The following is a 144,179-nucleotide window of genomic DNA, read 5'->3' on the forward strand; positions in this document are numbered from 1 at the left end:
GCATTCACCTCCATGATCTCCTGCCTCCAACCCCAGGGTCCGTGTCTGCCTCCAAGTCCCCACCAACCACCCTTGCCGTCCTTTCTCCAGCTACCGTCGAACCCTCACCCTCCCATCTTAATGGCCCTCTCTGCCCTTGGTCATTCTCACTATTCCCTTGTTCCACGCCCACCTTCAGTTCTTTCTCCAGGAGGCAGTCATGGAGTCTTCAGTGCCCTCCCTTGCATGTTCACCTGGACATCCCCCCTTGAAATCCCTTCCCCCCCCCTTGAATCCCCTTCCCTGCTTGAAACCTCTTCTCCCCCTTGGAATTCCTCCCACCCCCGGACTCCACCCGTACCCCCCACCACCAGGTCCATTCCCCCGCCCGGACTCCACTCCTGCTTAGTCCATCCCCCTTCCTGACTCCTTCAGACACCCTGACTTCTTCCGCCATCCTTTGCCCTTCCCCCTCTCGACTCTTCCCTCCACCCTTACTTCTTCCTCCAACCTTACTCCTTCCCATCTCTGCACTCCTTCCTCCCCCCGGAATCCCTCCTCTCGCCACATTCCATCCCCCTCCGATCTCCTTCCCTTACACCTTCTACACCCTTTACACCTAACGCCCCAGTTGCCATCTTCTCCCCTGTTATCCCTCCCCTCCCATATTCCGTCCCACCCAACCTCACCCTTCCTGACATTGTCATTCCCCCCCCCCAACCTCACCCGATCCTGACACCTCTTCTTTTCTCATTCGATCATAGACCCTCCTTTCCCACCCCCCAGTACGTCTTCCTCTCCCAAACACAGCTGGACCTTTCTCTCCACCCCCTTGCCCATCATCTGTTGTGAGCAGACCCTCAATGGTGACTTTCCAACTTCTGTGAGCTGCTTTGCAGCAGAGCCATGTCTATGAGAATCCACCCAGCATGTCATGGACATTCCTCCAGTGTGCCATTGGTGTCAGGCTCCAGCATCTTCTGCTCCTCGGATGTCCGCAGTGTGAGCAAGTGCTGAAGTCCCGAATTCTGCACTTGCTCACACTTGTCAAGACATGTTCCGCACCAGCGTGCAAACACGCCAACATGGGTGGATGATCCATTGGGTGGGCAGGGGGAATGAATCTGGTGGGCTGGCCTTGTAATAATATGCAGATGTATTATAATGAGGTTCCTGATGTCCAATGGTGAGGAATATGGCCCACTGTCAACTGGCTCAGTGCACGATTTCAAACTGGTTTCACGATGTCATGAAATCGATTTTTGGCCTTCTCACCATATTGTCTTCTCGCGCCACCGAGCATGCCCGATGCCAGTGGGCACACATGATTCTGCCCTATCCCTCCATCGGTCCCCAAACTGGATTGTCTCTATAATCCTGCCACCTGTATCATAATATGCAGCAGAAGGTTAGGCAGAATGTTCAGGAAAGGCCCTGAGCCATTCCCTCCCATTTTTCCTTTGAACAAATTCATCAGTAGTGGAGATGGTGGTGTAGTGGTAATGTCACTGGACTAAAAATCTAGAGTCCAGGTCTAATGCTCTAGGGACAAATGTTCAAATCTCACCATAACAGCTAATGGAATTTAAATTCAATTAATAAACTAGAATAAAAAGCTCGTCTTGATAACGGTGACTATGAAAGCATTGTCGATTGTTGTAAAAACCCATCTGGTTTGCTAATTTCCTAGTAAAGTGAAGGAAATCTGCCGTCCTTACCTGGTCTGGCCTACATGTGACTCCAGACCCACAGCAATGTGGCTGGCTCTCAACTTCCCTCTGAAAAGGCCTAGCAAGCCACTCAGTTGAAGGGCAATTAGGGATGGGCAACAAATGCTGGCCTTACCACCGACACCCACATCCCATGAAATGAACAAATTAATTTCGACCATAACATTCGGTCAGGTTTGTCTGCTTGGCCCTATCATGGGTAGATGAATGGTACTGAAGCATTTAGCCTCCTGGAGGAAACAGGGTTGGCACTGGTTAAACTATGTTGAAGGCTTCATGTCAGACAATGACTTAGATTTTGTTAGGATGATAATCGAGTATTGTATTGATAATAACAACTATATTCACAATACATTGGGTGGGATTTTCCACCCCTGCCTGCCGCCGGGATCTTTCTGTCCCGCCGCAAGTCAATGGACTTTTGGCTGGGGTACTGCCTCACCCGGGTCAGGTCCCGCCTGCAGCGGGGCTGGAAGATCCCGGCCATTTGCTCCAGATATATCAGTGTTCAGAAGAATGAAGGGATTTTTATTGTTGCATTAATCACGTACTGAAATCATTTATTCCCTGCACATATGTACAACTTTTCTACATTTTGCGTAATTTATTTATTTAACTAACATCTAACACATAATTGGTATGAACATGTTTTTTACTGGAGGCAATGAAGGAATACTCATAATTTTGAGGAGTATGTATAAATGACACAACATATGACATATGGGGAAAGCTGTTTTTGTGAAATAATTGGACTCTGTAATGGTGATAAATAGATCAATTGCATCTTTCATTCCAACATGAAATTTTAACAGGTCTACTGCTGACTTTCTATTCCAACAGTAGGTGCGAAGGAATTCAGTTGTTCAAATAATTTCCATTAATAAGAAAGTATATTGTTAAATTTGCAGAAAAACAATGATGGAGATTGTGTCTCTGGAGAGTCATGCTCATACGTGCTTTCTCAAGTCAGGTTCTCTAGTTTAGCAAACCCATCACCCATTCTGATGACAATACTCTCATGTTTATTGGAGTTGTTAACCCATGTTGATCCTTTTATTTTAAATGAGTTAACACGAAAACAATGGACAGAGGAATGTCTACAAATAGTTTGAGTATTCAAGTATTGTGTTCCGAAGACTCAAAACATTGGGTGTGATTTTCCACCTCTGCACGCTGCTGGGATCGTCCGGCCCTCCAATAGTCAATGGATTTTTGGCTGGGCCACTGAGTCTCCCAAGGCAGGTCCCACCACAACCGGGCTGGAAAATCCCAGCCATTAACTCTGTTTCTCTCTCCACAGATGCTGACAGACCTGCTGAGTATTTCCAGTGCTTTCTGTTTTGATTTCAGATTTCCAGCATCCGCAGTATTTTGATTTTAGTTTAGTTCAAGTATTAATCTGCTTATGTGGGCTATTCATTATGGGCTTCAATATTTCTGGCTTTGCTCCAATATAATTCAACATGTTTGCCAACAGTCAGTCTCACAGCTTCTGTCACACTTTGAATGTATGAAGAATGTCCATTTAATTCCTTGTGCCATAATTTTTAGTCCCAGAATGAACCTCTTCCAATGCCATGCAAGCCAATTAGTGATAAATAGATCAATTGCCTCTTTCATTCCAACATGAAATTTTAACAAGCCTACTGTTGACTTTCTATTCCAATATTAGGTGCAAAGGAAATCAACTGTTCAAATAATTTCCATTAATAAGAAAATATATTGTTAAATTTGCAGAAAAACAATGATGGAGATTGTGTCTCTGGAGAGTCATGCTCATATGTGCTTTCTCAAGTCAGGTTCTCTAGTTTAGCAATTGTCTTTGTAGTCTCTGGGAATCATATACATTTAATTTTGTTCTCAAGAACTCATAATCATAAATTGAGTCTGCAATTAAACAAACTGCTATCTATTGTAGCAGATGTGGTACTCAAACCCACACTCTCACTGCTAAGTCTTGAAATGCCTTGGGAGATCTTTTGAGAGTAGATCTGGCTAAAGTGTCCTCTGTTCATATCAAATTCCTTCTCCGATTAACCATATAGTTTGACATATCAGGGTAGGCTTTCTAATTCAGATGTACTTATCCCCTTTGTATGTATTTCTGTGTGATTTATTTTTGTACACACGTGTTACCTGTTTTTTTCCCAATGAATGTAAACGTTGTAAGGATTGTCTGCACAGGAATGAGAGACAAGTGTGGTATACAACTTCACTCATTGCAAAGATCCACCTCATAAATTTTACTATCTTACTCTTTCTAAGAAGAAAGGGAGGCCTCCTTAATTCTATCATGCACACAAAGGAAGGTTGTCAAAGAGCTTGAAAAACAGTTGCTCTCTCGTTCCTGGGCAACCATCCATAATTCTTCCCTGGATCCTTTCCAAAAAGAGTGATTTCATCGTTTACCTTACTCATTGAGTCAGTACTGGTTCCATTTTATGGATTTTAAGCCACTCTCAACAATTATGGAGAGCGATGAAAACACTGGGACATTATCTTGGTTGCTGATATTGATGTTATCCACTAAGTAAAGAACTGGGATGCTGGTTGCACTATATCTACTCCTCCTATGTTGCTACCACGTGATCTATCTTCAAGAATCAACATTTAATGACTTACTTCACAGCTGGCATTTACAAACTGAATAGAGAATGGAATGTGATAGAAAATTTTACTCCTCTTGCAAGCAACAGAGTGAAGAATATTGAATGGCAACCTATAACAATTCCTTAAGTTCAATAAACTAGGAAATATTAAATATTGCAGCTGCTGAAAGGAGGAAAGAGGGTAAACTTCTGTGATTGGAATTGCCTTGAGGTCAATTTTTCAATCGTGAAACATCAGTGGGGTGAAATTGTGCTGTCTGATATCAGTGTATAACACTTTCCTGTGAAATTCCTTTGACTGCCATTTTAGCAAACACTGGGAGTTTAAGGAATTTCAATGGAATGTGATAAGTGTTCATATATGTTCACAGTGCTATTGGTGTTTGATAGCTGTAAACCAAAAAAACAAATGCAATGGGACCAAAATTCTTGGGGTAGGAATCCACTGGAATACCCAAATTGCAGTAACACTGTTACAAATGGCCCCCTGGACTCAGATACACCAGGTTCTAACCTCACTTAGGGGTTTCCATGTGGCTTTGTAGGAAGCAGGATCTTGGCTGTGCCTTTTACGAGGCCATTAACAGCAAGGGATTAGTACAAAGGTGTGAGCTCCCAAATCTAGGAGTTCTCGCAGTCTCAGTCTAGCAAATGCTGCTTCCTGGATCATCAGCTGGCATTCCCAGAAGGAAGAGGGTAATGGCCTCCTGCGTGATGGAAGTGGCACCCACATGGGTCCTGAGCCTGGGTCATGACTGGATCCCTCAAAGAGTTTCCCTCAAAGAGGAGGTCAGTTTTTTTCTTCTTGCATTAGAATGACCTACATATGAAGTTGGGGCAGGCAGAGGGGTTGGGCATTGAGGGCAAAATGAGGAAATCTAGGGCAGGGTTTTACAGTCGCATGTGGGAAAGAGCGCTGGCCCCGACTTTCTCTCCTCCCCCACCTGCAGAGGTAGCGCTCTCAGTGCCACGGCTCGTGTCTTATGCTGGGTGGGCCTCGATTGGCCTACCTACGTAAAATGGTGGCGCAGAGCCGATTGCAGGCGGTGATTGTATCTGCAACCGCCCGCTCCTGCCTAGCCTGCCCACTGCCTGAAAAATTCAGACCCTTGTGAACTCAAGGGAATTGTGACAGAGATGTTTTCTAGTGTCATTAACAGGTTGTAATAATTACAAAATGGAACATTGCAGGATGCATATAGATATAGCCAACTTCCATCAGGACACAACAATGTGTGATTAGATTGGGAAGTTTAAAGCACAGGATTTGCTGCAGAGAGGATTTGGTTGAGCAGTCGAACAGGTTAATCGCAACCATTTAACAATTCAATTTCTTCACTGTATAACAGCAACAATAATACCTTGCATTTAACGTAATGCAACATCCCAAAGTGCAGCACAGGAGCAGAATGAAACAAAATTTGACACAAGCCAAATAAAGAGATATTAGGACGGGTGATACAAAAGCTTGTTCAAGAGTTTTAAGGAGCAGTGCAAAGGGGGAAGCCGGGGTAGAGAGATGGAGATAGTTAGGGAGAAAATTCCAGAGCTTAGGACCTAGGCCAGGGGGTGGGCAAACCCTTCAGCTGGAGAACCACATCTGGGCATGGAAATTATTTGTGGGAGGGGAAGCATAAACGCTCAAGAATCGAATAATTTAAATAAAGATACATTTTGATACAAACAAACATAAAACATTTATTATGATGATAATGATACCATCATAACAATGCTGTACAATAATTAAACCAAATGTACCCCCCATTTCACATCCTCTTGGCTTAATATGAACAAGGCAGGTTGGTCACCCCTTATATGGCACCAAAGTCCACTGTCATTCTTGCGGAAATCTACAATAGTAGCTGAGATACTCAGTTAACTGGGATCTGTGGTGAAATTTGTTGCATACCAGCGGGAAAAATATTTGCTCGCACACATAGGTAGTGTTGAAAAAAACAAGGATTTTCTGTGCCACCTTGCAGATATTTGGGAACTTAGATTTCTCAAGGAAGCATAAAACTCCAGTTTTTATGGATTATATTTTTCCTTGAAGGTGTCTCTTAGTGTTAGAAAATGTTTTGTTATGTCAGCCCTTTCTGTTATATTTTTGCATTTTCTGGCTCTCCAGCATGCTTGCAGCATTATGCTGATAAGCAGTTTAAAGAAAATTTGTCTCTTTTTCATGATCCCAGGTGTTAAGGGAACAGTGGATTTCAGCCAGAGAAGGTTAAGTGAAGCAAAGAATGAAGCCAGAAAATTGAGATAGAGGTGTATAGTCAGTCAGGTCTCTACACAACAACTAAAATGGCATCTAGTATTCTGACTGAATCGTATACTTGAATCGGCACTTCATTTGAAAGATAGCATCTCTGGCAGTGTAGCATTGTCTCAGTACTGCACTGGAGCATCAGCCTTGATCTTTGTGCTCAAGTCCTGGAGTAAGATTTGAAGCTGGGACCATCAGCTTCAAGAATGCCACCAACTGAGTAGCAGCTGTCACGAGTTTTCTGCTTTTCCATCCACCCTTGAGAATGCTCGCCAGGCGTGCACAGTTTGCCAGGAGCTATCCATTAGGGTGGAAGGACTTGTTGAAAGATCACCAAGATTGCTTTTGGGGACCTTCAGGCATACATATCTTGGACTTGCTGCAGGTATTGCATAATTTATATTTGAATCCCTTATCCACCAGCAAAATTGTAGACCAAGTTTTTGTTGTGCCTACAAATCTTCTACCCTCTGGCTCATTTACCAGTTACCTTGAATCAGTGTCCTCTGATTCTCTGATTATTGACTCTTCAGCCACCAGAAATAGTTTCTCCTCATTTACCTTGTCATTATAATAAAGGAAAAACACCGAATTGTGTCTAGAAATATTGGACTTTAAAAAATAAGACCTGAGTTTTTAAAATGTGCACAAGCCACTGGCTGGAATGCTGCAGAGTGATTCCCTAAGAGGTAATGGAACTCCACCCTGTTGCCAAACAAGGTACTTCTAAAGGCATCCAGAAACTAATTTCTCCCTCCGGTCGAGACAATGGGGCATAATGGGTGATGAGTATCATCTCATCAAGAAATCCTGTGAGCAACACCCAGACAGATTTGGGAATTTGCTTACCACTTGGAATATACAAAGAAGGGATTAAAAGTATCTGAAAAGCTGCCCCGGTGTCTGTTGGTGGGTGTTCTGAGGGAGCAAGTGCTGGCTTTTGACTCAGAAGTAACAGCCACACACAGTACCTCAGCAAACTGCCATTTTGCAGGTATCCCAATGTCTTTCCCTCTCAATCGAATTCAACTCTACTGGAACCTCGAAACCAACTATTCATCTACCGGAGTCAACTCTTCTGGAACCTCAAATCGCAATATATCTATATTCACTTACTTCAAGCTAAATTCTTACTTTTAACCTGTATGACCGTATATGCATGTATTTTATCATTTCTTCCTTTAGTAGTTAATAAACTTACTCTTACCTTTAACCCAAGAAAGTCTGAAAGGGATCCTTTTTAGATTAAGTCTTGTTGCAACCAACAGAAGCGGGGAGCGATGAATAAAGATAGGAAGCCAGTTCATCCCTCCTCACCGGGGTCATAATAATTTCGGGGTGTCCCAGCCAGATGGTGACAAATTGAGGGGTCTTGCCTGGATCAACAACTTTGGGGGGCCTCATCTGGGCGGTGGGGGGGGGGGGGGGGGGGCGGGCGGTGGTGAAGTCATAACAACTTAATCAATACCCTTCATGCTTTTGAACACCTCTATTAAATCTATCCTTAACCTTTTGCTCTCTAAGGAAAACAACCCCAGCTTCTCTCATCTCCCCACTTAAGTGAGGTTGCTCATCCCTGGTGCCATCATAAATTTATTCATTCACTCATGCGCTCTGCCCAAAGGCAGATCCTTGGCTCATTGAATGTTGGTGCTTCATCCTGAGCCATTTTCTTGGCAGTTTTTGTCAGTGGTGTTTTGCCATTGCCTCCCACTCTTGGGGACAGGGCAAGGATGTAGGTCCCAAGTCTACCTCAACCAGAACGGAATCACACTCACGTTGTTGGCATTATTTTGAATCGCATACTAGCCAACTGAGCTAACCCACATCATCATAAATATGGCTACAAAAAAATTATAATGTCAAAATTTGACAGGATATAGTCACAGTTTCTTTAATTATTCTTTCATTGGATATCGGCGTCGCTGGCAAAGCCAACATTTGTTGCTCATCCTAATTGCCCTTGAATTGAGTGGCTTGCATTTCAGGGTCCAGTTAAAAGTCAACCACATTGCTGTGGGTCTGGAGTCACATGTAGGTCAGACCAGGTAAAGACAGCAGATTTCTTTCCCTAAACATTAGTGAACCAGATGGGTTTTTGCAACAATCGATGATAGATTCATGGTCAGCATTACTGAGATTAGCTTTTCAATTCCAGATTTATTTATGAATTCAAATTCTATCAGCTGCCATGCTGGGATTTGTACCCATGTCCCCAGAGTCTCTGGATTATTAGTCTAGTGACATTACCACCACACCATCATCTCCCCAGAGATGCAAGATTTTTTAAATAGATGATAGATATATAACCATTCTAGTGAGTAACAACACCCTTCAGCGTGTTACTATGCCAATTCAGACCTGAAGGTCTCAGGTTCAAATGCTGCAATGTGCTGTCAGCTAATTGAAACCAGGGCAGCAGCTAGTTCCAAACTGCTTTCCTCAGTATCATTAGATTACTGTGTGCAGTTTTGGTCACCTAACTTACGGAGGGACATACTTGCATTGGGAGCAGTTCAAAGAAAGTTCACTAGGCTGATTTTTGGGATGACGATTTGTCTTATGAAGAAAAGCTGAGCAGGTTGGGTCTACCCATTGGAGTTTAGAAGAATGAGAGTTGATCTTATTGAAGCATATAAGATTCTTGGGGAGCTTAGATGCTCAGAGGATGTTTCCCCTCATGGGGGAACATAGAACAGTTTCAAAGGAAGGGTCTTCCATTTAAGATGGAGATGAGGAGGTATTTCTTCTCTCAGGGGGTCGTTAAAGTTTGGAATTCTCTTCCCCAATGAGTCATGGAGGCTGGATCATGAAATATATTTAAGCCTGAGTTAGACAGATTTTGATTAACACAGGAGTCAAGGGTTGTGTGGGACAGGCAGGAAAGTGGAGTTAAGGTCACAATCAGAGCAGCCATGATCATATTGAATGGTGGAGCAGGCTCGAAGGGCTGAATGGCCTACTCATGCTCCTATTTCTTATGATCTTATTGGAGGAAAAGAATGGTGGTTACATTGCATTTGTTCTGGATAGGACAGGGGCTGACTACAATACTAAACAGTCTGCCAACAAATAATAAATTTGTTATTTAATCTCTCCCAACCTCTAATATATCTCAAACCTTCCATTTTTTTCTGCTTCCCCATTTATGCAACAGCATAAAACCCACTACATTTCATTTCAACCTCTCCAATTCTGAAGAAGAGTCATATTAGACTCAAATCTCTCTCCACAGATGCTGACAGAGCTGCTGAGTTTTTTCCAGTGCTTTCTGTTTTTATTTTGGATTTGCAGCATCCAGGGTATTTTGCTTTTATTTTAGTCTGCCAACATTCACTGTACAGGCCTGCATATGAAAAGTGATGTTATGGACTTGATTTTCCGGGCAGGTTTCTCATTAGAAACATCAAACTTTATTTACAGGCTGCAGCAGCAGTTACATGCTTCCATCAAGCTCCACAACTAGAAGAACTCCCATTCTAAGGTTCCCCGTGCATAGAGCTGATTTGTTCACACTGTCTCGTGGTACTATACAACACAATAAGTCTTAAGGATACAGTCATTACACTCCTTAAAGCTACAATTGCTACATTCCTCTCCCTTCACATTTTTTGTACAGTTTTGTTTACGAGAACATCTACCTTCATGACATTACAAATATATGCATGGGTCATGGAATTATATGTTGAGCCTTGCAGGTGGTTTCCTGATCTGGGTGGCACGTCTTAGCTTTTGAATCTCTTACAGGATCTACATAATCTGGAACTGCAAGAACATCAGGTACCTCTTTAGGCACGGGCAGCTCAGTGTTATCTACTTCAACACAGACATCTTGGTTGAACAATTTCAACAGCGACCATGGGATCTACAATGGTTACAGGTGGAACATAATTTTGTTGGGGTTCCTCCCTTCTTCTCAAATGATCCACATGTTTGCAGGTGATCTGGCCCTCCAGTTCTACATGGTATGACAAGGGTCTGGTCGCAGAAGCTATTACACCAGCTATTAACCACTCACATCTTGGAAAGTTATATGACTTTTCCTTTCAATGCCACTTTAGCTTCATTCAGCTGATTCTTCAGCTCTTTGCCAGGCAGTTAGCTTCACTGAGCTAGCACTGCCTTGGAGTTTCTCTGAACTCCTGTCTCCTGGCTGTATTCAGCCATATACGACTCCCAGGGCTTCCTGTGAGCCCTCTCCAATTACCATGTCTTCCCCTGAGCCCTCTTCGAGTTTCTTCTGCTTGGTTTCCATTCTACTGTTTAAGACAGTGTTTGTTTCTTTACTTCATGTTGCTGAATGGTTACACATTCCTTTTGCATTTGATCTTGAAGGACAATTAACTGTTCTTTCAACTGTTCATTTTCCGGTTGCCCTCTCTGTGGGGCCTCCTGTTGCCCTTGGCAGAGTTACCCTCTCTCTGGGGTCTATTGTTGTCTTCGGCCGAGTTGCTCCCTTTCTGGGGTCTTTTGTTGCCAATGGACCTGTATTGAAAGTTGCCCTTTCTCTGGGAATCTGTTCTAATTTCCTGTCCATTGCCATTTTTCTTGTATTTACCACTTTAAATGTATTGCCGCTATAAGAGCAGGCACTTTTTTTGCTCGGGCTGCCTCTGCAGCTGGCAGCTTTTCTGGGCTGTTTTTGAGTTTCCCGTGCTTTTTTTTTGGCAGGCCCATCAGCACGTGTCTGTTTTTTAAAAAATTTTTGTTAAACGTCATTCCAGTTTGAAAAAACACAGCAGTGATTTCTTCTCCCTTTTCTGGGTGATTCTGTAGGTTTTTTTTTTAAAATAACTCAGCAGATTCTTTTGACGTTGGACATCCCACACGTTGGGAGACCCAATGGCCTCATGGACCGATCGGGGCCTTTTTTTTCTTTAAATTTAAAACTGCAGCATTGCTTTCTGCTCTGATTGCCTTTTTATTTTAACTTGCAAGCTGTCAACTCTGCAGCAAGCAATTTTTTTAATGTTGCAGTCTTTTTTTTACTGTGCACTGCAGGTTGTTTATAAACCTCTCCTTACTTGCAGCTGTGCGCCAGTTTTCAAACCTACAGAGCCTGCAAGGCTGCTGCCTATTTTACAATTTAAGTGCAGATTCTCTTTTTTCCTTTTTCTTCTTGCCCCTGCAGGTCCTTTTTTTTAAATCCCAGGCATAGTCTGGGAGATTTCTCAGCCATTTGGATTGGGGTCCATTATTTTCTTTTTACTTCAAGCAACAATGCTTCTGTTTCTTCTGTTTGAACTCCACAGCATACCTGGTGAGTATATTTTCCTTTTCTTCTGTTTAAATAAGATACTCATAGTTGCTGAGTGAGAGACAATGCCAGGCCCGATCCCATCCTCATTGCCAGTTTGTTATGGACTTGATTTTCCAAATAGGTTTCTCATTAGAAACCTCAAACTTTATTTACAGGATGCAGCAACAGTTACATGCTTCTATCAAGCTTCACAACTAGAAGAAGAACTCCTAATCTAAGGCTCCCTGTGCTTAGATCTGATGCGTTCACACTGTCATGTGATACTATACAACACAATAAGTCTTAAAGCTACAGTCATTACATTCCTTAAAGTTACGATTACTACAAGTGGACACTTGGAAAAGGCACTGAAGCACCCAGCACCTGTGCCAGCAGACCTCAGCCAGAATTAGCAAGAGAGGGTATGAGAAAAATGGGGAAACAAAATTATATAAAAGTTGACTTGATTTTCCAAAAAGAGTTTGAAAACCTAAGTGAAAAATAAGTTGATGTTTTGAAATGTTGAAATAAAGGAATTACTTGGAAATTCAAAGTGCAAATTGTAATTGGAACAATCTAATAAGTAATCTTGATTGCACATTTACCTTGTGCTGCTGCAATGTTCCTCTCTCTGCACTCATCTTCTCTAACATGGCGGCCAGACACAATACCCAATAGCCTGCCTCTGTCTCCAGTTGAGTGATTTGAATGACAGTTGTGGTATAAAGGGTTAATAGCTACTATGTTAATACCTAGAGTGCATAATCAGTGATGTAACAGGAACCTGAGGGAAGAACGTTCTAATAGAGCTGCCAAAGTCTATCCCTGTAAGCAGTCAATAAGTGCTCACTGGTTTGCAACAGCATGGTTTCCAGCTCTCTTCTATCAAAGACATTCAGAGCCCGGTTGTGATAACAATACAATAGCTCAGTCAAGGTGAAGCCATGATAAAATGTGGGGAGTGACTTCTGTTTAAAAAAAAGAAGTTATGGCAGCTAACTGGATGTGGTAATGTGGATGCATAAGGATTCTTGTGTAGCCAGAGTGAATGAAAGATTTAAAAGGCAGATAACTAGAATCAATACTTCAGAATTCAACAAGGCCTGATCAGCCATTTCTCCTGAGCTCGTGAGCTATAATGCATGAATTATCTTGTAATTTATATTAGCTTAATTTTGACCTTAAATATATGGGCAGGATTTTGCCCTCGGTGGGCCGGGCGGGGGCGATTGGGAACCTGACCACTGCCCGCAATCTGCTCCACACCATGATTTCATGCTGGCGAATCAATTAAGGCCCGCCCAGCATGGAACGCAAGCAGCAGTGCTCAGCGTTGCCTATGTGGGTGGGGGGAGGAGGGCGAGCACGTGTGCGAAAGAGCACTTCAATTTCCCTGAGGCAGCTCCGTGCCTCAGGGGGATGAAGCACTGTTTAAAAAAAAGGAAATAAAATTGTCATAAAACATGTCCCCTCACGTGACTCTGTCACATGAGCTGGGACATGTTTTTAATTCAAAAATAAAATTTTTATGTGATGTTTATTTGCTTTAGAAAACCTCATCCTGCCCGTGGATGAGGTTTCCTAAAAAATGTAAGGGCCACCTGGCCTTTTCGCCCTCCTGCCAATTGTTAGATTCGACAGGCAATGTAAATTTGAATTTAATTATCTTCTTAATGGCCTTGATAGGCCTTTTAACTGTCTGCGGGCACGCAGCCAACCTTGGTCCGTCAAACGACATATCGTGAGACTACACGATCACGTCAGGACACTCGCTTGATGTCATTGCCGAGCGTAATATTCTGCCCTATGTGTAATTATTAGATCTTAGACTCGACTATTCCAACGCACTTCTAACTGGTCTCTACTTTCTACCATCCATGACCTTGGGGTCATCGAAAACTCTGCTGCCTGTTTTTTAATTTGTAGCAAGTCCCATTCCCTTATCACCCCCAGGTGCGTGCTAACCTACATTGTCTCCAATCAAGCAAAATCTTGATTTTAAAATTCTCATCCTTGTTTCCAAATCCCTCCATGGCCTTTTCTCCTGTAATCTCTTCCAGCCCCACAACCCTCTGAGACCTCTCCGCTCCTCTCATTTTGGCCTCTTGTGTATTTCCAATCATAATTGCTCCACCATTGGTGGCCATGCCTTCAGTTCCCTAGGCCCAAAGCTCCGGAATTCCCTCCCTACAGCTTTCTGCTTCTCTTCCTGACTTTCCTCCTTTAACACTCCTCAAAAACCTACATCTTTGATGAGCTTTTGGTCATCTGACCTAATATCTCCTTTTGTGGCTTGGTGACGTGCTTTGTTTTAAAATGCTCCTGTGAAGCACTGTGTGATATAAGCTGTTGTTATTAATAATTGGTATTGTTGTAAGCTCAATTCCTATAAAAGTCAATAAGTGCCTTTGAATCCTATTACTTATAAACTTATATGTAAAAAGATTCATTCCCCAACAGGCTAATGATGTTAAGTGCTATTCCCTGACTGTTCAGGTTATCATTTACATTTCAGTAGGTTCCCTTGTCTTCATCACAATCAATATAAATAGATCATGTCTTCTACACTATGAACCCCAGTATCCTATAAAGCCCACAGTTTAGTGTGACATTGATTTTGTTTACAGCATGTTTGTTAACCAGCTGATACCAATCAAGAATGTGTCTTAGTTGTTGTTTCATACCGATTTTAACTGACTAAGATATCTGGAAACAGAAAAGTGATAGATTCCAGAATGTGTTCACTCTCCCATTAGCACTCCATGGGGTGGTCTTAATAATATTGTGGTATGTGTGTTATTTTCTTTTGATTAATAGCTCTATCTTCAAATGAATTGCATGTATAAAACCACAAGAAAATGTCAGCGGCAAGCAGTTCTGGCATGGTAGCTGATGTATCGAACTGCATGAATGGGTGGCTTACCTTGTATAACATGAATCTATGTAATTTCAAGAAGACATGAGAGAGTCACTTTAAGCATTGTCCTGTAAATGAATACCTGTGCTACTTCAAATTTTTCTGTTTCTTTGCAGCTGTTAATGATTCTGATATAAATAAATTGGATTAGTAGTTTTAACCAATAAAAATCAGGTTTTGGGTGGGATATTTTCTATTTTTCAGGTTGACTGAAGATATAGTGGGACTCAGGTGGAGAGTATTACTGCTAAATATCCTACATTACAACAGGGACTGCACATCAAAAGTACTTCATTGGCTGTAAAGAGCTTTGAGACATCCTGAGGCTATGAAAGGTGCTATATAAATGCAAGCCTTTATTTAAAATGAGGAAATAGAAAACTAGGCAACCTATAACATACTGTGAGGAATAAGGCTTGCCTGAGCTGAAACTGGTACAACCACTGACAGAGAAAAGTTTAAAAGGCCTGAACTGTGTAGGATTTCTCACTAATGAAGCTCTGGCAATTGTTAATTAACCTATTAGACAAAATGAGTAAGTAAGCCTAGCAAGCTGTGTGACATGATACATATTTCCCCAAGAGAAACTTAGCAGAACACTCAGATATGATAAAGTCATAGTTGGGTTATGACCATTCCTAATTTGGAGATGTGTGCTTATTCTATTTATAGTAATATATTATCCTGTGATATTTGGAGAAACAAAAGGCAGCGTCACTCTAGTTTGAGTCATGCTTTACAACAGATCTGCAGGATGAGACATAGCACAATCACAGTCTGATTTGAATTGATGTCACAGTTTGGTTTGATTTACAACAACCACATTCACTGCACAGATTGACAACTTCTCGTACTCCTGTTTTGTAAAAAAAAGAAACTACTTTACTTACCTCTTTTCAACTTCTACCCTATCTCCAAAATTGGAAGGTAATTTTGTTTCATATCTAGACCTCCATCGCAATCACTTCTGTTTATTTAAGATCCTTCAGTCTACCCCAGTCATGTGCTATGACTGAACTGGTCAAAGTCACAAGTAGCAACTACTGCTTGTGATTGTGGCCATCTATCTCTCCTTGATCCCTTTTTCGCTCACACTTATTTTCAACTCCCTCAGCTTAGTTATACTTCGAAACATGCCTAGTTAATAAGGCAGCAACATCTGTCAGTGTTCAGGTGATAACAAAGAGAATGCAATTCAGGACTCCAAAACCCTGGGGTAAAATGTTACTACATGTGTCATATAGGTTTTATATCTTTCTGTTGTGTTTTCCTCTGCACATCAAGTAAAAATACACCCCCTTCCTGCACAAACCAGCAAAGGTGCCAAAAAATAAGGCACACTGAGCCAACGTAGATGTGATCCTTGAAGATATGGGGTGCAGGGAATGAGAAATGATAAAATACCTTTGGAAAGTTTGCTATTTTGTATGGTCCCAACCAGCTAATTTACACGAACATTGAGGACACAATCCTCCACTTCGCTAATTGATCTACAGGCTGTGATTACACCTTCCAGCTATGTCCATGTAATCAATACCTGGTTAAGTCAAAATTTCCTTTGGTTTAATATCAGAAAAACCAAAGTTGCCCTTTTTGGTTTTTGCCAGCACCCACTTGACTATTGCTATGACTCAATCAATCTGCTTGTCTGCCACAGGAGTCAGGAAATCTGGACCCTTATATCCAGCTCAGTCTAGAGTTCAGCTTCCTCTCATATCCATTCCATCACTAAAGGCCACTCTCTTAGACTTCCAAAACATTGGCACAGATTTAACATTCACCAATGCCACATTTCTCCCTGTAGCTATGAAATGCTAAGGGAAAGCCCTAGGATATTATCTCTCAACCTGCAGTGTGTTTGGTTGGGATTTGAGTAGTTGATCGCTGCATATTTTCTGCCCAATGCAGGAGTGTTGCATTATATTAAGTACCCATTATGTATCTGTGAAAAGTTGCATTTTTGAGACCAATTTTTTAAGCAAAAGCTAAGGGGCTGACTTTTACATGAGTAATAACTTCAAGGGATTAACATGTGTGCTTGACTTGGGCCCAGGCAGCTTGAAACAAAAACTGAAACAAGATCTGAGTGGACATTTATTTTATAAGATGTTGCAACATTACAAGCTAGCTGTAAACATTTCATCCAATGCAATATAAATCCTGACATTGTATATAAAGAATTGGTCCTTAAATTCAGTACATCATATGCACAGTAATACAGGTAATAATTCACAACACTTCACATTGATATCCTTAAAAATCACACTGTTCACCATCTGAATCACTGAACGATTTGTCTCAATCACTGGTTGTATAATATCTTTGCATGGATATTCATCATTATCATCATCATCAGTAGTAACTTCAGCATCATCACACCATAAGAAATTGTTCTACTGTTGAGCACATTTTCTTTTCCACATTTTAGAAATGATATTTTGAGAATATTTAAATCAAGTTCATTCCACGGTGTCCATGACACACTGATACAATGGATGGAATCATCCCAGCTTTGCACTAAGTGTGGAAGTGGGCATTAAAAGCACATTTTACCCACTGGCCGCAATGGTGGGTTTTCGCACTGTATCATCTGCTTCCCACCTCATTAATTATGCAGCCACAGGAAATATGCCATCTTGCTGGCGGGCAGCCTCTGAATTGCCCGCCACAGCAATACCTCATCGTTTCCTCACTCCGGGTGCCATATCCAAACTGCAGCTGTGCACACAGTTCTCAATGCTTGAAGCCCAGGATTACTCCAATGAAGACATGGCTCTGAAAGCCAAGAAGAGTGACCCGTCATTGGAATGCCTTTTGGAGGCCTGCCATGACATCCTCCACGCCTACTCAGGCTGCAGGAAGTCCAGCAATCTCATACTCCAGTTTAGGAGGTGGAGGCAGTGATGGTCAGTGCCAATACTGCACCCAGTGCAGAAAGAGGATGAATAATCTCATCCATGCCGCCATAATCTCATCACTCTAAACTCACATACTCACAAGGCCATCACACATTGGGGCATCACCACTCACTCTCTCACACACATCCTCATATCTCCATCTGGCCTCATCTCCTCTGGAGACTGCCTCACCACCTTGAGGCCACTTGCACAGATCAACATGTGTCCCACACACACCCTGGGATACCCCCTTTTCCCAGTATAGCCCTCATCCTGCAGTCTCTTCCCTTACCTGAGGACACTTCCCCCACCTTCCCCAAGCAAGCCCTAGTCCTGTAGCCATTGAAACCACGCCCCCCCGCCCAACCTTATGGTTGGTCTGGTAGGTAGAGACCTGCCCGAGAGCCCCCTGAAAATGATGTGGTGCTGCCTGTGAAGCCTGGCAATGATGACTGCGAGTGCTGCCTGAAACAAGGTAGGGCCAACAAATTTCAAAGTCCCAAGCGAAGTGCAGCTTGCCAGGTGCATGTCACTTATGTACAGTTGTGAACTACGTCATCATGCATTCAGGTCGACTTACCTGGATGATCTAGCTTGGGGGGATGATTTCAGCAAGCAGGGCTTATAATGAGATACTAAAGTATTTAACTTAGGTTCCCAACATACGGTGGCTGAAAATGCGGCCTGTTACTGACGGGTGGAGGGGACAATCGGAAACTGGTTTCACAATGGCATAAAACCAATTTCTGGCCTTCTCGCCATATTATCCACTCACACCCTCCATGACACCTGCCAACAACGGGACCGGATGATTCCGCCCAATGTTGCTTACATATTTCCACCCTCAATGTTTTTTCACCTTCCAACATCCAGTTGTCCCAGATCTTTCGGTTACTGTCCTTGAGGGGTTTATTTATACACATATCCAAAAGGTGAACAACACTCATAATACTGCTAGGAATAACTGTCACATCGGTGTTGGCCAATCAGACACCATGCACTACATCGTTGACAAGGTGGAATTTGAACATAATCATAGAATGGTTACAGAGGTGACCATTCATCCCATCATGTCTGTGCTGGCTCTCTGCAAGAGCAATTTGCCTAGTGCTACTTCCCTGTCTTTTCCCTGTAGCTCTGCACATTTTTACTTTTCAGATAATGATCCGATTTTCTTTTGAATGCTATGATTGAATCTGTCCCCGCCACACTCTCAGACAACACATTCCTAACCACTCGCTGTGTAAGGAAATTTTTCCAGACGAGCAGACATTTTCCTTTGCATAGTTCTCCTGGTCTTAAATTTCACCCTTCTTTGAGCCATTCCTTGCAACTACTCTCATTCATCCAGCCCTGGTCGTGAGCATGGATGACAATGCCTTTCTGAAATTTCTCACTGGTGAGTGTATTTCATTTGAATATCACCATTGGCTTTAATTTTGTGCCATCTGCATTACAAGATGGAACCACTGTGAACCACGTATACTCATGGCCAGTTATCTGTACAAGGATTTTTTTTTCACCAATCTCGGTAACAGTCTTGTTTGCTGGCGTGTCGAAGTTCATTGGCGTTTCGTCCATATTTCCAATTTTGGCAATTCTTATCTTGAGGTCGGACAGTAACCAATGAAATTTGGTGATTTTGTCATTGAGTTTGGACGTCAGACATTGGGAAATTTTCACTTACTGGTGGATTACTATTTCATGCCTCTTTATGAATCTTGCGCATCACCCAGTACTGGCCTTGAATTCTTGAATGTCATCTTTCTTCACTTCTCTGAGGGATGCCATTGGATGGCTCTGCAGGTGAAATTACCATTTTGGTGATGTTCATTAACCCATTCTGTCACTTGCTTCTCCAGGTGAGGCCACTTGCTCGGTTTTCTTCTGTTGGTGCGTTTAGCTTTCAGCATCTTTTCTAGTTTCTTAGATATCTTCCTCCAGTCTTTTCCTATTTTCTCATGCTTGCAGACTTCCATCAGCTTCCAGGTAAGCAATTCCACAAATTTAAAATCCTCAACCTTGTTTTCAAATCCTTCCATGGCCTCCCTATCTCTGTAACCTCCTTTAGGCCTACAATTTTCTGAGATATCTTTGCTCCTTACGTTCTGGCCTCTTGAGCATTTCTGATTTTAATGGCTTCACCTTTGGTGGCTGTGCCATGGCCCTAAACTCTGATATTCCCTCCTTAAATCTCTGCATCTCTACCCTGTTTTAGATGCTCCTTAAAACCTAGCACTGTGCCCAAGCTTTTGGCATCTGTCCTAAGATGGCCTCACATGAAGCAACTTACCTGAAGCCAGGTGGGGGCAGCTGAACAGCCAATCACGCTGTAACTCCTCTGCCAGGCCCCGCCCTCTCCCTGATACCTCCTCCTCACAGGTCGTGATCACGCCCCTATTGCAGGCCCCACCCCTTCGCCATTGGCCCCGCCCCTCCAAGGCGAAACTCAGTTCTCTCACCAGCTCTGCCCAATTCATTCCACGACCCCACTCCAGACATAAATAGGCTTTCTAGCCCCGCCCTCTCCAAGCACCACTCCTGTTCACGCTCCGCCCCCTCACCGCGATCCGCCCTCTCTCCACGCTCCGCCTTCCCTCCAGGCCCCGCCCCATCCCCGGACCCCGCCTCCTCTCCATGCTTCGGCCCCTCTCCCACCCCCTACAGGTCCCGCCTCTTCTCGGGCCACGCCCCCCAACCCCCCCAACCGGGGCTCCCGCAGTAAGCGGGGCTCCAACATGGCGGACAGCGCCAGCGAGAGTGATACGGATGCGGCGGGCAGCTCCTCGGCGTTGCCGCCCTCCAACTCCTCGGCCGCCACCTCTTCCAAGGCTGGCATCGTGATCTCGGCCTCCAAGCTGGAGGAGCTGAGCAACCGGCTGGCCTCACTGCAGCAGGAGAACAAGGTGCTGAAGATCGAGCTGGAGACCTACAAGCTCAAGTGCAAGGCACTGCAGGAGGAAAACCGCGACCTGCGCAAGGCCAGCGTCACCATCGTAAGTGAGGCCGAGGCCCCGGCCCCTTCCCTTTCCCCTCGGGCAGGCCCAACAGCCGCCTCTCCTCCTCCCTCTCGCCAGGGCCTAGTCCGGAGCCCGGCCTGTGGATTGGAGCCAGGTGAGGGCTGGGCCACAAACAGGGCCCGGGAGACTGGTAAACTGGGGTTGGCCAGGGCAGGGTGGCAGTGCCTGAACCCCCAGGCCGCTCTAGTGTCCGGGGAGGAGGTGGCTGAGGGAGAGACTCTACAGCTCTGGGGAATCTGCACTGTGTCTTACTAAAGTCAGTGGAGGTGCCTTTTATTTTTAAAGCAAATTCCCCATTTCCTCTTATTGGTGATTATTAATTTAATGGATGATCCTGCATTTATCCATTATACAGGAAACAAAAACAGCAACAGGTGCTTTGCGGATGACGTGTATTTTTTTTGCCATGAAATAAGTCCTGTTTTTGAGACTGCGGAGCATTTAATGAAATGTTTCTCTGATTTGCCCCCAAGTGCTCCTGACATGCCATCTCAAAGAATAGGAATGTGTCGCAGCTGACATACGTTGCAGTAAACTGTGGCTGCCACTGGCAAATGTCTTTCTTTAATAAAGAGACTTGTGCTGGCAGTGGCTGGGGTGCTGTTTCAAAATAAATAGCATCTAAGAATCTGTAATGGGGGCGCGGTGTGCCTGTTGACTTAATGTTCCTTTGTTCCAGTTCTGTAAAATTGTAACTGCTGCACTCAGAAAGCTGAAGGTATAATTCACCATTTGAAGCATCATGTTACATTTGTAGGAGCCTCCATTTTTGTTGTGGTCAAAATGTAGCTGCATATTTCTGCACACCTTCCTCTCAATCCTGTCTCATCTGCAATGGGTTTCCGATCACATCTGCCACTCCTGATTTCAGGGGAGGTGAGATCCATTTGGACTAGAGATTTGATTGGCAGTCAAATGTTTAACTATTAAAGAGGCATTGGGAGTATTTGGAAATAAACTTTATTGATTCTTCAGTAGTATTTCAATATAAAAAGGTGACTGAGGTTTGCATACTTTTGTGAATTGTTTTCACTGTTTTCAGCATTTCAATATGCATGACACTGAGGTGTGGCACTGTTGTTTACCTGCCTCTAATCTGGTGTGTTGAATTTAATATAATGCAGAAAAGCTATGAGCTGTGCTGAGAAGTATTTTTCCTGTGTCAATACACAAAATGTCATGTTATCTAGCAGTTAGCAGTGTTGGTATGAATTGGGATTGTTTTCTGCTATATTTCATAGATGTGTACTGGAGGAATGCCCATTATTCTCTTTCATTGTAATTCTCCATTCAAAGGGGCAAATTGGCAAACCTTTGTGCAGAAACATTTTGGTCTTTTTATTTGGGAATTTATACCACCAGAACAGGCCATTTAGCTCAACTAGTCCTTGCTGCTGTTCAAGCTTTACATGGGCCTACTTCTACTTCATCTAACTCTATCAGCATACCCTCCTAGGGATAGTGTTTCATCTGGCTTGTGCACTGAAGATTTTAGATAGCTCTTGGACTGGACGTTCATGAAAAGGCTGGGGCCTGGATCGGATGCAGGTGGACACACGGTTTGTTGCCACAGACCTCCGTGCGGTTCCCCACTCAAGCATCCCTCTTTCAAAATGGCTTGCGATTGAATTGGCTGTCGACTGGCAAGCAGTGAGTTGCCATTTGAGGCCAATTAGATGTAATTAAAGGGCCTGTTAAGGCCCTGTTCTTGCACCAACAAGGATTACCAGTTGACAATGTGGGCATCCCATGTTTTCCAGGCCAGCCTGGGGGGGTTCGGGGTAGGGGGCATGATGGATCATGCGAAGGACCTCCTGCCTTAGACCCAGAGTGGCCGCCGGGCCACAGCTACAACTGCTGGCTGTTCTCTGGATCATGGCTGGGCAGCTGTGGCATTCAAAGAAAGATAATGAACTGACTGGGACTTGTCCCATGTTGTCTCCATCTTCTGATTGGCAACTCCCACCTTGGATGGTGCTGGAGGACCTCCCATTGGCTCCCTAGTGTTGGGAGCCTGTCCATTCTTTTTGATTGGACGATAAGCCCACTCCTTGGCCAGAGCAATGGATGTTGTGGGTGTGAGGTTGGGACTCAGAACCATGTCTGCTTCCCCATTGCAGATGTAAAAATTCAGTCCCCTGAGCCTCCACTCCAAAATGGAAGAGAACTTCATTAAATTTGCAACAAGCTCTAGTTATGAATTGAAAAGCATGAGGAGTAGCCAGCAACGATATCTTTATTTTTGACTACTAATGAGCATGAGAAAGAAGCTGTTGGAAACTTGGATCGTTCATTGAGAACCCTGGAAAGTCTTGCTTCCCTAGAGTCACCAGCTGTTGGGAACTTTCTGCGAATAGCATTGCCAGACAATGAGCCATGTTTTAGAATATTGTCACAGAGATGCACATCATTACGTAATTTTGTGCCCTTCTGAGTCCTGCTCTATCTCCATTTAACACTCAGCTTTACAGGAAAATTGCAATTGCGATGGGATGGACAGAAATTTCATCTTGTCCAGTCCAACTGTTGTACTGGGAACTATGATTATTTTCATTGAAATTGAAAAGCCTGGGGTGGGATATCGGAATAATCTTGATGTTCTGGAATAGAATGGCCATGTCTGACTTGCAATACTTCATATGCTGATGCAGCACCTTTTATTTGTCACTTAGGTGAAATTTGTTCTGCTGTAAAGTTTGACTTGGGCTGTCCTTGGTAGGATTAGAAAAGGTTGCTATCTCAGTATAATTGGGCATCTACTTGATTCCATTATCCATCAGAGAAGAATGAGCCCTCTTTCTAGCTGTGAAGCAACCAGTCTTAGAATTCGGCAGGCTTGACGATCCAGAAGCCAAAGCTTAAAAGCAAGGCATCTGTAGTTAAATTGTAAGCAGACAGTCATTGAGAGAATGCTAGTGAAGATGGAGAGTGGGTGGTGGGTGGGGAGGAGCAGGCATCAAGTTGAGGCAGAGCTGATAGTTACACTGTCTGCTCTGGCCATTTCAATTTTGTGGTTGTGGAAATTTTTTTGTTATATTGTATTTACAGAGAAACATGGGAAAAAAATTATACTTCAAGTTTCCTTGCATCTGAGTTTTAGTCAAGTAACTGTGTGCCCCCCAGATTCTAAAAGATTTGAGCAAGGTTGATTTTGAGAATGGTAGATCTTACGTAAATTAATGTTCAAGTGTAATTTTTGTTGGTATAAAGGTTGCTCTGTTTATAGAATGAGAAAATAAGGATTGTACGGTTTCCATTATTTAATGTGTTCAGGTATTTATACTTGTTAAATGTCAATGTTCACTTGGCGTGGAAAGCAGGGTGGAATACTCCTACATGTAGAAACACAGAATCACTCATTGCCTGTGGGTGGTTTCCTAGGGTTGGGCAGTTGTATGTCATGGCTGTGTTTGCATTTAAGTCTGTCCAGATGCACAGGAGTAAGCCCTGTAATAGATGTTTTTTGAGAGCCTTGTCAAGAAGGGGGGGTGGGTGGTGCGGCCTGTGCTCTGGGAACTCTGCTTACAGAATTGTCTTAAAGTCATTTCAGGGAGGAGTATTTTCTAATATGAAAAAGGAAGTATTTTGAACAAAACAAAAACTCCTTGTATTTCATTTCCCTTCAATTGGAATTAAAAATGTGGGCTCCAGGAAAATGCAAATATCTGCTTTCGAGGTGAACAGCGGTTAACAGCCATCACACCTAAACCCCTCCACTTTTTAAGGAAAGTGATCGAACATATGAATTAGGGGTAGGAGTAGGCCACTCGGCCCTTCGAGCCTGCTCTGCCATTTAATAAGATCATGATTGATTGGAATGTAACCTCAACCCCACATTCCTGCCTACCCCAGATAACCTTTCACCTCCTTATTAATCAGGAATCCATCTAGCTCTGCCTTAAGAATATTCAAAGACTCTGCTTCCACCGCCTTTTGAGGAAGAGAGTTCCAAAGACTCATGACCCTCAGAGAGAGAAAAAAAATCTTCATCTCTGTCTTAAATGAGCAACCGCTTATTTTTAAACAGTGGCCCTTAGTTCTAGATTCTGCCACAAGACGAAACATCCTCTCCACATCTGCCCCATCAAGACCCCTCAGGATCTTAAAGTTTTCAGTTAAGTCACCTCTTACTCTTCTAAATTCCACTGGATACAAGCCTGACCTGTCCAGCCTTTCCTCATGGGACAACCTGCCCGTTCCTGGTATTAGTCTAGTAAACCTTCTCTGAACTACTTCCAACACATTTACACTTTTCTTTAAGTAAGGAGACTCCAGTACTGTGTGCAGTACTCAGATGTGGTCTCACCAATGCTCTGTACAACTGAAGCATAACCTCCCTACCTTTGTAATCAATTCCCCTCACAATAAATGATCACATTCTATTAGCTTTCCTAATCCCCTGCTGTACCTGCATACTAGTCTTTTGTGATTCATGCACTAGGACACCCAGATCCTTCTGAATCCCCCTGGTAGCTGCCTTATTGTCTTGGCAGTTTTAATTGACTCTAGTAAGTTTTTGCATTAGACATTTTACAGTTTTGAGCAATTTTAGGGTAAAAGATTGAATTTATTTTAAGTGTCAATGCCGCTGTTTAGACTGGAGTTTGAGCTGAAATAAACAAGTAAATCGCTTATCTAATTACTTGTGCTTCTTCAATGAATCATTCTAGGAATCTTAAAGGACAGATACATCACAGCATAATGAACTTTCAAATCCAGAACTACACTCAAGTGAATAAAGAATTGTAAAAAGGAAACTCAATTACTGGGTCAATTTCAGTTGGTCAATAGGAACTGTCCTTTGCCAGGATAAATAGCTGAGGTGTATCACTTTCCAGTCCTATATACTTACCAACATTACCAACTGTAATTGAAAATATCTTCTCAGAAACTTTGGTTGTTTAAAGAACTGTAGTGCCTACATACTCGGTACTTTGTTCTGAAGCATGATGGTGCTTTGTTAAAAGAAATGTCATTTTTAACATAGACACTTCTCATGTTCAGCATCGTGGACCATTTCTGTTGGCAAGCACTCACTTCCTATAATACAGGCCTATATGCCTTTACCTGCCTAGTGTTTAGGTAATTTGTAATGACTCCAAGAATCAAACAGAAAATCTTTGTGGATTTTTACCTTTGTATTTATATCATGTATCCTGATATGAATTTGGACTTTGTGTCATAGGCCATAAATAAATGATCAATAATAAATAGACAAATTGACAGAAACAAGGTTACATCAGTTTCAGGGTTAACTATTCCTCAAAGTTTGTTGTCTAGGTAAACTGGACTGGGTGAACAACCCTGAAATGTTAACAAATTCCATGGCACTGTCTCTGACCCACCCGCTGTTCTGGCGGTTTCAAATAGATTACCCAATTTGAACAAAGGTGAAGAAATACTTGTCAAAATTTGGGACAAAGAAAAAGTAAATACTAAATTCATAAAGGCCATAGATACAAATAAAATCGACAAGCAGCTTGTATTTGAATTGAATGGTTTGGTGGCTCCTTTGGTATATGGGCAAGCATAGAATGTACACTTTAGGGGCTTTGTATATTAAAAGAAGTTAGACCATTTTCTTTTAGAAACTTTCTTTTATTAATTCCATGTGCATTGTGACTGAAAAGTGAAAATTGTACACATCATGGAAATATTTTGTTTTATCATGGGATTACTTTCTGGAAAGAAACGTTTCATGGTACCTAACTTAATCCTTTGCCTACAGCTTTAGACTATTATCAATTTCACAGATTTCAGAAAGAATGATCATGTATCGAAGTTCTTTGAGGTGATGGATGGTGGATGTGATGTACATGACCTTCTAGAAAGCCTTTGATAAGCTGCCATCCAGGATACTGTTCGAGAATTAGAGGTTGGGTATTAAACTGAATTAAAAGCTGTTCTGGAAAGGCTTCTGTTTGCGGTGTCTCATTTATTAGAGCGTGAGCAAGTGGCAGATTTGCTATTATTATAATAGAAGGCACAAATTGAGGACTAATGCATGCTGTAAAGGGATAATGAGATGATGGAAATGGACAAAACAGTGACGATTGAATTTTAAATTGAGGTGGTACATTTTGCTCATTAGAAAAAATTTCTTTGGAAGAACAGAGGGGAGGTTCATGTTCACAATGTTAAAAGAAGCGTTTCAAGTAGATAAGGCCATTCAGTCCCTTGAACCTATGTCTCCATTCGATCAGATCGTGGTTCATATGTGTCTTAACTCCATCTACATATCTTGGATTAATAACCCTTAATACTCTTGCCTTACATAAATTTATCAATCTCATATTTGAAATTTTCATTCAGCCTAGCCTGACAGCTTCTGAGAGTTCCAGATTTCCACGACCCTATTGTTTGAAGAGATATTTCCCAAAGTCACTGCTGAACAGCCTAACTTTTAAAGTTGTACCTTCTTGTGCTGGGCTACCCTACTTGAGAAATAGTTTCTTTCCAACTTCCCTCTCAATTCATTTAATAATCTTAAAGTACTTCCCATTTGGACTAATGACCCACACACAATTTACAAACCACTGTTGTTCCCCACGCATAGACAAATATAATAAAGATACAAAAGATAAATGAGAGATCCTGCAGAATGGAGCATAAGCACACCTTATAGTTTTATATTTAACCAGAGGCTTTAATATTTCAACCAAGAATGGCTGCTCACCACCTGAATGAAACTCCAAGGTAACTGGTCTGTGAAGACCAGAGACCCCAGGCATGTGGTGAAAAGTGAAAGCAGTCACTTCAGTTGGTGAAAAACATGAACACTAAAATGCTGGAATTGTATGAATTTGTACTGGTTGGTCATCATGTCGAATATGTATTAAAAAAGAAACGGGAATAGGTAGAAAATCAGGAAACAGAGTCCTCGTTTGTGCCTCTAGTTGGAAATAAGGATTGATCCGTCCCAGTCCTAGCCAAAATTCCTTTAAAAAATGACAACTCTTTCTGTTCTCATTGGCTGTTATATATGGTGGAATGGTAAGCTGGTGAAAATTCTGCTTGTCCAGCAAGAATCACTCAGTTGCAAACTGAAATAGATTTGTTCGTAATTAGACATGCAGCTAAAATGGGACTGATGTCAAGAATGATTTTATCATCATATCAGTGTGTTGCTGTTCTAATTACTTTGCCAACATAATAGCTGTCGCCAATTATGAGGGAATCTACCTTGCTTAGCTGCAATATTGGTTTAATTTTGTTTGATACACAGCTATTGCATTTCAGCTTTTCTGACCAAGTAGCTTGGCATGATACATCTTCTATCCTTTTCATGATGCACAATATATGATAAGTCAGCTGTAGTGAAGCCAGCATATGGTGGTGAAGTAAACTGCCCAATTAAACCCTAGTGAAAACAGAACAATGAAAATCAGGTTGTATGGTATGATGGAAGCAGAGTTCCATCATGTATGAAAGTGCCTGAAATATGAAATATACTGCCTTTTGCATGAGCTAATGTGAATTTAATAATTCCTAATGATCTCTGTGATTTACTTCTCTGGGCGTGGGGGAGAAAAAATAATAACCTGTTGGTATCACTCCCTAATGAGAAACTATTTTACTGGAGTTTGTCATTTTTCAAATGTTTATTCATGCAACTTTGTGTCTCGTCACAGGAATGTGTTCTGTTGTGGCCAGATGTCAATTAAATGGCTCTTAATGGTCCATCTCTGACACTTCCCTTCCCTTCCTTGACCTCTCTGTCTCAATTTCTGCTGATAGACTATCCACCAATATCCATTACAAGCCTACCGACTCCCACAGCTACCTCGACTACAGCTCCTCACACCCCGCTTCCTGTAAGGACTCCAAGCCATTCTCTCAGTTCCTTCGCCTCCGTCGCATCTGTTCTGATGATGCTACCTTCAAAAACAGTTCCTCTGACATGTCGTCCTCCTTCCTTAACCGAGGTTTTCCACCCACGGTCATTGACAGGGGCCTCAACTGTGGCCGGCCCATCTCCCGCGCATCCGCCCTCACGCTTTCTCCTCCCTCCCAGAAACGTGATAGGATCCCCCTTGTCCTCACTTATCACCCCACCAGCCTCCGCATTCAAAGGATCATCCTCTGCCATTTCTGCCAACTCCAGCATGATGCCACCACCAAACACATCTTCCCTTCACCCCCCCGGTGGCATTCCGTAGGGATCGTTCCCTCCGGGACACCCTGGTCCACTTCTCCATCACCCCTTACTCCTCAACCCCCACCTATGGCACCTCCCCATGCCCACGCAAAAGATGCAACACCTGCCTCTTCACTTCCTCTCTCCTCATTGTCCAAGGGCCCTAACACTTCTTTCAAGTGAAGCAGCATTTCACTTGCATTTCCCCTAACTTAGTCTACTGCATTTGTTGCTCCCAATGCGGTCTCCTCTACATTGGAGAGACCAAACGTAAACTGGGTGACCGCTTTGCAGAACACCTGTGGTCTGTCCGCAAGAATGACCCAAACCTCCCTGTCGCTTGCCATTTTAACACTCCACGGGAGGAACCGCACCTCATCTTCCGACTAGGCACTTTACAGCCTTCCGGACTGAATATTGAATTCAACAACTTTAGATCTTGAACTCCCTCCTCCATCCCCACCCCCTTTCTGTTTCTTCCCCCTTCCTTTTGTTTTTTCCAATAATTTATATAGATTTTTCTTTTCTTACCTATTTCCATTATTTTTAAATCTATATCTTTTATGCCCTGTTAGCCTTTCTACCCCACCCCCACTAGAGCTTTACCTTGAGTGTCCTGCCATCCATTCTTAATTAGCACATTCGTTTAGATAATATCACCACCTTCAACCCCTCTTTGTTCTTCTGTCTGTGACATTTTTTGATTATCTGCTCCTATCACTGCTTGCTTGTCCCTACAACCACACCCCTCCCCCACCCCACCACCTTAAACCAGCTTATATAATATTCACTCAGTTCTGTTGAAGGGTCATGAGGACTTGAAACGTCAACTCTTTTCTTCTCCACCGATGCTGCCAGACCTGCTGAGTTTTTCCAGGTAATTCTGTTTTTGAAATGGCTCTTAAGGCAGCCAAGAGACTGCTGCTCACACATTATCTGCTCAAGTGGTAGAAAGGCTTAATATTGTGATTACCTGGAAAAACTCAGCAGGTCTGGCAGCATCGGCGGAGAAGAAAAGAGTTGACGTTTCGAGTCCTCATGACCCTTCGACAGAACTTGAGTTCGAGTCCAGGAAAGAGCTGAAATATAAGCTGGTTTAAGGTGTGTGTGTGGGGGGCGGAGAGATAGAGAGACAGAGAGGTGGAGGGGGTTGGTGTGGTTGTAGCGACAAACAAGCAGTGATAGAAGCAGATCATCAAAAGATGTCAACAACAATAGTACAATAGAACACATAGGTGTTAAAGTTAAAGTTGGTGATATTATCTAAACGAATGTGCTAATTAAGAATGGATGGTAGGGCACTCAAGGTATAGCTCTAGTGGGTTTTTTTTATATAATGGAAATAGGTGGGAAAAGGAAAATCTTTATAATTTATTGGGAAAAAAAGGAAGGGGGAAACAGAAAGGGGGTGGGGATGGGGGAGGGGACTCACGACCTAAAGTTGTTGAATTCAATATTCAGTCCGGAAGGCTGAATATTGAATTCAACAACTTTAGGTCGTGAGTCCCCTCCCCCATCCCACCCCCTTTCTGTTTCCCCCTTCTTTTTTTTTCCCAATAAATTATAAAGATTTTCCTTTTCCCACCTATTTCCATTATATAAAAAAAAACCCACTAGAGCTATACCTTGAGTGCCCTACCATCCATTCTTAATTAGCACATTCGTTTAGATAATATCACCAACTTTAACTTTAACACCTATGTGTTCTATTGTACTATTGTTGTTGACATCTTTTGATGATCTGCTTCTATCACTGCTTGTTTGTCGCTACAACCACACCAACCCCCTCCACCTCTCTGTCTCTCTATCTCTCCGCCCCCCACACACACACCTTAAACCAGCTTATATTTCAGCTCTTTCCTGGACTCGAACTCAAGTTCTGTCGAAGGGTCATGAGGACTCGAAACGTCAACTCTTTTCTTCTCCGCCGATGCTGCCAGACCTGCTGAGTTTTTCCAGGTAATTCTGTTTTTGTTTTGGATTTCCAGCATCCGCAGTTTTTTTGTTTTTTTTTTAATATTGTGATTGCTTTACTGCTGGGAAAAATCCCTTTCAGTTTCTAACGTGCCGGCCTGGATTTCGAAGAATAGGTAATGATGTAATTTGGCCCAGGCCTGTGGAAAAGTTGCTTGCTGCACACCACCAATACCAGTGGCAGTGGCTTAGGGGCTAACCCTGGGGTTCCTGCCATGTACCAGTTCATCAGCAATTCAGTTCACAAGATCTAAAGCTTCAAAATATTTTACATATTGTGTAAGTCAGGTAGTGCATTGCTAGTTGTTTTGCTATTTCCACTTTTGTGTATCTAGTTCCCTGGTAAACGAATTGAACTGCAATGTTCTGACAGTGATGTTCACCCTTTCCATTAGGGAGGAGTGATTGACAGCTCAGGTGGCCTTCAGTATATAACCTATGGTAAAAGAGTTATTGCTCTGTGACGGCTAATCATGGCACTTCCAAGGTTGCAAATTTTTTGAAAACTGATTTTTAGCTGTGCATGCAAGTCTAGGTTATAATGTCGAGGTTGTAACACTTAGTATAAAGGCAGCTCAAATGTTGATCCATGAAACCAGCCCCAACACCCTACATTCCTGTATCTCCTTTTGCAGTTCGGAAGTGTTAATACAGTGCTGTCGTTGCTTTCTTTCCTCACCCTCTAGTTTCATGTCCCTCAATGTATTTCAGTTGATGAGCACTTTAATGACATTGCGTTTGAGTTTCCAGATAGAACAATAGTTTCTTCTCCCTATCCGTAAGGATTATATATACAATCAGTTTGTGCGTTTTCATTTCCATACCTGTTGAGTGTGGATACAGCACAAAGCTGAGTTCTCTGCAGTTGGTTTGATTTAGAAAATGCAAAGCTTCAGACTGTTGGTTTGATTTAGAAAATGCAAAACTTCAGACTGTTGGTTTGGAGGGAGGGAAGGTAGTTACTCCTTTGTTGTATTTAACCTGTGGGAACAGAGAAAAGTGGGTTTCACTTGACACCCAGCCCATTCTGTCCCTGATGTCGCAGCATTTGATATTAACACCGAATGACTAAAATCGAAGTGTGCTGTCCCCAACACTGACAATCCTCACCTTGCTAATGTAAAAAGTTATTTAAAATACCCTTGTTTTAAAAAAAAGTAATGTCTGATTTGAAAAATTCTGGGGTTCAGAAAAATTGAAAGTAGTCAAAATCAACATTTGCAGTACTTGGTAGAAATCAACAACTCTGTTACTAGAGTTTGTTCATAAAAGTTTCTGGTTAAATTGTAGAATGACAGTGAAATATATTTCAATATTCTGTTATCTTTGTGCAAGATGTACAGTAGTTGTCAAGGACTAGCACATGTATGTCACTGGAGTAAAAAAAATGTTTCCAAATGCTTCTAGAGGTGTGAAATACTTGCTATTTTCCATGTGAGTAATAGTCAGAAATGTCACGGACTCATTTTGTAGATCATTGCTACAGTGTTGTAACTGTGTAACCTGTCCTGGAAGGTAAGTAAAAAATTGAACGATAATGTATGAGTTCAAGCTACAGGGCAGAGTTGATCAAGCGTATGTAACCATGTCATAATCCAAAATTCAGGTTAAGTAGTTAGTCTGTGTCATTTAACATCCAAGATTTGTGAAGTCCTTGAAGAACACTTGAGCCTATGTGCTGGTGAGAAGCTAGGTGATTTGAAATGTTATCTTCAAGTTGGTGGTATCTTGGCAACTAGTAACAAAACCACTAACATCAGCAATTGAATTAAAATTCTAAATTAAGGCGCTCTTTCATTGTGTGACTTTAAATGCAGCACTTGTATTTTATCTTGTGTGTTTGGCATATTTGTAGAACAATATTATTGTACTTTGCTAAGATAAGCTTAAAGTGCTACACATGCAAATGTTAGTGATAGTTGATGCTTGCTTGTAAAGTGCATTCAGGGGCGCGGAGCTCTGCCAAATACTAAAATCCATCACACTTGTCATGAGTTAAACATTTTATCATTTTTCATTACCCACCTTTCCCTTTTATTAGTTACTTATGGCAAATCTTATAATGAGCTTTTTTAAGAGTAGTACTTGGTTATTAAGTAAGAATTCCTGGTGGTTAAACCAGTGATTCTTTTAATTGCCGTTGAAATTTGCAGTTCTGTGAACTTTTATTTTCTCCCCCACATGAATTCTATTGAATAATTGTCTGCCTCCTTTTTAGGTGGAGGCGAAACGGTAAAATTGGATAGTCACACAGACAAGTACAAGTGTAAGTGAGGACCTTGGATTGCAGGTAGATATCGATGAAAAGGTGCAACGGGGACACACCAGACAGATGTCTCTGCATGTAGGTAGTTGGGTGAGAGAAAAGCCAAGCACGTGTACACTATCCAGGGTGCTCAAAGCTGGGAAAGGGGTGAGTGTTATAGTGAATGAATCTTTTGAAGGCCAACCACCAGTGCCGCAAGGCAACTACAAAAGCAAACAGTGTCAGGATGTATTGCTAGGATAACAAAATCTAAAACAAATCTAGCACTGCCTCTATATAAGCCCCGAGTAGATCTCATCTAAATACTGTGGCCTGTGTATCCTTTTGTATGATGCATAATGTAGAGGCATTGGAAAAGGTTCACAGGAGGGCCATTAGACTCATGACATAGTATAAAATCCCTTGATTGAAATAGGTTTGGAGAGCAGGATTTTTTGCTCCAGGAGTGCCAATTTCTGGATTTGATTGAGGCCTTCAAAAACGGATTGACTTTAGTCCTTTGGATAACTACTGAAGCTAGCTAGGTCAGGGCAGACCAAGAGATATGAACATGAGCCATGTGAGCATAGAACGACACTGTATATTATGAGGTACAAGTTACTGGCACATGCATTGAGTGCAAATTCATTACAACCTTTCAGAAAGGAGTTGGAAATGGACATCAGAGCTCCATGAAGAAGATAGGTAGATATTTTGAGCTGTCTTTCCTAGTCACAGTGGTCACCTAGAATATAAGAAATATGAACAGGAGAGTAAGCCCTTTGGTCCTTCAAGCCTGCTCTGCCATTCAGTAAGATTGTGGCCCGAACTCCCCCCGCTCCCCAGTAGCCAATTTTAGTAGATCAAAAATCTAACTCAGCCTTGAACATATTCCGTGATCCAGCCTTGACTGCTCTCTGGGGAAAAGAATTCCAAAGATTACAGACCCTCTTAGAGAAGAGGGTGTTTGCTGGCCTTCAGGTGTCAGGGATGTTTCCCAGAGTTGTTTTCCTAAATTGGCATGAGGTGTTTTTGTTTCTCTGCTTCTCTCAGGCATTTGCTTGGGGTGGCAGATGGGGCTCTTGTCGATAAATTGAATATGGGATAGGCTTAATGGAGCAACCAGTATCTTCCTGCCCTGCTCTGAAGGATGGACTTGAAACATAAACTCTTTCTCTCTCCAAAGACCTACTGAATTTTCCCAGCGTTTTCTGTTTTTATTTCCGATTTCCAGCATACGCAGTGTTTTGCTTTTATTTTCCTGACCTTTTTTGTGTTAATGTGAAGACTGTTGTACTGAAACACTTCAAAAAATGAGAAGGCAATGTGGAAGTAATCAAGCACACTGTATTTTCAGTAAACTTGAGAAGTGACTGCTCCAGGAAAGAATTGAACTGAAAAGGTGCCAAAAATGCCAGTCTCTAATTTAAAACTTTGCAGTACCTTGACACCTTTAAAAACATGATCAAGAAAGCTTTTGAGGCATGCAAGTTTAGATAGAGGCACATTGGCACAGAATTGATGGATATATAATAGAGAAAATAATGAATATAAATAAAGTCCCAGGGCCTTATGCTTCCTACACCAGGGTATTAGATCAATTTGGGTTCCACCAGGGTCACTCAGCTCCAGACCTCATATCAACCTTGGTCCAAACATGGATAAAAGAACTGAATTCCAGAGATGAGGTGAGTGACCAGAGATGAGGTGAGTGACTGCCCTTGACATCCAGGCAGTATTTGACCCGAGTGTGGCATGAAGGAGCTCTAGCAAAATTGAAGACAATGAAAATTGGGGAAAAGTATCTACTGGCTGGAGTCATACCTAGCACAAAAGATGATGGTTGTAGTTGTTGGAGGCCAGTCATCTCAACCCCAGGATGTTGCAGAAGTTCCTCAGGGTAGTGTTCTAAGCCCATGCATCTTTAGCTGTTTCATCAACAACCTTCCCTCCATCATCATATCAAAATTAGGAATGTTCGCTGATGATTGCACAGTGTTTAGTCAGATAATGAAGCAGTCTGTACCTGCATGCAGCAAGACCTGGGCAACATTCAGCCTTGGAATGTTAAATGACAAGTAATGTTCACATCACACAAGTGCCAGGCAATAGCCACCTTCAACAAGAGGGAATTTAACCATCTCCCCATGGCATTCAATGGCATTGCCATCACTGATGCCCCACCATCAGCCTCCTGTCAGTTGCCTTTGACCAGAAACTGAACTGGACCAACTATATAAATACTGTGGCTACAAGAGCAGGTCAGAGGCTGGGAATCCTGCAGCAAGCAGCTCACCACCTGATTTCCCCAAAGCCTGTCCAACATCCACAGCCAGAGTGTCATGCCAAAGGCACAAGTCAGAAGTGTGGAATACCCTCCACTTTCTGAATGGGTGCAGCTTGACACCATTCAGGACAAATCAGCCTGTTTGATCCCATCCCCTGCCTTAACTATTCACTTCCTCACCACCAATGCACAGTAGCAGCAGTGTGTACCATATACAAGATGCACCACATCAACTCACCAAGGCTGCTGGGACAATTCCTTTCAAACCTGCGACCCCTGCCACCTAGAAGAACAAAGGTAACAGGTGCACGGGACGCACCACCACCTGCAAGCTACTCTCCAAGCCACACACCATCCTGACTTGGAACTATATTACCGTTCCTTTATCGCCACTGGGTCAAAACCCTGGGATTCCTTTCCTGACAGCCCTATGGGTGTACCTACACCAGATGAACTGCAGGGGTTCAAGTCAACTCACTAACACCTTCCCAAGTGCAGTTAAGGATGGGCAGCAAATGCTAGCCTTGCCAGCAATGCTGATGTCCCATGAACGAAGAAAAAAAGGATCAGGAAATTGCAGGTGCATTTGTCGTAAATTTCCGAAGTGCTCTGGATTCAGGAATTGTGCCTTTTTGGTTTTTGAAAAATTCACATGCCACTCCATTGTTTAGGGAGAGAATTGAGAAAACTACAGACTGGTCAGTTCAAGTGGTGCAATTATTGGAATCGGTCATCAAAGACAGAGTAACGGATCACTTTGACGATTAATGATCTAATCAAAGAGAGTCAGCATAGAAGTGAAGGGCAGGTCATGCCTACTAATCTAGTTAGATTATTTGAGGATTCACTTACATGATGGATAGGGAAGCATCAATGAATGTTATCCATATAGGTTTCCACATGAGATTAGCAAAATGAAATTGCATGGAATTGCAGGTAACCTTTTGCCCTAGGTCGTTTCCTGATTGGAAGATGAAAGACAGAGTAGGGGTAGAGAGATTCAGCTCTGATTGCAGGATGTGGCAAGTAATGTTCTCAAGGAATCTACTAGGGTCTCAGCTTTTCAGCCTGTATTTTAATGACTTGGGTGAAGGATTAGAAAGTTCTATAAATTTGTGTATGATGGAAAGTTGAAGTCATAGTCAGTTGTGTAGATTGGAACAAAGTTACAAAGGGGCAATACAGATTAAGTGAGTAGCCAAAACTCTGGTATTTGGAGTACAACATGGAGAAGTGAGGTCATCCACTTTGCATTGGAGACAAATTGGAATATTTTCTAATTGGCAAGAGACGAGTCCCTGGATGGAGCAAAACGTTTTGGATGTCAGATATACAAATCGTGAGAATCTTGTACACGGGTACAAATCATATTGAGAAAGTCAGTAATCCAATAGTCTATCTCAGGGATGGGGAACCTTTTACTTATCAAGGACCATTCACACATCGATAAAATCAGTCGCGCACACAAAAACCAACTTAATTTAGGGTTTCTTTAAGAAAGAATACAGAAACGTTCAAGTCAGCCATTGCTTTAATGCAATGTTGAGTTTGCTTTTCCCGAATGAACCTTATTATTGGAGATTCTACGCTGTTCACAATGACTGCCGTTTTGGTCTGCATTACTGCCGTTTCCAAAACCACCTGCCCATCACTGCCATGTTTGCCAGAGGTATGACACTCTGGGCTGTGACTGCCGCTGGTGGTGATCTTTAACTGGTGGAGTTTGGCTCATCATCACCTTTTCAAGGGCAATTAGAGGTGAGTAATAAATGCTGTGTCGCCTGCATCCCATGAATGAATAATAAAAAGATGGCACAGTCTGAACTTGCTTCCCTTGCTAAACTCAGTTAGATGCTGGGACTAGATTTTGTTATGGGTGGTCTTCCGCTATGCCCTGGCGTCCACCTTTTCTCATGCTCCAGGGAGATTATGGTCCTGAGGCCAATCACCAAGGTGTTGTAGGAGAGTGGCAGCAAACGGATATGGACAGGGTCGTTTTGAAAGAGCACCGGCTGGTAAAAAAAATGAGTACACTATTTAAAGGGGATATCACAGGATGCTTCGGAGCCATCAGGTAATGTGTAGCCTTGAACTGTTTAAAAAAAAAACACACTCAATTAGGTAAATGGCTCAGGGATTCATAAGGTGCCATTGAGTTCTGGATTTCCAAATTAGAACCAGAAACACAATGTTATTGGCAGAACAGGACAGAGGCATTCTCTTTGTCATATTAAATAAGAATAAAATATTAACCACAATACTTAATCTCTGCGAGGAAACTTCTAACCATCCATGGAGGTCACCTTATCAGAGTCTTTGTTTCTGATGTGAGCAGATTTGCTTTAAGATTAACTAACTTAACTATAATAGTTACTTCCTTCTCCTCCTGAAAGAAATTTACTTCTCACAGATGTGTTACTCTGAGTTAACCAATAGTGCGCAGAGATATTCAAAAGCTTGATGTAGGCATTTTCCTCTCTCCTCACCGTCCAAGGACCCAAACACTCCTTTCAAGTGAAGCAGCATTTCACTTGCATTTCCCCCAACTTAGTCTACTGCATTCATTGCTCCCAATGCGGTCTCCTCTACATTGGAGAGGCCAAACGTAAACTGGGCGACCGCTTTGCAGGACACCTGCGGTCTGTCCGCAAGAATGACCCAAACCTCCCTGTCGCTTGCCATTTTAACACTCCACCCTGCTCTCTTGCCCACATGTCTGTCCTTGGCTTGCTGCATTGTTCCAGTGAAGCCCAACGCAAACTGGAGGAACAACACCTCATCTTCCGACTAGGCACTTTACAGCCATCCGGACTGAATATTGAATTCAACAACTTTAGGTCGTGAGCTCCCTCCCCCATCCCCACCCCTTTCTGTTTCCCCCTTCCTTTTTTTTTCCAATAAATTATATAGATTTTCCTTTTCCCACCTATTTCCATTATAAAAAGAGAAAAAGAAAAAAAAAATTTATTTATTTTTTTTTACATCTTTTATGCTCTCCCCACCCCTACTAGAGCTATACCTTGAGTGCCCTACCATCCATTCTTAATTAGCACATTCGTTTAGATAATATCACCAACTTTAACTTAACACCTATGTGTTCTTTTGTATTATTGTTGTTGACATCTTTTGATGATCTTCTTCTATCACTGCTTGTTTGTCCCTACAACCACACCCCCTCTCCACCTCTCTCTCTCTCTCCGCCCCCCACACACACACCTTAAACCAGCTTATATTTCAACTCTTTCTTGGACTCGAACTCAAGTTCTGTCGAAGGGTCATGAGGACTCGAAACGTCAACTCTTTTCTTCTCCGCCGATGCTGCCAGACCTGCTGAGTTTTTCCAGGTAATTCTGTTTTTGTTTTGGTTTGGTGTGGTGTTTTATGTATTTATCTCAGTAACAGTCATAGAGCAACGCCACTTCAAAGGCCGCAGGGCAACACTGTGGGGAGAGCTCACTTTTTTTGCCTTGCTTTTACCCTCCGCTGGGTGTCTCCATAAAGAGATTGTCTGAGTGAGATTGGAATTAGAAAAAAAATATAGCAAAAGCATTGGCTTCTCAGCTGCGTATATCATGTTTCGCTTACAAGTAGCTCAGCTGTGAAGCACACGTTGCATGGTTCGATATTTTGGTTCCAGACGTATTTCAAAGTAATTACCAACACATGATTCCGTTATGCAGCATTTTTAAAAGACATCTAGAAGCAGCAAATGTTTTTAGGCCTAACCAGCTATTAAGAAATTTGCTTATGAATAGGCTTTGCTGAAAGAGGCAGCATCTGCATGAAATTGTTGGCAAGTGAGTTATTAATTTGTGTAGACTCTGTTTCCTTTGTTCTATGACTTTATTTAGGAATTGTTTTCTCTGATATATTTTTTGAAATCTCACTGCGGGCCGGATGAATAAGTACAATGGGCTGCATCCATTCAAGGGGACTAGAATACACAGTTAAACAGAACTTTGTCAGATCTCATCTGAGGCACTGTGGTCAGTTTTGGGCACTGAACCCAAGGAAGGATATATTGGCCTTGGAGAGGTCAGAGTACAGATTCACCAAAATGAGAGTTTAAAGGGTTCAATTGTGAGTATACTATTAGGCTTGGAAGACTTAATGTTTGTTCTAATTGAGATGTTTAAACTGATATGGGATTTACCATGGTCAATACAGAGAAAATAGTACTCTGGGAGTAAAATCAAGACACATGTTCCACACAGTAGTGGAAATCTTGTACTCTTTCCCAACAATGTATGGATGCTCAGTGTCAGTTGAAGTTTTGTTAGGTAGGAGTGTCAAGGGATATGGATCAAGGGATGTGGAGAGCATTGTAAATGGAATTGAGGTAATGATTAGTCATGATCTAATAGAATCATGGAACAGGCTCAAGGGACTGATTAACCTCTCCTTTTTCCTTTGTTACAATTTGTAATGCACAATAAAATAGTTCATTGTTTAACTTAATTGGCCATTTTAAGCAGCTTATTGGTGCCCAGTTGCCTGCAGTGAATTTCCATGACAGCTAGGTGTTAAATAGGAGCAAACGACCAAGCTGGTTCTTTGTTTAAATGACAGTATATTATATCTTCTATGATGCACCTTATTGCTTTCATTTTACATTAGTTCAACATCATAACATAGTGTCTCCTAGTATTTTTTGAGTAAGTGTAAACTCAGCATCTTATGTTGATACAGTAACCAGCTAGCATTACCATACCTCAAACAATAAAAGCACAGTTTTGGAACAGAGGTTGAGGTCACTGGTTGGGCTCAGTATATTTCCAATTATGTTCATTAAAGAGAGCTATTAAACTATCATACAAACAGAAATGGTAAATGGCGCAACATTCTAATTGTGCTGCACCTGGAGGTGCTGCAGTGAATAATGTTATGTATCCTAACATTGTGAACATCAACCAACTGAACTCTTTATTCTATTTGTTCTGATGAAGAGTCATACGGACTCGAAACGTTAACTCTGCCTTCCTCTCCACAGATACTGTCAGACCTGCTGAGTTATTCCAGCATTTTTTGTTTTTGTTTCAGATTTCCAGCATCTGCAGTGTTTTGCTTTTATCTTTATTCTATTCATTGATGTACAATACTTGCTATGTACACAGTGCTATAGCAGTGCATTTCCTCAAGAACAGCAAATGTCTTGGTGCAGGGATGTCTTGGGTATAGACGTAGAAACATGGGATAGGAGCAGCAGCAGGCCATTCAGCCCTTCGAGCCTGCTCTGCCATGCAATAAGATCATGGTTGATTGCATGGTTGTGATCTCAACTCCACTTTGTTGTTTGCCCCATAACCCCTGACTCCAGTATCTATTAACAATATGTTTAACTCAGCCTTGGAATAAGTTCAGTGACCGCTGCTTTAGGGGGGCAAGAATTCCACAGACTAATGACTCCCAGAAAAAAAATTCTCCTTATCTCCATCTTAAAAGGGAGACCTCTTATTCTTAAACTGTCTCCTAGTTCTAGTCTCCCCCACAAGTGGGAACATCCTCCTGATACCTACTCTGTCAAGTCCCCTCAGAATCTTATATTTCAATAAGATCACCTCTCATTCTTCTAAAATTGGCAGCATGTAACTCGTATATCCCAGGAATCTACTGGTGCTTCAAATTTTCACCATATTTATAAATGACTTAGATGAAGAAATAGAAAGTCATAGATTTAAGTTTTCTGTTCACACTATTAGGCGGCACAGTAAGTAATGCACATTGGAGCAGAAAGTTGCAAAGCAGCATTAATAGATTGTGGGTAAAACTAGCAGCTGGAGTTCAATGTGGAAAGGTGTAAGGTTATTCACTGTGGGCCCAAGAAAGAAAGAAAAATCAGATGATTTTCTAAATACAAAGCTGGGAACTGGATGAGCAGAAAGATTTAGGGGTTCACGTACAGAAATCTCTAAATGCTAGTGGATAGGTATGAAAAATATTAATAGTCCAATGGCATGTAGGCCTTTATCAAGAGGGTTGAAATACAAAGGGGTGGAAGTTATGTTGCAGCGGTGCAGAGCTCTAGTTAGACCTCTATCTGGCGTTCTGCATTCAGATCTGGACATTGTATCTCAGGAAATATATATTGGCTTTTTAAGGAGGGTTCAGGAATGATGCAGGGACTCGAAGAGTTCAATTATGAAGAGAGGTTGCCTAGACTATCTTGAATATAGAAGATCAAGAGGTAGTCTAATTGAGGTATTTAAGATGAGCAAAGGAGTTAATTTTTCTCTCTACCCTATTTCCTCTGGTAGAATTTTAGAACAAGGGGACAAAATTTAAAAGCTTGACCATTCAGAAATGATGTCAAGAAGCATCTCGTCACACAAAGAGTAATAGAAAGAGTGAACTCTACCCTAAAAATGTGTTGAGCCTAGGGGTCAAGTGGAAATTTCAGTTTACTCTCAATCATCAGTAAAATAATGGAAGGGGTCATCAACAGTGCTATCAAGCGGCACTTACTTAGCAATAACCAGCTCACTTTGGGTTTTGCCAGGGCCACTCAGCTCCTGACCTCATTACTACAGCCTTGGTTCAAGCATGGACAAAAGAGCTGAACTCCCGAGGTGAGGTGAGAGTGACTGCACTTGACATCAAAGCTGCATTTGACCGGTTAGACATTGCAGATTATGGAACCGAAGCAGGTAAATGGAGTCAGCTTCAGGTCAGCCATGATCCAGTTGAAAGGCGGAACAGGCTGAATGGACTAATCTTGTTCCTGAGGTTATTCTGTACCTGAGGTTATTCTGTACTCTTGGAAATCAGGTTCCTCCTTTTTATTGCAAAATATCATGGGTTTTGCTCTCGAGACCCACATGCTTCACAATCCTTCCTGTCTAATGACAGTATTGCTGCCATTGCCTTAGCTCTCTTGTTAAATATCTGTCCTGGCTGCTGGGCCATTTTACCTCCCACTGCTTGTTCCTTAGATGGCTCATTGTCTCACTGCCCACCTCCTTAGCAGCACTGCAGCCCTCTTAGTTCTTCTCTCCATCCATACTAATCGGCCTTTCGGTCACCTTGTATTAAATTAATTTTTATGAATCAAAGCTATTTCCTTGGTGGAGATTTGCAGAGCAAGGGGTCATAACCTTAAAATGACCAATTAATTCATCATAAATTATAAGATGCACGGCAGCAATTCTCTCAGTTGTGACTTGGAACTGTATCATTGTTCCTTCACTCTTGCTGGGTCGAAATCATGGAATTCCTTTTTTAATAGACAGCTCACCGCTACCTTCTGAAATTCAATTAGGTTTGGAAAGTCAAGTGATGCCCACACCCTGTGAATGAATAAAAAGGCGCCCTAGTCTTCCTTTACCCTGACATTCTCTAGTGACTGGATTATTTACTTTTCACCAACCCCACCCCTCCCATTCCTTGGATGCTCCTCTCTTGGCCTTTTTCTGAATTTCATCAACAAATGAGCACAATATAGTTGGGTTTGATTAAGAATTTAAACAAACAGCATGGATTTGTTCAGGGAAAATTGTGTTGAAGGAACTTAAGTTTTTTTTTTGATGAGTTCACAGAGCGGGTTATTGAGGGTAATGCAGTTGATGTGGTATACATGGACTTCCAAAAGGCATTTGATCAAGTCCCACATAACAAACCTGTCAGCAAAGTTAGGGCACATGGAATAAAAAGGATAGTGGCAGCATGGATACAAAGTTGGCTAAGTGACAGGAAACAGAGTAGTGGTAGAGAGTGGTATTTTTTAGATTGAGGAATATGTATAGTGGGGTTCCATATGAGTAGGTGTTAGGACCCCAGCTTTTCTTGAATACATGTTAATGACCTAGACTTGAGAGAGGAGGGCACAATTTCAAAATGTGGGGATGACATAAAACTTGGAAGAATTGTGAACTGTGAGGAAGATAGTGATAGACTTAAAGAGGATGTGAGTGGACTGGTGGAATAGACGGACAAATGACAGATGCAATTTAATACAGAGAAGTATGAAATGATTCATTTTGATAGGAAGAACCAGAAGAGGCAATATAAAATGAAGGGTATAATTCTAAAGGGGCTGCAGGGGAGGTGGTGGCTTAGTGGTATTGTCACTAGATTGGTGATCCAGAGACCCAGGGCAATACTCTCGGGATCTGGGCTCGAATCCCACCATGGCAGATGGTGGAATTTGAATTCAATTAAAAAAAATCTGGTGATGACCATGATTTACAACCATTGTCGATTGTTGTAAAAACCCACCTGATGTGCTTACCTGGTCTGGCCTACATGTGGCTGCAGACCCACACCAATGTGGATGACTCTTAAATGCCGTCAAGGGCATTGGGCTGGGCAATAAATGCCCACATCCCAGGAACGAATAAATAAAAAAAAGAACAGAGGGACCTTGGGTATTTATGTGCATAAGTCATTGAATGTGGCAGGACAACTTGAGAAAGTGATTAAGAGGTGTATGGGATCCTGAGCATTACTATAAATCAGGGCATGGAGTACAAAAGCAAGGAGGTTATGGTAAACCTGCATAAAACACTTGGGCTCATCTAGAACATTTTGCCCTGTTCTGGGCACCACACTTTATGTTGGATGTGAAAGCTTTAGAGAGGCTGCAGAAAAGATTCACAAGAATGGTTCCATCGAAAAGGGCCTTCAGTTATTTGGATTGATTGGCAGAAGAGAAGATTGAGAGGAGATTTGATAGAGGTGTTCAAAGTCATGACGGGTCTGGACAAAGTAGATAGAAATAGATTTCCCATTGGTGGAAGGATCAAGGATCGGAAGAGACCAATTTAAGAAGATTAGCAAAAAAAGCAATGGTGCCATGAAGAAAATCTTTTTTTATTGCTTGAAAAAGATATGCCAAAGCCTTTTGCCTTGCACTCACCAGGACAGACGTGCGAATACCAAACTTCAAAGGGAGTAACACTGTATACTGCATGACAAAGGGGGTACTGATTGGTTTCTCATGCAGTATAAATTGTTGCTCCCTTTGAAATTTGGCATTTTCTCGTCTGTCCTGATGAGTGCAAGACAAAAAGTTTTAACAGCATATCTCTTTTTCAGCAATACTCTAGTTCTAGACCTCCAAAATCTTTTATACGGAGTGAGTAGTTAGGACCTGCAATGCACTGTTTCAGTGTGTGGAGGAGACAGATTTAATCAAGGCGTTTAGATAATTATCCAATTCTGTTTTGAAGAGAAAAATTGCAGGGTTATGGGGAAAAGATGGGGGAGTGGGATGAGATGAGTTGCTCTTGCAGAGATCTGGCAAGGACACAGTGGGTTGAATGGCCTTCTGTGCTGTAACCGTTCTATGATTGTATTCTAAGTATGAACTTACATTTTGTATGTTTGTAAGACAAAGAATGAAAGAAGTGAAAGTCAAGGGTACTTGAGAAATAAACAGTATACAGTGAGATGAAACAATTCTCAAATGACTCTTCTTCCCACCCCCCACCACCACCACCACCGTTCTCAGTCCCTGTCTTCACAGTCCTATCTTGTTTTTGATTCAATAGTTTTCTGCACTCATTGAGTTGAAGAATACACTTAATTTGAACTCCCCGTGCCCATCGCCACACGGAATCGACCAATAGGGTTTAATAATTGAGTGGCCTGTCTAGCAGTTGGGGTGGATGGGGATTAATGAATGAGCTGTAAATAATGATTTAATCTAACCCAGTCTGCAAAAACTCACTTTTCTTTACTGGAATATATTTGATTTGTTCTCTTTCCATTTCAGGTTTAAACACTTCCCAATGCTGATGTCTGATTCTGTTTGTTTTTCTCTCCATTTTAAGCCCTTTTTCATCTGGCTGACAATTATGTTTTCTCATTAAATACCCTTGTCCTTCATTTCTCTTTCCTCTGTAGTTCTCACATTTAAAGCTAACCATATTGCGATTGCTGCTGCTCCAAATGTTTCTCTACTTTTAGTTGACCTACTTGTCTCCTTCATTGCCTGAAATTTGGTGATGGAATGCTTCCTCCTTTGTGGAGTTGCAGCATACTGACTAAGAAACAGCCTGCTCAAACCACCATTTTCCTTATCCCATCTGTTATATTTGTAGGTGTTAATTATTCAAAAAGACATAGCCTGTTTAGTTTGAAATTTAATCCTCAGATTCACTGTCCATTAATTAGTCTGCAGTGTATTCCGAGTAACATGACCAATCTTTTCTATTCTGCTAAATCTGAAGAGGTACCTTTTGAACCCCTTCTCTCTTTAGATTGCTCTGCTGCTATGATTATTGGAAACAATGCCACTATTCCTTCCCTCCAAATCATAACTCTCTTGAAAGTTTTATTCCCAGCTGTATTTCAGTCCTGACCCTGCTGCAAAGATATTTCAGTTAGTTGTGATTTTCTATTATCATTTTCTATTATACTATTATTGTAGGTCTCCAATATTGTTTCATACGTTGCCCCATGTTTTTATTGCCTCCTTGCATCATGTGTTTTTAAAATTTCATCAGGCTTTTAAACCTCTCTGAGCCTCTCTAACTCATTACCTAAATATCAAATCTTGCCCTTCCAAGTCACCTACTCTCCGCACTGACATTTTCCCCAATTCCTGCCATATTCATGTTTGGCCTTTTTTGCCACAGTTCTGCCTAACCTCGGGGCTGCTCCAAGTGAAGCCTTCCTGTCAAAACAGTTTACTCTTGCCCCTGAAGTCATTCCAATGCCTCAGGAATCTGAAAGCACCCCGCCTATCACACGCCTCTAGCTGCACATTTACTTACCAGTGCTGATTGTTCCTGCTGGCACTGGTTGTAATCCAGAAATTGCTACTTCTTTTGAGGTCCTGTTTCCTAATCTGCCTCTTAATTCAAAATCTTTTTGCAAGGCCAGGAACTGTTCTTCTATATTGGTTCTTTTAGGCTGTGTTTTTCACTAATGTAAAGTACTTTGGGGCATTTTGCTCTGTTAAAGGTGCTATCTGTGGAGGTTTATTTGTATTGCCAGTTTAAACATTTGATTTCAAATTCAGAGCCCCTCTGCGCTCAATGGCCTGTAGATGGAGCCTGAGGATTGGGTTTTCTTCAAAAGAAGCAGATTGCATCTTAGCCATTATTGGCAGAATTGGCCACACAGCATTAGGGGCAGAGTCTAGCTGGTTTCATCACATGTTGTGCTGTGGGAGCTCGTACTGTGACCCTGTATTCTTCCCCCCCAAACCACCCTCATTGGCTTTTTTAGAAGCGGTATTTGAAATGGCTGTTTGTCTTTATTGTATTGCTTTGGTCTCTTTTAGTACAACATAATTGCTGGAATCCAGTGGAAGGAGAAAGGAACTGTAGCTCACTTGGAGCAATTCTTGTGAGTTTGAGCCCCTTGCTTTTGGTAGGACAGGATGAAAGAAGAATGGCAAAGCAATAGAATTGGATCAAATAACAGCGGAATTATGGACCTGCCTAGGATATGGGGTCTAGGTCCTGAACGAACTACTCATTGGTGTTATAGTGAAAGAGCATGAGTCCAAACTAACCTTCATGGATTTCCACTTTTTACCCCCTCAGTCTCTGGTCCATGACTCTCTCACAGACCTTGAAATTACATGGTAGGATTTTAATTCGTTGGTAGTTTGTGCAATTATGACTTGAGATTTTTTAAAAATTCATTCATGGGATGTGGGCTTCGCTGGCTGGGCCAACATTTATTGCCCATCCCTAGTTGCCCTTGAGAAGGTGGTGAGCTGCCTTCTTGAACCGCTGCAAGTCCCTGTGGTGTAGGTACACCCACAATGCTATTAGGAAGGGAGTTCCAGGATTTTGACCCAGCTACAGTTAAGGAACAGCGAAATATTTCCAAGTCAGGATGGTGAGTGACTTGGAGGGGATCTTCCAGGTGGTGGTGTTCCCATCTATCTGCTGCCCTCATCCTTCCAGATGGTAGTGATCATGGGTTTGGAAGGTGCTGTCGAAGGAGCCTTGGTGAATTCCTGTAGTGCATTTAGTAGATGGTACACACTGCTGCTACTGTGCGTCGGTGATGGAGGGAATGAATGTTTGTGAATGTGGTGCCAGTCAAGCAGGCTGCTTTGTCCTGGAAGGTGTCAAGCTTCTTGAGTGTTTTGGGAGCTGCACTTATCCGGGCAAGTGGGGAGTATTCCCTCTTACTCCTGACTTGTGCCTTGTAGATGGTGGACAGGTTTTGGAGAGTGAGGGGGTGAGTTACTCATCGCATGATTCCTAGCCTCTGACCTGTTCTTGTAGCCATAGTATTTAAATGGCTAGTTCAGTTCAGTTTCTGGTCAATGGTAATCCCCAGGATGTTGATAGGGATTCAGAGATGGTAATGCCATTGAATGTTAAAAGGTAATGGCTACATCTCTTGTTGGAGATGGTCGTTGCCTGACACTTGTGTGGTGCGAATGTTATTTGCCACTTGTCAACCCAAGCCTGGATATTGCCCAGGTCTTGCTGCATTTGGACATGGACTGCTTCAGTATTTGAGGAGTCGGGAATGATGCTGAACATTACACAATCACCAGCAAACATTCCCACTTCTGACCTTATGGTGGAAGGAAGGTCATTGATGAAGCAGCTGAAGATGGTTGGGCCTAGGACATTACCCCGAGGATCTCCTGCAGTGATGTCTTGGAGCTGAGGTGACTGACCTCCAACAACCACAACCATCTTCCATTGTGCTAGGTATGAATCCAAACAGCAGAGAATTTTCCCCTGATTCCCATTGACTCCAGTTTTGTTAGGGCTCCTTGATGTCACATTCGGTCAAATGAGGCCTTGATGTCAGGGCAGTCACTTTCCCCTCACCTCGGGAGTTCACCTCTTTTGTCCATGTTTGAACCAAGGCTGTAATGAGGTCAGGAGCTGATAGCCCTGGTGCAACCCAAACTGGACATCAGTGAGCAGGTTATCGCTAAGCAAGTGCCGCTTGTTGATGAACCTTCCATTACTTTACTGATGATTGAGGGTGGACTGATGGGGTGGTAATCAACGGGTTGGATTTGTCCTGCTTTTTGTGTACAGGATATACCTGGGCAATTTTCCACATGGCTGGGTAGATGCCAGTGTTGTAGCTGCACTGGAACAGCTTGGCTAGGGGCGCAGCAAGTTCTGGAGCACAAGTCTTCAGTCCAATTGTCGGAATATTGTCAGGGCCCATAGCCTTTGCAGTACCCAGTGCCTTCAGCTGTTTCTTGATTTCACGTGGAGTGAATAGCTGAAGACTGGCATCTGTGATGCTGGGGACCTCCAGAGGCAGCCAAGGTGGATCATCCACTCAGCACTTTTGGCAAGACTGTAACAAATGTTTCAACCATGTCTTTTGCACTGATGTGCTGGGCTCTCCCATCATTGAGGATGAGGCTATCTGTGGAGCCGCGTCCTCTAATGAGTTTTTGAGACAAGTGATGGAGAAATATCGAGAAGGCCAGTGCAACATTAAGATTGTGTTCATTAGTTTAGAGAAGGCTTATGATGGGTGCCTAAAAGAAAGTCTGAAGATGTGCTTGAATTTGTGGAGTGTTTGATAAGTGCTTACGACTATTACAGGACATGTACAAGGAATGTCAGGCAAGAGTAAGAAGCCATGTGGGAGAGAGAGTTTCAAGGCCAAAGTTGGATTACACCAAGAATTGGCATTGAGCCTCTTCCTCTTCCTGATTGTCATGGATGTTCTAACTGAGCAAGTGAGATGGGAAATGCCATTGTCAATGATGTTTGCAGATGACATTGAGCTTTTAGGTGGGGATGATAAGAATATGACTGAGTATCTGGAGTACTAGAGAAAAGCACTGGAAGATGGGTATGAAGGTCATTCAACCAAGACCCAATTGCTGGACTGTCAATTTGAGCTTAGGGAAGAGGATAAGTGAAGACCAGACTTGTTACATAGTTCAGAAACTAAGGCGACATCAAGAAGAGAGGAACAATGACTGGATAGTAATGAGATGCCGTTGCTGCAATGGATGAATGAGAAAGGACAAGGAATCGGTGAAGATTGTGGGAGCAGCGAAGAAAGTAACCGCAAGGAAATTGAAATGGTATGGCCATCTGTTGTGGAGAGAGAGGGGGGAAACATGGTGTAAGTAATAAGGTAGGACTGCCAGGGAGAAGATGGAAGTATCCAGTATCAAGAGACTTATACAGTGGGATTGAAAGAGGAATGGATGATTGACGGGAGAGATGAAGAAAAGTGATCAGTCAGTATTGTGACTACCTCAAGTAAAATGAGAGAAGCTAAAAAAAGATGCTGCAGCTAATGGCAGCACAGTGGAAACCAACATGTAAAAAGAAATTTGTTAAACATTAAATTCAAGAACATTTTTTATTTAACAGATTGAGACTGAAATGCAATCACTGAGTTCATGTTTGACAGAGAGACCATCAGCTTTTTAGGAATATTCACTACTTGGCACTATTTTTGAGTTAGAAGGTGATGGATTTACCCCGCTATGCTCAGATTTGAGCACATAAGCCAGGCTGACTCTTCAGTGTAACAGGAGTATTAGGAGAATACTACTCTTTGATCAGTGCCATAAGATCTTGTATGAGCAAGCAGATAGTCTAACAGCAAGTCAACAACCTTCAACGTTACACTGAAGAGTCAGCCTGGCTTATGTGCTCACATCTGAGCATAGGGGCATGAATCCATCACCTTCTAATTCAAAGTAGTACCAAGTAGTGAACCAAGCTAACATGTGTCAGGTGCACATTTAACTACCTTTCAACTGCTCCTGGTAACATGAACTTATAAAATCGATGGGCAGGAAAATATGAACTGGTTCATCACGTGAGCCTCACATCATGACTGGTCCATCATGACGAAACAATTTTCACCTCCCTTGACTCCCCACCTGTCCCCCATTCCGCTTCTACCTCATACCCATTCCTGCTACCATGTGACCTCCTGGAAGATACAGAAAAGCCAGAAGAATTTACATAATGCCTTTAATGTAAGAACGCATTCCATGGTGCTTCAGAGCAGCTTATTCAGATAAGTTGACACTGAGCCAATTGTGATTTTTGGAAGGATGACCAAAAGTCTTTTCAAGGTGGTAAATTTTTAAGAGGGTCATAGTAGAAGGGGAGAGGTTTTTATAAAGGAATTCTAGACCCTGGGGCCTAGACAGAGAATGACACCAACTGTCAGTCTTGGTGGAGTTTGGAAAGCATACATATAACAGGAATACATAGGAATGAAGTGAGTGATATTGTATGAATGAGTCAAATTGAGCGCCAACATCTTAATGGTAGCTTGTGACCAGTGTCCCTTAATGAGGATTCATCTTTCTGCAGTTAGGCCACTTTTCATTTTGCGGCTCTTGCTGTCACCTCTGTAACTTCAAGTGCTCAGTGTAATGTTGAGAGAATTCCAGCTATCATGGGACCATTGCTAGCAAGTCCTGCACATGGTGCAACATGAAAGCAAGAAAGCAAATTTTAAACAATTGCAATTTGTGGTGGAAAGTATATTTTCAGTTCTTTTTTGAAAATATGTCCTTGTCCTGTAATTATATATAAGTTTTTTTTTCTCCTCTTGTGTAAGTACGACCCAGCAAACATTCCACGTCAGTATTTTTTTCACCCTCTTTGTTGGAAGATGTTTTGCTTGTGCTGGTACCAATGGCTGAAGTTAAAAACTTGGGGATGAAGACAGCATCCCTTCACTCTGATCTTCTGTGTTGGTACCAAGTTGCAATGCTATGCTATTTGATTTGAAGCATTAATTTTCAAAATATTGCTTATTTTCTCACTCTAGATTATTGAAGTGGTCCTTCTTATCTCTGTTGCCACCTCCAAACCTATCTTCCCTACGGACATTTTGTTCTTCTGTCTCCTGCTGCTTGTACACTAACCTTCCTCCAATCCTCTGGTCCACATTTGACTGCTATGCTTTCAGCTCTGTCAAATTCAATCTCTGAACACATGTTCCTGGCTTCCCCTCCTTTACATCTGCTCACATGTCCTAAAACTTCCTCTCATAACTTTTGTTTCCCTTTGCATTGTTAAGACTGTTGGGATGGTTTTATAAAAGTAATATGTAAATGCTTATGTATATGGTAAAGTTTACATTGTTAGGGACATATGAATGCAAAATGCCAGTGGTGCAAGGTGATATATCTAGCACCAGTGATAAATTAAGAGGAAACTGCATATAAAATCCCTCATTTCTCTTGGAGGAATTAATTTCTGCTCATATGAACATATGAAGTGGAAACAGGAGTAGGCCATTCATCCACTCGAGCCTGCTCGCCATTTGGCTGGTCTGATTGTGGCCTCCATTTTCCTGTCTATTCCCTATACCCTTTGATCCCTTGGCAGTTGTTCAGGAATAAATCTTTGAGCATCACATTCCCTCTAGTGGTTATTAATTTCACCTTTGAGCTTTTCTCTCACCTGTTTTATATCTTAGGCTCTTTTTAATAACCCTTTAATGGTTGTCACTCATGAGCCTTGATGTTGAGTGTGGACTATTTGCTTGTGGAGACCATTGAAGCTGAGTCAGATTCTGTTCAACAACTGAATGTAGGCATTTCAAGCTGACTGCCAAGAACAGGTATCTTGGCCAGTTGCACTTCTCTCTGCCCCCATCCTGCCAAGTTCAGAAAGGCTGAAGCCAACCTATGAGCCTGGCTGAGGTATCTGGTTGAGCACAGTGTGGCTTTGTTTTTTTTAAATTCATTCACAGGATGTGGGCTTCACTGGCTGGGACAGCATTTATTGTCCATCCCTAGTTGCCCTTGAGAAGGTGATGGTGAGCTGCCTTCTTGAACCGCTGCAGCCCATGAGGTGTAAGTACACCCACAGTGCTGTTAAGGAGAGAGTTCCAGGATTTTGGTCCAGCAACAGTAAATGAATGGTGGTATATTTCCAAGTCAGGACACTGACTTGGAGGGGAACTTCCATTGGTGGTGTTCCCATCTATCTGCTGCCCTCGTCCTTCTAGGTGGTATTGGTGGTGGCTTTGGAAGGTGCCATCTAAGGAGCCTTGGTGAAATCCTGCAGAGCATTTTGTAGATGGTACAGACTGCTGCTACTGTGCACCAGTGGTGGAGGGAGTGAATGTTTGTGGATGTGCCAATCAAGATGTGCTTTGTCCTGGGCAGTGTCCAGCTTCTTGAGTGTTGTAGGAGCTGCACTCATCCAGGCAAGTGGGGAGTATTCCATCAGATTCCTGACTTGTGCCTTGTAGATGGTGGACAGGCTTTGGGGAGTCAGGAGGTGAGTTACTCGTCGCATGATTCCTAGCCTCTGACCTGCATTTGTAGCCACAGTATTTATATGGCTAGTCCAGCTCAGTTTCTGGTCAATGGAAATCCCCAGGATGTTGATAGTGGGGGATTCAGAGATGGTAATGCTATTCAGTGTCGCCAAGGGGCGATGGTTGGATTCTTTCTTGTTGGAGATGGTCATTGCACTTGTGTGGCGTGAATGTTATTTGCCACTTGTCAGCCCAAGCCTGGATATTGTCCAGGTCTTGCTGCATTTGGGCATGGACTGCTTCAGTATTTGAAGAGTAGCGAATGGTGCTGAACATTGTGCAATCATCAGTGAACATACCCAATTCTGACCTTATGATGGAAGGAAGGTCATTGATGAAGCAGCTGAAGTTGGTTGGGCCAAGGACACTACCCTGAGGAACTCCTCCAGTGATGTCCTGGAGCTGAGATGTCTGACCTCCAACAACCACAACCATCTTCCATTGTGCTAGGTATGACTCCAACCAACAGAGAGTTTTCCTCCTGATTTCCTTTGACACCAATTTTGCTAGAGCTCCTTGATGCCACACTCAGTCAAATGCAGCCTTGATGTCAAGGACAGTCACTCTCCTCACCTTGGGTGATCACCTCTTTTGTCCATGTTTGAACCAAGGCTGTAATGAGGTCAGGAGCTGAGTGGCCCTGGCAGAACCCAAACTGGGCATCAGTGAGCAGGTTATTGCTAAGCAAGTGCCACTTGACAGCATTATTTTACTGATGATCGAGAGTGGACTGATGGGGCGGTAATTGTCTGGATTGGTTGGATTTGTCCTGTTTTTTGTGTACAGGACATACCTGGGCAATTTTCCACATTGCCGGGTAAATCGGGTAAATGCCAGTGTTGTAGCTGTACTAGAACACCTTGGCTAGGGGTGTGGCAAGTTCTGGAGCACAGGCCTTCAGTGCTATTGCCAGAATCTTGTCAGAGCCCACAGCCTTTGCAGTATCCAGTGCCTTCACCCATTTCTTGATATCACGTGGAGTAAATTGAATTGGCTGACCTCTGGAGGAGGCCGAGATGGATCATCCTCTTGGCACTTCTGGCTAAAGATTGTTGCGAATGCTTCAGCCTTATCTTTTGCACTGATGTGCTGGGCTCCTCCGTCATTGAGGATGCGGGTATTTGTGGAGTCGCCACCTCCAGTGAGTTGTTTAATTGTCCACCACCATTCACGACTGGAAGTAGCAGGACTGCAGGGCTTAGATTTGATCTGTTGGTTGTGGGACTGTTTAGCTCTGTCTACCACTCACTGCTTATGCTGTTTGGCACACAAGTAGTCCCGTGTTATAGCTTCACCAGGTTGATACCTCATTTTGGTGCTGCTTGGTGCTGCTCCTGGCATGCCCTGTTGCACTCTTCATTGAACCAGGGTTGATCCCCTAGCTTGATGGTAATAGTAGAGTGGGGGGGTATGCAGGGCCATGAGGTTACAGATAGTGTTCGAGTGCAATTCTGTTGCTGCTGATGGCCCACAGCGCCTCATGGATGCCTAGTCTTGAGTTGCTAGATCTGTTCGAAATCTATCCTATTTAGCACAGTGGTAGTGCCACAAATCACGATAGCAGGTATCCTCAGTGTGAAGGCAGGACTTTGTCTCCACAATGACTGTGCGGTGGCCACTCCTACTGATATTGCCATGGACAGATGCATCTGTGGCAGGCAGGTTGGTGAGGATGAGGTCAAGTGTGTTTTTCCCTCTTGTTGGTTCCCTCACTACCTGCTGCAGGCCCAGTCTAGCAGCTATGTCATTTAGGACTTGGCCAGCTCGGTCAGTAGTGGTGCTACTGAGCCACTCTTGGTGATGGACATTGGAGTCCTCACCCAGAGACCATTCTGCGTCCTTGCCACCCTCAATTCTTGCTCCAAGTGATTCAGCATGACGGAGCACTGATTCATCGGCTGATTGGGGACGATACATGATAATCTGCAGGAGATTTTCTTGCCCATGTTTGACCTGAGACTCTATGAGGTCCGGAGTCGATGTTGAGGACTCCCAGGGCAACTCCTGACTGTATACCATTGTGCTGCCACCTCTGTCCTGCTGGTTGGACAGGACATACCCAGGGATGATGATGGTGGAGCCTGGGACATTATCTGTCAGGTATGATTCCGTGAGGATGACTATGTCAGGCTGTTGCTTGACTAGTCTGTTGAGACAGCTCTCCCAATTTTGACACTAGTTCCCGGATGTTAATAAGGAGGACTTTGCAGGGTCAACAGGGCTGCAATGCCATTGTCATTTCAACTGTCTCAGGTCGATACTGGGTGGTCCGTCCGGTTTCATTCCTTTTTTGTGTCTTTGTACTGGTTTGTTACAACTGAGTGGCTTGCTGGGCCATTTCAGAGGGCATTTAAGAGTCAATCACATTGCTGTGGGTCTGGAGTCACATGTAAGGATGACAGATTTCATTCCCTAAAGGACAGTAGTGAACCAGATGGGTTTTTACAACAATTGGCAATGGTTTCATGGTCATCATTAGACTTTTAATTCCAGATTTTTATTGAATTCAAATTCCACCATCTGTCATGTTGGGATTCAAACCTGGGTCCCCAGAGAATTACCCTGGGTCTCTGGATTACTAGTCCAGTGATGACACCACCGTGCCATCGCCTTCCCAATTGAACCTAGAATCTCTTGGTCAGTTTGTGGCTGAGCTGTTAAATAGGTAAGCCAGAAGGACCTTTGAGAACCCGTTGGAAATGAAACCCCTAGTTTTTAAAAGCCTGGTTAATTTAGTTTATAAAAAGGGGTGTGGTTGTATTTTTTTTATGAGGCATGATGAGAAATTGGTAAATCCAGGAGTCCAAAAACTGTTTCATGCTGCTTCTCACAAGAGTATATTTCAGTCTGCCTTCCAAAAGCAACTATTGCAGATCACAGTGTCCAAGACACCCTCTGTGCCAAAAATCACGTTGAGGCTTATACTTGGCATATAAGTCGATCCTGGCCCCAACCTTTTCTGCTAAGAAATGCTATGTTTTAGGAGTCGGCCTCAATCTTTCACCTCAGAAATATATTGTACATTTTAAAAAATTTATTTGTTCATGGGATGTGGGCGTCACTGGCTAGGCCAGCATTTATTGCCCATCCCTAATTGCACTTGTTCAGAGAGCAGTCAACCATGTTGCTGGAGTCACATGTAGGCCAGACCAGGTAAGGATGGCAGATTTCCTTCCCTAAAAGGCATTAGTGAACCAGATGGGTTTTTACAACATTCAACAATGGTTCCATGGTGTTCATTAGACTTTTAATTCCAGATTTTTATTGAATTCAAATTTCGCCACATGCCATGGTGAGATTCGAACCCAGGCCCCCAAAGCATGACCCTGGGTCTCTGGATGACTAGTCCAGTGACAGTGCCACTACACCACCGCCTCCCCTTTTACTCACCTTATATGTCAGCACATGGGATCAAGCAGATGACTTATCTGGCTGTCAGGCAGCAGACCTGTGAGGAAGCAACCCAGAACAGGAGGATATAAATCAGTGCCGAGACACGACGTCTACACTTACTGGGAGTTGAAGGGGCACACCAGCCACCTGCTCAGAACTGGCCCACATTGATTTTGAAAGAAGAGTGGAAAAAAAACTGTGACATCACAGCAAAGAAGCAATTTGATTGGGGAAGAAGCTAGCTGTTTGGTGAGTATCTAGTAAGTGGCTAAGGTCTGTTTTGTTCCTAAGGTTTAAAATAGTGCAGGAACTGGTGATAAGGTTAATAAAATACATAAGGAAAATATTAAATAAGTAGATAATTAAAATGCATTAACGATGGCAGGACAGGTGATGTGTCAAGGCTGCAGCAGGTGAGAGCTCTTGGATTCCATTATGATCCAGGGAAAACAAGTCTGCAGTAAGTGTTTGCAGCTTGAGGAGCTTTGGCTCAGAGTCATTGAGCTGGAAGCTGAGCTATAGAAAATGCGACACATCAGGGAGTGGTGGGGTATCACCTAAACGCTTTGTACCAGGAGGTGGTCACACCACTTAGGATAAGGTCTTCTGATTTCACCAGCGACAGGACGGTGTGATTGCAGCTGAGGCAGGTAAGGGGACCCAGAGGGCAGGCATGCGGAAGCCTCAACCTCTGCAATTGTCTAACAAGCCTGAGGCTCTTTCAGTTTGGATGGGAGTGGGGGATTGCAGGGTGGATGAAGCTGACTTAGCATGGATGGCACTGTGGTACAGGAAGCCATTCAAGTGAGAGGAGAAAAAAGGAATGTAGTGGTAGTAGGGGACAGTATAGTGAGGGGGCTTGACACTATTCTGCAGCAATGAGCGAGAGTCTGGACAGCTGTGTTGCCTGCCCCATGCCAGAGTTCGGAATGTCTGCTCAGGGCTAGAGCGGAACTTGGAGTGGTGGAGGAAGATCCAGTCGTCGTGATCCATGTAGGTAACAATGAAATAACCAGGACAGGGAAGGAAATTCTGCATAGTCAGCATGAGGAGCTAGGCATCAAATTAAGAAGCAGAATCTCAAATGTTGTAATCTTTTTTACCTAAGCCATGTGCAAATTGGCATAGGACAAATCAGGTTAGAGAAATTAATGCATGATTCAAAGACTGGTGTGGCCAAATGGGTTCTGGTTCATTGTGCACTGGCACCAGTATTGGGCAAAGTGGGATCTGTATCTTTGGGATGGTCAACACCTGAACTGTGCTGGAGCAGGTGTTCTAAAGAGCTGCATAATTAAGGGAATTAGAAAGGGTTTTAAACTAAATAGCCAGGGCAAGGGATCAAATTTGGGAAGATATGATAGATCAAAGAGCAGAAACAAGGCAAGACAGAAAGGTATTAATATGGTAACGAAATAGAACGTAACAGGAAGGGATAGAGAGCCCAAATCTGAGAACATCAGCAGTCAAGGCGAGATGTTACAAAAATAAAAGGACAAAACTCAAGGCTGTGTCTGAGTGCACATAGCATTTGAAACAAAACAGATGAACAGATGACATTGGGACCTGAATATTGAAGGGTACATGACATTTAGGGATGACAGGAAGAGAGGAAAAGGTGGAGGGTAGCTCTGTTAATTAATGATGGTATTAACACATTAGAGAGGCATGACCTAAGTTCAGGAAACCAGGATATTTGCACGCAAATACGCATGCACACTTTGTTATGGCCCAAGGTCATACTATTGTTAACCAGCTCCTGCACATTAAGAAGTGCAGGAACAAGTCATAGAGAACATCAAATCCACTTATAGCAGTGCCTGGTAACACTCAGCCTGGAAAATATATTTAGTGCAGACCCTGAATTTCAATCTTCCATTTGCACATGGTTGATTAGCTTATATTTCTACAACTGAATAGGTCAAAAATGCGTCATGGGAAGCACAAATGAAAACCGACAATTGTAAAGTTCAAAAATAAAGCCTATGAATCAAAAGTGAATCAAAAAGTAGTCAATAATTCTATTGCAGTGTATTGGTTCAACACTCACACAGCTTTATAAAAGGTAGTTGTGTAACTTTTAATAGGTGACATTGAACTGAGTAGGTTATTCAGGATAATGCCATGTAAATAAATGTTTCAATAAGACTCAAATGTTCATAATGGAGTGGGAAGTTTTTCAATCTTTACAGCATCAGCAATAAACTCATAAACACTCTCCTGTATTTTATGGACCAGGTTACAAAGTAGCTCTTTTTATTGGACAGTTTATATTCTGAGTTCATGTCACACCATTGTATCAATAGCATGTCCAAGCTGTCTGATACATGGAACAAATTTTAGCAAAAAGTGTGACTGTGGAATTGATGATTTGAGTGTTTTAAGAAATGTTTGTGCTGAATGTGTCTTTAATGTTGGTATTGTGCTGGTTCCATTAATGTAGCTGCTGTGATTGGGCTAGACATTTGCTTTGAAACCTATTTGGCATTATAGAAGTGACTGAAATTTCCAATCTGCCCTTCAAATAATTGTAGCAACCCTATTTCATTGAGTCAAGTGTACGCTTTGTACTTGCTGACTGACCAGGAATAAGAGTCTTTTACCTCCGGTAACAAGCATGGATTTTCTAGAGCACAACCAATTTTTTTGTTCTGAATTACTGCAAAAATCATATTTTAGCAAGCTTTATGATGATTTCTGGTCAATTAGGTAATTGGAAGTGAGGTTTATAGATGTCCATGTTTTGTTTGCTGCATGTGTTGTGTATGAGGAAATGCCATCACGTCATTAAGTAAGAGAAGCTAATTCTAGCTGTAAACGGTGCATTGCAGTCATCCATTTCCTGACAGTTATCCCAGTTGATAGGGATGTTAGTTTTTTTTTAAAAATCCCTTTTGAGTTTTTTTTTAATCTTGCCCACTTATACTTTTTCTAGTTACTTTTTTAGCAGGGTGGGGACTTGTCATTGTTTCTAATGATCCCAGCTGATGTTACTACTGGACAAGTCAGATCCCAGGTGGAACCCAGCTTGATAGATCCTAACTTTTATAATTTTAGATCCGTGGAGGGTGGCGACTAAACAGAGTCACAGGAATCAGCTGATGAACTTTTAACAAAAGAGTAAAACATTAAACAAGAAAAAAATAACTAAATTACAATACTCCTTCACCCACAACTATACCTCAGCAGGTCTGACACTAACTGTGGAGAGAGAAACAGAGTTGATGTTTCAAGTCTGCATGACCCTTCCCTTCAGTAGCTCTGAAGAAGGGCCATACAGACTCAATGTCAACTCTGTTTCTCTCTCTACAGATGCTGTCAGACCTGCTGAGTTTTTCCAGCATTTTCTGTGTTGTCTCAGATTTCCAGCATCCACAGTATTTTGCTTTTATTTTTTCTAAGGATAACACAAGTCACAAATACTAGCTTATACTCTAATGTTCACAATAAGTGTACAGTCCATGTAAACCAATAGGTGATCTGAGGTCAGACACACCACTCTCTGAAACCAAGTGACAGCATCTGGCTAGGGTGGTAGCTATGAATCTCATCAATTTCCTCCCCAGACGCATGTCACACAGTGAGCCAACTAGTCTCACTGAACTCCATCTTTCACATAGGGTTTTCAATCTCCATTCTCAAAGGACCTACTTTGGAATCTTCTCCCAACCAATGCTTTCGCTCAGCTGCCTTCCACAAGGGTCCATCTCCAGGGTTTCAAACTCTCCTTCCGGTGTTCCTCTCCCCTGCATCATTATGTGCTTTCAAGCTTTGCCTTCCACGCACTCTCTCCGATATTCAGCTGTGCCAACAGAACACTGCTTCACAAGTCCATAGTAAAGAGTTACAGACCTTTGGCTGCATCCTTGGGTCTTCTGGCTTCTTGCAAGGATGTTTTGCTTTAAATCTGCATCCTGCAGCTTTCTTCTTTTAAGATTGGAGCCTTCCTCTCTGCTCCTTACTTTCACTCCCAATGAACAGGATCTTGTTCCAGATTCCTGTTCTTCCTTCGACTAGAAGGTCATCTTGGGACTTTCATTTTTCCCTTTAGGACCTGCTTCCTGGTTTCTGGGATCTTCTGTTCTTATGGGAAATCTTCTCTTTCTGCAGTTCCTTCTGCTGTTTCCAGCCTCTCCTGGCTTCTGAACTAAAAAAAATGCTTTCTGTTTTTCCTTGCCTGTCTAGGCCTCCTGTTGCTAGGCAACAGACAGTTTTTCTACCTAGTGTTTGTTTTAACACCCCTTGAAGAATCGTAAAACCTCATGAAAATGCAGGCATCTTTTGAAGTGAAACTAAAACTCAAGTTTTCCCTTTCTTAAGACAATACAGAAATACAAATTAAACTTAAAGCTAAAACTCATTTCCAACGCCCACAAATACAAATATAACTTACTTCAACTATCTCTAGTTCCTGACAACTTTAGTTAATTCTCTTTTTGTCTATTTTTTAAAATCAGACAAAAGCATTCCTACAAAGTTACAGCAGAAGAGAAAGTTGCCTTTGAGTGCCAGCCTTCCCAGCTCAGTCTTGAAAACCCCATTCCCATGCGTGTAGCCTCTTATTTAGATGTTTTGCTTACCCCTTGCTCTTAGTGTTTTACCTTTTGAACATGCTTGTTGGAGCGTGTATATGTGTAGTGCAGGTGTGGGTTTAAAACCTTAATCAAATATCTAGTTGAGGGAATAGTGATGTATTACTGCATTACATTGGCTCATCTATTATGAACATAAGTAGCTGGAGAAGACCATTACACCACCCCCCCTTTCTCCCCCCCAACCCCCAACCCCAATTGAGCCTGCTCGGCCATTCAATACTATCATGGCTGACCTTTGGCTTCAGCTCTACGCAGTAGATTGCGTATTAGGTTGATTTTATTGCATCTGTCTCTGAGGAGATAGTTAGAAATTTGTGTTCCAAAAGCAGAGTTTTTAAACTTTAATAGATGCTGATGGGAAATAGAGGTAGTTTAAGTAAGTTATATGTGTATTTGGGTGTGTTGGGAATGAAGTTTGATTTGTATTTCTGTATTTGCGTTAAAAAAGGGGGAATTTGACTTTGTTTCACTTTGAAAGATGCCTGCATTACAATGAGATTTTACTACGCTTGAAGGGGAGGTAAAACAAAGAAGGTGAAGGAAAAAACATGCTGTTGCCTAGCAACAGGAGGTCCCACAGAGACAGGAAAGTAGTTTCAGTTCAGTTTGACTGCAGTTGGCCAGTGTGTTCCAAGGCTGAAAGCTATTTCCAGCAGAAGCAGCATAGCAGTGGGTCAGATAGCAAGCCCCAAACTAAAGTTGAAGCCAGGATTCCAGAGAGGCTGGATACTGGGAGACAGAACTGCAGAGAGAGCAGATTTCCCAAAGGAGCTGAAAGGTCCCAAAGTGAAAGGCGGAAGTTCAGTGAGACCAGTTGACTCACGGTGTGACAAGCGTCTGGGGGAAGTTGATGAGGGATCCATAGCATCTGTTTGGGGTGGCATCTGTCAATTGATTTCAAAGAATTGTGTGTCTGACACAGGTCGCCTATTGGTTTATGTGGGCTGTGTACTTATTGTGAACATTAGAGTAAAAGATAGCTTTTGTAACTTGTGTTATCCTTATTAATCTGTATGTATCCGTCAAGGTATAGTTGTGGTTGAAGGAGTATTGTAATATAGTTCATCTTTTCTTGTTTAATAAACGTTTTATTCTTTTGTTAAAAGTTCACCAGCTGACTCCTGTGACTCGGTCCAGTAGCCACTCTCCACGCATCTAAAAAAATAAAAGTTAGGATCTATAAAGCTGGATTCCACCCTGGGATCTGGCTTGTCCAGTAGTAACAACAGCTGGGATCATAACACTGCCCTGTAGATAAACAGTGGCACCTCTAAGGTATACATATCTTAATTTTCATTGCAGAAAATTAAATTTATTACATCAAATAGCTAAAACATACTAGTAGGTCAAAAATAGTAAAAAAAAAATCATAGTATGCAGAATTTTCTAGGTATTCTAATGTTAACATACAAACAAGGAGCAGGAGTAGGCCAGATAGAAAGCTCCCACATCTCAAGAGTGAGCTAAATGACTAGTTAGCTTGTTTTAATGGTATTGCTTAAGGGATAAATGTTGTCCAGGCCACCAGCAAGCTCGTATGTTGGTCTTTGAGTAATGCTGTGAGATAGTTTATTTTCATTTAGATGGTAGATGGGGCCTCAATTAAATGCCTTAATGGAAAGATGATAACCGGAATGCAGAACAGCATTGAAAATAACAGTGGAGTAGACTTACATTTAGAAAATCATTTCATAAGCCAACAGTACATGTAGCAAAAATAAAAACAGAAAATGCTGGAAAACTCAACTCTGGCAGCATCTTTGGATAGGGAAACAGAGTTAATGTTTTGAGTCTACGTGGCTGAAGAAGAGTCATACAGACTCAAAACGTTAATTCTGTTTCTCTCTCCACAGATGCTGCTGGACCTGCTGAGCTTTTTCAGCATTTTTTTTGTAGTAGTGTATGTAGTCATGGCTGAGTATTTTGTATTATAATCTGTAGCATTCATTCAATGTGATTTACAACCCTTTGAGAATACTACATTAAAAGATGATCAGAAGTTCATGTATCATTTGGAGAATTATTTTTGTACACATCTTGGTTGATGTAAATTCAACTGAAAATCTATGAAACCGTATAATGCTAGTTTTCGAATAAGCAGCAAATTCAACCAGAAGCTTATTTAAGTTTTGCTAAATTAGCATTATAGTGAAAGCTATTCCAGTTATGCTTGAAATAAATTTCTGTCACACTGGCTTTCTGGCACAGATTGGAATTGTCTTCTGAAGAACTGTGATGCCGTATTTGCCTTAGTTGAGAAAGATGAGAGCTAGGTCACTGATTTACTTTGTGACAAAACATTTGCTTAGTAAATACCAAGTATGGAATGAGATATGATATTCTGCTTGTCAATCCGACTCTAGTTTCAGGCATATAAATTTTGACCTACAGTGGACTCATACATAACCTGCTCGTTCCCTGTTCCTAATATAGTTTCTTATATTCTGAAATTCAGAAAAGAGTGGCTGAGTGAAGATATTAAATGCAGGAGGAACACTTATATTTGTTTTTGAAATTAAGAAAAATATATGGCAGACATTTATTGAGGAAACTCAGTTGTAAAAGGGCCCATAGTTCTGGAGATTTGTGTTGCCAGCAAGTAGGCTGCTCTGATCCAAGGAGAGCATTTGATATCAGCATTGGTTGTACTGTTGCCGCTGAGTCAGAATGTCGGGTTGAAGTCCCCCCTCTTCAGACACTTGAACACACAATCTAGGCTGAAAGTCTAGTGCAGTACAGAGAGTGTTGCACTGTTGCAGGTGCTGTATTTTGGGTGAGATTTTAAAAATCTCAAGAAACTATTTGGAGAAAAGCAGAGGAGTTCTCTGTGTCCTGGCGAACACTTACCTCCTGGCCAGTAGCACCAAGAAAATAACTTACATGGTGATAAGTGCAGTGTTTCTTACATTACAAATGACCACACTTCAGATGTACTTTGACGGTGGATAGCTTTGGAACATTGAGGCTGTGAAAGGTGCTATCTAAATACAAGCTGTTCATCATTGTATATTGGGTTTCCACCCTCGATTCAGTATTAAAATCTTAGATTTACATAGAACATGTTTATTATGTTAAAGGCACCAAGGCACTTCACCATAAGACGTAGGAGCAGCAGTAGACCATTCAGCCCATCAAGCCTGCTTCACCATTCAATGAGTTCATGGCTGATCTGATAATCCTCAACTCTGCTTTTCCTGCCCTTTCTCCATAACCCTTGATTCCCTTACTGATTAAAAATCTGTCTATCTCAGCCCTGAATATACTTAATGACCCAGCCTGTGCAGCCCCCAGCAATGAAGAATTCCACAGATTCACTATCCTCCCTGAGAGAAGAAATTCTTCCCCATCTCTGTCTTAAATGGGCCACCCCTTACTCTGAGATTATACCCCGGTCCTAGACTCTCCCACAAGGGGAAACAATCTCTCGGCATCTACCCTGTCAAGTCCCTTAAGAATCGTTTTTGTTTCAATCAGGTCACCTCTCATTCTTAACACCAATAAGTACGGGCCCAATCTGCTCAACCTCTCCTCATGAGAAAATCCCTCTATATCCTTCACAGAAGTGTTATAAAGCAAAACTTGAATACTGAGCTGCATAAGAGGACATTGGGGCAGATGGCCAAAAGCTTAGTCAAAGAGAGAGAGGTTTAAGGAACATTGTGAAGGAGGAAAGAGAGAAAAAGAGGTGTGCAGATTTTTAGAGGGATTTCTAGAGCCTTAGGGTCTAGCAACTGAAGCTTTGGTCAGCAGTGGTGTTGCAATTAAAAGTGGAGATGCTCAATGCCAGAATCGGAGAAGTGCAGGTATCATGGACGTTGTGGAACTGGCAGAGATTACAAAGATAGGAAGGGGTGAAACCATGGTGAGATTTATAAAAGGATGAGAACTTTACAATCAAGACATTGCTTAACCAGGAAGCAGTGTAGGTCAACGAGCACGTGGGCAATAGGTGAACGGAACGGAGTGAGTAAGGGCACGGGCAGCAGAGTTTGACCAAGTTCATGGAAAGTTGAATGTGGGAGGCTTGTTTTGGAACAAAAGGAACATGTGAGAGTGAGATTGTGACACAAAGAGAAGATGGGACATGGAAGTGAGACTTGTAGAAAGAGAGATTTGGAGCTAAAGGGAACATAAGTGTGCAATAGTCTTAGAGAGGGATTAGAATTGAGCAGGAGGGCACAACAAATACTGTGTAAAGTTAGCTCAGCAGCTAGATAGGTGGTTTAATCCAACCTGAAAATTGTAAGTGTTCAAAATAAAAGGGAAGATAATTGGATAGCACAACTCTGGAGAAGGATTGGGTACACTTAATGTACATGTTTGAAAATGTACAGACATATTAAATATCAGCGCACTTTTGAAAATTGTTGTGATATTTATAAACTTGTAAATTATTCTTAAAATACTTCTAACTATTTTGGATCTGTTTGGTTTGCTAAGTGATCACACTTAAGGATTTGATTTTTATACATTTGGCTTCACTTTTTTAACACAGTGATTTACATTGTTTATCATCAGTTCATTGTTTGAAGCAATAGTTCAACTTTACTTCTGGCTCACCATTAACTTGCCATCATTCAGGAGCCAATTTTGCTATTGGTTGCATGACATGACATTGAGTTCACTTCACATCTTATTGACCATCTTCCATCTGTGATGTTTCTGATATTCAAGCTTCATGTTTTATTGTTGAGCTTGATTAAGTTCACTTAATGATCAAGTTGTAGGTAGTTTGCTTCCTTTTTAATTCTATAACATGTATTGCCCTTAAACGATGAGAATTTATTTTTTGCTAGCCCAGCACTAAACACTGTGCTATTCTTCCACAGACCCAGAAATGGGGTTACATAGGAATTTAGAAGCAGGAGTAGGCCATTTGACTGTTCAAACCTACTCCATGATTTGGTAAGATCATGGGCTGATTTGATTGTGGCCTCAACTCCACTTTCCTGTGTGCCCCTCAGAACCCTTGACTCCCCTTTCTATCAAGAATATATCTAAGTCAGCCTTAAATATATTGGCAGTCAGAAGACCCAAATTGCTTTCCAAATTTTGAAAATAATTGGTTGGTTATTGGGGTGTGGCCATAACCCCATGTTTCACTGGGTGCCCCTACACTTGGGCACCTGGCAAGAATTGTCAGTAATGAGGCAGGAAACTGAGAATGTGGCTTCCTGTCTTATCTGAAATGATGTGTTCCTGTTGCAGGAACAGGGTCTCCTGTAGCTTCCACTACTGAGGAAGAGATTTCCACTGACTAATGACCCTCTGACAGAAAAAAAATTTCTTCATCTCCATCTTAAACAGGAGACCTCTTATTTTTAAATGACGTCCCCTGGTTCTAGCCTCCCCATAAGAGGAAACATTCTCTTGGTATCCACCCTATCCTGTCCTTTGCTATTGACATGTCCTTTGAGCATCCCCCTTCTAGCACTTAGCAGGATGTTTAAGAGTAGCTGTAGACCTCTTGATGTCTACAGCTGCCTGTCTGGCCTCTGAGATCAGGGTCTTCCAGCTACTGAAGAGTTTGGCAGTCAGAAGACCCAAATTGCTTTCCAAATTTTGAAAATAATTGGTTGGTTATTGGGATGTGGCCATAACCCCATGTTTCACTGGGTGCCCCTACACTTGGGCACCTGGCAAGAATTGTCAGTAATGAGGCAGGAAACTGAGAATATGGCTTGCTGTCTTATCTGAAATGATGTGTTCCTGTTGCAGGAACAGGGTCTCCTGTAGCCTGCCATGGAAGCTCTGGAAATCTCCAGGTATATAAGAGGACAGAGACCTGACAAAATGGGTCTCCTTTGTACTTAGGGGAATAGGCTTTCTCTAGGGCCAAGGGTCGTCAAAATCAGCCCTTAAGTTTAATCAAAACACACCATTACCAAAGACTTCTTAAAATTTTCTTGAGGACAAAAGTGTTTAACCATGATCATTTATCTCAAATTCCCTCCAATAATTGCCACAATTATTCTTAAATGCTTTTCTCTTTATTCTGCAGCAAGCAAGGGCTGAACAGGAGGAAGAGTTTATCAGTAATACCTTGTTTAAGAAGATTCAAGCTTTGCAAAAAGAAAAAGAAACACTGGCTGTAAATTATGAGAAAGAAGAAGAATTTCTCACAAATGAACTGTCCCGCAAGTTGATGCAGGTAAAGGCATATCAGCTGTTTGATGTGCCCTGCTTTGGGATGAGCTTGTTTTTTTTAAAATTCAAAATATCCAGTAATTAAAGTTAAGCAAAGAAAATGGTTTGAAGTAAATCACTTTGAGGAGTACAGTGCATATGAATAACGTATTTCAGACACTATAATCAGACTTTTATTTTAGTTGAACATACATGTATTTTGAACTTGAACAAATGGTTTTTCCTTTCCTGTGTCCTACCAGGTTAGGATACTTGTGGTTAAATCGGAGCATAAATAGTGGGGGTTATTTTAAAATTAAATCCCACAAGTTACGCATGTAAAGTTTATTTTCCCAGTAGCGTATGCATGTTCTTTGAGCGAGTGCAGCACCAGTTGTCAGTAACCACATTCCTTCTGATTATTTTGGAAAAAATTGTTTGACATCCACACTATTCACAGGAACACATGCACATCAGAATGTTTGACTGCCTCCCCTAGAATATGTGTTGGTAGAAATTGTCTTAAGAATGTGTCCAGTGCTGCTTTGCTGCAGACTTGTTGATTGTTAAATTACATCACACTATTGCATACTTGTTCTGCATAGCTTTAGCCTCCTCTGAATCAAATGAATTGCAGTCTTTGAGTTGCAGTTTCCTCCATTCAATTGACTAACCTCAGTGCTTCAGCTTGCCCCCCTTTTTACCCAATGAATCTGCAGTCTGGGCATTCAAATACTTTGAAATCTAGTACCTTCAGCAATGCTGTCAACAAAGGCTGGGTTGCAAAGAAATAAAAATGGTTTCATCACTGGACAATTCAGCTGCCTAAGGCAAAGGGAAAAACCCTGGATTTTGGATATTATCATTGATTGACGGGCCTTTCATCCACTAGAGTTTAAATAGCATCAAATGGTTGCCACTATGACAATGGTAGTGATGCGCCTATTGTCTGAAAACTCAGACTAAACCTGTGACTTATATTTATTCTCTTCATAAGCAGCATTCAGATGCATTTGTGACTGTGTAACTTTTCTTTGAAGTAAACTTGTTGGCTGTAGCATATTGAAAAACAAGAAGGGATAATTTTATGAATTTATACACCCAATCCAGTGTATTGCCTGCTGGGAATGCTTATCAGGAATTTAGCCTCATGATTCTTTAACCATTAAATGGTCAGAAAACTCATGACTGCCTGTTCCAGTTCCTGATATGCATTTTGGCAGGCAAAACTTTAGTCTCGGGCATGCTGGTTTATAAAATTACTGCTGTACAGCTACCCATTTCAGACAGTGCCAAGCCTTCCATCATTATTCCCCACTTGCACTGCTCTTGTTTTTCCCTTTTTAGTTACAGCATGAAAAGGCAGAACTGGAACAGACACTGGAGCAGGAACAGGAGTTTCAAGTAAATAAACTGATGAAGAAGATAAAAAAACTGGAGAATGATACTCTTTCCAAGCAATTTACACTTGAACAGGTCAGCATCTTTTAACCCTTTGTTAGCAAATTGCTTGCTTGCTCTTGAGTTTGAGGCTTGGGTTTCAGATCTTTTTCTGTCTCTTGGGACTTGCTTTTTTTTAAATTGCAAATCTATCCTTTTGATAATTTGCTGTGTGATCATAAATATGATGACACCGCTACGATACCTGCTTAGGACAAGATCTCCAGAACTAATGCTCATTTCTCCCTGAGAACCAGTCAGGATTAAACCGTTTGTCAGCACATCTTCCCAGAAATGTGGCTGGATAGCCCATTGTATCCAGGTTGTCCGTTGTACCCAGGTTGCCTCCCATTACAATCCCTTAAGCATTACCACCCTACTACAGAAGCACACAACACAAAAAGAGAGCATTAGCCCATTGTGCCCATCCTAGCTCTTTATAAGAGCTGCCTGATTAGCCCCACTCCCCTGCTCTTTCCCCTGAGCCCTGAATGTCTATCTAGGCCTCCTTTTGTGCAGATCAGAAAGATCGATGTAGACAAAAAACGGTCTAGCTTCTGGCTGTCCTACCTCTTGTCTGAAATGCCAGCTGAAGTTCCATTGGGCCTGCAGGAGTGCTGACTGAAACGCTTTCTTTGCTTGCTTGTCTGTTGCTGCTCTTCCCTGAACACAAATTTAAACACAATCCTATAGCAGTACCAACAAATCCTCCTTAAATAGAGTACTCTTGTTTTCCTGCAGTAGAACAATGGGGATTCTTCTGTCTAAGTAGCCCTGCCCTATCCCTACACCCAGGAGGACTGAAACAGAAATGCTGTTTCCCAAGAAAGCAATTTGTTGCTATCATGACTCACTACTCTTGCCCATGACCAACCACTGACCTCTGCTGGCTAGCACTGAAGCTACACTGTTGTCTAACAACAACGATAGTAAAAATCTTCAACATTGCCCAGGGAGAACTTGGGTTCTAACAGCAACAGCCACTTGTATTTACATACTTCTTTAACCCAGTAAAACATCCCAAGGTGACTTATGGGAACAATAGCGAAGAAAATTTGAAACTGAGCCATGATATTAGGGCAAGTGACCAAAAGCTTGGTTAAAGTGGTAGGTTTTAAGGAGTGCCTTTAAAGAAGGAAAGACTGGATGAGATGGAGAGGTTTGGGAAGGAACTTCAGAGCTTGTGGCTTTGCCAGTTGAAGTCATGGCTGCCGATGACGGAACAGTTTAAAAACAGGATGCTCTAAAGATCAGAATTGGAGGAGCACAGACATCTGAGGGTTCTAAAGCTAGTGGAGATTAGAGATGGGGCGGAGCGAGGCCATGAAGGGAATTGAAAATAGGGGTGACATTTTAAAATAGAGACATTGCATAACCAGAGGTCGATGTACAGGGTTGCTGGGTGAACGGGACTTGGCGTGAATTAGGACATGGGCATCAGATCTTTGGATGGCTTCAACTATACTGAACTTAAGACATGGAGAGTGGAGAGTATTTCATTGGAATGGTCAAGTCCAGAGGCAATGAGAGATGGATGAGGCAAGGGTAGAATTAGGTGATGTAAATAAGTGAACTTAGTAACGTTGCAGGCATGTGGTCAGAAGCTCATCTCCGGGTCAGACTGAGGTTGCAAATAGTCTGGTTCAAGTGCCAGAGAGTTGCTAGGGAGAGGGATAGAATTAGCAGCTAAGGAGCAGAGCTTGTGGTGGAAGCCGATGACAATGGCTTTGGTCTTCCCAATATTTACTTGGAGGAAATTTATACTCATGCATACAGGATATCAGACAAGCAGCCTGACAATTTAGAGGCAGCAGGGAGGTCATGAGAGGTGGCAGAGAGGTTGAGCTGAGTGTCATCAATGTACTTGTGGAAACAGATGCTATCTCAAAGAACCAACTCTAAAGCCACAACATAAATCCAGACTATGTCACAACATCCACAATACCTTCTTCCTTAACTAAAAGGTTTTAAATGAGGGAAGTTCCTTCTGACTATCCAGTAATGAGTGAATATTAGGGAAGGAGAAGGAATCACTACCGCCTAAAGGTTGAAAAGACCCTTGAGGGAGTTGGACGGAGTTCAGTTTTGCCATTATTGAACTGAAAATTTTAGCCCATGATGTCAGTCATAGAAAATAGGTGCAATTAGATATCTTCAGCATACATATAGGGATGCTGACCAAGATCCTGAATATAGGGATAGAAATTTATCTTGTCATGAAGCGGTCAAACTCACATTGGCTGCCTGATGTGTGGCCTGCCTGATATTCAATTCACTTAATGGACACAATCCAACTTGCTCTACTGCCCAAGACAGCTTTCTACCCAATGGCCTTTCATGGGCAACATTTAGATGAAGATCATAAAGGATCAAAGACAAAGCTGAGGGATAAACTGAAGGTGACTGGTCACAAATTGGAATAAAACAAAATATACTGAGTAATTTGACAGACAAATTGGGACCAGTGTACCAGACAGAAAATAACATTCAGGGAGATGAATTGGTCAATTGTGTTGAAAGCTATGGGCAAGTTAATGACAATGGGGAATTGCACACTGTGGTGATAGGCATAGGCACACAGAATGTCATTGAATTTGGCGCAGGCAATTTTGGTGCTAGATTGAAACTAGCGTGAGCTGGCTAGATTACTGGGAGAGCTGGATGAGGAATTGGATGGTGCTGATACATTCTCAGTCTGCATACCCTTGGGCTCAGACTTGAGTTAATGTTTGAGAATTATTGCAGTAAATGTGTGTGTGTGTGTGTGTATATATATATATATATATATATTTCCAAAATTTTGTGTGAACAGGTGTATAAGCATTTACCTCTCAATAGCTTCTATCTCCTCTCCATTTTTAAATGTGTACCTTTTGGGGAAAAATATTTTTCTGTACACAAAATGATGGTTTTCCAGGTTTTAAGGCCTGACTTACAAACAGTACATCATATTACATGTTATAAGTATAATCTATAAAACTCTGCATTGCAGTAATGCAGATCAGAAGCTGGCCAAAGCTAAAGGATGCACACTTTTTCTTTACAGTGCATTATTAATGTGTGTATTTATTGTGCTGATAGTGTGCATTCCACTGAGAGCAAAGTATTTATTAAAGTGCTTCATTTATTTGGATAGCTGAGACGTGAGAAAATTGACCTTGAAAATACCTTGGAACAAGAACAAGAAGCGTTAGTAAACCGATTATGGAAACGGATGGACAAACTGGAAGCAGAAAAGCGGTAAGTTTCTTGACTCTTAACTGTTCAACTTGTTTTGGACTGTGCATGAGTATTCCGTCAAATCATTAGCAAGCAGATATACATAAAACTAGAATGTTCTACTTGTGAATGAACAAAGAACAAAGAAAAGTACAGCAGAGGAACAGGCCCTTTGGCCCTCCAAGCCTGCGCCGATCATATTGCCTGTCAAACTAAAACATTTTGCACTTTTGGGGTCTGTATCCTCTATTCCCATCCAATTCATGTATTTGTCAAGCTGCCTCTTAAACACCACTATCGTACCTGCTTCCTGCACCACCTCTGGCAGCGAGTTCCAGACACACACTACCCTCTGTTTAAAAAAAAATGCCCCGCACAGCTCCTCTAAAGTTTTCTCCTCTCACCTTAAATCTATGTCCCCTAGTAATTGACTCATCCACCCTGGGAAAAAGCTTCTGACTATCTACTCTGTCCACGCCACTCATAATTTTGTAAACTTCTATCAAGTCACCCCATTATCTCCATCGCTCTAGTGAGAACAATCCGAGTTTCTCCAACCTCTCCTCATAGCTAATAACCTCCAGACCAGGCAGCATCCTGGTAAACCTCCTCTGCACCCTCTCCAACACCTCCATATCCTTCTGGTAATGTGGAGACCAGAATTGCACGCAATATTCCAAGTGTGGCTTAACCAAGGTTCTAAACAGCTGCAGCATGACTTTCCAGCTTTTATACTCAATACCCCTGCCGATGAGGGCAAGCATGCCATATGCCTTCCTGACTACCTTATCTACCTGCATTGCCACTTTCAGTAACCTGTGGACCTGTACACCCAGATCTCTCTGCCTGTCGATGCACTTAAGGGTTCTGCCATTTACTGTATAATTCCTACCTGTATTAGACCTTCCAAAATGCATTACCTCGCATTTGTCCGGATTAAATTCCATCTGCCACTCCTCCGCCCAAGACTCCAACCAATCTATATCCTGTTGTATCCTTTGACAATCCTCTTCACTATCTGCAACTCCTCCAACCTTAGTGTCTTCTGCAAACTTCCTAATTAGCCCAGTTACATTTTCCTCCAAATCATTTACGTGTATTACAAACAGCAAAGGTCCCAGCACTGATCCCTGCGGAACACCACTAGTCACAGCTCTCCATTCAGAAAAGCACCCTTCCACTGCTGCCCTTTGTCTTCTATGACCAAGCCAATTCTGTATCCATCTTGCCAGCTCAGCTCTGACCCCATGCGACTTTACCTTCTGTATCAGTCTGCCATGAGGGACCTTGTCAAAGGCCTTACTGAAATCCATGTATATAACATCCACTGCCCTTCCATCGTCGATCATCTTTGTCACTTCCTCGAAAACATCGATCAAATTAGTGAGACACGACCTCCCCTTCACAAAACCATGCTACCTCTCACTAATACGCCCATTTGCTTCCAAATGGTAGTAATCCTGTCATGAAGAATCTTCTCCAATAATTTCCCTACCACTGACGTAAGGCTTACTGGCCTGTAATTTTCTGGATTATCCCTGCTACCCTTCTTAAACAATGGAACAACATTGGCCATTCTCCAGTCCTCTGGGACCTTACCCGTAACCAGTGAGGATACAAAGATTTCTGTCAAGGCCCCAGCAATCTCCTCCCTTGCCTCCCTCAGTATTCTGGGGTAGATCCCATCTGGCCCTTGGGACTTATCCACCTTAATATTCTTCAAGATGCCTAACACCTCTTTTTTGATCTCAACATGATCCAGGCTATCTACACACTCTTCCCTGCATAAATCGACGCTAAGTCCTTCTCTTTGGTGAATGCTGACGAGAAGTACTCATTTAGTATCTCCCTCATTTCTTCTGGCTCCACACACACAATCCTACATCTGTCCCCGAGTGGGCCTACCCTTTCCCTGGCTACCCTCTTGCTTTTTGCATATGTATAAAAGGCCTTGGGATTTTCCTTAATCTTGGTTGCCAAAGACTTTTCATGACCCCTTTTAGCCCTCCTGACTCCTTGCTTAAGTTTCTTCCGACTTCCTTTATATTCTCTGTTCCCTGCCTTCTAGCCCTTACGAATGGTTCCCTTTTCTTTTTGGACTAATCTCACAATATCCTTCGTTATCCAAGGTTCCTGAAACTTGCCATACTATCCTTCATCCTAGCCGGTCCTGAATTCTTATCAACTGACGTTTGAAAGCCCCCACATGTCAGTTGTTGATTTGCCCTCAAACATCCGCCTCCAGTCTAGATTCCTCAGTTCCTGCCTAATATTGTTATAATCAGTCTTCCCCCAATTAAGCACCTTAACCCGAGGACTCCTGTTATCCTTATCCACCAGTATCTTGAAACTTACTGAATTATGGTCACTTTTCCTGAAATGCTCCCCTACTGAAACTTCGACCACCTGGCCAGGTTCATTCCCTAATACCAGGTCCAGTATTGCCCCTTCCCTAATTGGACTATCTACATATTGTCTCAGGAAGCCCTCCTGGATGCATGTTACAAATTCTGCACCATCCAACCCCCTAGCACTAAGTGATTCCCAGTCAATATAAGGAAAGTTAAAATCAGCCACCACAACAACCCTATTGCTTTTACATCTTTCCAAAATCTGCCTACATAACTGTTCCTCAGTCTCCCACTGGCAATTGGGAGGCCTATAGTAAACCTCCAACATTGTGACTGCACCCTTCCTATTCCAGAGCTCTACCCATATTGCCTCGCTGCATGAGCCCTCTGAGGTGTCCTCCTGTTGTACAGCTGTGATATTCTCCTTAACCAGCAGTGCAACTCCCCCACCTCTTCTACATCCCTCTCTATCCTGCCTGAAACATCTAAATCCTGGAACGTTTATCTGCCAATCCTGTCCATCCTTCAACCAAATCTCTGTAATGTAAACCTATTTCATTTACTAAAATAACTTATCTGATTAAGGCCATCTAATTATAGAAGCCATAGGTTTGGAGGGTGTTGAGTTGTTTATGTTTTCTCCCCCACGGAGAGAATTTTGTAAACCATTGTCCTCCATTTTGAGGAACAAAGAATGAAGAAAGGTTAATTACTTCATGGGGTTGCCTTTCTTGCAATATTGTGTGCATCTTCTATGCAATTTAGCATAATCCTTGTGAAAGGGTATTGTTTGGGGAAGATGAGTGTAAAGTCAGTCCTAGTTATTCACTCGAATTTCAGGCCAAAGCAAAACTAACAAATCGGTTTAGGCTGTGGGAGCTTTATGCAGGATTGGATCACCATGTGGAGGCGCTGCTTGACTGCAGTGGCATGACATTTTCACATGCTCCCCATGGTGTCTCCAGAGCTTTGAGCTAGGTATGCAGAGGATATGCTTCATTTTGAAGAATGCCAATCCTACAATATAAGTAATTCCTCTTCTCTGATGTTAACAATTATATTTTGTTGAGTATTGCAGTAATAGGTCTGATTACCAATTATAAGCATTTAAAATATTATTGTTATCTTGCCCAGCTTGTTTTTCTGTACACTAATTAAGGCTTGATTAGTGTATTTTAGAATCAAAAGCTACTTTTTGTGGCTTATTTTCTAAGTATTTGTTAATTTAGTATTTTACAGGAGAAACTAGATCAGCCTGTCTCAGCCCCTCCATCTCCCAGGGACATTTCCATGGAAATAGACTCACCAGAAAACATGATGCGACACATCAGATTTTTGAAAAATGAGGTAGAGAGGCTAAAAAAGCAACTCCGAGCTGCCCAGTTACAGCGTAAGTTCTACCATAAATTTGAAATGTGATGATGGTGAGAGTTCTTTTTTCAACTACCTGTTTCCATTGTTATCAGATTCTTTAAAATCAATTTAAGCAACAATGGCATGCTTTGGTTTGATTTTGAAATCCTATCTCATTACTATAAAGAATAATACATTTTCAGGGGCTGGCTGATGCACAGAATTAGATAGTGCTCTTCATGTAATAGATTCAAAGTCACACCAGCTCAACAGGACTAAAACCTTCAGCCCATTGCTCCAATGTGACATGGACCTTTTGGCATAAATTAATTTAGCAGTCTCCCTTAAGATCCACAGTGGTACGGGAGCATGTTGTTCTTTGTTTGGGGCTGTGACCAAATTGAAGGAACCTTTTACTCTAATTATATACCTTGCTAGTGCTTGATAACATAAGGTTCTATAATAGCACATGTCCCATTATTTTCTTTGAGCATGAAGCCATGAATAGAATAGTAAATTTGGTGCAAGTTTCATATTTATTAATTCCCCTGTGTGAGCTGAATATTAACCCTGAATCAAGCCTGTTGATGAATTCTGAGGTATGAAGATCCAGTTAAATTATGGTAAATATATTGACAATGAGCTAAGGAATGGAATTGGAATAGATCAGTCCAGTTGCAGAGCTAGTACTATCAATGGTCGGAATGGCTGCCTTCTGTGTTTTTAAAAAGCTGCTTTATTATTTGCATTAGCCAGTGATCTATTCATAAAAGATCATGTATCTTGATAGCTGATTTAATTGTGTTCATAAGGACATCTGAGATTCCTGCCCCTCCCTCCCCTTTTGGAAGGCTTTATGCCTTATTGAATTAACACTGAACAGTGCTGCAGCAACTTTTTGTGCAGCAGGAAAGTGCCGTGTGCATGGCAGCAGCTGAAGTTCCTCTGCACAGTTCTGCTTCAGTTAACAGCATTTATGTCCTTGAATGTTATATTTTGTTAATTGTTAGATGTTTTTTTTGCAGTTTATTTTCACTTTTTGTATTGATGTTCTTGAGCACTCTTTACCTAGCTTCTATATTGTGTTCTAGACCTCGTGATCATGCACTTTCCTGCACGCCTGGATCAGCAGTTGCTTTGCATGTTTTTCTCTTGACGCTTTCACTTTTCATTCTGAAAATTGTGCCTTTAGTTTGGAATTTTGTGCTTGCCTATTTTGTTTCCCTCAGCTGCAAAACAATGCAGCCTTTGGTTAATACTTCACTTATTTCAAAATTTACAGATACAGAGAAAATGGCACAGTATTTAGAAGAAGAGCGTCACATGAGGGAAGAGAATCTGAGGCTCCAGCGAAAACTACAAAGAGAAATGGAAAGGAGAGAGGCCCTTTGCAGACAGCTATCAGAAAGCGAGTCTAGCTTAGAAATGGACGATGAACGGTTTGTGTGGTAGAAGTTGCTTCTAATAAGATTTCTTTTCATTAGAGTTGAACAAAAAACCTGGTCATTTTTTTTTGTTATTAAGTTCATAGACGTTACAACACGAAAGTTGATCATTCAGCTCAATCAGTCTGTGTTGATGTTTGTCTTCCAGACGAGTTGATAGTTTTAGTCATTGAAACTGACCCCATTCCCAAATCCTTCCATCATCTAATGTGACTTCTTTCCTGCCCACAGCACTGAAACTGTGATGGTCAAATTAACAACTGACAGATATTGTTGTGGCTCAGTGTGCCTCCTAGTATGCTGTTGATCTCAGATGTCTTTGACCTCATTGACTGCTCTAACCTCCTCTACCTCTTCCTCATTTCCATGACACTGGTCCATTGTGGTTCCTCTGTCATGTCATAAATATTACGTGTCCAACTGATGTACCTCTCATTCCTGCACAGTCACTTCCATTCTTTGGGCCCTTATTAATTTTCATCCTATCTTTTGGTAATATTATTTGGATGTTTTGAGTCAGCTTCCAATTCTGTGTCTGTTCCCAGCTTTCTACCTTCATTGATTCTAGAGCTGTGATGGCACACTCTTTTCAGAATTGATACATAGATGAGCTGAAATTCCTTACGCTAACTGTTGGAAGAAAGGTTTACTTATGTGCCACCAAGGTTGACTCTAGAAGCAATATCTAGATTTGTGGAACCTTAGCTTACTTCTCAGTTTTTTGGGGCCTTAAGATTGCTTTTTAATATTTGAAACTGGCATTCCTGAGTTCCTACTCCTTTTTAAGCCCTCATCCCTGCTGTTATTACTTCATCTCAATGCCCATGTATGCCATCACTTGTAAAATCCAGCAATCCATCATTCCTCCCCTGTCCCACCACCCCCTTGTTTAATTCCCTTTACCTCAACAAATTGGCGTTAAGATCCTTGCCTTGCCTTAAAATCTTTCCATGTCCTCATTCCACCTAGTCTCTGATCTTCAGCTGTGCATCTTGATGCAGACCCTTTGCCTCTCTGACACCAACTTACTCAATTCTCTTCACTCACCCTGTTCCAGTACCGAAAGCCACCAGCCCCATCCTCTGGAACTGTTTCGCTTAAACATCTGATTTGCCAGTCCCCCCTTGAATTTCAATGGCCTCTTTAAAAAGAAAAAAAGCAATTTCGTCAAACCTTGTATCCCAGTTAGTACCCCTCTTCTCCCTCTGCACTCAGTGTCCACCTTAGCCAACAAAGCACGCCAAGAGGTTGTCCTGGGATACTGAGGTCAATTACCACACCCTCTACCATTTAACCTCTGCATATATCGTAATTGAACCTGGGGATGTTCTCATCTGCCTGGCTTAATTGCACACTAATATTTGTATTTACAACCTAAATAATCAAGGGAACTATCTGAATTTTTAATTGAAGGTGAAAGGGAGAGCCATCAAACTGATGTTTAAAATGCTGACAGGTGTAAATTTATTTAGGTGTAAACGTGCTTATCGAACTGCAAGCTCAGAACAAGGGGACAAAAGTGACTTACATTTATAGAAGGCCTTTCATGACCTCAGGACATCCCACAACATTTATCAGTCAATGAGGTACTTTTGAAGTGTAGGTACTGTAATATAGGAAACAAGGATTCAAAGTGAACAAAGAGATAAAAACAAAAAAACTGCGGATGCTGGAAATCCAAAACAAAAACAGAATTACCTGGAAAAACTCAGCAGGTCTGGCAGCATCGGCGGAGAAGAAAAGAGTTGACGTTTCGAGTCCTCATGACCCTTCGACAGAACTGTTCTGTCGAAGGGTCATGAGGACTCGAAACGTCAACTCTTTTCTTCTCCGCCGATGCTGCCAGACCTGCTGAGTTTTTCCAGGTAATTCTGTTTTTGTTTCAAAGTGAACAAGCCTGGAGTACAAATGCCAATTGGATTAATCTTTTTCTCCCCTGCATAATGAATTGGTTGTCTCCTTGCAAAATCAATTAATTGATCTTCAGACAAGAGCTGCATAAATGAGTGGCTTGGCGCAAGCTTGAATTTGTAGAGAAATGTAGACTGAGATGATCAAATAGCCATAGGATTCATTGATTCTATGCAGGTTCAACAGTGGGAGTAGGGGGTAGTTAATAGAGGGAATCATTCAGTTGTGACATTGTTATGTAATAGTTACGCTAGACATCCTCGGATATTTAGATGGGTGAAGTAGCTTGTTAAATATAGAATGAATTCAATTAGACTTGAGCCTATTCTGGTTTTGCATATTATAGCATAAATTCACCAATCTGGTTCGTAATGGGAACCTGAAATGGAATTTCTTACTTATAATTATATCAGTCCTGCTTTTCGCATATGAACAAATGAAGTAACATGGAGCACGTCACACTGAAACTTTGTCATAAAAACCTCTAGTGCTCAATGCATGGAATTGGTAAGGTGCAGGATCACACTACTGATCCTCCACACAGCCAGGTTCCAGTTGTGCAGCTTGCTATCTTGAGGTAGTTGATGAGCATTTACACATTGGTTATTTTCAATTCCAAAATTGGAGATGCAAATTGTACTGAGGTATTTTGTTCAAAGGAATTTGAGAACAAATGAGACTTCTGGATAATTTCTATAGATCTAGACATTGGATATTTTCAATTCGTGTAATGGTACAATGTGTGTTAAATCATCTCTTTCATTTTCCAGATATTTTAATGAAATGTCTGCACAGGGACTTAGACCTCGCACTGTATCCAGTCCAATTCCTTACACACCATCTCCAAGTTCCAGCAGGCCTATATCTCCTGGTATGTTTAGGCTTGAGTTCACTAGAAATATGAAACTATTACCATCTTGACTTCCTGTAGTGTGGTTACTCGAAATGGAGAGCAACATCCATCTGAGAGTTTATGGGGAAACTCTCCCAAATGGTTGAGTGGATAGTGGAATTGCCTGATGCAACACTGACATACAAATAGAAGATGTCAGGTTCAATTCCTGGCCTCTGAGTAAGATGATCCAGGACATTTGTGCTCATTGGGTGGGGGATGGATAAACAAGTAACCATGGTTCCTGATTTTGATTCTTGTCCAGTGACTCCTATAGCATGATTGTAATAACCTGACACTGACTGTGTTTAGGTTCACTTTTGGTGGGTTACCAGAAGATTGCTAGTAACAGTGGATCATAGACCCCAACATATGACGAATAGTTTTGTAATTTGAGAGGAGCGGGAAAGATGGGCACAGTGAAGTCAGTAATTTAAAGTAAAATAGTGATAAACTGTAATATTTGGAACAAATCAGATTTACATTGTATTTTGACTGTAAGTAGTAAGTGGAGAATGATCAGACTTTGTGTTTATGCCCTCTAGGACTATCTTATGCAAGCCACAGTGTTGGTTTCACTCCGCCTACTACTTTGACTCGTGCTGGAATGTCCTATTACACTTCACCTGGTCTTCATGTACAGCATATGGGAACTTCACACGGTATTGCGGTGAGTAAAGAAACTAGTGATTAATGTCTTATCTGTATATAGTTAATTTTGTGTGTTTGAAGTATGGAGAAAGGGGTAACACTAATTAGGTTAGGGGTTATGCAAAAATTAAGAGCTAGGATTTTTTTATTCTTTCATGGGATGTAAGTGTCATTGACAAGGGTAGCATTTTTTTGACCATCCCTAATTACCCTTGGGAAGGTGGTGATGAGCTGTCACCTTGAACCACTGCAGTCCATGTGGCGTAGGTATGCTCATAGTGCTGTTAGGAAAGGAGTTCCAGGATTTTGATCCAGCAACAGTGAGGGAACGGTGATATAGTTCCAAGTTAGAATGGTAAATAGCTTGGAGGGGAACTTCCAGGTGGTGGTGTAGTCATGCATCTGCTGCCTTTGTCCTTCTAGGCGATAGATGTCTCGGGTTTGGAAGGTGCTGTCAAAGAAATCTTGGTGAGTTGCTGACGTACATCTTGTATATGGTACATACTGCAGCCACTGTGCACCGGTGTAGTAAGAGAATGAATGTTTAAGGTGGTGGATGCGGTGCCGATCAAGTGAGTGCTTTGTCCTGAAATGGTGTCAAGCCTCTTGAGTGTTGCTGGAGCTGCACTCCTCCAGGCAGTATTTCATCACATTACTGACTTGTGCCTTGCAGCTGGTGGTCAGGCTTTGGGGAGTTAGGTGACTTACTCTCCGCAGAATTCCTGGCCTCTGGTCTGCTCTTGTAGCCACAGTATTTATGTGGCTGATCCAGTTCAGCTTCTGGTCAGTGCCAGCCTGCCACCCAGGATGTTGACGGTGGGGGGGTGTTCAGCAATGGTAATGTCATTGAATGTCAAGGGAAAATGGTTGGATTCTGTCTTGTTGGAGATGTTCACTGTGTTGTACTTGTGTGGCACAAATGTTACTTACCATTTAATCAGCCAAAGCCTGAATGTTGTCCAGGTCTTGCTGTATATGGACATGATCACTTCAGTATCTGAGGAGTCGCAAATGGTGCTGAACATTGTGCAATCATCAGCGAACATCCCCACTTCTAACCTTATGATGGAGAGAAGGTCATTGACAAAGCAACTGAAGATGGTTAGGCCTAGGGCACTATCCTGAGGAACTCCTGCAGTGATAACTTGGGACAGAGGTTATTGACCACAACAACCACAGCCATTTTCCGAAACAATAGTAGAGCAAATGCTTATTTAAAGGCATACTTGCATTTGTTTCTGAATTCAGACACTGCTTGAAGGACAATGATGCCTGATAAAAGGTGCCAAATGGAGTAGCAAGGATGAATGACAAACTTAGCCCTAAAATCCGATTTGCTTAAAAACTGAACAAAGACGATTAGTTGGATGGGGCACTTAAGATTTTCATTGTTAAATTGATCACAGAATCAGTGAGGAGTAGGAAAAGCAATCAGGTCTGGAATATTTGAATTGGAGAGTGAAACAAGGAATTTTCAAAAGCTATTTTTTGATAGGTAAATGAAGAAAACTATTTAGTGCAGTTAATGTACAGAATACTAATAATGCAAAGTTGGCTTTGAAACAAAAAAATTGAGCTATTTAATAATCTGAATTAACCAACTTCAAATTAAGGGTAGTTATAAAATGGTTGATTATAATTTTAAGCCTCAGACAGTTCAGATGAAATATTGAAATCGGACTTGTGGCAAGGCTTTGCTATTAGAGGTGGTAGACAGATTTATACAGGAGTTTGGCTTGATCCGCTTAAATAAATGGAATACATTGGGATATTGCCCAAGAACATGAAATCATAGAGGTGCAGAGTTTCTTTATATTCATGGTTATTTAATTTTCAGAAAAGTTAAGGGGCAGTTTGGACAAATGATTCAATTGCAGATTTAGAACATAATGCAACTCACAGTACATCTTTAAGACGAATAGAATTAAGAAATTGGAAGTGAGATGGTAGAATTTTTGGTGACCATGACAGGTCACTAAACTGAAATGATGAGCTAGAGAGGTGGATGTGAAAACTGTTCATATAAAATTATTTAAAAGTAACAGTAGTGAGTTGTTGTTCCAAAGTAGACTGTATTGCACATGGCCAGAGTCGGGAATGTTTGTAAAATGCATCCAGAATTGCTCCTTAGGTCAGCATGTTTCTAGTCCAGCAATGGAGGAGTTTTGGGAAATGAGTTAACTAAATGATATGACGAGACAAGATCAGTTGAAAAATAGTCGCCACCCCTCAGTTAGGGTCACTGTAGCAATAGAAATGGGTAATTGAGTCAAAATGGAAAAGGGCAAAATTTAGTGGGCTAAATTAATGGGCAGAAATGAAACATTGATAATAGGAAGTTTATAAACATGAAATCGATAGAGTGCAAAATATAGAGTCATGGAGGTCTACAGCACAGAAAAAGGCCCTTCGGCCTGTCAAGTTTGCACCAGTCAAACAAGCATCTAACTATTCTAATCCCATTTTCCAGCACTAGGCCCATGTATGTAGCCTTGTATGCCATGGCATCGCAAGTGCACATCCAAATACTTCTTATGAGGGTTTCTGCCTCTACCATCCTTTCAGGCAGAGAGTTCCAGATTCCCACCACCCTCTGGGTGAAAAAACTTCTTCCTCACATCCCCTCTAAACCTCCTGCCCCTTACCTTAAATCTATGCCCCCTGGTTATTGATCTCTCCATTAAGGGGAGAAGTTCCTCGCTGTCTACCCTATCTATGCCCCTCGTAATTTTATATACCTCAACCATGTACCCCCTCAATCTCCTCCAGGGAAAATAACCCCAGTCTATCCAATCTCTCCTCATAACTAAAACTCTCCAGCCCAGGCAACATCCTGGTAACTCTCCTCTGCACTCTCCAGTGCAGTCACATCCTTCCTATAATGCGGATTCCAGAATCGCACGCAATACTCTAGCTGTGGCCTAACCAGCGTTTTATACAGTTCCAGCATAACCTCCCTGCGTTTATATTCTATGCTTCGGCTAATAAAGGCAAGTATCCCATATGCCTTCTTAACCACCTTATCTACCAGTCCCACTATCTTAAGGGACTAGTGGACATGTACACCAAGGTCCCTCTGATCCTCGGTACTTCCTAGGGTCTTACCATTCATCATGTGTTGTTTGTCCTGCCCAAGTGCATTACCTCACACTTATCCAGATTAAATTCCATTTGCCACTGATCAGCCCTTCTATATCCTCCTGTAATTTAAGGCTACCCTCCTCACTATTTACCACCCCACCAATTCTCATGTCATCCGCGAACTTACTGATCAGACCTTCTACATTCAAGTCTAAATTGTTTATATATACCACAAACAGCAAAGGACCCAACACCAATCCCTGTGGAACCCCACTGGACACAGGCATCCAGTCACAAAAACACCCCTCGACCATCACCCTCTGCTTCCTGCCACTCAGCCAATTCTGGATCCAATTTGCCAAATTGCTTTCGATCCCATGAACTCTTACCTTCGTTATCGGTCTCCCATGTGGGACCTTATGAAAAACCTTGCTGAAGTCCAAGTAGACTAAGTCAAATACATTGCCCTCATCTACACACCTGGTTACCTCTTCGAAAAATTCAATCAAATTGGTCAGGCATGACCTCCCCTTAACAAAACCATGCTGATTGTCCTTGATTAATCCCTGCCCCTCCAAGTGTAGATTAATTCTGTTCCTCAGGATTGCTTCCAATAGTTTCCCCACCACCGAAGTTAGACTGACTAGTCTGCAGTTCCCTGATTTATCCCTTCCTCCCTTCTTGAATAACTGTCCTCCAGTCCTCTGGCACCTCTCCTGTGGTCAGAGAGGTATTGAAAATTATTGCCCATGCCCCTGATATCGCCTCCCTTGCCTCACTCAACAGCCTGTGATATATTTTATCCGGGCCTGGAAATTTATCTACGTTCAAGCCTGCCAGATCACTTAGAACCTCCCCCCTTTCTATGCTAATTTCTTTAATTATATCAAAGCCCTTCTGCCTGATTTCCATACCTACGTCGTCCCCCTCACTTGTGAACACCGACACAAAGTATTCATTTAGAACCCTACCTATGCCTTCTAGCTCCAACACACATTACCACTATGGTCCTTAATGGGCCCTACTCTTTCCCTAGTTATCCTCTTACTCTTAATGTACTTGTAAAATAACTTTGGATTTTCCTTTATTTTACCTGTCAATGTTTTTTCATGCTGCCTTTTTGCTCTCCTTTCCTTTTTTTAAGTCCCCTTCCTACACATTCTATACTCCTCCAGGGCATATATATCCCTATAAAATGAAAAGAGGTTGCAGCAAAGAGCTGAGTAAATGTATGCAAACTATGATAATTAGGTCTAACAGTATGAAAGATTATCATGAATCTAAAAGTGTAATGTTGCGATGAACAGAGATTAGGGCTTAAAGGGAATTAGGTAAAGGTCAGCAGATACTACAAAAGGAGATGGTATTGATTTCCAGAAGCATACATAAAACAGAGGAGTCCAATGTGCAACATTCAGGCAGCTGCCTCTCTTGGTGTTTTTTATTTCTCTTTCATGGTGTGCTACTGATCCCATTTGGCCCTTTTGTGGTATTCTGCCAAGATCTTTCAACTACTAACACTCAGAGCGTTGTAGTTGGTTTTCATGTTCCCATTGTAGGGGAGAGGAGGTATTGGGTGGGGATGCCGCAGGAAGAGGAAATAAGCTGGAATTTTCACTTCTGCTACAATAAATGTTTTTGGAAAGTATGTGTATGTTGTCTTGGGTGAGGATTGGAACAGTTTCGACTGTAATGTTCCTCTCTTAACCCATCTCCGGTCTTTAAATTGTTTGCTTGTCTGATGCCCAACATTGGAAGAGCAGAGATAAAAACAAGAAACTGCGGATGCTGGAAATCCAAAACAAAAACAGAATTACCTGGAAAAACTCAGCAAGAGCAGAGTTTTTCTCCAATTAAATATTAGGAAGACAGAAGCCTTTGCCTTCGGTCCCCATCACAAACTCCATTCCCTTGCCATTGACTCTTATCACTCTTCTTAGAAACTGTCCGAGGTTGAACCAGACTGTTGTTGGTGTTATGATTGACCTTGAGATAAGCTTTCTCCCAAACATCCACATTAGCACTAAGGCCACCTATTTCCACCTCTGTAACATTGCCCGACCCCACCCCTGCCTCAGTTTTTCTGCTGCTGAAGCCCCCATCTATGTCTTTATAACCTCCAGACTTCATTATTCCCATGCACCCTTGGACAACTACCCAGGTTCTCTCTCTCTCTAGCCCCCTCCGCACCATTTAAAACTCTGCTGCCCATGGCCTAACCCCCACATACCCATCTCTCCTTGCCAATTAATCTAAACTGGCTCCCAGTCAAGCAGGGCCTTGATTTTAATGTATTCAGGTTTGTTTTCAAATTCCTTTGTGGTCTTGCTCCTCCCTATCTTTGTAGTTTCCTTTCTTAGAACACATACCCTCTCCCTTACCTCAGATCTCTGCTTCACTAATGCAGGATTTCTAAGTTTTTCTTTCTCAATTTAGGTAGTTAACTTGTTTCAGTAAAAAATACACATGCGAATGGAATTGTTCACATTTCAGATGCTGTTGTTCAAGTTGCATCATTTACAACACATCCCTGTAGCTGAACCTTCTGGAGGTTCAATATCAGTATCTAGCCTTTCACTCACTCCTTTTGAAACTATTCTTTTGTAGGTAATTCTGGGTGACTTAGTGTCTTTTAGTGTCTTCTATTTGGGGTTACTTTCAAGAAGTTTTGAACTGTATCATTCTAAAACCATGTTCTTTAACTTATATGCATCTGTTTGTTTTGCAGAGGCCTTCCCCAAGAAGAAGCAACAGCCCTGACAAATTTAAACGCCCAACACCTCCGCCCTCCCCGAACACACAGACAGTGGTTCAGCTGCCACCACCACCACCGCCACCAGTCCAACCAGCGCTTCAGTGTGCACCATCCCAACCAGCCCACCCCCAACCTTCAGCATATCCTCCTGCTCCTCCTCAGCCATAAGGAGAATGTGCTGTGAAGCAACTGCATCCGGAGTGGACTGATGACATAAAAAGCAGTTTACTAAAGCCAAAGGCTTAACTGGCATCTTTTGGATTTGACTTATTTGCACTGAGATTATATAGGCTTCACCGCTAACTGTGTTGTAAATGTTTGTCTGGAGGGCAGCCAGTGTTGTTTGTCCACAACACTAATTTACTGCATTTTGTCAGTGTTGACTGGAACCTCATGCACAACCTTCATTTTGTTGCTTCAAATATCTGCCACATCCATTTGGTAATAAGAGTACACGATTGAATGTTCCGACAGTTCCAAAGCTTCCACAGATTTGTTTGAAAAAAAAAACACAGGAAGATCTTTTTAATGAGTTTCATTACAAATTTTGCGGTAATTACAAGCATGATGTGTCTTGTTTTCTAGGCCGTGTTTATGCTTCAGTGTTAATGCTTTCGTGTCTTGTTGGGTTTTGCCAAGCATTTACAGAATTAGCACTACATTTTGAAACAAAGTGACAATGGAGTTTTGAGGAGAACATTCAGATGCATCGAGCACCATTACTAAATCTAATGTCGATCGGTGGTACGATTTGTATCCAAATAAACAGCATATAAGCTTAATACAGATTCAGTATTGAATTTCTGTGATGTGCTGTGGCTGCTTTTTTTTCAACAAAAGTTCCAGAAGCTGGTTTTGGCAAATCTATACCATTTGGCAGAGATTATTTCCAAGTTTAATCATCAAATTTATTATAGATCTGGCTTGTGGCTGAATGAAATATCAATAACATTTCACTTTTCAATCCAGAGCTCAACATTTTTTGATGTAAACTGTAAACTTAGGTTTTAATGTCTGTGGGCTTTGTAGATAGTAAATCATTAGACAAGCGAGCTGGCGTGTGTTGTGCTGATTTTTGAGCGAATGTTGCCTGCTGTAAAATACTTGCTTTTGATGACAAGAAATCATCAGCTGAAATATTGGTGAGTCCTGCAAATTCAAGCACCACGTGTAAAGAACAAATAGTTATTTGCTGCCAAATCAGTTTTTATGAGGTTTAAAGAGATGACTGAAAAAAGTAACCGTGTGTTGAACAGATGCATTGTGGTGTAATCTGCTAACCCAGATGGAAACCTTTCCATTTATCAAGGTATAACGCTATCGTAGCCAAATAATTCTGTATTGCTTGGTAGATATGGGACAGGCTGCGGAGAGCACAAGTTCTTGGCTGTAATGAAAACTTCAATAATACATAAGCTGGTACATTGTATAAAAGGGAGCAATCACAATTATAATTTTCCGTTCATCTAACGAAAATAAATTGTTTCGTTTGACTTTACAGCAGCATCAAAAATGTAAGTGTCCTTTTTTTAAAAAATGTGTTGGGCTGGGAGGAGGGGTGAGAAGAGAATAGGTAGCTGTTTACATAACCCATTTGATTTGTGGCATTGTTTACAGTAAATTTAGGTCTATTTAACTCTTCAACTGTGACCTGTCTCAGCTATATTCAGGGCCATTGGCTTACCGTAACCGAGACAAATTTGATTCTTATGACGAGATTGTAGAGTTTCCGGCATGGATTTCAGGATCATAATGCGCTAATCCAACCATTTTTGCTCTGGAAACTGCAAATCGGTGAACCCTTGGAGTTAGCTTTGTGTACTCATCTTATACGCAAAGTTGCTGCATGAACACACAAATTCATGCCAACCTTTTGAAAGATGCATTTCCCCAAACATCACCATAGGAAAGCCTAGGCCCAAATGTCGCCTTTTCATCCCTACCCAAACGAATCTGCATTGGAGAATTTTAGCTAGTCAACTATCTCCAAATGACCCTAATTTGGAAGACGTATAGCACTGGAATATGCTTGTTTACAAGATTCTGGCACAAGAAACTAAAATATTCAGTTGTGAGTTTCATCGCAATTGTGCATTTTTGGGAATTTCCCCCTTTCCTATGAGCAAGGGGCGATGAACTACCTGTGCAATTTAAATGTCTAACATTTATTTCTACATACACTCTTGGTATTGAAGTTACCCCTTGTGACATTTCACTGCCCGAGATGATTCTTGCCTTCTGTTAAGGCTATGGTATGGGATCACATTATCTATTTTACCTGCAAGTCTCATTAGTAGAGGGGCAGATTAGCATATTACTGTCCCCAGTTGCGATTTAACCATTGGGTTAAATTATGTTAATTGGTTTGAAAATTTATGAAAAATATCTGATGATCAATGCATATAAAGTCTTAATAATCAGATTGGAGCTCATCACAATAGTAATCTTTCTCTTCTCTCCCTATTCCCAGGAGTCTAAATGTTAATATGATCTAAAACTTCTAATCTCAAACATCTGAATTGCACTAACCTTAATTTTGGTTACAGAAGTCAACTGCGACTGTTGGTACTAATGATTTGTCAGTTTTGACATTGCAAGATAGCCCGCATGTCTACCAAGGAGGGTTTCTGTGTTCAGTTTAGTACACAAGGTTAACATTCATTTCTCCCTTTTGATGTTAAGCATAGCTCCCACTATACTCGTTTTTCAGAAAAGATTGAAGGAATTTACGATTTTGACTGTTTGGGGGAAGAGATTGCTAAACAGACTGATGTAGTGGTTGGCAGGAATGACTTTCTGTCCAGTTGCAACTTTTCAGTTGACTGCAACCTAGTTTGAAATGTGTACGTTTTGATAACTGAAGGTAGCAACATAGAACAATCTGCATTTTGTTATTTGGGCCAGTCATTGTGAAATGCTTTGAGCTTCATAGTCCTGGCCTGAACTTCACACAGAGACCAAAGAGGCTTTGTAATGTTGGCTTCCCAATCTATTGGGATTACTGACCCAAGCCATGTGGGGAGGGCCTAAAATAATGTGGTGAGATGGTTTATTCAAATAAGGTATGCATTCTTACCTTTGTGGCTGATCCCCATGTTTAAGAATTGAGGTGGCGTGAGTGTCCGTTGAAGTAGGTGAGATGCATAAATTTCTTTTTTAACCATAAGAGTATGATGTTGAGACTATCCTGGAGTACATTGAACAAAATCTATCCAAACTTCTGAGTAATCGTACTTTAACCACCAGTATTAAAATAGCTCCTTATTGTCGACTTTAATCATTTTAACCTGATTTGCCCATTTTCCTTGGTCATGTGGCATGTTTTTGACCAACCTAATTGAAAAGTTTTTTGCAAATGCATAAAGATAACTGCAAAACCACTCCCATGGTACAAAAGAGTTTCTACATGGGAACCAAATCCTAAAAATTAAATTTTAGTAAATGCTTTTGAGTAACAACATTGTATTATCCAATTCAAATTGAAGGACACAATAGAATGTATGGGAATTGCAGAATTAAGAACGCACCACTATGTGCACATCAGTTTGTGTTTAATCTTTAGTAAAAACTTGCATTTATATAGTGTGCCTTATGTTCACAGGACTTCACAAAGGGCTTTACAACCAATGACTGCGATCATTACTGTTTTGCAGTCAAATATGCAGTCTGCGTGACTCTTCATATTTCTAAGTCAAGCAAGTTAGGACTTTAAATGTTTCCAAACAGCCTTAACTATAGTTACTTCTCACCTAACTGCTGAAATCTGCTTTAATTTCAGCTTACTCTTGTCTATTGGCAGCGGTAGGATCTGGTTCCATTATTGTAAATTGTCTTAGTTGTTAAATCATTCCTAATTCATTATTGCACAGTGGTGTACCCTGACTGAAAATCTTTAAGGTTTTGCAGCTACCAAAAGCTTTTATATTTTAGCTGAACTATATTTTAAATCTGCAACTTTCATATCTGGCTTTTTAAACTAAAACCTAATGATCTCATCAAATGATTTACTATAGCTAAAACTTGAGCTTGAATCAAACATTCAACTTATTTCAAACTAAATCAGTGATTTAGTACCATGTTTTGAGGGTAGATATGAGAACCACATTAGTTACATACATTTGGATGTGGCCATGCAAATACAATTGTTTTGCCAAGTCCTAATTTGTTCCTTTTTTCGCATAAACACAAGCATAATTCCACTTCGTTTTAGAGACTTGAATAAGTTCCAAACCCATTCGTTCTATGGGCTTGTATTGCTTAATATAGCTGAGAGTTCCTGTTAAAGAACTTTGCTCAAATTAGGTTTTTCCATTACCTTCCATATGCAGTTCACAAATGGACATTGTAATTGGTCAAATGACAGCAGTTAAACGTGAACCAGTGAGAGAGTTTTAGAAAGCCCTGCATTTGGATTGAAAGTATGCCACATGTCTTGCAATGCAATTCCTATTTCACATAGGTGAATATTATTTTGGGCCCAAAGATTTGATTATTTCAAAGGAACTGGCTTTTGTGCACCCTTCTAAGAAAATTGACCATCTTGCTGTTTCCTATATCTCTGTGGTAACCAAGTCATTCAGAAGATAATTTTGAGGCTTGTTAAATTTCAGCTTTTGCTCCATGCATGTAAAATGATTTAAGTGTATGATCCTGAACCCAAATGTAATCTTTTCAATGCACTTTTTCATGCTCTTTTTATGACTTTAACAAGTTCATTTATGTTGCATTTTTTTGCGTAAAATGCAGACCCTCCCATACTGCATGCCTTTGACATGTGGCTACAATGTCAGGTTGGTTTAAAAAGTATAACACTTACTGTAGATATGAATGTACAGAAACAGATATTACTGTATACATAATTTACATTAGATAAATGCAAGATTGGGCAAATTTCTGGTGGATGTTCTTTGACTGCTTTTATATACATTCGATCCAGGTTAAATATCTTTCGAATACTGGTATCCAAACTTCTGAATTAAGTGATAAACACAAGCAAATTCTGGCATGTGGAAACATTTTAAATGGTGTTTACAATAGCAAACAAAAAGCATTGTGTAAGATTTGATCGTAGTTTATATTATGGTTCATTTTCAATCAACTTGTTTACTATCTGCAAGTTTATCAGGTGCTTCACAATTTCACAAAAGAAATCACTCCAAGGGCTATCTTTTATGATTGACTTCATGAAACAAACAATGAATTAATTGGTTCCTACATAGTTGTTCCTGCCTTCTGAGGTATAATTTGGGCTTGTTCCATTCTATACATGAATATTACAAAAGTGCCTTTTTTTTTTGATTTAGATGGCTGCATAAATTATTTTTTTTACATGTGTGAATAATGCATTCATCTACATATGTGCATTTTGATTAAACCTAAGAGGTGTTTGGCCCATTCATGCACACACCCTTAATAAATACTCAGCTTTACAGCAGGAATGTGTCTGAATCCAAATGTTTGTCCCCTATTACTTGATCTAAAATTTGCTAATTGTGGTGAATTATTCTTTCAACCTCTGCTTTGAAGTAGAGTAACCTGAACCATGTAGTACTTTTAGTTTTACTTCAAATTAACCAACTTTACGTAGCTGACACCACATTAAGAAAACCCATGTATGATGTGATTGTTTTCTTGTAATTGAAAATGCTAATAAAATGCTTTGTACAAACCCTATATCCAGAACCTTATGTTCTATTAGCACACAGTAGGACACTAGCTGCTTTTCACAAATGGGTTAATGCACTGAGGCTTTCATTTTAACGGTAGTTAATCAAGTAAACTGTAGAGTGCAGGGTTAAAATGAAACATTTGGAAACCCGTTAACTGCTTTGGGACTCGTTTGTGCAGTTTGAACCAGGCTATTCCTAAATGCTGAACCAGCATTGTGTGAAGTAATGGGCTGCTCTCAAATTGTAGGGTAGGCTCATCGTAGACCAGTTTTCCAGCTATATTAATGAGTATGATTGATCTTTAAACTCTGGAATAGCTGGGAGTTCAAATAATTAGCTAAGGTGCGAATAAACATATTTGTGTTGAGATGAATCATGTATTTGTGCTCTGCAGATATGAACGTTATTAGTCAGTTTGCATTGCAACCTGCACTAAATGGTGCGGCTTGTTTTGAAGTTGTAACTGAATGTGAACCAGAATGAATTCTGGCAGCTGGAGATCCACAGCAATAAAACCGTGGTGGGTTTAATGCACCTGGGGACAAAGATCAATGCGAACAACCAATTTGATTTTTAGAAATTTCTCTTGTGATCCTCGTGAGGAAACCGTAAGCCAAAACAATCAAATGTGCTGAATAGCCATCCACAAGAGAAATTAGCAACAAGGTTTCACCTTTTGTAACTTTTACTTTGTGTAAGTTAAACATGAATTAACAGGCCAATGCTACTTCAAATAAAAAGGCAAATTTCACTTTAAGTAGTTTATGTAACAATGTTATGTCTTATGCAACCACAAGCACCAGCATCACTCCCTGTAGACGTGGCATTATGTAGCTACACAGTTCTACAAATACTGTTCTTTGCTCACACTGGGTAGGTCAGGAGTCCTATACGACAACAGCTTTCACCCCTGAGTTTTATGGATACGGTTATCAGCAAAGCACATTTCTACAAAAATTCAGTCTCTCGGGTCACAACAGTCCTGGATGGTGTAGTTCTCCAGAATTCCTTATTCAGCCAACTAACCATTAACACCTCGGTTCATGGCTTGGTCACTTCTGGTAAAACGCCCAACTCTTTAGTATCTCCGAGCTATTCACACAGCCTTCCAGGTTTTAGACCTTTTTAGCCAGCTTGCACAGTGCCTCCAAGAGCCCCTATCTCCTTTTCTGCAAAACAGAAAAAACTGACCCTATGAGAGATTTACTTCCTCTTAAGAAGATTTCTGTGTTCCTCTTTTCCGCTCTGCTTTCTTTTTGTGTCAGCATCGGTGTGCTGATCGCCTTCAGCTTCCAGCTCTTTTGTGCTTGGCCACAGGACTTGTGTCTTAATGTTGGTTCCAGGTCACATGGAGTAGTATTTTTTATCCAAGTAAATGATCCCTTACAATTGATGCTAACTCTTAAAAGTCTTGTTCAAGCATTCTTAAAAACAATTAGATATTACAAATATTTAAGAAATTACATATTTTTCTTTCTGTACTACTTCTGGGTTAAAGATCCTCAGACTGCTCAGAAGTTTCATTTCTCAAGGAAGCTTATTCTGTTCAATGTTGGCCCAGATTTTGCAATTAAAAATAGTGAGGATAATAGCACTCAGCATTATCAAAAAGTAAACAGGACAGCTGATTCCTGCGACCATTAAAATGTGGAAATCAGAAATTTGCTGTTTGAAATGAAAACAGGAAATGCTGAAAATAATTAGATCAAGCAGCATTGGTGGAGAGAAACAGAAGTCGTTTCAGGTTGGTGACCTTTCAGCGGAGTACTTTGCTTTTGTTTAAGTTATTTATGTTACCATTTCAAGAGAAATCCATACACAGTAATGAACTGACAGAACTACCCCACAAGATTTCACGTTTTTAAGCAAAACAAACTTTATTGTATACAAAAATAAATTAAAGCAAGCACCACTAACTTAATCCTATAGTTTATAAAGACTTATGCTTTAAACTCTGTTCTACTTGTTACTCTGCCCTCCCCCGCCCAAGAGTTCCCTTATATGCTACAACAGTCTTGAAGGTGCAATTACTTCTCTAAAGGTAAGCCACAGCCTTCTGGAATTCACTTTAATTCTCTGTTGCAGCTATCCTCTGAGGTAAGATTCTATGTAGGTCCTTCCATTTGATTTTTGGCTACATAACCTTTTCAGACCTCTTAACTATGGGTGCTTCAATTCCTTTTTCAGGTTGCAGGCAGATATCCAAGTGCCTTTCCACAGATTCCCAAGCTAACTCTGCTAACTGTTCACTGCCACTGTGCATTCACATTTTTTTATCCATTCAAGGGATGTAGGCATTGCTGGCTAGGCCAGCATTTATTGTCCCTTCCTAATTGCTCTGGAGAAGTTGTTGGTGAGCTGCCTTTTTGAACTGTTGCAGTCCATGTGGTGTAGGTGCTTCCTAACAGCTATGTGAGTGTGAGCTCCAGGATCTTGATCCAACAACAGTGAAAGAACGGCAATATATTTCCAAGTCAGGATGGTGAGTGCTTGGAGGGAAACTTCCAGGTGGTGGTGTTCCCATGTGTCTGCTACCCTTGTCCTCCTACATGGTAGTGGGTTTGCAAGGTGCTGCCTAAAGATTTGGTGAGTTTCTGCAGTGCATCTTTGTAGATGGGGTACACTGCTGCTACTGTGCATCGATGGTGGAGGGAGTGAATATTTGTAGATGGCGTGCCAATCAAGCAGGCTGCTTTGTCCTGAATGGCGTCAAGCTTCTCGAGTGTTGTGGGAGCTGTACTCATCCAGGCAAGTGGAGAGTATTCCATCACACTCCTGACTTGTGCCTTGTAGATGGCGGACAGGCATTGTGGAGTCAGGAGATGAGTTACCGTAGGATTCCTAGCCTCTGACCTGCTCTTGTAGTGACAGTATTTATATGGCTAGTTCAGTTCATTTTCTGGTCAATGGTAACCCCCAGGATGTTGATTTGGCGATGCCAATGTGTGAAATGTCAAGGGGCAATGGTCACTGCCTGGCACTTGTGTAGCATGAACATTACTTGTGACTTGTCAGCCCAAGCCTGGATATTGTCCAGGTCTTGCTGCATTTGGGCATGGACTGCTTCAGCTTCTGAGGAGCCACGAATGTGCTGAACATTGTGCTTTCATCAATGAACATCCCCACTTCTGACCTTATCGTGGAGGGAAGGTCATTGGTGAAGCAGCTGAAGATGATTGGGCTGAGGACACTATCCTGAGGAATTCCTGCAGTGATGTCCTGGAGCTGAGATGACTGACCTCCAACATCCACAACCATCTTCCTTCATGCTAGGTACGATTCTAACCAGCAGAGAGTTTTCTCCCTGATTTCCAATGACTCCAGCTTTGCTGGGGCTCCTTAATGCCACACTTTGCAGCTTTGATGTCAAGGGCGGTCACTCTCACTTCACCTTGGGAGTTCAGCTCTTTTGTCAATGTTTAATGAGGTCAGGAGCTGACTGGCTCTGCAGGAACCCAAACTGGGTATCGGTGAGCAGGTTATTGCTAAGCAACTGCTGCTTGATAGCACTGTTGATGAACCTTTCCATTACTGATGATCGAGAGTAGGCAGATGGGGCGGTAATTGGCTGGGTTGGATTTGTCCTGATTTTTGTGTATAGGACATACCTGGGCAGTTTTCCACATAGCTGGGTAGATGCCAGTTTTGTAGCCGTACCGGAACAGCTTGGCTAAGTGCGTAGCAAATTCTGGAGCACAAGTCTTCGTTAGCATTGTTGGAATATTGTCTCTTGCACTATCCAGTGCCCTCAGCTATTTCTTGCTATCACATAGGGTGAATTGAATTGGCTGAACACTGGCATCTGTGATGCTGGGGACCTCGAGAAGAGGCTGAGATGGATCATCCACTCAGCATTCTGGCTGCAAATGCTTCAGCCTTATCTTACGCACTAATGTGCTGGGCTCCCCCATCACTGAGGATGGGGATATTTGTGGAGCTGCCTCCTCCAGTGAGTTGTTTAATGGTCCACCACCATTCACGACTGGATGTGACAGGACTGCACAGCTTAGATCTGATCCGTTAGTTGTGGGATCACTTAGCTCTATCACTTGCTGTTTATGGTGTTTGGCACACAAGTAGTCTGTCGTTATAGCTTCACCAAGTTGACACCTCATTGTTAGGTATCCCTGGTGCTCTCGTGGCATGCCCTCCTGCACCCCTCATTGAACTGCTGCTGCTGAATGGATTCTTGAGTTGCTAGATCTGTTCAAAATCTATCCCATTCAGCAGAATGTTATTTCCACACAACACAACGGAGGGTACTCTCAAAGCGAAGGCTTTTGTCTCCACAACGACTATCGGTAGGAGTGACCACCGCACACTGTCATGGACAGATGCATCTGTGGCAGACAGGTTGGTGAGGATGAGGTCAAGTATGTTTTTCCCTCTTGGTTCCTTCAGCACCTACCGCAGTCCCAGTCTAGCAGCTATGTCCTTAAGGACTCAGTCAATAGTGGTGCTACCGAGCCACTCTTAGTGATGGACATTGAAGTCCCCCACCAGAGTACATTCTGTGCCCTTGCCACCCTCAGTGCTTCCTCCAAATGATGTTCATAATGGAGGAGCACTGATTCATCAGCTGAGGGAGGGTGGTACATGGTAATCACGAGGTTGTCCTGGCCATGAGACTTCCTGGGGTCCGGAGTCGATGTTGAGGACTCCCAAGGCAACTACCAGCCCCCTCCCGCTGTGGGACTGTATACCACAGTGCCGCCATCTCTGCTGCGTCTGCCCTTCTGGTAGGACAAGATATACCCAGGGACGGTGATGGTGGTGCCTGGGGCATCTGTAAGATATGATTCCGTGAGGATGACTATGTCAGGCTTGACAACTCTCCCAATTTTGGCACTAGCCCCCAGATGTTAGTAAGGAGGACTTTGCAGGGTCGATAAGGCTGAGTTTGCCATTGTCATTTCCAGTGCCTCGGTCAATGCCGGATGGTCCATCCGGTGTGTTAAAAGACAAATCTAAAGGCACCGAATGTGAATGCGTGGAGCATTTTCAATAAGTAGATGAATTAGCAGCACAAATAGATATAATGGGGTACGATATGATTGCAGTTAGGGAGTCACGGCTGCAGGGTGACCAAGGCTGCGAACTGAATATCTGAGGGTATTTGATATTTAGGATGGGCAGGCAAAAAAGAAAAGGAGGTTGCGTGGCATTGTTAAGTTAGAGAGGATATTAGCTCAAAAAATCTAGATGTAGAATCAGTCTGATGGAGTTAAGCAATAAGGGGCAGAAACCATTAGTGGGATTTGCTTTTGGCCTCCAAACAGTAGTAACAAGGTAGGGGATGGCATCAAACAGGAAATTCGAGATGCATGTAACAAGAGTGCTGCAGTAATCACGGGTGACTTTAATCAACATATAGACTGGGCAAACCAAATTAGTAATAATACTGTGGCAGATGAATTCCTGCAGTGTGTATGAGATGGTTTTTTTCAGACTAGTATGTTGAGAAACCACCTAGGGAATAGGCTATCCTAGATTTGGTATTGTGCAATGAGAAGGGGTTAATTAACAATCTTGTTGTGCGGGGTCCTTTAGGGAACAATGACCATAACATGATAGAATTTTCCATTAGGATGGAAAGTGAAGTAGTCCAATCTGAAACTAGGGCCCTAACTCTAAACAAAGGAAACTACGAAGGTATGAGGCATGAGCTGGCTAAGAGAGATTGGGGAACTTCATTAAAAAGCATGACAGTGGATGGACAATGGTTAATATTTAAGGAACAAATGTATGCATTGCAACAATTATACAGTTCTTTCTGGTGCAAAAACACAACAGGAAAAGCAGCACAACCATGGCTAACAAAATAAGTTAAGGACAGTATTAGATCCAAAGAAGATTCATATAAAGTTGCTAGAAAAATCAGCAAGCTTGAGGATTGGGAGGAGTTTAGAATTCAGCAAAGGAGGACCAAAAGATTGATGTAGAGGGGAAAAATAGAGTATGAGAGTAAATTGCAAGGAACGTAAAAGCAGACTGTAAAAGCTTCTATAAGTATGTAAAAAGAAAAAGATTAGTGAAGACAAATGTAGGTCCCTTACAGTCTGAAACAGGAGAAATTATAATAGAGAACAAGGAAATGGCAGAGCAGTTGAACAGCTACTTTAGTTCTGTCTTCACAGGGAAAGACACAAATGACTTCCCAGAAATGCTGAGGAACCAAGAGTTTAGTGAGGAGGAGGAATTGAAGGAAATTAGCATTATTAAAACAATAGTGCTGGAGAATTAATAGGAGTGAAAGCTGGTAAATCCCCAAGGCCCAATAATCTACATCCCAGGGTACTAAAGGACGTGGCAATGGAAGTAGTGGATGCACAGGTTATCATCTTCCAAAATTCAATAAATTCTGGAACAGTCCTGGTGGATTGGAGGATGGCAAATGTAACCTCACTATTTTAAAGAGGAGGGAGGGTGAAAAGAGCGAAGACAGGTTAGCCTAACATCGGTCATAGGGAAAATACTAGAGTCTATTATAAAGGATGTGGTAACATGATACTTAGAAAATATCAACATGATTAGACAAAGTTAATATGGATTTATGAAAGGGAAATCATGTTTGACAAACCTACTGAAGTTTTTTGAGTACCTAACTAGCAGAATAGATAAGGGAGAACAAGTGGATGTGGTGTGTTTGGATTTTCAGAAGGCTTTTGAAAAAGTCCCACATAAGAGGTTAGTGTGTAAAATTAAAACACATGGGATTGTGGGTAATATATTGGCATGGATTAAGAACTCGTTAACAGATAGGAAACAGAATAGGTATAAATGGGTCTTTTTCGGAGTGGCAGGCAGTGACTAGTCGGGTACTGCAGGGATCAGTGCTTGGGCCCCAACTATTCACAATGTATGTCAATGATTTGGATGAGGGAACCAAATGTAATATTTCCAAATTTATAAACGACACAAAACTTGGTGGGAATATTGAGAGATGAGGATGATGTTAAATGGCTTCAAGGTGATTTAGACAGGTTGAGTGAGTGGGCAAATACATGTCAGATGCAATATAATGTGGATAAGTGTGAAGTTATCCCCTTCAGTAGGAAAAACAATGGCAGAGGGGAAATGTTGATGTACAAATGGAGCTAGGTGTCGTTGTACATCAATCACTGAAAGCCAGCATGCAGGTGCAGCAAGCAGTTAATAAGGCAAATGGTATGTTAGCCTTCATTGCGAGAGGACTTGAGTGCAGGAGCAAGGATGTCTTACTGCATCTGTAGAGAGCGTTGGTGAGACCACACCTGGAGCGCTGTGTGCAGTTTTAGTCTCCTCATCTAAAAAAGGACATACTTGCCATAGAGGGAGTGCAGTGAAGGTTCACCAGACTGATTCCTGGGATGGCAGGATTGTCATATGAGGAGAGATTGGGTCAACTAGGCCTATATTCACTGGAGTTTAGAAGAATGAGAAAACTCATTGAAATATAAAATTGTGACAGGGCTGGACGCAGTGATGATATTTCCTCTGGCTGGTTGGGGGGTCTCGAACAAGGGTGACAGTCTCAGGATACGGGGTAGCCCATTTAGGATTGAGATGAGGAGAAACTTCTTCACTCAGAGGGTGGTGGACCTGTGGAATTCTCTACCACATAAGGCCGAGGAGGCCAAGTCACTAAATATATTTAAGCAGGAAAGAGATTTCTGGACTCTAAAGGCATCAAGGGGTATGGGGAGAGAGTGTGAGTATGGTGTTGAGATAGAGGATCAGCCATGATCACATTGAATGGTGGGAGCAGGCTCAAAGGGCCGAATGACTACTCCTGCTCCTATTTTTGACATTTCTTTGCTTGTATTTAACTGGAGGAAATGCAGCTCATCCAATTCAGGATGTTGAACTAGCAGTCTGATAATTTAACAACTGTGGGCAGTTAATTGAAGTGGTGGTGAGACAGAGCTGTCATCAGTGTGCATGAGAAAAGTGACGTGTTTTTGGATCATGTGCTAGAGGGCAGCATGTAGATGAGAAATGGGAGAGGCACAAGGACAGATGTTTGGGGGGACTCCAGAGGTAATGGTGCAAGAGCAGGAAAATAAATCATTACAGGGGACATTCTGGGTATGATTAGATAGATAAGAATGGAACTAGGCAAGTTCAGGCACACCCGACTAGATAACAATGGAGAGATGCTTGGAGGAGGATGGTGTGCTCAACCATGTCAAAGGCTGCAGACAGGTCAAGAAGGATGAAGAGGGATAGTTTATCATTCTCACAGTCACATGGGATGTCATTTGTGACTTGACACCTGTTTCAGTACTATGACAGGGGTGAACCTGATTGGAGGAATTCAGACATGGATTTCCAGAACAATGGACACAGATTTGTGAGGTAACAACATGTTCAAGGACTTTGGAGGGGAAAGGGAGGTTGGAAATGGGACGATAGTTTTCAAGAACAGTGCAGTAATGGTTTTTTTTTGTGGAGAAGCTGATGACGTCAGCTTTGAAGAACTACAGTACCTGCAGAGAGAGAATTGTTAGCAGTATAAATCTAATACGGGAACCTGGAGATTGGTCAGTGATTTACTGGGAATAGGGTTGAGGGAGCAGAAGGTGAGTTTTAGGATTAAGTAAGTTCAGAGAGGGTATGAGGGGGTTAGTATCATGACCACAGCCGATGTTAATTGCTGCGCAAACCAAATCCCAGAGGGAAACTTGGCTTATCTTTCTTTGTATTCTGAAAACGAGAAGAGGACATACATATCTCAGCAGTTAGGAGGTTCAATAACACTTCTGGAATTTTTTAAAAATTAAAAGTAAAAATTTTATTAAGAATAAAAGAAAACTTATGCACACTAGATTATAGTTACACAATTGAGGTTAGTCTTACAAAATGTTACCCCCAAAACATTCTACTTGATCAAACTGACAAGTAAACACCTCCAGGTAATGCTCCCTTATAGATGTTAACTATAGAAAAATCCAGTAATATTACACAAGACAAACTGCTGTAGCTTCACTAAAGGCATCCCACATGCCCTCTACCCTCTTCCACTCTGATGGAATCCACTTCAGAATAAAACAGCTTGTTGCAGCCCAAGACTTTTCTGGCTTGACTGGATGGTTGATTCAAACTGCACCCTTTCCCAGCCCACAGCTCCAGCTATAGCTCAATAGCTCAAACAGCTCCAGCTATCTCTCTCTCACTCTAGCAATCACTGCAGTAACTTTAAAATACTTTTTCCCCCTCCTCATCTTAGGTAACATTGTTCTCACACCTTTTTGAAGCTCATTTCTCCAAATATAAAATCTTTTATGTCTCTGTCTTGTCTTTGCTTTTGGGTCAATAAAGTATAATAGCCCCACTACTATTTATCTATGGAACTCCTGCAAGATGCAAACATGTTTCTTTGAACTTCTGAATCCCTCTGATATTCAAACAAACTCTCAACTTATCTAAAAATGCAGATGTTAGATCCAACAATTTACTTGTACCTCAAGCTTAACGCTTCTATCCTTTTTATGTTTTAACCCGCCCCTCCAAACCTGACTCTTATATCTGTTCCTCAGCTTAATTAAATCACACACACACCTCTTTACAGAATAACACTATATTCCCCAAAATATTTTTAAAATAACACCCATTCGCACAGTTAGGGCAAGGGAGTCTTAGAGGAGGTTTGGTGGGATGGGCTAGAACATGTGTGGACAACCTGTGGCTCTGGAGCCACGTGTGATCTGATGTGCAGTTACGGAACAAATGTACTTTTCAAACATTGACTGAGTTTTCAGAGAATTGCTCCCCCGATGTGCTCCCAGTGCAGAATCATTAAAAAAAAATCAGCTAGCTAAAGCGTTTTGTCTGCTGCATACTTCACCAAGAAAAATGGCATCATGCACTATCACCAGCCAATTGTGTGCATTGTGCACTGGCAAACACATACATTATTCAAACATTGCATTCATTCTAGTTCCCAAAATGGCACTTTGATTTGTCACTGTATTTGGAGTCTGATTGATTGGTATTAATGGATTAGTGCTCTGTGATTGGCTGGATGTGTATCAAGTAGGATGCTGATTGGTCCATTGCAAAATAAGTGCTCTTGATACCATGCTAGTGAGCACGTGCAGGCAGGTACATTAATCAATAGAAGGGCACTTGCTGTTAGGGGTTTCAACTGTGATTAAATATATTCCTTGAGGTTTCATCACATGACTTATCCCCACATGCCAGCCATTTGTCAGCCAACACCTCTGTCCTTGTAACATATGGCCTTCCTATGCCAACTGGAAAGCAAAAAATCTCATTACCCAATTGGATGATGCTTGACTGTCAGACAAGTACCCTTTTTCCCCCCATTTTCAATCCTTTTTTATCTGGTGAAGAGAAAGGTTTTTTAAAAATGACAAAAAAAATCTTATTTCATGTCCCTATGATTTTTCTCCAGCAGTGCCCTGGAGATTGACCTTCAATTTCTGGAACGTCCAGGCCAATCCTGGAACATTGTACCCCAGGTGGGGTTGCCATAGTTGTACTCGCTCCAAAGGTGATTCAAAATAACGTTTAAAACTCAAAGGAACAGGAACATGAAATATCCATTGGATTGAAAGCGGCAGAAATTGAATCAGCAATGAGCTAGGATGCCAGCATGAGAGTGAGGAGAGGAGCCAAGAAAGGACGTTCCAGTTGGACGTGTCAAAATTAGAGATTGATGGAGTTGCAGCATGAGGAACAGTGGAGATTTCTGGAAGAGGGAATGAAGCAGATTCATTGCTGAGAAGGAGAAATAGCACCATCTTGTGGAGAAGTGGGGCCAGAACAAGGCAGAGCAGAAAGAGGAAACATCAGCTGGCACAGAAACACAATGCGAGGCCAGTAAGTGGGATTGCAGAACTTGTTATTGCATGAAGAGATATTTTTGATCAGTATTTTTCCAGACATTTGATTTGCTGGCTGGTCACCACAGATAGGATGAAGATGAAGGGGCCAGCTGTTGAGGATAGTACCTGGCTAAATGAAGCAATGCAAGTCCCACAAAGTATCAGCTGGCCATCTGTCAAGCCTAACAGGAGTCTAGAAATGTTGCTGCATTGTTGTGGGGCAGGAAGGAAACCAACCTGGAGCCATCACCACTCTCAACTCCCCCCTGCCCCTCCCCCCACCATCAAATCCAAGATCCCTGCTCCCCACAACCTTCACAACAATAGATTTACCACCTTCAGGCCATGAGACAGAGAGGTACCTAATTTTGGAGAGACTCTGAGCCAGCAAGCTGCTTGACATGTCATATGACTGGGAACACTGTAAATTATCCTTGCTCATCTTTCCCAACATGTCTGCAACCTTTGACATGGTTAACCCCACCATCCTTCTCCAACACCTCTCCACTGCACCCAGCTTGGTTAAACTGTTCTATCAGGGTTACATTTTGATTTATCCAGTCATTGCTAGAGAATAACCTGGAATGGCATCCCTCCCTCCCTTACTGCCATAACATTACCTCTGGAGTCCCGCAAGGATCTATCCAAGCCCTGTCCTATTTCATATCTACATGTTGCAGTCTGACAACATTATCCAAAAACATTTCTGGGTCCATATGTACACTACCAACACAATTCTACTTCACCATCATCTCTCTCGACACCTCCATCGTTGCTAAACTATCAGACTACTTATTTAAAATCCAGTAATAAATGAGCAGAAATTTCCTCAAGCTAAATATTGGGAAGACCAAAGCTATTGCCTTTGGTCCACACCACAATCTCTATTCCCTAGTTGCTAAATCCATCCATCCCCTGGCAGCTGTCTGAATCTGAACCAGATTGTTTGCAACCTTGGTGTCTGTTTGGAGGAATGTCTTTGTGCCGGGTTGCCTGTTGTGTATTATGATTTGCCATTGTCATGTGACTTCTCATTCCTTTGTGAGTAAAGGATTTAGGCAGAAGCCATTTCATCCACCAAACGGAACAGTGTCGTATATGACCCTCAGCTGAGCTTCTGATCACATATCTGTTCCATCATTAAGACCACTTACTTCCACCTCTGTGACAATGCCTGACTTTGGCCCATCTCAGTTCAACTGAAACCCTCATCCTTGAAGTAACAAGCACTACTCTTGAATATACCAATGCTCTCCCATCTGGCATCCCACCCTTGACCCTTAATAAACTTGTGTGTATCTAAAACTCTGCAGCCTGTATCCTAATGTGCACCAAGTCTTGTTCATCCATCACTGACCCATATTGGCTCTCAGCCCAGCAGACTTAATACTGATTGTTGCTGAAAATAGAGACATGCTGTTGAAACTTTTTGTCTTGTACTCATCAGGACAGTTTGCAAGAATATCAATAGTAAAGGGAACAACAATTTATACAGCATGAGAAGAGTGTGCTGAATGGTTAGCAAGTGGACTCTGATTGGTAGAGGCATTGCCATGGAGAATGCACCAGGGAACAATTAACACCAAGCTTTTGTTCAAATTCAAACTAGGCAAGTTGACTAATTGGTCAAGGCATTGCCATTGGGAATTAACCACGGAATGGCTGTTCCCCAAGTTTTTATTTAGTTGAAAAAGGTGCAATGTGTGGACATGCTCCTTCTGACTGCTAAGTTCAGGGCAGACAGAAGGAGCAGTTCCACATGTTGCACCTTTGTACCACCAAATGACTACTAAAACTGTTCAATTTACTCTTTCAATTAACTTCTAAAAATGGACTTTGTTGCAGTTTTTTCCTGTAAATGCTTATTTCTATGTTGTTTCTGAATGTGGATTGAGCGATTTTTAAGCAAATTCCACTGAAAAAAGTTTTTAATGTGCATAATCTCCTTGTGTTTCACTACATTGTGAAGTTTTTCAGATATAAATCAAATACCTGTATTTGACATAGGACAGTTGGTCTGCAGCTAAATTATGGTAATGAAGGATTAACTGTTGATCATCGTGAGTAATTTGCAATGCATTTTATGTAGTGTTTGATGCTTTGTAGCATTTAGCAACCGAAGTGCTGAATGGATGGGTTTTGCAAATTCATAAGCAATGAGATCAAGAGCATGTTAACTTCTTTAGAATCACAGAGTTCCTTCACTGTGGCTGGGTCAAAGTCCTGGAACTTGCTTCCAAACAACACTGTGGGTGTCCCTACATCAGTGGTTCAGGAGTACTGCATACCATCACCTTCTCAAGGGCAATTAGAGATAGGCAATTAATGCTGACTTAGCCAGTGATGACCACATCCCAAGAACGAATCTAAAAAAAAAGTTACAGCACAGAAAGAGGCCATTCTGCCCGTTGTGCCTGCGCTGGCTCTCCAAACGAGGAATTAATCCAATGTCACTGCCCACCCCCACCCCCTTGTCCCCATAACACTGCACATTCATCCTTTTCAGATAATAATCCAATGCTCTGTTAAATGGCTCAGTTGAACCTGCCTCCACCATACACTTGGGTAATGTATCCCATTTCTCACCACCAGTGTGAAAAAGTTTCTCCTCATGTTGCCATTGCTTCTTTTGCCACTCGCCTTAATTTGGGGCCTTCTTGTTCTCGATCCTTCAGTCATGGACACAGGTAGTTTTGCTCTATCTACTATGTCCAGAACCCTCATGATTTTGAATACCTCTAACAAAGCTTTTATTTATATATTTGTCTCTCCACGTTCTTCCTTCGAAAAATTACTTCACACTTCTCTGCATTGAATTCACTGGTGGATTTATAGTGAGTGGGGCCAAGCTCAGCTTTATTTTTGGGGCCCATCCCTCCCTTGGGGCCCCCTAACCCCCCACCCCGGGAACACCAATCCCTCCCAGGACCTGGAGGCCGAAGCCAAGAAAATACACAAATTGATCAGTGCTTCTCATGCACTCTCATCACAACCCCCTCCAAACCACCCTCACTCTCTCTCTCTCACCTCACTTGGAGTCCACTGCTCCCCACTAAACTCGCCCGGGGTCTGGTCCTACAAACACACACCTATGCTCACACCCACACACACACACTCCCACATCCAAACTAATTCAAACTCTCTCTATCTCTGTTGGATCCTGGTCACCAGTTTGTTGGGATTTATGGATCTGGGTTGCATGCTTGTTTTAGGATGGCCCAGTTGGTACATTAGGTAGAGTAGGTCAGTAAACACTTCTTAGAAGGAACACATTCTGTTTATTTACAAAGGTATTCAGCAGCTGCTCTTCTGTGCTTACAACTCAAACCCTGTCTCCACACTACAAACTAACTATAAACCACTGACTACTGAGAAAGCCTGCACTACTCCTTTATTGGATACTAAGATCATGTGATCTTCCATTATAACATTCTTCTTAAAGGTATATTACACATCAAATGACCACACTCTCATACCCCTCAGCAGTGAGGCTTTTCATCCTTACCATGCACTCCCATCACCCTGCTCGCATCATTGCATCCAGCCTCTTCCAGCCCGGAGCGAGTCTCTCCCCCAGCCCCAGCCGGGCTGTGTCTCCCCCGACCCTCCGGTGTTTCAATCTCTCCCCCTGCCCTGGCCCCGGCAGTCTCTCCCCTCCACCCACTCTCTCGCTTTCTCCCCAATACCCCCTGTTTCTGGAGCCCACTCAATGCCGCCAGTGTTGCTGTTCCTCCAATCACAGACTGCTTCTTTTCCACGTTTGTTGCTGATAAGCTCACTTTCTTTAAGAACCTTCCACTACATGTACCTCGAGGGGGGCGGGGGGCATATTGGGGGGCTTTGCCCGCAGGCCTGATTGGATAAGCCTATTCCACATTATCACATACTAATCTTAAATCTACATTCAAAAAAAGCAGTAGTCATTAGGCTGTATTATCTTAGAAAGTTCTCAGGTTTATAATGCATCCTGCATTTCGGGACCCCCTGTTGTTTTGGAGGCCCCCATGTCACAGCATGATGTGTTTCATCATAAATCCACCTGATTGTATTTCATGCAGGCTGTCTTTTATGTGACAGAGCAGCCCAGCATCCCTCTATCCAGCTCTACGTGTCTCCCCCAAACAGCTTATATTCCACCTAATTTCTATAGTTCTTAGTTCTGATGAAGAGTCATGCAGACTCGAAACATTAACTGTATTCCTTTCCACAGATGCTTTCAGACCTGTTGAGTTTTTCCAGGTATTTTTGTTTCAGATTTCCAGCATTCGCAGTATTTTGCTTTTATCTCTTCAACCACAGTTGTACCTCTTAGCTTTTCATGATATGGTGATGCATAGATCAATATCTAATCATTTGTCAAGTGTGGTACTTTGAACAGATTTGTATGTGCATTTGCAATAAGTTAACTTCTAACATTCAGTGACATTGAACAGAATTTATTTTTAAAAGAATGAGTGTTTGACCTGTTATTTTTTTTAACCAAAAAAAAATTGCTGGACAAATTTGAACAAAATACTTTCATTGTTCTTAAATCATAATTAGTGTTTTTATTTTGCAAGAAGATTTTGTTTAGCCATTGCACTTTTTAAAAAAAATCATAAAATAATTATATTATAAATATATATAATAAATAATCACGCTGACATTCGATCTGGCTTTTGAAAGGTTTGGAGAATGAATCTGTAATTGCCCCTTTTTCTGATAAGAGTCAGAAAATGGAGCTCAATCTCATCACATTGCAGCATTAAGAAAACATCAGTTCCTGGGACTAATTAAATTGCTAATGATTGGTCTCACAGTATAATGAAAAATTCTGAAGTAATGTTCACTCATTGTTATAGAATGCATTGCATCATGTGCTTCAAACAGAATCTTGTGTACCAAATTTTTTAAATAAGCATTAACAATTGGAATAAAAACAAAAAAACTGCGGATGCTGGAAATCCAAAACTAAAACAGAATTACCTGGAAAAACTCAACAGGTCTGGCAGCATCGGCGGAGAAAAAGAGTTGATGTTTCGAGTCCTCATGACCCTTCAACAGAACTGAGTGAATCTTAGGAAAGGGGTGAATATAAGCTGGTTTAAGGTGCTGAGGGGGGGGGGGGGGGGGGGGGGGGGGGGGGGGGGGGGGGGGGGGTAGGAAGGGGGGGAGAGAAGTGGAGGGAGGTGGTGTGGTTGTAGGGACAGGCAAGCAGTGATAGGAGCAGAAAATCAAAAAATGTCACAGACAAAAGAACAAAAGAACACAGAGGTGTTGAAGGTAGTGATATTATCTAAACTATTGTGCTAATTAAGAATGGATGGTAGGGCATTCAAGGTACAGCTCTAGTGGGGGTGGGGTGGAAAGACTAGCAGGGCGTAAAAGATTTAAAAATAATGGAAATAGGTGGGAAAAGAAAAATCTATATAAATTATTGGAAAAAACAAAAGGAATGGGGAAGAAACAGAAAGGGGGTGGGGATGGACGAGGGAGTTCAAGATCTAAAGTTGTTGAATTCAATATTCAGTACGGAAGGCTGTAAAGTGCCTAGTCGGAAGATGAGGTGCTGTTCCTCCAGTTTGCGTTGAGCTTCACTGGAATAATGCAGCAAGCCAAGGACGGACATGTGGGCAAGAGAGCAGGCTGGAGTGTTAAAATGGCAAGCGACAGGGAGGTTTGGGTCATTCTTGCGGACAGACCGCAGGTGTTCTGCAAAGCGGTTGCCCAGTTTACGTTTGGTCTCTCCAATGTAGAGGAGACCACATTGGGAGCAATGAATGCAGTAGACTGAGTTGGGGGAAATGCAAGTGAAATGCTGCTTCACTTGAAAGGAGTGTTTGGGCCCTTGGACGGTGAGGAGAGAGGAAGTGAAGGGATAGGTGTTGCATCTTTTGCGTGGGCATGGGGAGGTGCCATAGGTGGGGGTTGAGGAGTAGGGGGTGATGGAGGAGTGGACCAGGGTGTCCCGGAGGGAACGATCCCTATGGAATGCCACCGGGGGAGGTGAAGGGAAGATGTGTTTGGTGGTGGCATCATGCTGGAGTTGGTGGAAATGGAGAGGATGATCTTTTGAATGCGGAGGCTGGTGGGGTGATAAGTGAGGACAAGGGGGACCCTATCATGTTTCTGGGAGGGAGGAGAAGGCATGAGGGCGGATGCACGGTAGATGGGCCAGACACGGTTGAGGGCCCTGTTAACGACCGTGGGTGGAAAACCTCGGTTAAGGAAGGAGGACATGTCACAGGAACTGTTTTTGAAGGTAGCATCATCAGAACAGATGTGACGGAGGCGAAGAAACTGAGAGAATGGGATGGAGTCCTTACAGGAAGTGGGGTGTGAGGAGCTGTAGTCAAGGTAGCTGTGGGAGTCGGTAGGCTTCTAATGGATATTGGTGGACAGTCTATCACCAGAGATTGAGACAGAGAGGTCAAGGAAGGGAAGGGAAGTGTCAGAAATGGACCATGTGAAAATGATGGAGGGGTGGAGATTGGAAACAAAATTAATACATTTTTCTAAGTCCTGACGAGAGCATGAAGCAGCACCGAAGTAATCATCGATGTACCGGAGAAAGAGTTGTGGAAGGGGGCCGGAGTAGGACTGTAACAAGGAATGTTCCACATACCCCATAAAGAGACAGGCATAGCTGGGGCCCATGCGGGTACCCATAGCCACACCTTTTATTTGGAGGAAGTGAGAGGAGTTGAAGGAGAAATTGTTCAGTGTGAGAACAAGTTCAGCCAGATGGAGGAGAGTAGTGGTGAATGGGGATTGTTTGGGCCTCTGTTCAAGGAAGAAACTAAGGGCCCTCAGTGGGGGATGGAGGTGTAGAGTGATTGGACGTCCATGGTGAAGAGGAAGTGGTTGGGGCCAGGGAACTGGAAGTTGTTGATGTGACGTAAGGTGTCAGAGGAATCACGGATGTAGGTGGGAAGGGACTGGACAAGGGGAGAGAGAAGGGAGTCAAGATAACGAGAAATGAGTTCCGTGGGACAGGAACAGGCTGACACGATCGGTCTGCCGGGACAGTCCTGTTTGTGGATTTTGGGTAGGAGATAGAAGCGGGCCGTCCGAGGTTGGGCGACTATCAGGTTGGAAGCTGTGGGAGGAAGATCTCCAGAGGAGATGAGGTCAGTGACAGTCCTGGAAACAATGGCTTCGTGTTCAGTGGTGGGGTCATGGTCCAGGGAGAGGTAGAGGAAGTGTCTGCGAGTTTATGCTCAGCCTCCACGAGGTAGAGGTCAGTGCGCCAGACAACAACAGCACCACCCTTGTCAGCGGGTTTGATGACGATGTCAGGGTTGGACTTGAGAGAACGGAGTGCAGTGAGTTCAGAGAGAGACAGGTTAGAATGGGTGAGAGGAGCAGAGAAATTGAGATGACTAATGTCACGCCGACAGTTCTCAATGAAAAGATCAAGAGAAGGTAAGAATCCAGAGGGAGGGGTCCAGGTGGAGGGAGAATATTGGAGTTGGGTAAAAGGATCCGTTGAACGGGGAGAGGACTCCTGCCCAAAGAAGTGAGCCCGGAGACGAAGACGGCGGAAGAAGAATTCAGCATTGTGCCGAGCCCAAAATTCATTGAGGTGAGGGCGTAAGGGTATGAAACTAAGTCCTTTGCTGAGCACTGAACGTTCAGCGTCGGAGAGGGGAAGGTCAGGGGGGTATAGTGAATACATGTCCTGGGTTGGGATTGGAAGATGAGGTGGGGACGGAGGGACAGGCAGGGGTGGAGGGTCCTAGATGGGTGTTGGTGTCGATGAGTTGTTGGAGCTTGCGTTCCTTAGCACTTGAGAAAAAGAAAAAAAAAGTTTCTTGTTGAGGCGTCGGATGAGACGAAGAATAAAATGAAACTGGGGGCACGCGCAGCTTTGAAAAAGGGTACGGCGGTGCTGCTGGAGGGAGAGGTCGAGTGTGTTCATATGGCGGCGCATGGCACTGAGTGTGGATCTCAGAATGTGACGGGAACAGTAGTCCGAGAAACGTTTTATGTCCCGGAGATACCTGTAATCCTGGGTGGGTTCGAAACAAGAGTGATGGAATTTCAGTTGAAATCCACGTGGGGTAAGTCTGAGACGGAAACAGTCACTGAGAAAGGAGATATGGCTGTGAAAGCGGGTTTTAGTAAACACCTTGTCAAACACCAGGAGAGAAATGGAAAGCAATGAAGGTGAACAGGGCAAAAGAGAGATACGGAAATCTTGTCGCAGAGAGGAACAAAACCTCTTCAAGGTAGGCATTTCTTGAAGAGCAGTGGCAGTCAATTAAACAAAGAGATAAAAACAAAAAACTGTGGATGCTGGAAATCCAAAACAAAAACAGAATTACCTGGAAAAACTCAGCAGGTCTGGCAGCATCGGCTCCTCACACCCCGCTTCCTGTAAGGACTCCATCCCATTCTCTCAGTTCCTTCGCCTCCGTCACATCTGTTCTGATGATGCTACCTTCAAAAACAGTTCCTCCGACATGTCCTCCTTCTTCCTTAACCGAGGTTTTCCACCCACGGTCGTTTACAGGGCCCTCAACTGTGTCCGGCCCATCTCCCGCGCATCCGCCCTCACGCCTTCTCCTCCCTCCCAGAAACATGATAGGGTCCCCCTTGTCCTCACTTATCACCCCACCAGCCTCCGCATTCAAAGGATCATCCTCCGCCATTTCCACCAACTCCAGCATGATGCCACCAAACACATCTTCCCTTCACCCCTCCGGTGGCATTCCGTAGGGATCGCTCCCTCCGGGACACCCTGGTCCACTCCTCCATCACCCCCTACTCCTCAACCCCCACCTATGGCACCTCCCCATGCCCACGCAAAAGATGCAACACCTACCCCTTCACTTCCTCTCTCCTCACCGTCCAAGGACCCAAACACTCCTTTCAAGTGAAGCAGCATTTCACTTGCATTTCCCCCAACTTAGTCTACTACATTCATTGCTCCCAATGCGGTCTCCTCTACATTGGAGAGGCCAAACATAAACTGGGTAACCGCTTTGCAGAACACCTGCGGCCTGTCCGCAAGAATGACCCAAACCTCCCTGTCGCTTGCCATTTTAACACTCCAGCCTGCTCTCTTGCCCACATGTCTGTCCTTGGCTTGCTGCGTTGTTCCAGTGAAGCCCAACGCAAACTGGAGGAATAGCACCTCATCTTCTGACTAGGCACTTTACAGCCTTCCGTACTGAATATTGAATTCAACAACTTTAGATCTTGAACTCCCTCCTCCATCCCCACCCCCTTTCTGTTTCTTCCCCCTTCCTTTTGTTTTTTCCAATAATTTATATAGATTTTTCTTTTCCCACCTATTTCCATTATTTTTAAATCTTTTATGCCCTGTTATCCTTTCCACCCCACCCCCACTAGAGCTGTACCTTGAATGCCCTACCATCCATTCTTAATTAGCACATTTGTTTAGATAATATCACCACCTTCAATGCCTCTGTGTTCTTTTGTCTGTGAGATATTTTGATTATCTGCTCCTATCACTGCTTGCTTGTCCCTACAACCATACCACTACCACCCCACCCCCCCCACCCCCCCCCCCCCACCTTAAACCAGCTTATATTTCACCCCTTTCCTAAGATTCACTCAGTTCTGTTGAAGGGTCATGAGGACTCGAAACGTCAACTCTTTTCTTCTCCGCCGATGCTGCCAGACCTGCTGAGTTTTTCCAGGTAATTTTTTTTTGTTTATTAACAATTGGAACTTTAATTGTATTGTTATGAAGGTAAACTTGTACTTAATGACAAGACGGACAGATAATAATCGTGAACGTGTCTTTAAATGAGTCTTTATGTTTGTGTGTGAAATACTTGTATTCTTCAGCATGGCTGATTGCAGCATGTGCCAGAATGTTTGTGATGCTTCCTCATGTTTGACAATACTACTCACTGCTAAGATCTCTGGCAATTTGGATTTGCCTGTACTGAGCTGGTTATAATTGCTGTGAGTAGAGTACTGAAACAAGTCAAAGCACAGATGGGCAGCTGATGTAGCAATGTGGGTTTTTTTTTAACTGCAAGTTAAGTCCCAACTCGGGTTTTATTCAAAATAAACAATTTGGAATACGTTATATAACATGGCTGCCATCCTCAAGGACAGCAGATGTTAAATCGTTGAGACTGTTGGTTCTTTTCTTAGCGATTACCGTTTTATTTTAAACTTTCAATCTTCTCTGCTCCTTTTTTGTTGTATTCCTTGGCAAACCATATGTTCCTCAGTGACTTGGGATCAACTCCTTTCAGGGATTCTATTCAATAAGACTTGGGCTTTTTGATCCCTGTCCTGTGCCACTTGCTGGACTGATTCTTGGACATGACTCAACTGATCTAAATCAGAAAGCAACAAGAACTATAGTTGACAGGAATCAAACCTTCGTGGAGAAACTCCAATGGATTTCAAGTTGATGTACCTGCTGTTGGACTACAATTAATAATACTTAATATGTCAGCTGGGGAGATGTGAGAAGAGGGCTTCATTGTGAAGTTCTGGTTACTTTGCAACAGTTAGATTTTAGGATGGACGTGAATGCTTTGGAGACAGAGTTAGAATGATTTAGAGATGAAGAATTACAGCTATTTAAAATGGACTGGAAAAGCTATGGTTGTTCATCTTGGAGCTGAATAAGAGACTGATAGAAATGCTTAAACTCATGAACTGCTTTGATAAAATAAGTAAAGAGAAGCATTTCTAATGGTAGAACAGTCAATAACAAGAGGACACATATTTAACGGTGATTGACAAAATAACCAGATTCTCTTGGGATGTCTGAGCTGGTGAGCTGCTCAATAATAGGATGACTTTTTTATTCTTTCATGGGATTTGGGCATTTCTCCAGCATTTGTTGCCCATCCTTAATTTCCCTTGAATTGAATGGCTTGCTAGGCCATTTCAGGGGGCAGTTAAGAGTCAACCACATTGCTGTGCATCCAGAGTCACATGTAGGCCAGATCAGTTAAGGATGGTAGATTTCCTTCCCATTAGTGACAGATGGATCACAGAATCTTTACAGTGCAGAAGGTGGTCATTTGGCCCATCCAGTCAGCACTGGCTCTCTGAAAGAGCATTCTACTTAGTCCCTCTCCCCTTCCCTATCCCCATAATCTTGCATATTCTCTTTTCAGTGAGCAATCCAATTCCTTTTTGAATACCTCGATCAAACCTGCCTCCACCACCCTTTCAGGAATTTCATTCCAATCCCCAACCATCCTCTGGGTAATTTTTTTTTTTAAATACCCACATCTCTGTTACTCCTTTTGCCAATTATTTTGAATCTGTGCTCTCTAGTTCTTGATGCTCCCTTGAGTGGGAACAGTTTCACACCATTTACCCTGTCCATGCCCCTCAGAGTCTTGAACACCTCTATCAAGTCTCCTCTTAGCCTTCTTTCCTCTAAAGAAAACAGTCCCAACCCTCCAATCTATCCTCGTAGCTACATTTCTTCATCCCTGGAATCAATCTTGTGAATCTCCTCCGTACTGTCTCTCCAATGCCTTCAAACCCTTCCTCCAGTATGGTGCCCAAAACTGGAAGCAGTGCTTCAGATGAGACCTAACTAGTGTCTTATACAAATTCAACATGGCCTCTTTACTATTGTACGCAATGTCCCTATTAATAAAGCCTAAGATACTATATGATTTATTAACTGCTCTCCCACAGTCATCTTCAATGGCTTATGTACATATACACTGAGGTCCCTCTGTTCCTGAATTTCCTTTAGAGTCTCTCCTTTATTTTATGCTGTCTCTCCATATTCATCCTGCCAAAATGAATCACCTCACACTTCTCTGCATTGAACTTCATCTGCCATTTGTCTGCCCAATCCACCAACATGTCTATGTCCTTTTGAAGTTCAAGACTATCCACATCACAGTTGACAATGTTTCCAATCTTCATAGCATCAGCAAATTTTGGAATCATGTCCTGCATACCACAGTCTAGGTCACTAAAATATATCAGGAAGAGCAAGGGTCCCAGCACTGAGCCTGGGGAACTCCACTACAAACTTTCCTCCAATCCGAAAACTATCCATTAACCACTCCTCTTTGTTTCCTGACTCTCAGCCAATTTCTTACCCCAGCACCTAGTCTCCCCTTTTATTTCATGAGCTAGAATTTAGCTCAAGTCTGTTATATGGCACTGTATCAAATGCCTTTTGAAAATCCACATCAACAGCGTTACCTTTATCAACCTTCTGTACCTCCACAAAAAAACTCCAGCAAGTTAGTTAAACATGATTTCCCCTTAATGAATCCATGCTGGCTGTCCTCAATTATCCTGCACTTGTTTAAGTGACTATTGATTTTGTCCCAAACTATACTTTCCGGAAGTTTCCCTACCACTGAGGTCAAACTTATTGCTCTGTAATTGCCAGCTTTATCCTTGCATCTCTTTTTAAACAAGGATGTAACATTCACAATTCTCCAGCCCTCTGGCACCTCCCGTGTCTAAAGAAGACTGAAAAGATTATCACTTGTGCCTCTGCAATTTCCACTCTCACTTTCCTTAGTATCCTTGGATGCATCTCATCCAGTCCTAGTATCTTAACAATTTTAAATAAAAAGATTCCTTCTCTAGAAGCGCCTCCTTCTCTATTGTAAAGTTTCCTAGTCTGTTACCTCCTCTCTCTCACCCCAGCCTGGGTAGCATCTTCTTCCTTTATAAAGATATTTGTAAAGGATTTTTACAACAATCAATGGTAGTTGTCATGGTTACCATCACAGAGACTAGTTTTCAATTCCAGATTTTACTAATCAAATTCAAACTCCAGCTGCTATGGTGGGATTTGAACCCATGGATCAGCCTAGGCCCCTGGATTATTAGTCTATTGACATTAGCACCACATGACCATCTCCCCAAGCTGACATTAAGTATTATTAACTGCAGTCATTGTTGTAATGTAGAAATTAATGAAGTAAGCCTTTCAGTCAAAATGAGATGGTATTTTGTCAGGAATTTAATTATTAAATAAATGCTTTTATTTTAACCTTAATTTCCTGAAGGTACAATCTCCAGCTTGGGTACTGCTCCACCATTCATGGGGAATGGCACATTGGCTACTTGGGTAACATCACTTGCTCACTCTTCATGAGTGGGCCTAGACAGTGAATGCCAACAAGCTCTTCATCTATGAAGAGATCAGCTCTAACGCTCACCCCACTTCTACCTCTGCCCAGTATCTGGCCAACACATTTGCTGGGATCTGGCTCACGCATTGTCCAAGCCTGAATACATTTAACAAAAATAAGATCAACCGGGGCTATGGTATGTGTGCATTGGAACTAAATTGGATGCAACACCATTAATGAGTAGTCTAGTAAATAGGGGTAGCTGAAGTTCATGATAATTTAAGCACAGTTTTGTTGAAAATAAAAAACTTAATGTTCCTTTGCTTAATAATGCTTGGGACTGTGTAGAATATCATCCAATATGTTATGATCCCTGTAGAGACTGATAACTTTTAAAAAGTTATGAATTTCTCAGTGAGCAATGCAAATATTCACTTGACAGGAGATTTCACATTTTAAAATTTTTACTGTACAAACCAACTAAATCAAGTAAACACTTGGTAGGCAACAAATATAAATTACAGAAAAGGGATTCCCCATTAACTTCCTAATACAATCAAAAACCCATGCCATGTTTTATACATTTATGCCTCACTCTCAGCAGAAATTTGCGCAATCTCAAGTGGACTTCCAGTAGCAAGGCATCCTCTGGCAACTCTTTATTCTTTAACTCTCCACATACCTTGTTACTTCAAACCAGGAATCAATCTTCATCAGCAGTCTGCTTGGTTGTTAGCCCAAAAACAATCCTTTCCTTCTGCCTGGCACAGCTGTACCTGCTTTCAGCCTTCTCCCCAAAAGCTTTCTATCTTGGCTAACCCTGAGAGTCTGTATGCAGCAAGATCAGTTGCCTCCCCTGTGTCCTGGTGTTAAAACTTAGGAACCTTACCTTCAATAAATTTTGATTTGAGTTTCTGCCTCCATAACAAGCAGGTCACATGGGCTTGACTCCAGACAAATTTCTTAGGAGGTCACATCCCCCCTCCCCAAACTACTCCAATTTACCTTGGCTGAAAAGAGACAGTTTAAAACATAACTTATAAAGTCCAGAACTCATAACATGCTCTTGTCACCACCAAATGAGAATACTTCTCTGACCAGGAAAATGGTGGGTATGTACTTGCATATCCTATGATTGGCTGTGCTCTCAATATGCCTTCTGGAAGGAGTTCCACTTGATTGGAGGTGGGCTTGGCTTAAATAGCCAAGTGGTTATGGTACTGGGTTTGTAACCCTAAGATTAAGAGATCAAGAGTTCAAATCTCACAATGGCAAACTATGAAACAATGTAACTTCATCTGAAACAGATGGAAACAGGTTTACTCAAAAGAGTATCAAGAGTTCAAATCTCACAATGGCAAACTATGAAACAATGTAACTTCATCTGAAACAGATGGAAACAGGTTTACTCAAAAGAGTATCAAGAGTTCATTTTCTTAACGATCTCGTGGAGGTAATTGTGGATTCAGTTGGTTTCCTGGTACTGAGGAGAGAAGGTGTGTGGTGTTGGTGTTGCTGCTCCTCAGTGTTTCAACTGTTTCTGCTGCTGCCTTTGGGGTTGTTGCTTCTGCTGTGTGCTGCTGCTGCTTCTGCTGCTGCTCCTCCAGTGCTGCCAAAGGAGAGAGAGGGAGAGAAGAGAACAGTTGCTACTGTTGCTACAGGACAGGAAGGCCAGGAGGCCAGGACTGAGTTAAAAAACAACATCCTAGGTGGGTGTCTGAACTGTGTATTTTTGTTTAAGGTGGGGGCAATTAAGGACTGTGTTTTTGTAGGGGGAGGCAAGAAGACTGCCAGAGGAGTTGGGGAAGGAAGAGAGGGAGGGTGTGTGTGTGTGCTGAAACCATCTTTCTGCCACCCCTCCCCCCAACCCAGCCCTTTTCCCAGTAAGGCCAGCAATAGCTGGTGAAGACATCGCCTCCCCCTGCCTGAAGAACATCAGGCCCCCACCCACCGTCCATCCACCATCGAGGACACCCACCAGGACATTTACCTCTTTCCCTCCTGTGCCTCCCTGTCTTTTACTCCTCTCCCTCCTCTCCTCTCCTGCCTAAAAGAGGGGAGGTTGTTTCTACCTCTCTCCCCCACCCCCTTTCCTCCCTATATTTCTAAAAAAAAATATAAAAAGAAAAAAACAAAATGGCCAATCCTTCCCGGGGTGGGCGTGGCTCTGGCCCTAAGGCCAATTCACCATCACCTGTGGCCGGGCCCTCGAGGGCTAATGTGGAGGCGGTTTTGTCACCGGTGGCAGGGCCTCAAAAAAAGAAAACTTATGCGGGGGTGGTTGCTTCTGCGGCTCCAGCTGCTCCCGCTGCCCTGTCACCTTTCCGCCTCCTGACCAGGGCCCTTGGGGTAAAGAGCTATGCTCACCCTGAAATGACAATAGAGGCCTGCGTAAAGGCTATGGCTGGGGTCGTCGGCCCCTCAGCCATTGTCGCGGCCTCTAAAATGTATGGGAAGGCCATATTCTTCTTGAGGTCCGAGCGGGCGGTGCACCTCGCCCTGCAAAAAGGACTCACTGTGGGCGGGACTTTTCTGGCGGTGGACCCCCTTGAGGCCACCGCCCAGAGAATTATTATTTCGAACATCCCGCCTTTTCTATCCAGTGAGCTCCTCCTCCCCCACCTTAATAAATTGGGGGAGGTCAGGTCGGGGGTTGCACCAATCCCGCTCGGCCTCAAAGACTCGGCCCTCCGCCATGTGTACTCCTTCCGGCGCCAGGTATTTGTCCGCTTGGCCCAGGAGGAGTGCCTGGAGGGGGCCTTCGTTATCAATTTTGAGGGGACCGCCTATCGGGTCTTCTGGACCGTGGAGGGCGTGCGGTGCCATGCTTGTAAGGAGGCGGGGCACGTGAGGAAGAACTGCCCCGCCTCCAAGGCTACGAGCCCCACCCAAGCGGCCACGGCTGGCACCGCCCCTCCTCCCCCCGCCACCACTCCATCTCCCTCCCCGCAAGGGGAAGCGACGCCGGCGGCCACTGCCATCTCGGCTGCCGGTGAGGCGGGGGGAGAGCCCCCACGCCGTAAGAAGGCGCAGAGGAAGACCCGCAACCTGGAGGCGGCCCCTGAAACGCCCCAAAACCCCCAAACACCTGCAAGCACCGGCTCGGGGGAAAAGACAACATCCGGCCCCGGCATCGTGTCCGCGTGTGCTCCCGGGCCCGTGGGTGCTAAGGCGCCGAGTGCTGGGCCCGGCGTCGTCCCTGCGCGTGCTCCCGGGGCCGGCGGGGAAGGGACGCGGGACCCCGAGCCGGGGTATCTAACACCCAAAACCCAGAGGGTGGAGTGTCCGGGAGGGCTGGACAAGGAGGAGGGGGCCTCGGAAATGGAGGTCTCCCTAGCCCCCAGCCTGACCCGGAAGAGACGTCACGCTTCGGAGGAGGAGGTGGGTGATGCCCAAACTGAAGAAGTTGGGTGTGTCCCTTCCCCCGATGAAGAGGTGGTGGCGTCTCCACCAAGTAAAATCTCGCCCTGTCCTCTGGGGGAACTCAAAACCCCTGCACCGACTCCCACCACTATTACCCCTGTCAACCTGCTGCAGTCCCCTGAACAGGGCCCCTCGGGGGTCACTGAAGGCACCTCCCTTGAGGTGGTGCCCGACTCAGAGACCCTCGATACCCCCGAGGTACCTTCTGGCTCATCGGGGGACTGCAACTTTCAAAATTTAAAAAATGTCAACGGGTCATTGGGTGGCGGCGAAAAGGAAGGCCTTCCCGCTCCCTCCCAAACCTTAGCACCGGGCGTCCTAGTTTTAGGTCAGGAGCTTGTCCTGAGCTCCCCGGACGACCCGGTGCTGGGAGGAGAGCGGGCATCAGAACTGCCGCTGCCCTCTGACCCAAAACGTTTAGAGGAGACCAGAGAGGACCCCTCTGGCCTTGATCCTGGGGGTGGGATCGAGGTACAGGTGGGGCCAGCTGGCAGCTCCGAATCAGCCCCCGTACTCAATGCGGGGGAGGGGTCGGAAGCTGGAGGCGACGACCTGGAGGAGGATGGGGTGTCCGTGGTGAGCGCTGGAGATTACGCTGAGTCGCTCTCAAGCGAGGCGGTGGATCCCCTGGTGCCCTCCACTGACTCCCCCCTCATCCCCCCAAGGGAACTCCGGGACTTTTTGGCGAGTCATCGCGGTCGCCAAGACAGGGTTCAGTTGGCCTTGGACCGGTGGCATTCTTTTCCGCTGGTGTTCTGGTCCACTCGCGAGGCTCTCAAGTCTCCTGAGTTGGATAGGAACGCGCGGCGGAGGGTCCAAACGTTTCTCGCTGGGCTCCTGAAGGAGAGGAAGGACTAAAAAGTCCTCTTCTTCTTTTTAATGACTTAAGGTGAAGATTTGATGTACCTTTGACAATGAAGACGACTATAGCCAGCCTCAACATCCGCGGCAGCAGGGCCGCACAGCGCAGGTTCCAGAACTTCTCGGTCCTCAGGGACGGGAAGTATGCGTTGTGCTTCCTGCAAGAAACCCATACCGTTCCGGGAGACAAAGCCACGTGGCTCCTGGAGTGGCGAGGGGGGGTCCACATGAGTCACCTAGCCTCCAATTCTGGCGGGGTGGCTATCTTGTTGGCCCCGCATTTTCAGCCGGAGATCTTGGGGGTCAAGGAGCCAGTGCCAGGCCGGTTGCTGCACCTGACTGTGCGTCTGGGGGGGGCGGTGCTTCACTTTGTGAATGTGTACGCTCCCCTGGGCACGCAGCAGCAAGCGAGCTTCTTTGAAGAAGTGTCCACTCATCTCGGCTCCATCGACGCTGGCGAGTGCATCGTCCTCGGGGGGGATTTCAATTGCACCCTCGGGGTCCGGGACCGTCACGGTACCCCGCACTGCACGCGAGGTGTGAGTAAGTTGCGGGACCTGGTCAGGTCCTTCGACTTAGTGGACGTCTGGCGAAATCTCCATCCTGACTCCAGCGTGTTCACCTTTGTGTCACCTGGAGTCGGAGCGTCCAGACTCGACCGCCTTTACGTTTCGAAGGCGTACGTGTCCTGCGTTCCGGCTGCTTCTATACAGCAAGTTCCGTGCACGGACCACCGTCTGGTGTGGGCGGAGCTCACTTCGTTCTGCGCTCGGACGGGGTCCGCGTACTGGCATTTTAATAACCTGTTGTTGGAAGACCAGCGGTTCCTGGACTCGTTCCGTCGCTTCTGGGCCGGCTGGAGAAGGAAGCGGGGAGGCTTCCCCTCCTTGAGGCTATGGTGGGACGTGGGCAAGACTCACGTCCGAGTTTTCTGTCAAGAGTACGCGAAGGGGTCGACAAAGAGACGCAAATCCAGGGTCGAGGAGTTGGAGAAGGAGGTGCTCGACCTGGAGGCACGTCTCCGTCAGCCCGACGCGGACCCGGCCCTGCGGTCGGTGTACGATGAGAAGAAGGGCGCGCTGCGGGACCTGCAACTGGTCGGGTCTCGGGGCGCGTTCGTGAGGTCGCGGATCTGTTTCCTTAAGGAGATGGACCGTGGCTCTCCCTTCTTCTACTCACTGGAAAAAAGGCACGGGGTCCGTAAGCAGCTCTTTACGCTGCTGGCCGACGACGGATCACTTGTCTCGGATCCGGAGGGCATCAGGGCCATTGCCCGAGATTACTACACTGCCCTTTTCTCTCCGGATCCGTCCAGCGAGGAAGCTTGCAGAGTTTTGTGGGAGGACCTGCCGCAGGTCGGCCCGGAGTGCGCCGGAAAGCTCGACTCCCCTATAAGTCTGGGGGAGCTGACCAGCGCACTCGACGGTCTTTCTAGGGGCAAAACCCCGGGACTAGACGGGCTGACCGTGGAGTTCTTCAGGGCGTTCTGGGACGTCTTGGGGAGCGACTTCGCGGGGGTCCTGGGGGAGAGCATTGCTACCGGGGAGATGCCCCTTTCGTGGCGCAGGGCCGTGATTGCCCTGCTACCGAAGAAGGGGGATCTCCGCCTTCTTCAAAACTGGCGCCCGGTCTCCCTCCTCAGCACGGACTACAAAATCTTCGCCCGAGCCATGTCTTCTCGGCTCGGCACCGTGCTGGACCACATGATCCACCCTGACCAGTCCTACACCGTCCCGGACCGAACCATTTATGATAACATCCATCTGGTCCGGGACATCATCCACCATTCCCAGAGGGCTGGTCTGTCGAGCGCCTTCCTGTCTCTCGATCAGGAGAAGGCGTTCGACAGGGTGGATCACGAATACTTACTCGGAACTCTGCGAGCTTTCGGGTTCGGGACGCATTTTGTCGCCCGGATCCGACTTCTGTACACTGCCGCGGAGTGTCTAGTGAAGGTTAACGGGTCCCTGACGGCGCCCCTTCGCTTTGGGAGAGGGGTACGTCAGGGCTGCCCCCTGTCTGGCCAGTTGTATTCTATTTGCGTGGAGCCTTTCCTGCGCCTCTTGCGGAGGAGGTTGTCGGGATTGGTTCTGCGCGGGCCGGGCATCGGGGTGGTCCTTTCGGCTTACGCCGATGACGTGCTCCTTATGTTTAGTGACCCGGCTGACCTGCGGAGGATGCGCGAGTGCCAGGAGGTCTACTCTGCCGCTTCTTCTGCCAGGATCAACTGGGGTAAGTGTTCTGGACTCCTGGTCGGTCAGTGGCAGATGGATCCCCTACCCGAGGAGCTCAGGCCTTTCACCTGGAGCAGGACCAGCCTCCTCTACCTGGGGGTCCATCTCTGCCCCGCTGAGGAATCCTGGCCGGCAAACTGGCAGGAACTGGAGACGAAAGTCACCGCTCGCCTGCGGCGCTGGACAGGACTGCTCCGAGTGCTATCTTACCGGTGTCGAGTTCTGGTCATAAACCAGCTGATTGCCGCCATGTTGTGGTATCGGCTGGTCACTTTGACCCCTGCCCCGGACTTTGTCACAAGAATCCAGAGATTGTTAGTCGACTTCTTCTGGGACAAAAGATTGCACTGGGTCGCTGCCGAGGTTCTGAGTCTCCCGCTTAGGGAGGGTGGTCAGGCGCTAGTGTGCCTACGCACACAGGTGGCGACTTTCCGCCTTCAGACCCTGCAGCGATACCTCTACGTTGAGCCTCCTCCTAGATGGTGTGCCCTGATGACGTATTTCTTCCGTCAGGTGCACGGCCTGAATTATGACGTGCAGCTCCTGTTTATAGAACAGCTGGGCCTCGGTGGCTCCTTGCAGGCGTTGCCCGTCTTTTACCAGGACCTGATCAAAGTCTGGAAAGTGGTCGCCTCGCGACGCAGCTCTCCCCCGTCAGGAGTAGCGGCTATCGTCAGAGAGCCGCTGCTCAGGAATCCGCCCCTCCGTCCTTTTCAGTGGTTGGCGGAGAGGAGGGCTGTGGCCGCAGGGGTGACCAGGATCGGGGACGTGCTGGGTGGCGGAGGACTGGGCTGGATGCTCCCGCAGGAGTTGGCGCGACGCGCGTCTGTGAGTGTCCAGGTCGCAGCCGATGCCATCCAAGACCTGAGAACGGTCGTGCTCGGACCCGACGTTATTTTGGGTCTTGAGGTGGCCCAGGTGCGCGGTGGTCTTCCGTCTGAGCGTTCCCCTGTTCGGACGGAATTCCACATTGGCCCCAAGCCCCGAACCCTCCCTCGGGTGCTGGTGCCCCGCAATATGAGCCGCCTCGGGGACATGCCCTCTGTGCCTTTTGGCACAGCAAAGAGGGGCTTTTTGTACGGACTGCTGCTGCACACCTTCCATTTTCTCGCCCTTGTCCGTCGACCGGACACGCCCTGGCGTGCCTTGTTGCCGTCCGGCGGCGGAGGCCCTCGATGGGAGGCCCTCTACGGAGGTGTCCTCCCCCTTTCTATCGGGGACCTGGGTTGGAGGGTGTTGCATGCAGCAGTCCCTTATAATAAGAGGATGCATAGGTTCACGGACTCTCAGGACACATGCCCTTTTTGCGGTCTTGTGGAGTCCGTGGACCATGTATACATAGGGTGTTGTAGGCTGCACTCCCTTTTTAGTTATTTGAAAAACCTTTTATTGATGTTTTGTTTGCACTTCAGCCCCACGCTCCTGATCTATGGGCACCCGGTGCGGAAGGGGGTCGGGAAGGAGGAGGACCTCCTCGTGAACCTGCTCCTGGGCCTGGCCAAGTTGGCCATTAACAGGTCCAGGCAGCGGGCGATCGACGGGGGAGTCCCGCCCGATTGTTTGTCCCTCTTCCGTGGCTACGTTCGCTGCCGGATGTCCCTGGAGAAGGAGCACGCGGTGTCTGCTGGCACTCTCGAGGCCTTCCGTGCTCGGTGGGCACCGCGGGGACTGGGGTGTTTTGTTGACCCCTTTAATCACATTTTGATTTAAAGTTTGTAAGTTTCCTTTAAACTTTGTTCTTGGTTTTACAGCTGACCTGAATTAGGGGCTGTGCCTGATTTATCCCAATTTTGTTGATTTGGTTTTCATTTAAAAGATTATCAAGAGTTCAAATCTCACAATGGCAAACTATGAAACAATGTAACTTCATCTGTAACAGATGGAAACGGGTTTGTACTCGAAAGAGTTACAGTCACTTCTTCAAACACTCAGTTCAAACAAGGGTTCAATTTCTCAAATCAAGAGTTCATTGGAGGTGAATAACCTGTTTCAGCTGTCTTATGACCAATTAATCATTCTATTAGGGGAGGGGAATGAAATTGGATTCAATTTGGTGTGGAATTGGCTCCAGGATGACATGATAAGTGTTGTAAATTGCAAATGTGTCAAACTCCTATTGCAGATGTACCAATTTGTTACCTGAGCTAGCTAGGTCCCCAGCACTCCAGACTACCAACCAGTGGTGTCCAGTCATGATCCTCTAATAAACATGTTATTTGAGGCAGACATGATGGATCAGCTCGTCTTTTCTTATCAGTCATTTTTACTTTGTAATGCTGGTATTATTAGATTTAGTAAAGGGAAACACATCGGACAACTCTGCACCCTGAAATGCATTGCAGCCTGCCATAGTATCTCTATCACTGCTGCTGAAGGTTCGTTCCCACCTTGAATCTGACAGCCAACTCTGCAAAGCCTGGCTCGGTTCTTTGGGCCCAGTATTTTTCAGCAGTTTCCTTGCTGTACTTTCAATTCTATTGTCCCTTCAAACTGAGTGGGAGAGAGCTAATTAAAATTGTTATTGAAACAGATAAAGAAAGAAATCATTTGAATATTATTTACTCTTTCTCTTCAGAGTGATTCTTGGGTCTGAAGCCCACAGCAAATAAGGTTGTTGTAATTGTGTAATACTGAAGAGTGTCAAGAGTTCCTCGCACATGCACCTGGCATCCAGCAGGGGGATTGTTTGTACCCTTCACAAGCTACATCTCTGGCAGGGAATATTTGGCTCTGAACTTCATTTCACTCTCAGCAGTACACCGAAACTGCAGGCTGAAGCCCGGTCACTGTCCAAATGACAGTTTGTAGCTCATGAAAGGCTAGAATATTGGGCAGAATTTTCAGGTCGGTGGGCAGATGCAATCTGGGCCGCGGACGTGGGCTGGGAAATGGGCCGCCGCCAGCGATCGGTCTCCCAGCTGCGATTTCACGCTGACCGGCCAATTAAGGCCCACCCATTGTGAAATTGCAGCTCCCCAAATGTCGGGAAGGGGCGGATGGGGGCCTGTCAGCCGCAGGGTCCAATGGCAACCGGCGGCCAGTTTAAAAATGGCACAGGCAGCTCCTTGAAGACTGCCACAGAAGAACGTCTCTTCTGCGTTTTCAACAGTAAAGTTCTGCAATTAAGTGTGGCTGCAGACACCAGGCGGGAGGGCAGGTCATGTGAACACTTGGCCCCTGGTTTTCGCATGAGTGTCCCGCCTGGGAGGGAGGTGGCTGCCAGGAGGGATACCCTTGTCCCCAGAGATGGGAGGAGGAGGCCACCGCACCTCACCAAGAGGGCATGGGAGGAGGTGGCAGCCGAGGTCAGCAGCCACGATGTGGTGCAGTGCACGTTGGGCCAGTGCTGCAAGAGGTTCAATGACCTGCTGCGCTCAGGAAGAGTGAGTACCATGTTGGCATGGGTAACTGTACAGAAGTGTTAAGGGCTGGCCGTCCCCCCATGGAGCTCAGGGATGTTAGAGTCTGAGTGACAACTGTCAATGACGCCGGAGCTGGCCAAGGGGGGTGAGCCCTGCCTGCTTGGCCTGAGTGCCTTGCAGCTCGAGGACCATGCCTTGGATGTGCCCTGGGAGGTGTTCCTCATGTGGGGTTGGCCAGGCTGCATTGGTGCTGCAGATAGAGAGTGAACTAATCAACGCTCCTCTGTCGTTTCAGGAGAAGACAAGCCATAAACAGTCAGAGAGGTCACGTACAGGCGGAGACCCACCCAACCTGCTGCTGCTCACCAGGTTCGAGCAGGAGGCCCTTGAGCTGGAGAGCCAGCATATGCCACGTGCAACCGGGCGTGAAGAGGCTGAGGTGCAAGACAAAGGTAAGAGCGCAATGCACAGAGGTGAGAGTTTTGGATTGTACAACCATTCTAGTGTAGCCTCTTAATTCATGGGAGCCTCAAAACTGGAGACCCCATTGATCATTGAAAGACTATGATACCATGATGCAGATCTCCAGGTCTCACCAGGGTGCCTGGCATGCACAGTGACAGTGTGATGACTTTAACTAATGACATGTCCTTCTTCTCCCTTAGATTCACCAGCAGGCACTTGTTTGCAGGACCCTGACCTGCCACCCCTGACACCAGAGGACCGCCGAGCTTCAAATGTACCTGCATCACACACACTCTCTGAACCAACGCAGGTACCAGCACCTCAGTGGGTGTTAGACTATTGACTACATTGCTGGTGCACATTGGTGAGGGCACTTTACACTCGCTTGAGGTGCAGGCGGAGGCATAGAGTACCCAGGGCGCCGGCAGTCAGAGGACTGTTGAGGACAAGGACAATGTCGGGTTGAAGGCAGATGATGAGCCTCTGGAGTCATCCATTAATTGGCAGATGCTGAGTGTCCAACGAGATGTGCGGCAGAGATCCATGAGCGTATGCATGCCATGGTCTCCATTATGGAGGAGTCCATGAGGAGCATGAGCACTGTGTTGACCCTCATGGCTGAGCACACTATCTCCTCCATTGAGAGAGTGGTGATTCTCATGGAAAGGCAGCTCCAGAGACAGAATGAGAGGCTCCTGGGATTGCGCTCGGACCTGCAAGCCCTCACACAGGCAATGACCTCAGGTCGTCAGTGCCATGTGGCAGATGGATGAGGCACCCAGTATCCCAACTAGGTACCCATCCATCAATGATGAACAGGGAGATCCAAAGTGACCTCAAAGTGACGCGTGAGCAGCTTATTGTCACTGCGGGGTCTTCTCAGGGCACTCTGGATGATGGCAGCAGCCCCCTTGCCCCTCTGCCAGTGATCGTAGCATCTGATGAGGCTGCGATGACTGGGGAGATGCCAGCTGTGGCACTGGCCTCTCCCTCCCAGGCAGGGCCAGCACAGGCTCCACTGGCTCACGGATGACCACCAAGGTCACCAAGGCCAACAGCAGAGTGAGCAGGCTGTCTCCAATGCCAGTGCCAGCAAGGGGTGGGGCACCAAGACGTAGCACTTGCAAATGTTAGTTTAAGTCACCATGAGCACAAGAGGGACTGGTCACGGGTGATCTTCTGTTCAGTCATATTTGCTTTATATGTCTACTGGTGTGGACATAACACCAGTTTTGGTATTGTCAATGTGATTTCAATGTGACAATAACATTAAATTTGTTTTTGTTGTAATGGCCTGAGTATGCTTCACCTTTTATTTTTGGTTCAGGGAACACCAGCATGTAATAGGTGGCTCCAAACTTTATTGCACAGGCACTGAGTGGACTTTGGGTTCATAGCACAAGGTCATTTCAGACACCTGGGATGGAGGCAGCAGCCCCGGCATGAGGTGGAAGCAGATCTTTGGCAGCCTAGCTGCAGGAGCTTTAGATCAAGGCATCCCTGGTATCCCTGCCTCCCTGAAGGATGCAGAGGTCTGCCTCCACACCCTCACTGTGCTCCTCTTCTGATTCACTACTGGATTCATCCTCTGTGGCCTGTGGAGCTGCCTCAAGATCCTCTTCCTCCAGTGGGTCCCCCTTGCCAGTGCCAGATTGTGGAGAGCGCAGCATGCAACCACTATCAGTGACACCCACTCTGGGGGTATTGTAGTTCTCCCCCTGAATGGTCCAGGCATTAGAAGCGCATCTTCAGAAGACCTATGGTCCTCTCTATCACTGCCCTTGTGAAGGCATGACTCCTATTATTATGCGTCTTTTCTTGGGTGGTGGAGAGGCGTCATGAGCCACCTTATCAACGGATAGCCCTTGTCACCCAGCAGCCATCTATCCAGCCGAGCTGGAACACTGATGAACCTCAGCACCTGGGAGTGTCTCAGGATGTAAGCGTCATGGGAGCTGCCAGGCTACCTTGCACAGACTTGCTGAATGTGTCACACATTATCTGCACATTCATGGAGTGGAATCACTTCCTGTTGACGAAGGCACCTGACTAACCCGCTGCACCTTGATGGCCACATGTGTGCAGTCAATGGTACCCTGGATGTGGGGGAACCAAGCAATCGCTGCAAAGCCTCTGGCTTGCTCAGCCTGGCTGGCCTCATTCGTACAGAAATGAATGAAAGTCATTAACCGCCTGAACAGAGCTTCTGTCACCAGTTTGACGCAGCTATGGACAGCTGATTGGGAGAATCCACACAGATCCCCCTCTGATCCCTGGAAAAGGCTGGAGGCATAGACGTTGAAGACCACTGGCTTGGGGTGTCCACCCACACAGTCAGAGGTGATCTCAGGCCCAATGATCTGACAAATGGATGTGACTGTCTTCCTGGAGAGACGGAACCTATTTTGGCATTGCACCTCTGACATATTGAGGTAGCTGCCTGTAAATCCTGGCAGCAGGATAGTTGGCGTCTTCACCGGCCCCTTCCACCTTGGACTACCTGCTGGCCCTGCGCCCCTTGCGCCTGCGCCTCTCCTCCCACAAGTCGCTCCCCTGGAAGCTACATTTGGACACCTGGCCTCCTCTCCCTTCTGCCGCTCTCTTCCTCCTCAGAGGAGGTGCCACCAGCAGAGGCCACAATCCCCATTTCCAGGGCCACAGAAGGCAGCCTGATGCCTGGAAGGATCCACACAGTCTGAATCCTCCAGGGACCTTGGAGACACCAGTCAGTCCTGAAATGAAGCTTGGAAATGCTTGATCAGCTAAAATTCTGGCCATTGTGTTTTTTTGTATTAAACAGGAAATAGCCTCGCAATCATGAATCACCTTACAATATCAATTAAACATTTCAAGTGACGAGATTGTCGTTGTGAAGACAAAATGCAGCAGACATTTTGCCTACAGCAAGCTCCCACAAACGGTGAGGATAGAGCATGGATCAGAACGACTCTTGCCTGGATGAATACATTTTGCAAGGCACCATCCAGAGCACTTTACTTGTTTGGCATCCCTGATGCTGGACTCAAATAGCTAACACTTGTTCAACAATAGGATACTTCAAAATCAGGACTGAATTCAGGAATGAGGATTGAAAAATAGTTGAAGAATTGTCATGTCTGAGAATTATTAGATGCCATTTCAGAGTATTTTCACAATTAGACAAAACAAATCAATCACTTTGGAGATGGTATATTATTGAATTTTAAAATTAATCACGACAAAACCATTGGCATCAGACATGATTATTACCATCATAAGATTACACCGACTACCTGGCAGATGTAGTTATGGGCTTCAGTTTTTGTAGCCTCAAACATAGTTTCAGTCAAAATATTAATTCAACATCAATCGGGTCCTATTTCACAGAAGATTATGTTACAGTCATTGCCCAATATTAAAGCACAGATTGCAAGGCAATTTTACAATTGGGTTCCTTCCACAGCTGGCAGGTTAAAAGAGGTTTGAATAACCAGTATTTCCAGTGCATTTAAAGTCCATTTTAGTGTATAATTGACCATATTCTTGTCCTTCTCTGCCAGATTTAGTAGAGCTGGGCAGATTTATCTTTCTTTTGAAATACTTGGGTTCACCTTTGAGTTGCTTGTAGGTTAACCTCTGTTTTCAGTTATAGTATTCCTCTCTTCCTGGGTTGTCTTTTTCTTCAATATATTCATCCTTGTTTTATTGTTGTACATTGTTTTATAGACCTTGATTAATAGATGTTTGGTGATACAGAACTTGAGTATTGCTGAAAAAATGACATTTATTAAAGTTTTTTGTCTTGCGCTCGTTAGGACAATTTGCAAGAATAAAATGTGAGGGAAACAATACATTTATACTGTATGAGAAGGGAATGCTGATTGGTTGGAAAGTGGACTCAGATTGCTAAAGGTGTTGCCATGGAGAATGCACCAGTTGATGGTGGCTGACAGTTAACTGCCAAGCATTTAAAAAAAATTTAAACCAAACAGCTTGACTCTGGTTGGTCAAGGCATTGCCCTGAGGAATGAACCAGTGAATGGCTGTCACTTATCTTGTATAGCTGAAACAGGCACAGTGTGTGTGCATGTTCTTTCTATTTGCAAAAAACAAAGTCCTGTGAATTAATATATGTAGCTTCCAGTACACACAAATGTGCCACACTGCGAACCTGACTGATAATCTTAAATTGGTCATCAGTATAATTCTTAGCACACTGAGGATTATTTAGCAAATGTTGTCCAATCATGGAGTGTGATTGAAACATCTAATGTTGGACATTGTGTTTTGAGTTTTGTAAGCACAGGCTGGTTGGGTATGGTCTGTATCTTGCCAATTGCGAACAACAGAAGGGATATGCTATTTTATACGATCCACCAGTCTTTGGGATATACGGCCTACATACCTAGCATCTCACTGGCACTGAAATTCATATACCACATTACTCATTTGTATGATAGGCAGAATGTCTGCCTATATCTACTGGTATCTCAAAAATTTGAGCAACAGGTGAAGCTAGCTGTTTCACACTGCTACTATGCTGCAGCAACACGAGTGGTATTCGCCACTAACAAAATGCTGCTGTCAAGCCAAAAAGGCATTTTGCCTGTTTGAACTGGTCTTGTAATACCTTAAATGGAACTCCAGTTTGGACCAGTACCAGTCATTTCCAAGTTTTACTGGTTGTTCAACATTAAAGACATTATATAAATGCATGTAACTGTATTCCAACTGGTTGACAAAAGACAGGATGTTGGGAAGTTGTTTACCTCTCATTGTTTCCCAGTGTGATCAGTATGATAATGTTAACATAAGTATTCTCAACTTTCTTAGCTTCAGCTGTTAATTAGAAACAAACAGCTACTAACACGAACCTTAGTTTATCTCTGCACCAAGAGTGTTGTCTGAATTTATAGAGTTCTAGTTTTAATCCTTTAGGATTTTCACAGAATTCAGTATGGGTGAATTTTATGAAATACCATGGGTGTTAAAAACATACTTTTAAAGACATTTTTAGATTGCTTTTCCTAGCGCTTCCTCTCAAAATTCCTCCTTGAGCAATGTATTGTGACTGCCTGCAACACCGTCTCTACCGTCTTCCTCAGGATCCTGGGCTTTTGAGAAACGGTGCACAAAACTAACATGAAAGCAAAATACTGCAGATGCTGGAAATCTGAAATAATCTGACAAAGATTTATCGAGCTGAAACGTTAACTCTGTTTCTCTCCACAGTTGCTTCCTGACCTGCTGAGTGTTCCCAACATTTTCTGTTTTTAATTTCACAATAAAACTAACTGGATAGCTACACAACTATTTGGTAGTAATCAAGGCCACAGTTTTTTAGTTTTCCATGCAACTATGCATGTAATTAAAGCTCATTAATATTACTATGCTCCTAGAATACTCTATACCAAAAATACAATTTGATTTACACAATCAACATAAATTTGTGGTCCTTGGACGTTGCATGGGATAAAAGAAAGTAGCTTCTGGCACCCATTCCACAATGCTGTAGAAGATCTACTAGTATGTGTGTGATGGGGGTAAGAGAACAGAAGGAGCAGCTTGGGTGGGAGGTGAAACAAAAGATTTCCTGTCCTTTAGTAGTGGTGAAAAAAAATACTGAATAATGTTGGACAGGTATGAGGAAAGGGTTTTAAGGCAATTCTCTGGCATAGAAGGGTGGAGTATTTTTGCTAGATTTAGGCACCAAATGCTGATAGCTTCTTTTTCAACCCGCCAAGTGTCTATATCTTGTGCACTTCCCTGCTTCCTGAGGTAAATTGAATATTATCAGTTGAAAATAAAGTACTAGTCAACAAAAAGGGTTATGGCAGCCATTTTTGTTTTGACTATAACTTGGCATACCAGATACAATTATCAATGTCCTTTATCCCCAAGTGGTCAGACAGGCTTAATACTCTGAAATACCACCAACACATCTTAAAAAGGAGGTCTGTGAAACTGCACGATTGACTGTACACAGATCCAGATTTAATTTGTGACAGTGTATATCATAGAACAGTCTAAGGTATAAGTTTTAGTAATTGCTTACTTGGAAATAATTCTGCACATTACCATTAAATGAGTATTAATGGTAATTAAAGTAGGATTTCAGCTCAAAATTTCTTTCACTATGTATAAGAAAGTCTGCAATGTTAACACCCAAGGTAAAATGTTCATAAGATGTTAATAGGAATATAAGAAATAGGAGTAGGTGTGGGCCATTTGGTCCATTGAGCCTGCTCTGCAAAAGAATAAGATCATGGCTGATCTGATTGTGGCCTTAACAGTACTTTCTTGCCGGTCCTCCATTACCCTTGAACCCTTGTCAATCAAGAATCTGTCTAACTTAGCCTTGAATATATTCAATGATTCAGCCTCCACTGCTCTCTGTGGAAGAGAATTCCAAAGACTAACAACCCTTTGAGAGAAAAGATTCCTCCCCATCTCTGTCTTAAATGGGAGACCCCCTCAACTTTAAACTCTGCCTCCTAGTTCTAGATTCCCCCACAGGGGGAAACATCCTCTCAGCATCTACCCTGCCAAGCCCCCTCAGAAACTTATACAGTATGTTTCAATAAGATCACGTCTCATGCTTTTAAACTCCAATGAGTATGAGCCCAACATTTAACCCTTCCTCATCCCAGGAATCAGTCTAGTGAACCTTCTCTGAATTGTTGATTGCAAGTACTTACACTTGACCCATAGTACTTGGGTCCAGGCATACTCTTGCCCAGGGCAATTGTCCATCTTGTACAATACCTAGCACATCTCATCATTGTCCTCCTGACATCTTGCCTTGCAAGGTAAAACAATATATGCAATGTTGAAGATTGTGTTCTACAGTGGTTAAAATGGAATTTATTAAGATGGTCTACCCACTCATTTCACATCCCCCACCCCCAGGCACCAAAAACTCTCCTGTCCCTTTATTCCACCCCTGCAATAGTTGGCTCCACTCTCAATTTCTGACCTGGAACTTTAGATCCTGGGAAGTAGGAACAGTAACAAAGCCAGCAATGAGGGATAACAACAGTGAAATTAATTAACTGCAACTATCAAGCTGTTGCTTTCTTCCTTGTGCCTGTTGACCTACCCACAATCAGTATAACTTGAGGATCCAGACTGTTGTGCTATGGGCAGATAATTTTGTTATAAATGACTTTCGATAATATTTTGGACTTGTGTTGTTGACCTCCAACAGGTTTTGGCTCATACAACTGTTCATAATTATATATCCACAGTTTTGTAAATGGAAAATAACTTGAAGTATGTGAGTAATTTGAGACATGATGTGGTAAGTGTAGCATGCTTGGGAGGAACAGGTGTCTTTGGATCTGTAGCTTGAAAGACTCCACCATTGGGGATTTTCCTTGCCTCATGTCTGTGGCTATTGTAGACTGATTGAGATTGATTACTGTGATTAGTCAACAAGTCCACATGTCATTGCATCAGCAAATATGAGAATGGTAAAAGGTGAATTAGATGAACCTTGGTCTTTCTCATCAAGCAATTCCCATGCACCTATGAAATGGATTGGTTCATAGCAAGCTTGCAGTGTTTAGCAGGACTTGATTTCAGCAAAGTCATTCTAAGGTAACGATAACTGGGCTAGAAAACCATGGATATGAAAATTCGGTTTGCTATAACTCCAAATATTGGCCTTTGGATTAGCCTTGATGTTACTTCAATCCTGGATGAGGATGGAGATGATTTTTGTGCCAGTTATAACCAGTCATCACCAATTCTTTCTTCAGAAAAAAATAATACATTCCCAGCAAAGATAGCATTATTGTCTATCCCCACTTCCTTAAGCCATTTTTATACAGCTCAGTGGTTTGCTAGGCCATTCAGAGGGCAGTTAAGAATCACCCACCAGTCCAAGTATAGAAATGGGATCACTTACAGGCCGGACCAAGTATTGATGTTGGGTTAGGCAGCATCTGTGGAGAAAGAAGTAGAGTTAACATTACAGATCATTGGCCGTTCATCAGAACTGGAAAAAGTTAGCGATGTCATAGGTTTTAAGCAAGTGAAAGAAGGGGCGGGGATAGGAAAAATAACAAAAGGGAAGGTCTGTGATACGGTGGAAGACAGGAGAAATTAAATAACAAAGGTTGGTGGCAAAAATCCAAAGAAAATGGTAATGAGACAAGTGACAGAACAAAAGGTATGGACATATGATCAAGGACCAGGAGTAGGCCGTTCAGCCCCTCGAGCCTACCCCGCCATTTAATAAGATCATGGCTGATCTGATAGTAACCTGAAATCTGCATCCCACCTACCCCTTATAACCGTTGCTTACCAAGAATCTATCCACCTCTGCCTTAAAAATATTCAAAGACTCTGCTTCCACCACCTTTTCAGGAAGAGAGTTCCAAAGACTCACAACTCTGAGTGAAAAAAATTCACCTCATCTCTGTTTTAAATGGGAAACCCCTTATTTTTAAACAGTGACCCCCTAGTTCCAGATTCTCCCACAAGAGGAAACATCCTCTCCATATCCACCCTGTCAAGACCCCTCAGGATATTATATATTTCAATCCTCTTACTCTTCTAAACTCCAGAGGATACAAGCTTAACCTGTCCAACCTTTCCTCATAAGACAACTCACACATTCCAGGTGTTAGTCTGGTAAATCTTCTCTGAACTGCTTCCAATACATTTACATCTCTCTTTAAATAAGGTGACCAATACTATACACAATACTCCAGATGTGGTCTCACAGGTGCCCTGTACAACTGGAGCAGAACCTCCCTACTTTTGTAATCAATCCCTCTCGGAATAAATGACAACATTCTATTAGAAGTCTAGAGGTGTGAATGATGAACAGTTGCCAACTGAGCACAAAAAAAGGAAAACAATAGAGTGAAGCCAAAACCAGCAAAGGAAAAAGAAACAAAATGAGGGCAGAGGTTATGATCTGAAATTGTTGAACTCAATGGTGATTCTGAAAGGCAGTAAAGTGCCTAATCGAAAGGTGAAGTATTGTTCCATGAACTTGCACTGAGGTTCACTGAAACGCTGCAGGAGGCTGCATGCAAGTGAATGGCATCAAGTGTGGATCTCAGGATGGGACAAGAACAATGGTTTGAGGAATGCTACATGTTTAGGAGATATTTGTAATTGCAGGTAGATTCGAAGCACCAAGGGTAGAATTTCAGCTGGAATCCACATGGAATGATCAGAGCCGCAGACAGTAGCCTAGGAAGGAAATGTGACTGTGAAAGTGAATTTTGGGTAGATACCTGATCAAACACAATAGAAAGTAATGAGGGTGCTTTTGTATCAGTGACTCATGCACTGCCACTTCTTTTCTGGGAATGTCCACCTTGAAGAAGTTCTGCTTTTCTCTCTGAGAGGATTTCCAATTGTCTCTTTTACCTTGTTCATCTTCATTGCTTTCTATTTCTCTGATGTTTTTGTGTATATCCATATGGTGGTGCAGTGGTAATGTGATTGGACTAATAATCCAGAGGCCCAGAGTAATGTTCTGAGGATGTGGATTCAAATCCCATCATGGCAGCTGGTGGAATTTAAATTCAATTAATCTGGAATTGAAAGCTAGGCTCAGTGTTGGTGACCATGAAACTATCATTGATTGTTGTAAAAACCTACCTGGTTCACTATGTCCTTCAGGGAAGGAAATCTGTTGTCTTTATCTGGTCTGGCCCACATGTAACTCCAGATCCACAGCAACGTAGTTGACTTTTAACTGGCCCCTGAAATGACCCAGCAAGCCACACAGTTCAAGAGTCGTTAGGGATGGGCAACAAACGCTGGCCTTACTAGCGATGCCCACAATCCATCAAAAAAATTTTTTTAAAACTCTGCTTTCTACCTGCTAACCAATTCCCTATTCAAGCCAATAGATTGCCTCCAATTCCATGAGCTTTTATTTTATTAAGGTTCTTTTTAGAACCTTGTCTAATGCCTTCAGTAAATTCAGATAAATAACATCTATAGACACTCCCTTATCTACCACCTTAGTTGGCTCCACAAAAAATTCAACTTTTTTTGCATTCTTTCATGGGATGTGAGCATCCTTGGCTGGGCCAGCATTTGTTGCTCATCCACAATTCCCCATGAGAAGGTAGTGGTGAGCTGCCTTCTTGAACTACTGCAGTCCATGTGGTGTAGGTACAATCACAATGCTGTTAGGGAGGGAGTTCAAGGATTTTGATCCAGCAACAGTGAAGAAATGGCGATTTTGTTCCAAGTCAGGATGATGAGCAACTTAGAGGGAAACTTGCAGGAGCTGGTGTTCCCATGCATCTGCTGTCCTTGTTCCTCTAGGTGGTAGGGGACATGGGTTTGGAAGGTGCTTTTGAAGGAGTCATGGTGAGTAGCGGCAGTGCATTGTACGCATTGCTACAGCTATGTACTGGTGGTACGGGTGTTAAACAAAGCAGCCTGCTTTGTTCTGGATGGTGCCGAGCTTCTTGAGTGCTGTTGGTGCTGCACTCATCCAGGCAAGTGGAGAGTATTCAATCACATTCCTGACATGTACACTGTAGATGGTGGACAGGCTTTGGAGAGTCAGGTCATGAGTTACTCGCCACAGAATTCCATGCCTCTGATCAGGTCTTGTAGCCACATTATTTACATGGCAAGTCCAGTTCAGTTTCTGATCATGGTAACCCCAAGGATGTTGATAGTGGGGGATTCAATGGTGGTAATGCCATTAAATGTCAAGAGGAGATGGTTAGATTCTCTCTTGTTGGGATATGTTACCTGATACTTTGTGCAGCTTGACTGTTGTCCAGGTCTTGTTGCATATGGGCATAGACCGCTTCAGCATCTGAGGAGCTATGTATGGTACTGATCACTGTAATCATCAGCAAACATTGCCACTCCTGACCTTATGTTAGAGGAGACGTCATTGATGAAGATGTTTGGGCCTAGGACACTACCCTGAGGAACTCCTACAGCTATATCCTGGGAGACTGAGATGATTGGCCTCCAACAACCTCAACCTTTGAGCTAGGTATGACTCCAACCAGTGGAGAGTTTTCCCCGATTCCCATTGACTTCAATCTTGTTGGAGATCCTTGATGCCATACTCAGTCAAATGCTGTCTTCGTGTCAAGGGCTGTCACATCTGTCTTTTGTCCATGAACTAGGCTCATCAGACCTAACTCACCCTTGCGTCCCTGCTGGCTCTCTGTTATCAATTCATATTTGTTTAATGCTCAGTTACCTTAATTCCAGTTACTTCTCCACAACTGACATCAGACTAATAAACCTATCATTTCCTGGTTTATCTCTTACTCACTTATAGTACAGTAACATTGGTAATTTTCCAAGCCAAGGGGACAATTCTTGGATCAAGAGAGTTTTTGAAGGTTATGACTAGTGGAATCATGACTTATTTCCCCATATAGAACCATGGAAAAGTTACAGCACAGAAGGAGGCCATTCGGCCCATCTTGTCCATGCCAGCCCGAGGACACCCAAGTGCCTTTTCTAATCCCATCTTCCCGCACCCAGCCCATAGCCCTGCAGCGTACAGCACTTAAGGTGCAGATCCAGGTACTTTTTAAAAGAGTTTAGAGTTTCTGCCTCTACCACCAACTTCGGCAGTAAATTCTAGACACCCATTACCCTCTTCCCCATGTCCCCCCTACACCTTCTGCCACTTATCTTAAATCTACGTCCCCTGGTTCTAGAATTCTTCACCAAGGGAAATGATTTTATCCTGTCCACTCTATCTATTCCCCTCATAATTTTGTACACCTCAATCAAGTCACCTCTCAGCCTTCTTTGTTCTAAGGAAAATAACCCTAACCTATCCAATCTCTCCTTGTAGCTACACTTTTCTAACCCTGACAACATTCTTGTAAACCTCCTCTGCACTCTCTCCAGAGCTTTCTCGTCCTTCCTGTAATGTGGTGACCAGAACTGCACACAATACTCCAGTTGTGGCCTCACCAGTGTTTTATACAATTCCAACATTATATCCTTACTTTTAAATTCTATACCTCTGCCAATGAAGGAGAGCATTCCATATGCCTTCTTTACAACGTTGTCTACTTGCACTGTTGCCTTCAGGGACCTGTGTACTTGTACGCCAAGATCTCTCACTTCATTCATCCCTCTTAGTATATTCCCATTTATTGTCTAATCCCTGTAACTGTTTGACCTCCCTAAATGTATGACCTCACACTTCTCAATGTATGACCTCACACTTCTCTATGTTAAAATCCATCTGCCACTTTACCGCCCACTCCACCAACCCATCTATATCATTTTGGAAATGATGGCTATCCTCTACACTATCTACTACTCGACCAATCTTTGTGTCGTCTGCAAATTTCCCAATCGTGTCCCCCACGTTCACGTCCAAATTGTTAATATATAAGACAAACAGCAAGGGTCCCAACATCGAGCCCTGTGGAACACCACTTGAGACAACTTTCCATTTGCAAGGGCATCAATCGACCATTACCCTTTGTTTCCTGTTACAAAGCCAACCTTTTATCCAGTTTGCCACATTACCCTGAATCCCATGGGCTTTTACTTTCCTGACCAATCTGCCATGTGGGACCTTGTCAAATGCCTTGCTAAAATCCATGTACACAACATCCACTGTACTACCTTCATCAACCCTTCTTGTCACTTCCTCAAAGAATTCAATCAAATTTGTGAGGCAAGGCCTTCCTTTAACAAATCCATGCTGACCATCCCTGACTAGTCCCTGCCTTTCCACATGACAGTTAATCCTATCTCTCAGGATTGATTCTACTAATTTGCTCACCACTGATGTAAGATTAACAGGCCTATAATTGTTTGGCATTTCCTTTGATCTCTTTTTAAACAATGGAACTACGTTTACATTTCTCCAGTCCTCCGGTACCTCCCCTGTATCTGGTGAAGATTGGAAAATCATCCTCAGAGCATCTGCTATCTCCTCCCTGACTTCCTTCAGCAGCCTCGGAAACAATCCATCTGGCCCTGGTGACTTATCAACTTTCAGGGATTTCAACCCTTCGAGTACTTCCTCTCTCTTTATGACTATCCCGTCCAATATCTCGCAGTGTTCCTCCTGGACTACTATATCTACATCCTCCCTTTCCTTTGTAAACATGGAGAGAAAATATTCATTCAAAACCCTTCCCGCAGCCTCTGCATCTACACACAAGTTTCCATCTTCATCTCTGAAAGTTCCCACTTTTTCCTTAACTAACTTTTAGCATTAATGTATTGGTAAAACATCTTTGGGTTATCTTTAACCTTACTTGCTAATCTTTTTTCATGTCCTCTCTTTGATTTCCTTATTTCCTTTTTTACTTCGTCCCTGCACTTCCTATATTTGTCTAGGCTATCTGCAGTGCTTAGTTCTTTGTGCCTATTGTACGCTTTCTTTTTCTGTTTGATCTTCCCCTGTATTCCTCTAGACAACCAGGGAGGTCTAGATTTGGCAGTACCACTCTTATTTTTGTAGGGGACATGTCTACTTTGTACAATTAGGATCTCGCTGTTTAGTGCTTCCCATTGGTTTTCCATTGTGTTATCCTCCAGCAGCGCTGTCCAGTCCACCTCAGCCAAGTCCCTTCTCATTTCTGTAAAATTTACCTTCCCCCAGTTCAAGACTTTTACTCCTGCCTATCTCTGTCCTTTTCCATGGTAATGCTATATCTAACTGAATTGTGATCACTGTCCCCAATATGGTCGCCAACTGTCACTCCAGCCACTTGCCCTTCTTTGTTCCCCAAGACTAGGTCTAAAATTACATCTGCTCTCATTGGGTTTGTCAATAATTGGTTGAAAAAATTTTCCTGGACACACTGCATGAATTTTTCTCCCTCAGAGCCTCTTATAATGTTTGAATCCCAGTTGGTATTAGGATAGTTGAAGTCTCCTACTATTATTGCCCTCTTGTTTTACAAGCAGAAATTTGCCTACATATTTGTTCTTCTATCTCCTTTTCACTATTTGGGGGTCTGTAGTATACTCCCAGTAGTGTGACTGCCCCTTTTTTATTTCTAAGCTCAATCCATAAAGCCTTGTTTGTTGACCCATTTAGTATATCATCCCTTCTCACAGCTGGAATTGATTCTTTAACCATTAGTGCTACCCCACCCCCCCCCTTCTTTTTTATTTCCTACTCTATTGTGTCTGAATACTCTATAACCAGGGACCAGGGATATTTAGCTGCCAGTTTTGTCCCTCCTTTAGCCAGGTCTCCGTTATAGCAATGACATCCTGCTGCCATGTGTCTACCTGTGCCCTTAACTCATCTACCTTGCTTGTAATATTCCTTGCATTGAAGTATAAACAGTTTAACCCCATCAATTTCCCTTGCTGGACACTTTTTAAACTTCGCTTCTCCTGTAACTCCATGTCTATCACAACGTCCCTAGCTAATGTTCTACCTCCATTTTTCTGATCTGAATCTGACCTATCTGATCCTATTCCTGGAATCCTATCCCCCTGCCACATAGTTCAAATACTCCACAACAGAACTAGCAAAAGACCTGCAAGGACGCAGCTCTGCCTGGGTGCAGACCGTCCGGTTTGTACAGGTCCCACCTTCCCCAGAACCGGCCCCAGTGCCTCAAGAATCTGAACCCCTCCCAGCTACACCATCTCTCCAGCCACGTGTTCATCTGGTCTAACCTCTTATTCCTGCTCTCGCTAGCACGTGGAACTGGGAGTAATCCTGAGATTACTACATTTGAGGTCCTGCATTTTAATTTTTCTCCTAACTTCCTGTACTGAGATTGCAGGTCCTCATCCCTTAGTTTACCTATGTCATTAGTACCAATGTGTACCATGACCACTGGCTGTTTACTTTTCCTCCCCAGAATGTCCTGCAGCCGCTCCGTGACATCCTGGACTCTGGCACCAGGGAGGCAACATACCATCCTTGATTCACGTTTGCGGCCACAGAAGCGTCTGTCTGTGTCCCTAACTATTGAATCCCCTATCACTATAGCCTTGTCACTTGTTTTCCTCCCACCCCCCTGAGCAGCAGATCCACCCACGGTGCCGTGAACTTGGCTGTTGCTACTTTCCCCTGAGAGGCCATTCCCCCCTCCAACAGTATCCAAAGCAGTATATATGTTAGATATATTTCTTTTCTTACCCTGGCGAACCATCAGGTGCTAGAGATTTGTCTAGATTTAATCTCATTAGTTCCTCCATTTATTTTTACTTATATTAAATCTAGTTTGTTCCTCCCCTTGATTATTTAATTTTACATTTTTTTGTATCTCTGGCATTTTATCCTCTTCCTTTACTGCGAAGACCAATACAAAATAACAGAGTAGGACTAAACGGGTCTTTTTCGGAGTAGCAGACGGTGACTAGTGGGGTACCGCAGGGATCAGTGCTTGGACCCCAGCTATTCACAATATATATCAATGATTTGGATGAGGGAACCAAATGTAATATTTCCAAATTTGCTGACAACACAAAACTTGGTGGGAATGTGAGTGGTGAGGAGGATGTTAAGTGGCTTCAAGGCGACTTAGACAGGTTGAGTGAGTGGGCAAATACATGTCAGATGCAGTATAACATGGATAAGTGTGAAGTTATCTACATCAGTAGGAAAAAGAGAATGACAGAGTATTATTCAAATTGTGGTAGATTTGGAAATATTGCTGTAAAAAGGGACCTAGCTGTCCTTGTACACCAGTCACCAAAAGCAAGCATGCAGGTGCAGCAAGCAGTTAAGAAGGCAAATGGTATGTTGGCCTTCATTGTGAGAGAACTTGAGTACAGGAGCAAGGATGTCTTACTGCAGCTGTACAGGGCCTTGGTGAGACCACATCTGGAGTATTGTGTGCAGTTTTGGTCTCCTTACCTAAGGAAGGATATACTTGCAATAGAAGGAGTGCAACGAAGGTTCACCAGACTGATCCCTGGGATGGCAGGATTGTCATACGGGGAGAATTTGAGCCGACTAGGCCTGTAGTCACTGGAGTTTAGAAGGATGAGAGGTTTCTCATTGAAACATATAAAATTCTGACAGGGCTGGACAGACTGGATGCAGGGATGATGTTTCCTCTGGCTGGGGGTTCTAGAACAAGGGATCACAGTCTCAGGATATGGGGTAGGCCATTTGGGACTGAGATGAGGAGAAATTTCTTCACTTAGAGGGTGGTGAACCTATGGAATTCTCCACCACAGAGGGCTGTGGAAGTCAAGTCACTGAATATATTTAAGAAGGAAATAAATAGATTTCTAGACTCTAAAGGTGTCAAGGAGTATGAGGAGAGAGCAGGAGTATGATGTTGAAATAGACGATCAGCCACGATCATATTGAATGGCGGAACAGGCTCGAGGGGCCGGATGACCTACTCCTGCTCTTAGTTTCTATGTTTATTTTTTCATACCTTTTTTGCAGCTTTTAACCTTTATTCTTTGTATCCCTTTACTGTTCTTTATATTTTTTCCAGTCCAGAGCATCTGCACTGTTCTTTATCTTAGTGCAAAACTAAAATAAGTCTGTTATATTATCTCACACTTCTCTGGTTGAATAACCTTAGTCAGCAAGAGGAGTGCAAGATTCTATAAGCCATTTCTTTTAGTTTTACACTAAGACAAAAGTTGTTCAGTTGCATATGTAGAGTTCTTGCCATTTAGGGGTATTTACAGTTCTTTGTGTTTTACCAAATACTTTTTGAACACTTTCCTGTTCAGCTGTGATTTTATCCATTATTAGCTCTGCCCAATCTATCATGATCAATTCCTGCCTCTTCCTTCCAAAATCACCATTATCTAAATTAAAAACCTTGGTTTGTGACTCATCCTTCTCCCTCTGAAATCTAACACTGAATTCTAATAGATTATGTTCACTGTTAGCTGGTTGTTCTGCTACCATTAGATTGTTGGCTAATTCATACTCCTTATGAAATCTAAGGTTGCCTTTTTTTTTTGTTGGTTCAGGAACATATTGGCTCAGATTTCCCAGCCTCTGTATCATTGGAGACCAGACATACCGCAGAAGATGTACAATGGGACCCCTCAGAAGTCTAAATGCGCTGCCTCCATGGGAATTGCCCAGGAAGTTTGGACTTCCGATGGTTGATACCCCTGCTCCCCTGGACCCTCCTAAAAGGTCTCCAACTCCGAGTTGGAGTCAGAGACTTCAGACAGTTCCAATTTTCTCACCTAGTTAGTTACTCAGGAAATGTTAGACAGTAAAATCCTAGTCTAACTCCTGCGTAACTATACAATGAACACTCCATGCCCTGGATCCCCCGACCCAGACTCCCTCCCAGTCCCCCAACTCCCTCTTGATTCAACCTGACCCAACCTCACCACTAGACTAACACCCAACCAACCTGACTAACCCCCACCACCCCCTGACTCACTTGTCCCAATCTGACTAGCTCCCAACCTGACTACCCCCAGACCTATCTACTCACTCACCCTGCCATCAAACAAGCATACAAACGTATGACTTAGTACCAGGAAAAGGCCACTCAGTCCTTCGAGCCTGCTCCGCCATTCAATAAGATCATGGCTGAACTAATTTTAACCTCAACTCTATATTCCCACCTACCTCTGATAACCTTTCACCCCCTTGCTTATCAACCTCTGACAGACAGAGTCAGCATGGTTTTATGAAAGGGAAATCATGTTTAACCAACTTATTGGAGTTCTTTGAGGAACTAACATGTTTATTCTTCTATCCATACCAATGTGTTACCCCCTATACCATGAGTTTTTATTTTCCGCAATAACCTTTGATGTGACACCTTATCAAGTGCCTTATGAAAATCTAAGTACAGTACATCCACCGGTTCCCCTTTATCCACAGCACTGGGGAAGTAGTAGCGTAGTAGTAATGCCACTGAACTAGTAATCCAGAAATCTAGGCTAATGCCCTGGGGACATGAATTCAAATCCCACTTTGGCATGTAGTGGAATTTTAAAAATTCAGTTAATAAATCTGAAGTATAAAGCTATTCTCAGTAATGGTGACCATGACAACTATCATTGATCGTTGTAAAAACCCATCTGATTCACTAATGCCATTTAGGGAAGGAAATCTGCCGTCCTTACCTGGTCTGGCCTACGTATGACTCCCACAGCAATGTTAACCACTCTTAATTGCCTTCTGAAATTACTGAGCAAGCTACTCATTTCAAGGGCAATTAGGCATGGGTAACAAATTCTGGCCTTCTCAGCAATGTCCCATCCCATGAAAGAATAAATATGTTAGTCCTTCAAAGAACTCCAATAGATTGGTTAAACATGATTTCCCTTTCACAAAACCACGTTGACATTGATTATTTGAATTTATCTAACAGTCCTATTCTAATGTCTTTGATAAAAATTTCCCTATGACAGATGTTAAGCTAACTACCCTACCACCCTACCCACCTGCCACTCTACCATTCCTATCCACTTGCCACCCTACTAACCTGCCAACCTATCACTCTACTCACCTGCCACCCTAACTACCTGCCACTCTATCACCTCACCCACCTAGTACCTTGCCCATCTACCACCTCATCCACCTGCTGTTCCTTCACTGTCGCTGGGTAAAAATCCTGGAACTCCCTCCCTAACAGCACTGTGGGTGAACCTACAACACATGAACTGCAGCGGTTCAAGAAGGCAACTCACCACCAACTTCTCAAGGCAATT

The 144,179-nt window shown here is 43.2% G+C and overlaps 1 protein-coding gene across 2 annotated transcripts; it reads left to right on the top strand.

Annotated features, from left to right (window-relative positions):
• The first annotated feature begins 20,315 nt into the window (after nucleotides 1-20,315).
• Nucleotides 20,316-91,384, top strand: ccdc6b (coiled-coil domain containing 6b). 2 transcript variants are annotated; one of them, XM_041209514.1, is made up of 9 exons: nucleotides 20,316-20,633; nucleotides 66,489-66,638; nucleotides 67,961-68,089; nucleotides 71,190-71,293; nucleotides 74,853-75,013; nucleotides 76,259-76,415; nucleotides 79,103-79,203; nucleotides 79,770-79,894; nucleotides 85,685-91,384. In XM_041209514.1, the coding sequence occupies exons 1-9, from the start codon at nucleotides 20,376-20,378 to the stop codon at nucleotides 85,877-85,879; spliced, it is 1,380 nt and encodes a 459-aa protein (XP_041065448.1). In that variant the 5' UTR covers nucleotides 20,316-20,375; the 3' UTR covers nucleotides 85,880-91,384. The 2 variants fall into 2 exon arrangements, with proteins under 2 accessions (XP_041065448.1, XP_041065449.1); XM_041209515.1 differs by lacking the exon at nucleotides 79,103-79,203 and having other exon boundaries at nucleotides 85,685-85,864.
• Nucleotides 91,385-144,179: the final 52,795 nt, after the last annotated feature.

The sequence above is a fragment of the Carcharodon carcharias genome, chromosome 17, assembly GCF_017639515.1.
Source record: "Carcharodon carcharias isolate sCarCar2 chromosome 17, sCarCar2.pri, whole genome shotgun sequence".
NCBI lineage: Eukaryota > Metazoa > Chordata > Chondrichthyes > Lamniformes > Lamnidae > Carcharodon > Carcharodon carcharias.

Excerpts from the sequence above, each read along its gene's own strand:
- ccdc6b (XM_041209514.1), top strand. The coding sequence starts at position 20,376 with ATGGCGGACAGCGCCAGCGAGAGTGATACGGATGCGGCGGGCAGCTCC. Across the intron at positions 20,634-66,488 it reads GCAAGGCCAGCGTCACCATC|CAAGCAAGGGCTGAACAGGA; the intron begins GTAAGTGAGGCC and ends TTTATTCTGCAG. Across the intron at positions 75,014-76,258 it reads CCGAGCTGCCCAGTTACAGC|ATACAGAGAAAATGGCACAG; the intron begins GTAAGTTCTACC and ends CAAAATTTACAG.